General features: G+C 35.5%; 1 long non-coding RNA gene across 1 annotated transcript; it reads left to right on the top strand.

Moving 5' to 3' along the window:
* Window positions 1-53,761: 53,761 nt before the first annotated feature.
* Window positions 53,762-106,653, top strand: LOC118179683 (uncharacterized). Its single transcript, XR_015038950.1, has 2 exons — window positions 53,762-54,224; window positions 106,312-106,653. It is a non-coding gene; the product is annotated as an uncharacterized LOC118179683 (long non-coding RNA).
* The last annotated feature ends 37,526 nt before the right edge of the window (window positions 106,654-144,179 follow it).

The following is a 144,179-nucleotide window of genomic DNA, read 5'->3' as shown; positions in this document are numbered from 1 at the left end:
ATTGACCAGATTGACAAAGAAGAATCGAGACATAGAGTGGAAGCAAGAACAAAAGAAATCGTTCGAACTATTGAAGAAGCAACTGACTGATAAGCCAATATTAGCTCATTTATCAACCGCATGCAGACACTGAAGTCCATTGTGATGCAAGTGCAGAAGTTTTGAGTGGAATGCTAATGCAACGTTATGAAGATGGAAAATGACATCTTGTTTATTGCGTCAGCAAGAAAACAACAGAAGCAGAGAGAAAGTATCATTCCAGCAAATTGGAGTTAATGGCCATCGTATGGACGTTGGACAGGTTAAGACAGTTCTTAATCGGCATAAGATTTACAATTATTACTGACTGTCAAGCTCTAATATATATGAATGCAAAGAAGACTACAAATCCTCAAATAGCCCTTTGGGTGTAGTTTGATTCAAGAATACGATTTTGAGATAAAGCATAGGTCAGGAAAAAGACTCTCAGATTGATGCTTTGATCAGAGTTCCTGCATCAGAAGCTGATGATACAATGACGAGAATAGCCGAAAATTTTGAAGTTTGCCAGTCCCTAACCGAAGAAGAGCAAATACTAATGATACAACATGCTGACCAAGACCTGAAAAGAATTATCGAAATTTTCAAGAAAAAACAAGAGGAACGAACTGTTGAGGAGAGAAAAATAATTATGAATTACGCGTTTAAGAATAATAGACTGTTATGGAAAACCGTAGTGGATGGAAACGAGAGACTACTCTATGTGATTCCCAAAAGCATGAGGAAGAGTGTAGTGGAGAAATTCCATGATTTATTCGGTCACTTTTCTGTGGATAGAACAGTTAGCAAAATTAAGGAATTATATTGGTTCCTAAGCATGAAACGATACGTACAAAGACACATATCAGCATGTATTGAGTGTCTTATGAATAAAGCGACAGGTGGCAAGCAACAAGGACTGTTACATCCCATAAAACCTGATAAAAGACCGTTTGATATTGTTCACATGGATCACTTGGGTCCTTTCGTAAAGAGTTCAAGAGGTAATCAAGAACTATTAGTGATAATTGATAACATGACTAGATTCGTGAGAATTTTTTCAGTTAAGAATATTAGTGCTAAAAATGTTTTACAGTCTCTGAAGAATTTTGTTAATGATTTTGGACTAACGGAAAGAATAATAAGTGATAGAATTTCTTGTTTTACTTCTTACCAATTTAAGCAGTATTGTACAGATAAAGGAATCAATCATACTTTGAATTCTACCAAACACCCCCAAGCCAATAGTATGGTAGAGCGCGTCAACAGAACAATTTTAGGAACGATAATGACAAGTTTGACGGATAAACAACACAGAGATTGTGATTCAAGAATAAAAGAGACGGAAAGAAATCTTAACAACATGGTAAACAAAACTGCAAATAAGACTCCATTTGAAATGCTATATGGGTATTCTCCCAGATTTTATGATGGAATACTTAGGAAGTTAGTAGATAATGATTCAGATGCATGGAAAGACCCGCGAGAAATCCAAGAGCAAGCGCGAGGAAGAATTGAGGAACAGCAAGTGAAAAGAAAAAGAGATTCGATGGGAAGAGGTGTCGTACACTAATATTTGAGCAAGAAGAAATAGTTGTGATGAGATGTGCTCCTAAGGCTACAGGTCAACCTACCGAAACACAACCGAAATATCGAGGGCCATTTATAATAACCGAAATACTACCTAGCGATACCTACAGAATAACTCAACTAGAAGCGAAGAATCGAGGTGGCTACTTTGTAGAGACATTAGGATTTTTTCGAAAGCCGGAAAGATGAAAAATTAACAACGCCTTCAACGGGAATCGAACCGCGGAATAAACAGAAAGTAATTCATAGCGAATAGATTTTAACTTGAGCGTTTTCGCTAAATGTTCAGTGCAGAAAATGCTTCTTTGACTTCCATTAACGAGTAGAAGCCTAGTTACTTTGGAATTAAGTTCTGAATTTGCAATAACTGCACATGTTTGTAAATAAACATTTTTAGAACATGTCATACTTGCATTACACCGTGAAATTACCTTGAATCATCTTCATATTTATCTTACTTGGAACAAAGTATCCAAAGATAGCAGCACATATTTTCAAAGTTAGCAATACTTGTATACTATAATTCTTTATTCGGAGCACAACCAGCGTATTCAGCCTTTTCTCGGCCTTATGACCAAGATATAAAAAACGTTATATTTATATTATATTGACTTTCGCTTAAGAGAGCTGATCATACTTAATTCTAATTGAAGCCAATACTTCAGAAATCTACAAAAATAATCCTTTTATTTACAAAGCAACCTGGATTGCATCGATGGTTCTTCACTACTTACTTAAGTCGCAAACTGAGCTAACTTTCTTTTCTCAGAAGAGAAGCGACCTCTAACGACGATACAGAAATCGTTTGTGGGGTTTTCCCACTACCTATGAAGTCGTATACGAGCAGTTTGACAGACACAAGATAACTTACATTCTCAGATACTAATAGAAGAAAACACGTTTTCCTAAACGTTTATGGGGCTATATGAGAAGTGAACAGAAATTGCAAAAAAAGGTAAGAGGCAACGAAAATCTTTTATCTCAAGACGTTTTTCTACAACTGAAGTAAAGCCTCGACATAAGGATAAAAATATCCCTTGCAAGCCCAAATCCTCCCCAAGACTTGTAAAATCTGGAAAAGGACAGAATCAAAAGAACAAGAAGAACAAATTATATGCAAAAATTCTAAACCGATCCTCAGCAAAAAAAATTCCTTCGATTATAATCTATCCAGGAAAAGAACTAAAAGATGGCCTTAATACAAAATTAAATCAACTTATTCCTCTTATACACCTAGATGCAAGAACATAGAAAATTACACCAGTTCAAAGAGGAGGAATCATAGTTTCTTGTAACAACCTGGAAAAAGTTAAAGAAATTGAAACGCAGTTTCGGAAGCAGAAAGAAACGATGAGGTTACAGAAGAAGTTAGAAGCCAGGTTTCTGAAGATTTTCATCAATAGTCTCCAAAAACATCTCAGAAGAGCATATAATGACCAAACTAATGGAACAACTTAAACTAGAAACCGCTGAGTATTATTTTTCGTCCAAAAGGGGGAAAACTTGATAATACAAACAAATGGACAATCCAGTGTTCCCCGAAAAACTTTAAACAGTGCCAAATTATGAGAAGAAATTCGTACAAATGAACTTTCTCTATGATAGAGTTTTGAGGTGTGCGGTGCTGTTATAAATACCAAGATTTCAGCCACACACATTACGATTGTAAGTACAACAATTTGGGAAGAAGAACTTCTCTTTAACTATTGCACATCAGAAACCCAAGATGTATTAATTGCAAATTATACAATAACACAAATGGAATGAAAATAAATGTAAGTCATGCATCCTATTAGCCCAATTGTCATACGTTTCATTGTAAAATTGAAAGATTAAGACCAAAAGTAAACTCTACATTAGAACAAACACTAAAAACAAAACCATCTCAGGAAAAAGAATAATACTTAGTGAAAAAGCAGAAGTGAATCACAATAACCAAAATCATTTGACTTCAAGACGCAATATTACAAACTTAAAATCAAATCTCACAATACTACTTAAAATGTTTCTATTCAGCAATGAAATAAAATACCTACAAATAAATCTAAATAAAAGCATAGCCGCAACGTATTCTTTAGTACAATATACGAAGGACCATCAGTTCTATTTAACGTAGCCTTACGTAGTGAAAAAGGAAATAAGAGGATTTCTTAGCTGCTGGAAATTACTTTTCAAAACTACAAAAGGAATTTTAATCCACATAAATTTAACCACAGAACGTGCCTAGTTGTAAGCAATAGACATTGGGAACTACTCATCCTGAAAACTTTCAAGGGATATACTACCCGAAATTGAAAATGCAGTATCAAGAAGGAGTGACCAGATAGTGACGAAACTTGGCAAACAGAAAGAGTCAGTAATGAACAATAAGTGACCTTTATTTTGAAATGATACACATAATACAGAGTCAAAACAGAGTGGACTCAGTAGGTTGTAGGACCACTTCGGGCGGTAATACACGAAGCAACACCTCTGGGTACAGAGGCAATGAGCGAATGGATGGTGGGCTAAGGAATGGCTCTCCATTCCCTCTCAACCATTTGCCACATTTGTCTTCTGAACGCGGCAATGGCAGGGTCTTTAATTGGCATCCAATCACATCCCAAATGTGTTCGATTGGTGAGAGAGCAGGAGAACGGTAGCAGGAAAGCATCTGTACACAATGCAGAACCTTGAATAACACGAACTGGAGGTGACCTGGAATCCTACGCAATTGCGTCCCAAACCATGATGCCGCGTTGTCGCGCAATGGGGCGTTCCACAATTGTTTACGGATTAGACCTGTCTCCACATCTATGCCATAATCGTATGCGGCGATTATCATTGGAGAAATAGAAGCGTATTCATCTGAGGAGACGACCCTGTGCCATTCCGTCGTCCACATAGCTCGAGCACGGCACCATTGCAGACATTGGCGTCTATAACGCGAGGTCAATGGCAGCACGCCATGAATGCAGGCCACTAGACACCAATCGACAGAAAATGGTTCTTGTCGATATGGGAACATCCAGGGTGTCTTGAACATGCCGCAGAATGAAGGCAGAAGTGGCTTGCGTTGCACCATCGCTTGTCGGCAGATGAGTTGATCCACATACTGATGTCACTTTGTCTGAACACGCACTCCTCGAACTTGACACTTTTCCTTATTCCAACCATCGTCGCCACAACCGGTGCACTGTGGACGCGTCTAAATGTGTGTCAGATAAGATTTGCCGCATGGACCAACCTTCCCTTCTCAGTTCGACCACCATGCCCCTCGTAAAATGGTGTGTTTTGGAACTGCCGCCTTTAACGACAGCCTGGTATTCTCTGATATTACATATGTCCTCTGGGGTTACAGCCGAAAACATCGATGCTTTGCCGACGACGCGGCAAAAGCATCGTGGACGAAAACGTCGCGGAGAAAACAACGCAAGGCGAAAACGTCATGCTACTAAACATCGTGGTAGAAAACATCGCAAAGAGAAAATATCGCAGTTCTAAAACGTCGTGGTACAAAACACCGTCGTCGAAAATAAAGCGGTTCAAAAACATCGCAGTTTAAAAACATCGTCGTCGAAAATATCGTGGTAAAAAATAAAGTATCTACAAATCATCGCATGACGATAACATCGCAGACATGCTTTTTTCAGGCATGCTTTAATAAGTGTAAATGGATATTCCCATAATGATTTGTGAGCGCAAGATGGAAAGAAGGATAATTTTTACTTTCATATTTTTTATTAATTAATAAATTTTTACTGAGAAAATAAAAAGGAAACTTAAGCATAGAAAATTAATGCAACTTATAGCATTTAATAGAATTTTAAACCGACATAGTTAACTAACAAAGGCCATTAATAAATCATTTTTATAAAGTTTTTACTGATAATATTTCATGAAAAGTATAATCTATAAGTTACATTTAATTTTCTATGCTTAAGTTCCCTTCTTACGTTTTCAGCAAAAATTTATTAGTTAATAAAAAAATGTGAAAGTAAAATTTATCCTTCTTTACACCTTGCGCTCACAAATCATTATGGGAATATCCATTTACAATTATTAAAACCTGAAAAAAGCATGTCTGCGATGTTATCGTCATGCGATGATTTGTAGATACTTTATTTTTTACCACGATATTTTCGACGACGATGTTTTGTGCCACGATGTTTTAGAACTGCGATGTTTTCTCTTTGCGATGTTTTCTCCCACGATGTTTTGTAGCACGACGTTTTCGCCTTGCGTTGTTTTCTCCGCGACGTTTTCGTCCACGATGCTATCGGCGGACACCGTCCTCTGGGATAAGAACAAATTTTCTACGATGATTTCCCAAGCAGAAATGAAGACATAAATTTGAACATTCCACAGGTTCCTTCCCTCATTTCTTCAATCTGCTCTGGAGAGGTATGCATTTTACATCATTCGCATAACTCTGTGACGTGCGTCTACTCTGAAATTTGCATAATTTTCTGGCTATTCCTTTTTGGCGTTGCATTTTTCATTTTCGGGTAGTGTATACCTATTTCAATGATCAGCACATGAACAAATTGTACGCCGTGGCTGTCTGTTAGCTAACCGTAATTAATGAGACTATTGGTTTTAATTCATATATTATCACGATAAAATAATCTTATCTAATTGATGGCAAGTTGGCTCACTGGAATGGAGATTGGAGAGTTGTAGGAGCAAATGAGGGCCGAACAGCGTTTGCATTTTTTATTAGAAATCTTAACTATATTGGTAGATTTGTATCTGATATTATACTGGCTATTACTGTTTTGGATGGTGATCTGAGACTCAGAGTTATGTCTTCGTTTTTTCCTTCTGAGGAGAATTTAGAACATCATTTATGACCATCAGAGAATATGTTGGTTAGGAAGTTTATGTAATAGATAATCACATACAAAATTTTGAGAGACTACCAATTTTTAAGAGGTGTCAGCAACCCCTATACCGACAATGTTAAATTGGCCATTCTCGATGTACTTTTTCTCAAAATCTGCTGTAGGTACACGCTTGGATTTTTTTGTGTAATTAAAATATACCTATCTGATTACACTAAAATGAGCTTCTGAAACATTTTGAATTTTAGAGTAATTTACAGAATATTTTGTTAGGCATAGTAAAATTTAGCACTTTTCTCATACAAAAAAATTTGTAATTTTTACTTAGTTTATCACAAAATGCTCATTTCAGTAAATATTAGAAAAATCTAATAAATAAGCCATAAAAAGTTTAGATACCTGTAAGTAGTAGTTCTTGAGAAAAGGTACATCAAGTATAAAAAAAATCACGTTTGGAGAAAAAGGCGTTTATATCTAAAAATCCTCATTTATCAAGTATTCGATGACAAATTAAAACTAGATTTTTTACAATTCTAATTTTCATAGAGATTAAAGAATGGTATTTTCAGAAAGATAAAAGTGTAGAGAATTTGAAAATGCAAAAATTCGAAATGAGCATTTTTTGAAGACTTTTGGGTTCCAACACCCCTTCTTTTTCTCAATGAAAATTACATATGATGTAAAAATGCACCTACAAAATACACATGCCCATGGTTCGATTTACAAAGTGATGTTTATAATTCATTAACTGGATCTGTCGTGGACAAAAAACATATTCCTAAATAAATACACATCATAGCTACAAAATTATTCATCTTTCTACTTCTCCAATAACATATTAAAGTCACAAAAACATACCAATAAAAGCCTTGTCCTAAAACTACTGAATAATTATTTACCATTAATATAAATTCATATTTGTATAATCTCTCTACAACTAAGAGAAGGTGAATGGTACTTACGACGGCCGACTTCAAGGTTCTTCACCATCAAGAAACAAAACAAATTTAGCTGTACAGTACGATTTTTTAACACACGAAACATTTCCTCAGCACAGTCCCTTATAGTACACAACAAATGTTGATATTGATTACGATTATTCACAATTGTCTACACGATTCTTCACACAGTAACAGATTTCGATATTTTCATGTATCCTGGACTGTTTCTTCAGGCTTTGGCAACTAGAACACTTGCCGGGAACATCGCACAGCTCGATTCATCTTCTTCTATGGTGTTTTATGAGTTCCTGTGTTTTCAGATCCGTAGCTAGGTTTCTCAGCACCTAAGGGACAATTGAAGATTTTGAGCCCCCTTCTGTGAGTTAGGAATGAAAAACATTTAATTTTAAAATTTTGTAGCATCAATGTGGTGATTCCCTGGGTGCGGCGCCCGGGGACAGATGTCTCTTATTGCCCCACCCTAAGTACGTCTCCACTATGTGTTTCACTTACATTGCACACTTATTCATTCCATACCTCTGGTCAGCTTCCTTGAGGTCGAGACTGCTTCGCAAGTTTACTTCTATTTCATATACGCTGGAGATTCATTATGGCATTATTCTGCTTTCTTTTCTTATTTCTACATATTGCCAATGAAAGGTTATTTCTCCATCCACTGCAGTCACATCCTTCAGCCAGTTTACTCTTGCTATTGGTAACTAGTAGGAATTACTTCTTAAAATATGGAAATTGGAACACTTCTTTCGTCTTTCCAAGACATATTCGCTAAAACACGTTCTTTCTCCTTCACGCACAAACAGACCTTTCAGCCAGTGCTCTCTTGTTATTCGTAACTTGGAGGAATAATTTCTTAAAATCTGGAAACTGGAATACTTCTCCATTTAAACTGCAGACTCTGCTCAAAACAAGTAACAGAAGCAAACCCTTCGCGGAAGGAAAAAAAAAAAAAACATACATTTTATTCTTCATTCTTGCTAAAGTCGTATCAACTCAAAACAAGTAGCTGACAAAACACTCTGAGCATCCAACTCAAAACAAGTAGCTCAATGAAACTCTGCTTTCAAACAAATCCTCTCTTTTTAACTTCTCGCCTAATTAATAATTATACATCAACCATCAACGCAAGAACGCCTCATTTCAAATTAATTGGTAAATCTAAGTCTATCACGACCTTATCCCAGCCAATAATAACTCCAAAAAACTTTTAGTAGACTCCCCACATTCTTCTTTATTAACTGCGTGCGAAAACTTCAGGGAACTTCCCGCTCACGGGGAAAAAACCAAAAGGAATACGACCCGACAAAACGTCTCCTACGATGAACAATACTTATGTTTACATATTATGTTTGCATCACAGATCAAGCAATACATAACAAAGACTGGCTCCTATTTTCACTCAAGTCTTATAATACAAATGTAGACGCCTGCACTTTAACAATTTTAACTTTTACCTTCAGGTCTTTAAAGAAACGCTGTTCCTATAGACCACCCGGTAGCCAAGATCTCATTAGGGAAAGGGAACAATTTCATTATCACTAGAACACACACGGAAAGCGAAGGGGAAACTGATGAAATTTGTATCAACTTCTTTTAATCCATAACCCAAGTAGCACAGCAACGTCGTAACGACGTTTCAAACTTGTCGCGGATGTCGTTGCGAAAACTTTGCAATATGTCGTCTTTAAAGACGCCCAGATGTCCGTGAACATCCACTGTTTTGCAACCGTTGCAAAGACGTCTTTGCAAATGAAGTATTTGTCGCATAGACGTCGTTATTGCGTCTTTCGCGGGTGATATTTTGGTTGTGAAAGCAACTTATCACGACGTCTTAAAGACGCCTAAATGTTCGCCAAATTCCACCTTTTTGTAACAGTTGTGAAAATGTCTTCATTATGCCCTTATGTTGCATATTGATTTATACAGAAAAATAAGCTTAATAATTATTCCTTGTATTCATCTAAAGTTTAAATATTTTATCCTTTCCTGAAAACCAGAAGATAATACAATTTTTTCTCTTTAGCCTAAACGAGCATAATTAATAATAGCCTTAATTATTTTCAGTACTTTAAACTATAGTTTTTAAATTTCTCTTTAGACTAAATATGCATAATTAATAATAGCCTTAATTATTTTCAGTACTTTAAACTATATTTTTTAAATAACTTAAATTCTAAGTTACGATTATTTAAGATTTCATCATTTTTTATCCTTAAGTGATTATTATAAATGTATAATATTAATAGTAGGTTTTCATTAAATAAAACTCAATTAGACATAAATAAAAGTAAAGATACATATGTGGGTAAAAAAAAAGAGCGTTTCTGATAACAGCATTATCACATTTATTTCTGTTAAATCTCAGAGACATTGAAAATTGCATCTGTCATGATAAATTTAAAAAGTATTTTACCTGAAGTCAAGTATAAATTTATTCGCGTTTCACAGTAAAAAAATATAACCATTAACTTCTATATCTCCAAGATATACAAATGAAAGACAGTATAAAGTTGTTAATAAATGTGATCAAAAATATACCTAAATCTAATAACTTCCCATATTCATATCTAAAATGAAATCATAACCTAACAATCAACATATACATGATAGCACTATTTAAGAAAAAACATGAGGTAGTAGTGTTTAAAAGTATAAACAGCAGAAAGAAGATAACAGAACTAAATTTCCCAATTAATAAAAAAATATTTGTGTTTTTTAAATAGTAAGCAATTTAAAGTGCAATAACTATGGATTACAGTATTTACCAGTAATGCTGATGTTTCTTAACACCATTTCTTTCGATCATATGTAAAGGTATTTACTTACTATTAGTTTCTACATTTTAGAGTAGTGGTAGATTACAATGATCATTTCATGCACTTTTTATAATCAATAGGCCCACCAGCGGCCGAGCGGTAAAGTAGCTGAACGCTGGTAGTTCGGTCCGAGTTTCGAATCCGCGAACGGGCTCGCTGCTTGGGTACTTTTGTGGTTTTTCCCATGTGTAACGTGTATACAGCCAGTTTCCCTTAGAAAGTCTTCCACGAAGGCATCCCTCCCCTTAGGCAGATAGCCCTTGAGGCTTTGCCGTAATTAAATAACCTAACCTATAAACAATAACTTTTCTTTTGATACTGTACAGAAATAATTTAAATAAAATAGTATGCGATAGTAAGCTAAGTACGTTAAAGTAAGCTCTTCGTTAAATAGCACACGATGAAACTTTTTGCTTTATTATGAATTTCTTTGTTATCATATGCACATAAAATGTAAGCGAAGAAAATAGAATATACTTAAATTTAACAAATAATAAAACTTAATTTCTAACATTCATTTACTGAGATAATCTAATAGACATACATAACAGCAATATTTTAAAAAACGCGTATTACACAGTGTTTGGAAGACAACTACCAAACGACAAGTAATAAAAGTGCAATTTGCAATCAATAAAAAATATTTAGTGTTTTTGTAATATTACGCACTTAAATATCGCATAATTATGGATTACAATACTTCCTAATGTTTCCTTAACACTGTTTTTTCGATCATATGCTGAAAGTCTGAGAACCAACCTGTTCGTTTAACATGTGTGACATACGATATAGTACTTAGGGCGTTATAACCGAATCCGTGTATCCAAATATTGCACCGCTGGATAACTGAAGATTGGAGAACGCCACCGTGTAAGTTTAATCATCAGAAACATAAAACACCAAAACAAAACACCATTTCACTGTAGGACGATTTTAGCACATTGAATTGTAGAGCAGATATACACAAAGAAAATAAGCAGAAATTCAGCATTATCACCATGATTTCTCCTCAATTCAAAATAAACTGCCATCATTGTATTCTTTTCCATCGTTCTCTTGCTTTATTGAAACTCTCCAGCATTTAATTCCGACGGTGAATTACAAAACCGCGAAGAAAATATTTCTGAAAATAAGATGGAGCCTGAAATTATTGCGCCGTTAACTAACTTGTTCGAATTTCGCAAGCCTCGACCTCAGATGTCCGTTTATGTAATCATCCAGTAAATAATATGTACATGGAATGTCAATCTCTTGAACAGCAGTTCAGTCTAAACTTTTCAGCGGTTTATACGATGGCGTTAAAACTTTCGGCGGTTCTTCTGATAATTTAATAGAATCTTCTTAAAATGACATAGAAGAATTATTATTTCAATTACGAACAATGTTCGCAAGATTATATTTACAAAATGTATTTATCGGGCTCGCTAAAACATCTGTAATGTCTATATCGCCAAATCCCGAGTGTACCGTATACTAGGATTAAACCAAACCTTTTTAAATGCATGGAGATGGACAAAAACGTAACAAACAGTTCATCAGAACCTTTATAGGTAATGAATTTCGTATTTTTGTTCACTTCTCTAATTTTGATGTCAACATTTATTAGTAACTAGCGGGCAAGCCCGCCAGCTCAGCGGGCTGAAGCCCGCTTTTCATTGCTTAATCTTCATAATTTCCCATTGTAATTTAGCCGGTATTAGAAAGTTGGACCGAACTACCAGTGTTCAGCGGTTTTGCGCGGACTTCTCCCGCTTTATACACGTATGCATCGAGACCTAAAATCACGAAAATACCCATGCAGCCAGCCCGATCGCCTTTATTCGAAAGCTGGACAGAACTACCAGTGTTTAGCGGTATGCGCGGGCTGCGCCCGCTTTATTTACGTATGCATTCACAATATACTGCATACACGTCACACATACTGAAAATTACGAAAACACTTATGGAGCCAACCCGTTTGCCGGGATTCGAAATTTGGACTGAAGTACCAGTGTTCAGCGATTTTGCTGCAAAGGCTTTTTGCCAAGTGTAACCGCAAAACTTTTCGGGTAAAATATTCAAACAGCAGATTCGTTATTAAATCTCCTTTTGATAAACATCAACATAATCACACACAAAAGTGCATCAATATATATATTAATGTAAATAATCAACCATAATTATTTATATTAAGAAAACTTTTCATATACCATGTTGAAGCATCAGAAATTCAATATAAAACCCTGAACGAAAAAATGATTAGTCAGAAATTAAAATAAATACTTTATTTATATTTATATTTATTTTTTTGCTATTAAAATTCTTAATTAAAATTATATTTAATATTAGCTTTATGCGAACAGAAACATTTGTTACCAAAAATACGACAGTATATATATTAATGAACTTATATATAACAACAAAAGCAGTGAATGATTACGTAGCTCAGTAACACAAATGAGCACTCGGATTTAAGCTATTAGAAATATTAATTTGTATTATTCAAAGTTGCTTTTCTTATTCACATCCAAAAATCACGAATTGTTCGAAAAATGCACAAAAAAAAACCTATCTCGGCAACTAACAGTCCGATCGGCTCGAAATTTACAATCTTATAATTGCCAGATTTTGAAAAGAGGTTTTGTGTTTGTTCCAAACAGATTGGCAAATTAGAAGAATAATTAGCATAATGAATAAAAATCCTCCACTTCGTTAGTTTCATCCATGGCGAATGGCCTTGACGATTCCAAAAGTCCTGTGGAAACCCCATCTCCCCGTCCCGGACACCCGTCGCTTGCGAGTCGAAGGCCGTCAACCCAGTGTTAGGAAGGGGAGATAAGGTAGTAGGGCTTTTTTAATGAACCTGCTAATTAGGCTCCTAATTAGCAAAACAGTTTACAATCAACGCTAACGTTCATTTGAGCATCCGGGAAGTGCAAAATTCGAAATTTGAACGATATCGGTTAATTCTTTGAAAAGTTACGTATTTTTGTGCATTTTTCCGGCTCAATTTCTCTTATTAAGAAAAATTCACTAAATATTTGTATCTCGGGAACTAATCATGCGATCGGCTCCAAATTTAGAAATTTACGACCGATGGATGGTCAGATGAAGGATGCTCTTTGTTCTAGATGGATTGGCAAATTAGTTGATTAATTAGCATAATGAATAAAAAAGCGCCACTACGCTAATTTCACCCCTCGCGAATGGCCTTGACGATTTCAACAGTCGAGCGAATACCTTCTCCCCCCTCTGACACCCGTCGCTTTCCGAGTGGAAGGCCGTCAACGAAGAGTTAGGAAGGGGAGATAAGTATAGTAGCGCTTTTTTAATGAACCTGCTAATTAGGCTCCTAATTAGCTAAACAGTTTACAATCAACGCTAACGTTCATTTGAGCATCCAGGAAGTGCAAAATTCAAAATTTGAAAAAAATCGGTCGGTTAGATCGGGAGATACGTATTTTTGGTGCATTTTCCCGACTCATTTAGTTTAATTAAGGAAAATTCGTAACTTGGGAACCAATCATCCAATTTTCTTGAAATTTCGAAACTTTTAATTCTCGGATCTTCAAATGACGGATGCCGTCTGTCCCAAGTCGATCGGCCAATTAGAAGCTTAATTAGCGGCATGACCGAAAATGCTCCAGTACCTTAATTTCGGCCCTTCCCGTGGAAAAATGTCCCTTTAATAGGGAAAAACCCAACAAAGAAAGCGAAAGAAATACCAAAAACGTAGGGAAAATGAGTTTTTAATTAATATCTCGGCTAATTAAAGTCGCACGAAGATGCCAATGGTCAATATGGCGAGATACGGGAATTCTGAATCCAACGGTACCTTCCGCTAAGCTCTCAATAAAGCCGTTCTTGAGAAGATGAGGTTACAAACAGACGCGCACAGATTTTAATAGTATAGACTAGCGGCCAGACCCGCCAGCTGAGCGGGCTGAAGCCCGCTATATATTGCTCGTGTGTAAAAGTGTTCCCGTGTTAAATTTCCCCGGTCAAATTCGAAAGTTTGACCGAAATACCAGTGTTCACCGATTTCACCCGGGCTGCGCCCGCTTAATTCACGTATGTATCGAGAAGATACTGCACACACGTTACATACGCGTAAAATCACGAAAACAACTTGCACCCAGCCCGCTTGCCGAAAGTTGGAACGAACTACCAGTGTCTAGCCCCGTTGGCCTTTATTCGAAAGTTCCAGTGTTCAGCGATTACACTACCAGTGTTCAGCGATTTTACCCGGGCTGCGCCCGCTTCATTCGCGTATGCATCCAAAAGATACTGCATACACGTTACACATGCGGAAAATCATGAAACATACATGGAGGCAGCCCGTTCGCCGAGATTCAAAAGTTGGATCGAACTACCAGTGATCAGCAGATTTGCGCGGGCTTCGCCCGCTCTATTCTCGTATGCATCCAGAAGATACTGCATACACGATACACGTGCGTGAAATCACGAAAATACCCATACAGACAGCTCTAAACGGCTATTCGAAAGTTGGACCGAACTACCAGTGTTCAGCGGTTTTGAGCGGGCTGCGCCCGCTTTATTCACATATGTGTCCAGAAGATACTGCGTCCACCATACACATGCGTTAAATCACGAAGGTACGCATGTAGCCAGCCCGCTCGCTGGAATTCGAAGGATGAACCTAACTACCAGTGTTCAGCGCGGACTGCGCCCGCTTTATTCGCATATAAGTCCAGAAAATACTGCATACACGATAAACATACCTAAAATCACGAAAATACTAATGCAGTCAGCCAGATCGCCTTTATTCGAAAGCTGGACCGAACTACCAGTGTTCAGCGGTTTGCGCGGGCTGCGCCCGCTTTATTTACGTATGCATTCACAATATACTGCATACACATTACACATACTCAAAATTACGAAAACACTTATGGAGCCAACCCGTTTGCCGGGATTCGAAATTTGGACTGGACTACCAGTGTTCAGCGATTTTACTGCTCAGGCTTTTTGCCAAGTGTAACCGCAAAAATTTTCGGGTTTAATATTCAAACAGTAGATTCGTTATTAAAACTCCTTTTGATAAACTTCAACATAATCACACACAAAAGTGCATCAATATATATATTAATGTAATTAATCAACAATAATTATTTATATTAAGAAAACTTTCCATATACCATGTTCAAGCAACAATAATTTAATTTAAAATTCTGAACGAAAAAATAATTGGTCGGAATTTAAATAAATAGTTTATTTATGTTTATATTTATTTTTTTGCAATTAAAATTTCTTAATTAAAATTATATGTAATATTAGCTTTATGCGAACAGAAATATTTGTTACCAAAAATACGACAGTATATATAATAATGAACTTATATATAATAACAAAAGCAGTGAATGATTACGTAGCTCAGTAACACAAATGAGCACGCTGATTTAAGCTATTAGAAATATTAATTTGTATTATTCAAAGTTGCTTTTCTTATTCAGATCCAAAAAATCACGAATTGTTCGAAAAATGCACAAAATTAACGTATCTCGGCAACTAACAGGCCGATCGGCTCGAAATTTAGAATCTTATAATTGCCAGATTTTTAAAAGAGGTTTGGTCTTTGTTCCAGAGAGATTGGCAAATTAGAAGATTAATTAGCATAATGAATAAAAATCCTCCACTGCGTTAATTTCATCCATGGCGAATGGCCTTGACGATTCCAAAAGTACTGTGGACACCCATCTTCCCCTCCCGGACACCTGTGGCTTTCGAATCAAAGGCCGTCAACCAAGAGTTTGGAAGGGGAAATGAAGGTAGTAGCGCTTTTTTAGTGAACCTTCTAATTAAGCTCCTAATTAGCAAAACAGTTTACAATGAACGCTAACCTCTATTTGATCATCCGGGAAGTGCAAAATTCAAAATTTGAACGATATCGGTTAATTCTTTCAAAAGTTACGTATTTTTGTGCATTTTTCCGGCTCAATTTCTGTAATTAAGAAAAATTCAGAAAAATTTTGTATCTCGGGAACCAATCATGCGATCGGCTCCAAATTTAGAAATTTACAACAGATAGATGGTCAAATGAAGGATGCTCTTTGTTCTAGATGGATTGGCAAATTAGATGATTAATTAGCATAATGAATAAAAAAGCGCCACTACGCTAATTTCACCCCGATTGACGATTTCAACAGTCGAGCGAATACCATCTCCCCCCTCCGACACCCGTCGCTTTCCGAGTCGAAGGCCGTCAACGAAGAGTTAGGAAGGGGGGATAAGAGTAGTAGCGCTTTTTTAATGAACCTGCTAATTAGGCTCCTAATTAGCAAAACAGTTTGCAATCAACGCTAACGTTCATTTGAGCATCTAGGAAGTGCAAAATTCAAAATTTGAAAAAAATCCGTCGGTTAGATCCGGAGATACGTATTTTTGGTGCATTTTTCCGACTGATTTAGTTTAACTAAGGAAAATTCGTAATTTGGGAACCAATCATCCAATTTTCTTGAAATTTTGAAATTTTTAATTAGCGGATCTTCAAACGACGTATGCCGTTTGTCCCAAGTCGATCGGCCAATTAGAAGCTTAATTAGCGACATGACCGAAAATGCTCCAGTACCTTAATTTCGCCCCTTCCCGCGGAAAAATGTCCCTTTAATAGGGAAAAACCCAAAAAAGAAAGCGAAAGAAATACCAAAAACGTAGGGGAAAATGAGTTTTTAATTAATATCTCGGCTAATTAAAGTCGCACGAAGATGCGAATGGTCAATATGGCGAGATACGGGAATTCTGAATCCAACGGTACCTTCCGCTAAGCTCTCCATAAAGCCGTTCTTGAGAAGATGAGGTTACAAACAAACAGACGCGCACAGATTTTAATAGTATAGACTAGCGGGCAAGCCCGCCAGCTGAGCGGGCTGAAGCCCGCTTATCATTGTTCGTTTTTAAAAGATATCCTATGTTAAATTTGGCCGGTATTGAAAAGTTGAACCGAACTACCATTTTTTAGCGGCATTCCGCGGGCTTCCCCCGCTTTTTTCACCTATGCATCCAGAAGTTACCGCATACGCTATACATATGCGGAAAATCACGAAAACACCCATGCTTCCAGCCCTTTCGCGGGTATTCGAAATTTGGACCGAAATACCAGTGTTCAGCGGTTTTGGGCGGGAGCCCGCCCAAAACAGTGTTCACGTGTGCATGCAAAAGATACTGCGTACACCGTACACATGCGTAAAATCAGGAAAACACCCCTCCAGCCAGCCCGCTGCCGATTCGAAAGTTGGACCGAAATACAACTTTTCAGCGATTTTGCGCGTGCTGTGCCCGCTTTATTCACGTATGCATGCTGAAGATGGTGCATAAACGATACACATGCATAAAATCACGAAAACAAACATGGAGCCTGCCTGTTCGCCGGTATTCGAAAGTTGGACCGAATTACCAGTGTTATGTGGCTTTGCGCGGGCTCTGCCCGCTTTATTCACATATACACCCAGAAGATACTCCATACACTATACACATGCGTAAAATCACGAAAACACCCATGGAGCCAGCCAGTTCGTCGGGATTCGAAATTACCGCATTACCAGAACCGCATTACCAGTATTCTGTGCCCGCTTTATTCACGTATGCATCCATGAGATACTTTATAAACGATACACATGCGAACAATCACGAAAACACCCATGCAGCCAGCCCGCTCGCCGAGATTCGAAAGTTTGAGCGAACTACCAGTGTTCAGCGGTTTTACCCGGTATCCGCGCGCTGTATTCACGTATGCATCCAAATTTTATATACAGTATCCCGGAATTCGAAAGTAGGACCGAAATACCAGTGTTCAGCGATGTTGTGGAGCGGGCTGCGCCCGCTTTATACACATAAGCATGGAGAGGATACTGCATAAACGATACACATGAGTTAAAGCAAGAAAACACCCGGGGAGCCAGCTCGTTCGCCGACACCGAAAGTTGGATCGAACTACCAGCGTTAAGAGGTTTTGAGCAGGCTGCGCCCACTTTTATCACATATGCATCCAGAAATCACTTTATACACTATACACATGCGGAAAATCAGGAAAACACCCATGCAGCCAGCCCGCTCGCAGAGATTCGAATGTTTGACCGAACTACCAGTGTTCAGCGGTTTTACCCGGTATCCGCGCGCTGTATTCACGTATGCGACCAAATTTTATGTACAGTACCCCGGAATTCGAAAGTTGGACCGAACTACCAGTGTTCTGTAGTTTTGCGCGGGCTGCTCCCGCTTTATTCAAGTATGCATGCAGAAGATACCGCATACACGTTACACATGCGAAAAATCCCGAAAACACACATTGAGCCAACACGGTCGCTTGGATTCGAAAGTAGGACCGAACTACCAGTAATCAGAGGTTTTGAGCGAATTTCGGCCGCTTTATTCACTTATGCATCCAGAAGATGCTGCGTACACGAGGCACATGCGTAAAATCACGCAAACACCCATGGACCCAGCCCGTTCGCCAGGATTCGAAATTAGGACCGAACTACCAGAGTTCAGCTTTATTCATTTATGCATCCAGAAGACACTGCATACACAACAGATATGCGTAAAATCACAAAAAACATGAGTGTAGCCTGCCTGCTCACCGGGATTCGAAAGTTACCGTATACCATCTCAAAGGAGCAAAGAAAAATCTTTAATCTAAAAAAAAAAAAAAAGTGTGAATTTAATTTTTATTGGTGCGAACTTATTTAAAATATCATTTGCATTAAAAGATAATATCTAAATTAAGTGCACGTATCTAATAACATAAAAAAATATATTATTCCAAAAAATCAAATTTATTATTAAAAAAATAACAACATATTTTTAAAAAATAGCTTTTTCAGATTTTTTAATTAATATCCCAGCTGATTAAAGTTGTACAACTTCAAGAACGTCATCATTTAAATTTAATGTAATATAATAACTTTTATTCAATATCAATAAAAGAATTAACGTGACAATCATCCTAACCTGAAATTAAAAAAAAATTGTGAAAAGCAGCTGTTTATTTAAAATGCCTACATTAACGAAATATTTTTAAAATACAGTTAGGTAACATGCAATCGCGTGCTTTATTCAACTTTAGAATATAACCTTGATTTGTATCTGCGGCGATTCAAGAAACTGTTGCAATCGGAAAAATGAGCCCGAAAATTAGCGTTTTCACAGTTTTTAATTAATATCTCAGCTGATTAACGTCCCACGAAGATGAGAATGGTATCATTGGATTCGTAGAATTTTTTGGAATCCGCAGACACCTGCCTCGAATTTCAACTCAGCGCCGTTCCATAGATATTTAAGAAAAAAGAAATTGACACGTGACCTTTCGCCAGCACAAATCTCGAGCGGAAGCAATTGTCATCCCCCCGGCGCTTTCGAAAAAGCAATTTTATCTCAGCTAATTCCGAGACGGTTGCCACTCCGAAAAATGGAATAACGTTTTCGCAGTTTTTAATTAATAACTCCGCCGATTATTGTCGTACGAAGATGGGACCGGTATCGATTGATTCGTTGATTTTTTTCGAATGCGGGGATATGCGTTTCGAATCGCAACTCGGAGCCGTTCCGCAGATATTCGAGAAAAACGAATTTGGCACTCGGCCAAATCCCTAAAATAGGGGAAACCCGTGAAAGAAAGTGCAAAACGTAGGGAAATGTAGGGAGAAAATCAGTTTTTAATTAATATCTCGGCTAATTAAAGTCGCACGAAGATGCCGATGGTCAATCCGGCGAGCCACGGGCATTCTGAATCCAACGTACCTTCCGCTAAGCTCTACACCCAGCCGTTCCCGAGGAGATGATGTTACAAACACACAAACAGACAGAGGCACACAGATTTTAATAGTATAGACTAGCGGGCAAGCCCGCCAGCTGAGCGGGCTGAAGCCCATTACTTCAGGGGATGGATGCCTTCGTGGTATTCGAAAGTTGGACCTAACTACCAGTGTACAACGATTATACATTTGCTGCGCCCGCTTTGTTAACGTATGCATGCAGAAGATACTGCATGCGGAAAACCACGAAAACACACATGCAGCCAGCCCGCTCGCCGGGATTAGAAAGTTGGACCGAACTACCAGTGTTCAGCGATTTTACCGCTCAGCTGCTTGTACAAAGTGTAATCGCGAAAATTTTCGGGTGTGATATTCCAACAGTATACTCGTTGTTAAAATTCCTTTATTTAAATTCTTTTTGGTAAACTCCAACTGCTGTCTATATATTTTATACTTAACATCTCTTTTGTAATTATGTTTCATAACAGTAAATATATACTGGCATTTAAATGCCTTTAAAATAGTAGAAAACATTTAAAAGCATTATGTTACAATTTTTTCATGCTCGGAAGTAATACTTTTAACTGCGAGCAAACCTTTGATCTTAGTCGTAACTGTAACTGCTTTCGGCGGCGTTTGTTTACATTTTTCAAGCGTGGGTTTTCGAGCTGATCAGTTTTCGTCAGTTATCTTTGTTTACCTTCTAAAAATGTTCTTCGAAGGGTCTTCTAAGACTCTTGATAATATTTTAGTCGTGAATTTGTTCTATTTTGATTATACTGGTAAATTTTTTTTTTTACTTATGCTATCATAATGCATACTATTAGCAAGTAGTATCATAAACCCAAAGCATCAGCGGTTCTAAAATAAAACTCGTGCATGTGTGAAGAATATTCATGGCAGATGGTCATTTGTAGATGCTGTTACCGCAGAAAAAATTGCTGACACTTAAAATTTAGCGGATATGACAAATGATAAAAGTCCAGCGTGAAAATCAATTGTGAATACAACTGCGAGTGTAAAGGCAGCTGAGTTGAAAACAACTTTTCAATCTACATCAAATTCTAATCAAAATTTGATTGAAAAGTGTTCCTATATTTTAATGAACAGCGAAATGTTTGTTCCATAATGCTACAACAGTTCTTCAGATGTAATATGAAAGGGAATGTTTGGCTATTGAACTCGTTTGCAAATTGTGTAAGAAGGTGTTAATTTTAAAAAATCAAAAATTGTAAAACCAAAACTTGCAGATTATAAAATTGCTGGTAAATAACAGAATGTTAAATAATAATATGTGCAATGCTATGGAAATTCTAAGAACAGATAACAATTATCAAAATATTTTGAATAATTAGGCAACGACCACAGGAAGTGTCATTTTTACTTCCGTGTGTAATGTAGTGGTGTAGCGTATTCAGCTACGGCAAAGCACTCGAGTGCAATCTGCCTAAGGGGAGGGATGCCTTCTTGTCGGCTTTTTAAAGGAAAGTGGCATGGGGAAAATAACAAAAACACCCATGCAGCCACCCCATTCACTGGGATTCGAATGTTGGGTGTTTGTAAAAGACGCAACTTGGAAATGAGACGCAAATGAGACGTGGAACAAACTCATTTGCTCCTTACAGTCCTATCCCTCGAGTATATCAAATATCATGTGAATCATGCCCATGTCTTGCATCTGCTGCACACCTTGTTCCATCATTGTGTGGATATAGCTCATATTGTGTCAATAGTGTTGTATGTGTCCAATATCCCCTGTATATACATTTGAAAATATATATGTACATACATATAAACCAAATTAGTTAGTCGCCTGTTTTTATCGCATTCAAAATAAATAAATAACAGAAAATAATTTTTAAAATCTACCGAGTAAGTATTGCAGATGGGTGGGCTGCACCCACTCAATTCTTTGCTGGTGTCTAAAATAGTTTCTGTGTGAAATTTGTGGAAATATTTTGTATTTAAATCAAAAACAGAAAAAATAATTTTAAATCTATGATTAAAATTGTTTTTCTCACTTTCATTATTATTAACACGAAACCGAAGGGACTGAAGAATTTTTTCGTGTTAAAGGATATTGAAAAAAAAAAAAAAAAAAAAAAAAAATATTTTCAACAAAATTAAGTTTATTAGAGTACATTTTATTTGCACAGATATGCATATAGGCATGTATTTAATAAAAAAATCAATGAAACAAAATCATCCACAAGAACTGCATTATTCATTTCGTTTTCTTTGTCGGAATCTGCATCAATGATATTTTTTTAGCTTTGAACAAACTCCAAAATATCCTTGTCTCCAATTATTTGGGGCTGTACACACATTATCATCAACTACTGCAACTGTTGTTCTTTGGATAACACAGTAGGGCAGCACACAGAAACTTTTCCAAACGTTTCATAAAATGTCAGTCGTGTGAACCCGTAAAATATTTTACTGTACCTATGTCTATAAAAGACACAACTTTGGGAAAGACATTACAGGCCTATCCCTTGAGTATATTAAATATCATGCAAAACAAAATATTTTATATGAATGAAATCAGTTATTGCGTCAATAGTTCAAAGAAAAACAGAAAATAATTTTTAAAATCTACCGAGTAAGTACGCCAGATGGGCGAGCTACAATCCGTATTTATCTGAAAAGAAATAATAATAATAATAATAATTTCTTAGTTATAAGTTTATATTAAACACAAAAACTTGAACAGAAAAAAAAAAAATGTAAACAGAAAAAATTGGTGGGCTTTTGACGGCATAAACTGCCTGACACCTGGGGTCTCCTCTGCAACCTCATCGACCAGGGGGTTATTTTTTCTCCCAGGTATCAGCCCCTTCCCTGGTCTGCTGTTACAGAATCATAGACAAAATTGCATCACTATATATAAATATGTATATATATATATATATATATATATTGATGCAATTGTATATACATATATACACACACGCACAATTAAGATATATATATATTTGTATGTGTTTACAAAAATGCAAGCAATGAATAAGAAAAATTATTTACAAAAATTTACATGTTCTATGTACACCTGAAAAGAAAAACATTTTAATTTGAATGAAATCATTTCTATATACACCTGAAAAAAAGTATTTACAAGTTCTATGTACATCTGAAAAGAAATGTATAAAAACATTTTAATTTGAATCAAATGATTTCTATATACACCTGAAAAAGAAATATTTTTATGTGATTGAAATCAGTTCCATAAATACCTAAAAAAGAAAAATACATAAAATGTTTTAAAATTAATGAACGCAATTGTATGTAGACCTGAAAAGGAAAATTTATAAAAAATATTTACAACATTGAAAAAATAATACAGCTTCCGATTGCCTAACAACTACAAATTCCACTTTGTAACAACAGACATAAAAGCCGACTAATGCATAATTCTCAAACTGTTTCAGCTTCATCTTGACTTGCTTCAATTTATCCCAGTCATCCAAAAACCTCAAATCTTTTTCATTTTTGCTTTGGCTTGATTAACTTCATTTTGTGTTGCAAAAATCTCACTGTTTCAATGTCTCGAGTAACTTTTTTACTGCAGAACCTCCCTGTAAACAATATTTCTTGTGAATACTTTAGAACATGCGGGCATCAAACGGCCTTGCTTCTTGGTGTCTTTCACTAAAACACGAACATTCCTCATAGACGAACATCTTGAAAAAGCTACGTAAAGCATTCCATGACTGAAAACTGGTTGCGGTAAATAAATCCCAACTTTCTTAAGTGTCTGTCCCTGTGACTTATTAATAGTCATACAAAATGCAAGCCTGATGGGAAACTGTCTTCGCTTGAGCTGAAAGGGGAGGTTTGAATCTGATGGTGAAAGTTCAACACGTGGAATGAAAACTCTCGATCCAGCATTCTGTCCAGAGATGACTTCACAATCTAAAACGTTTGGCATAATTCTCTTCACAATGAGCCTTGTTCCGTTGCAGAGTCCAACCGATGGATGTAGATTTCGTAGAAGCATAACTATAACTCCAACTTTCAAATTCAGACGATGAGGTGGCATTCCAGAAGGCGTCAGGCTGTGGATGAAATCCAGCTGATACGTTTCTTGTTCTTCTTCGTCATCGCAAATAACCGAGTCTGCACTGTAGTGCGTGAAAACTTGACCTGGAAACGTGGAAAGAATTTCTTCATTAAGCTTCAGAGCTTCCTCGTTCTTTGGTCATAAAATCGCTTTTCTGGCCAAGTCTTGTAAGTCGAATTCATTACCGCAGCCAAACATTTCTTCTACTATCGATCTGTTGACCACACACAAAGATGGAATTTCGATAATGTCTTCGTCCAAGCCACTGTCATTTTTAAGACGACCGTCTCCCAACTGCAGAAGCCATTCTGAAAATTCTTGTTCTTCCGGATTCAATCGCATATTGGTGGAAAGCGTGCATTGTTTGAAATGTGGCCACAAAAAGAAGTTCCTGAGGCAGCTCTCGATCGCAGAAGTTCGGTTTCCATGTGCGACAACAGGTAATGTTTGTCTCCAGTCACCTCCTAAAACTAAGGTTTTACCGCCAAAAGGAACATCCAGTCCGGTCAAGTCTCTCAGCAATCTGTCGACAGCTTCCAAAGCGTAATGAGGCGTCATGGTGCATTCATCCCATATGAAAAGTTTCGCAGTCTTCAAGTACCTTCCTTCAGCGCTATCTTGTCTCACACGGCACGAAGAATTTTCCAGAAGTGGAACGGGCAACTTGAAAGTAGAGTGTACAGTTCTTCCACCGGTCAACAGCACAGCAGCAATGCCTGTCCACGCAACGGGAATGGCAACGTGGCCCATTCCTCGAACAGCATGAAGGATCGTCCTAAAAAGGAAAGTTTTTCCAGCTCCGGCAAACGCATTAACACAAAATGTCTTCGGTGTGTTAGGATTCTCATCTCGTACAGCTTCCAAAACCAAGTCGTAAACTAATTTCTGTTCAGGATTCAACATCCCGTTCAACACTTCGGCTTGTTCGTTTTCATACTGGACATCGAACTGCGGGACTTCGAGAGAAACAGCATCAGTCAATGTTGGTTGCGGGAGACCAAGAGAACATAGCGAAACATTGTGCACTTCTAACTGGTCTTCTATACTTCTCAGTGCAAGGCTGAAACTGTCTTCTAAGGAGTAAGATCTCGCAAAATCTTCAGAAAGGGACTCTTTGAATTCATTCCACAAAGCGACGGGTTCCGCAGGGTTGCAGAAAACACAGATGAAGCAAAAAAGCTGTCTTAGCTGCGGTGGCATTTGAAAAGCTGATGCTTCTGCCAGAGTATTTTTCCATTCTTCGTCGTCTTGCAGCAGATGCCTTGCACGGCAGGCTTCCTTGAACGTTGAATACTCCACACCTTCGTAAGTTCTTAAGTCGGCAAAACTCTTCGCTCCTTTAACGTGACACAGCAGCAACCTCAGATGGAAACGCTCAACATCTTTCGGGCTAACAGAATACATTCTTGAAATGATGTAATCTCCAAGTCTAACTCGTGTCTGCCAGGCATGATTCCTCCAGGTGAAATGTTTAGGAATTTCGGCATACAGGTAACCATTCGCTTCGGGAACTGTCCTGTTCAGTTCAAACCATCCGGTGAGCATGGTATTTTTCTCGGCAGCTCTCTGGAAAGCATTCCTTTCTTCGGATTCGGCAAAATAGACGGGCTGCAGGTTTTCCAAATGAACCGGTAGTCGTATGATGGAGTGCGACTTAGAATGCATTCTTTTTTCAAACAGCCTCCACGCTGCTTCAGGGGCAGACACGTATCTTGCATTTAAGAAGCATTTGATCTCGTCCCACATTAAAGTTCTATCTCCAGATTCTTCCAGAACAACTTTAGCTGCATCATGACCCTTGTACACGTATTTGAACAAATACTTCACCGATTTTATGGAGCTGCATACTTCAACGTTTATGTGGGCGTTGTACTTTTTCGATAAATACGGTTTGTAAGGAACGACCCATCTGTTATCGATGGCATGACCCTTGATCACGATAAAGTTTCCATCGTCCCTTCTTCTGTAGAGTGGGTAGCCATTCACGTTCTCTTTAGTTTCTGCCTGAAACGGTTTCGGAAATCCTTTCGAACATACACCATCACTCATGCAGGGAGAGTTTCTATTCAGTTCACCGCAGGGTCCGTGAATCATCGATGACTTCACAATGTTGTGTAGCTCCGGATGTCGAGTAGCATCTGGAAGTTCAGCACACACCAGCGAGTCGATGCACTCTGCATCTCTTATTTTGTCTTCTTCCGCTAAAAACAACAAAAGGTGCATATGAGGCAATCCTCTCTTCTGAAATTCGATGACGTGTATATCTGCAATGGTCGCACCTAAGATGTGATTCTTTGTCAAATCTTGCATCAAAGCCGTTTTCTTCAGGTCAAATACCCTCGAAACGATGTCCGGGCGATCGTGAGCCTTCTGTCCTGGGAATAAGTTTTCTGTTATTTCCGGCCATTTAGGGTTGCACGTGAAAGTCAAAAACAGATCCGGTTTACCAAAGTCGCGCACAATGGCCATCGAGTCCTGATAGTTTTGCTGCATGCAGCGAGGGCTTCCTATAAACGTTGACGGAAGTATAACCGGTATTCCAGGGCGGACGCCCGTCTCTTGACTAACTCTGTAAATGTGATCGGCAAGACCCATGTAAGTTTCCACTCTCAGATTCGTCTGATGGCTCCGGAGGTACGCAATCCTGTTGCCTTCAACTTTTACGTATGCATCCACGAGATACTGCTGAAACAATTTCCGGCCATACAAAATCGGGTTGTAGCAATCTCGTCGTACGGACACCCTGTGACTGTAAAACTGTAACTCTGTGTATTGCTGTCCGACTCTGAATCCTTGCTCGCCGTGAGGAAAGAAAAGTACGTACGTCATGGGTTCCAAGTTGGGATTTAAGGTACTGATGTTGATGAGATCGCCACCTCTCGGATGGATCACGATGTCTCGGTTCGATGGAGGAGCGCCGTCCGTACTCTTGAAGACGACTGCAACTTCATTTTCTTTCGGAGCATTGTAACGTCCCCTGTGCTCGCCTGCAGCAACACTTTCACCCTTGATGTACATGCGGATATCCGCAGCAGTTTCGGCACCTTGCTCTCGTACAGTTTCTTCGAATTCCTTCAGCATCTTGTAGGCTTCCGCATATGGATTAACGTTCCTTAAAACTGTGTCCAACTGTCTCAGGAGTTCGGCGTTCAGGGCAACATTTCCAAATATGTTCATTCTCTGCCTGATGGCTTGATCCGAATCTAAAATGTACAGCTGAGCATACTGTTCTTGACCGGGATGAGGCGGATGAAGGTGGCTCGTTCGATGATATATGGCACCGTGAATCCTGAAGCAGTAGGGACCCGAACCCGAAGGCATTTCTATATTGGCACCCAATGAAGCAAAACTGAGCAGGCAGTTGTAAGTACGTATGTTGGCAAAAAACTCTTCAGAAAACGGGTGGTTCCCATTCATTAAATTGTGCCATTCTTTTGGATATCTTCTTTCAGCTTCGACAATTTTCCCATTGTTACAGCAGTGCATGTATCTTTTTCTTGCATTCCTCTCTCCCGTAAAGAACAATCCGTTGCAGAGATCGCAGGAAGCTTCCATTGAAGCGGCGCTGTGTTGCTCAACATAAACTTCGAGTCCACATCTTCCTGCATTGTAAAGAGTGCTGCGTGAACGTTGTGCTGCATTCATGCGTAGCCTGTCTTCTCGTACGGACATTGTTTCTTCGGATAGGACTTGTCTGTGGCGTGCAGCGTCTCGCGTTCTTCGTGTAGCAGCGTCCTCTTCCGACTCTTCCGCTCGAACTTGACGATGACGATGAGAGTCCAGTCTGTGCCTCCTACTGGTTTCTTCTTCACTTTCTTGAGCACGCAAATTTTCTTGACATTGGGATTGCCTGCTGAGTCTCCTAATGGTTTCTTGTTCCGTTTCTGCAGCACGTAAATTTTCTTGATGTTGAGCTTTCCTGCCGAGTCTCGTAGCGGTTTCTTCTTCCGTTTCTTGAGCGCGTAGGTTTGCTTGCCGACGCGCTTGCGTGCTCAGTCTCGCAGCAGTTTCTTCTTCATTTTCTGCAGCTCGCCGTAAACTCTGTGCTTCAGCTCTTCGTCTTCTTGATGCATCTCCTGTAATGCCTCTTTTCCGTTTCGGCATTTCAGTACGTTAAAAAAAGCACTACTAAAATATTAACTCGACTCAAAAAATTGACTACGCAGATGAAAGAAAAAAATTGCTCATTAAACCAATACTGCTGGAAAAAAAATTAATGCATTCTATATGTATACAACACAAATTTTAAAATAATCCTAGACTAAATGAAAAATTTTCCACTTAAGAGCAAATTAATTTTAAAAAATCAAAAATGTAAAACAAAAACTTCCCTGTTAAAAAATTGCTGGCAAATAAGAAATAATATGGGTAATATTATGAAAAATTCCAAGCACAGATAAAAATTATGAAAATATTTCTAATAATTAGGTCAATCTGAGAACAATGCACATAAACAGAAAATGAAAACCTAAACACAAAATAAATAAAAGGTATAAATACAAATATAAATTAGGAACTTCTGAAATCAATTCTGAAATTCAAATAACAAACCTAACAAAATAACAAATCTAATAAAATATAGAACATTCGATCGCCTTAAAACGATAATTGTTATCGCACACAGGAAAATGTCAAAAATATAAAATGTAAATGCAATTTATCGAGCAACAATAACAGAAATATAAAACACGAATGAATAGATCTTTAAAAAAATACAAAATAATACATTAAATATATAAAAAGAGTCACCAAGTTAATGTTCCGAAGAATTCTCAAGTTCTAAACTAACAGGAGCATATAAAAGTCTAAAATACTACTTTAAATTACTAAAACTACAAATATAAATGCAAAAAACAATCAAATATCCTGTAAAAAGAAATAAAGATTAAGTGCAATGAGTAATAATAAGAATATTTACGAAATTTGAAATGCTGGAAAAAATTGCGACGGTCTCCTTCCAAATCCAAAATTCGTAAATAAATTTTTTGTTGCCAAACCAGGAAACTAAACTTTTGATTCTATTTGATCTGTTGCCAGACCGGGAAACAAAACTTTTTATTTTATCTATGACGTCATTTACTCGACTTATCAAGGGCATAAACCAATCTACATTCAACTAACGACAACTAAATGAAGAGAATGTTTCTATTTTTAGTTTTATTTTAGCTTTTCAGTTTATTCCTTTAAGTTATTTTAATTTTTTAGTCTTAGTTTGTTAGTGGCGAACGGCCTTGGCGTTCCCATAGCATTTTTATCTCCGACGACTGCCGAGACTGTTGCCACTCGGAAGACTGAGTGCCGAAATTATTGTTTTCGCAGTTTTTAATTAATAACTCCGCGGATTATTGTCGTACGAAGATGGGACCGGTATCGATGGATTTGTTGATTTTTTTCGAATCCGGAGATATGCGTTTCGAATTCCAACTCGGCGCCGTTCCCAAGTTATTCGAGAAAAACGAATTTGGCACTCGGCCAAATCCCTAAAACAGGGAAAACGGGTGAAAGAAAGTGCAAAACGTAGGGAAACGTAGGGGAAAAAGCAGTTTTTAATTAATATCTCGGCTAATTAAAGTCGCACGAAGATGCCGATGGTCAATATGGCGAGCCACGGGAATTCTGAATCCAACGGTACCTTCCGCTAAGCTCTACACCCAGCCGTTCTTGAGAAGATGATGTTACAAACACACAAACAGACAGAGGCACACAGATTTTAATAGTATAGACTAGCGGGCAAGCCCGCCAGCTGAGCGGGCTGAAGCCCGCTTATCATTGTTCGTTTTTAAAAGATATCCTATGTTAAATTTGGCCGGTATTGAAAAGTTGAACCGAACTACCATTTTTTAGCGGCATTCCGCGGGCTTCCCCCGCTTTTTTCACCTATGCATCCAGAAGTTACCGCATACACTATACATATGCGAAAAATCACGAAAACACCCATGCTTCCAGCCCTTTCGCGGGTATTCGAAATTTGGACCGAAATACCAGTGTTCAGCGCTTTTGGGCGGGAGCCCGCCCAAAACAGTGTTCACGTGTGCATGCAAAAGATACTGCGTACACCGTACACATGCGTAAAATCAGGAAAACACCCCTCCAGCCAGCCCGCTGCCGATTCGAAAGTTGGACCGAAATACAACTTTTCAGCGATTTTGCGCGTGCTGTGCCCGCTTTATTCACGTATGCATGCTGAAGATGGTGCATAAACGATACACATGCGTAAAATCACGAAAACAAACATGGAGCCTGCCTGTTCGCCGGTATTCGAAAGTTGGACCGAATTACCAGTGTTATGTGGCTTTGCGCGGGCTCTGCCCGCTTTATTCACATATACACCCAGAAGATACTCCATACACTATACACATGCGTAAAATCACGAAAACACCCATGGAGCCAGCCAGTTCGTCGGGATTCGAAATTACCGCATTACCAGAACCGCATTACCAGTATTCTGTGCCCGCTTTATTCACGTATGCATCCATGAGATACTTTATAAAGGATACACATGCGAACAATCACGAAAACAACCATGCAGCCAGCCCGCTCGCCGAGATTCGAAAGTTTGAGCGAACTACCAGTGTTCAGCGGTTTTACCCGGTATCCGCGCGCTGTATTCACGTATGCATCCAAATTTTATATACAGTATCCCGGAATTCGAAAGTAGGACCGAAATACCAGTGTTCAGCGATTTTGTGGAGCGGGCTGCGCCCGCTTTATACACATAAGCATGGAGAGGATACTGCATAAACGATACACATGAGTTAAAGCAAGAAAACACCCGGGGAGCCAGCTCGTTCGCCGACACCGAAAGTTGGATCGAACTACCAGCGTTAAGAGGTTTTGAGCAGGCTGCGCCCACTTTTATCACATATGCATCCAGAAATCACTTTATACACTATACACATGCGGAAAATCAGGAAAACACCCATGCAGCCAGCCCGCTCGCAGAGATTCGAATGTTTGACCGAACTACCAGTGTTCAGCGGTTTTACCCGGTATCCGCGCGCTGTATTCACGTATGCGACCAAATTTTATGTACAGTACCCCGGAATTCGAAAGTTGGACCGAACTACCAGTGTTCTGTAGTTTTGCGCGGGCTGCTCCCGCTTTATTCAAGTATGCATGCAGAAGATACCGCATACACGTTACACATGCGAAAAATCCCGAAAACACACATTGAGCCAACACGGTCGCTTGGATTCGAAAGTAGGACCGAACTACCAGTAATCAGAGGTTTTGAGCGAATTTCGGCCGCTTTATTCACTTATGCATCCAGAAGATGCTGCGTACACGAGGCACATGCGTAAAATCACGCAAACACCCATGGACCCAGCCCGTTCGCCAGGATTCGAAATTAGGACCGAACTACCAGAGTTCAGCTTTATTCATTTATGCATCCAGAAGACACTGCATACACAACAGATATGCGTAAAATCACAAAAAACATGAGTGTACCCTGCCTGCTCACCGGGATTCGAAAGTTACCGTATACCATCTCAAAGGAGCAAAGAAAAATCTTTAATCTAAAAAAAAAAAAAAGTGTGAATTTAATTTTTATTGGTGCGAACTTATTTAAAATATCATTTGCATTAAAAGATAATATCTAAATTAAGTGCACGTATCTAATAACATAAAAAAATATATTATTCCAAAAAATCAAATTTATTATTAAAAAAATAACAACATATTTTTAAAAAATAGCTTTTTCAGATTTTTTAATTAATATCCCAGCTGATTAAAGTTGTACAACTTCAAGAACGTCATCATTTAAATTTAATGTAATATAATAACTTTTATTCAATATCAATAAAAGAATTAACGTGACAATCATCCTAACCTGAAATTAAAAAAAAATTGTGAAAAGCAGCTGTTTATTTAAAATGCCTACATTAACGAAATATTTTTAAAATACAGTTAGGTAACATGCAATCGCGTGCTTTATTCAACTTTAGAATATAACCTTGATTTGTATCTGCGGCGATTCAAGAAACTGTTGCAATCGGAAAAATGAGCCCGAAAATTAGCGTTTTCACAGTTTTTAATTAATATCTCAGCTGATTAACGTCCCACGAAGATGAGAATGGTATCATTGGATTCGTAGAATTTTTTGGAATCCGCAGACACCTGCCTCGAATTTCAACTCAGCGCCGTTCCATAGATATTTAAGAAAAAAGAAATTGACACGTGACCTTTCGCCAGCACAAATCTCGAGCGGAAGCAATTGTCATCCCCCCGGCGCTTTCGAAAAAGCAATTTTATCTCAGCTAATTCCGAGACGGTTGCCACTCCGAAAAATGGAATAACGTTTTCGCAGTTTTTAATTAATAACTCCGCCGATTATTGTCGTACGAAGATGGGACCGGTATCGATTGATTCGTTGATTTTTTTCGAATGCGGGGATATGCGTTTCGAATCGCAACTCGGAGCCGTTCCGCAGATATTCGAGAAAAACGAATTTGGCACTCGGCCAAATCCCTAAAATAGGGGAAACCCGTGAAAGAAAGTGCAAAACGTAGGGAAATGTAGGGAGAAAATCAGTTTTTAATTAATATCTCGGCTAATTAAAGTCGCACGAAGATGCCGATGGTCAATCCGGCGAGCCACGGGCATTCTGAATCCAACGTACCTTCCGCTAAGCTCTACACCCAGCCGTTCCCGAGGAGATGATGTTACAAACACACAAACAGACAGAGGCACACAGATTTTAATAGTATAGACTAGCGGGCAAGCCCGCCAGCTGAGCGGGCTGAAGCCCATTACTTCAGGGGATGGATGCCTTCGTGGTATTCGAAAGTTGGACCTAACTACCAGTGTACAACGATTATACATTTGCTGCGCCCGCTTTGTTAACGTATGCATGCAGAAGATACTGCATGCGGAAAACCACGAAAACACACATGCAGCCAGCCCGCTCGCCGGGATTAGAAAGTTGGACCGAACTACCAGTGTTCAGCGATTTTACCGCTCAGCTGCTTGTACAAAGTGTAATCGCGAAAATTTTCGGGTGTGATATTCCAACAGTATACTCGTTGTTAAAATTCCTTTATTTAAATTCTTTTTGGTAAACTCCAACTGCTGTCTATATATTTTATACTTAACATCTCTTTTGTAATTATGTTTCATAACAGTAAATATATACTGGCATTTAAATGCCTTTAAAATAGTAGAAAACATTTAAAAGCATTATGTTACAATTTTTTCATGCTCGGAAGTAATACTTTTAACTGCGAGCAAACCTTTGATCTTAGTCGTAACTGTAACTGCTTTCGGCGGCGTTTGTTTACATTTTTCAAGCGTGGGTTTTCGAGCTGATCAGTTTTCGTCAGTTATCTTTGTTTACCTTCTAAAAATGTTCTTCGAAGGGTCTTCTAAGACTCTTGATAATATTTTAGTCGTGAATTTGTTCTATTTTGATTATACTGGTAAATTTTTTTTTTTACTTATGCTATCATAATGCATACTATTAGCAAGTAGTATCATAAACCCAAAGCATCAGCGGTTCTAAAATAAAACTCGTGCATGTGTGAAGAATATTCATGGCAGATGGTCATTTGTAGATGCTGTTACCGCAGAAAAAATTGCTGACACTTAAAATTTAGCGGATATGACAAATGATAAAAGTCCAGCGTGAAAATCAATTGTGAATACAACTGCGAGTGTAAAGGCAGCTGAGTTGAAAACAACTTTTCAATCTACATCAAATTCTAATCAAAATTTGATTGAAAAGTGTTCCTATATTTTAATGAACAGCGAAATGTTTGTTCCATAATGCTACAACAGTTCTTCAGATGTAATATGAAAGGGAATGTTTGGCTATTGAACTCGTTTGCAAATTGTGTAAGAAGGTGTTAATTTTAAAAAATCAAAAATTGTAAAACCAAAACTTGCAGATTATAAAATTGCTGGTAAATAACAGAATGTTAAATAATAATATGTGCAATGCTATGGAAATTCTAAGAACAGATAACAATTATCAAAATATTTTGAATAATTAGGCAACGACCACAGGAAGTGTCATTTTTACTTCCGTGTGTAATGTAGTGGTGTAGCGTATTCAGCTACGGCAAAGCACTCGAGTGCAATCTGCCTAAGGGGAGGGATGCCTTCTTGTCGGCTTTTTAAAGGAAAGTGGCATGGGGAAAATAACAAAAACACCCATGCAGCCACCCCATTCACTGGGATTCGAATGTTGGGTGTTTGTAAAAGACGCAACTTGGAAATGAGACGCAAATGAGACGTGGAACAAACTCATTTGCTCCTTACAGTCCTATCCCTCGAGTATATCAAATATCATGTGAATCATGCCCATGTCTTGCATCTGCTGCACACCTTGTTCCATCATTGTGTGGATATAGCTCATATTGTGTCAATAGTGTTGTATGTGTCCAATATCCCCTGTATATACATTTGAAAATATATATGTACATACATATAAACCAAATTAGTTAGTCGCCTGTTTTTATCGCATTCAAAATAAATAAATAACAGAAAATAATTTTTAAAATCTACCGAGTAAGTATTGCAGATGGGTGGGCTGCACCCACTCAATTCTTTGCTGGTGTCTAAAATAGTTTCTGTGTGAAATTTGTGGAAATATTTTGTATTTAAATCAAAAACAGAAAAAATAATTTTAAATCTATGATTAAAATTGTTTTTCTCACTTTCATTATTATTAACACGAAACCGAAGGGACTGAAGAATTTTTTCGTGTTAAAGGATATTGAAAAAAAAAAAAAAAAAATATTTTCAACAAAATTAAGTTTATTAGAGTACATTTTATTTGCACAGATATGCATATAGGCATGTATTTAATAAAAAAATCAATGAAACAAAATCATCCACAAGAACTGCATTATTCATTTCGTTTTCTTTGTCGGAATCTGCATCAATGATATTTTTTTAGCTTTGAACAAACTCCAAAATATCCTTGTCTCCAATTATTTGGGGCTGTACACACATTATCATCAACTACTGCAACTGTTGTTCTTTGGATAACACAGTAGGGCAGCACACAGAAACTTTTCCAAACGTTTCATAAAATGTCAGTCGTGTGAACCCGTAAAATATTTTACTGTACCTATGTCTATAAAAGACACAACTTTGGGAAAGACATTACAGGCCTATCCCTTGAGTATATTAAATATCATGCAAAACAAAATATTTTATATGAATGAAATCAGTTATTGCGTCAATAGTTCAAAGAAAAACAGAAAATAATTTTTAAAATCTACCGAGTAAGTACGCCAGATGGGCGAGCTACAATCCGTATTTATCTGAAAAGAAATAATAATAATAATAATAATTTCTTAGTTATAAGTTTATATTAAACACAAAAACTTGAACAGAAAAAAAAAAAAAATGTAAACAGAAAAAATTGGTGGGCTTTTGACGGCATAAACTGCCTGACACCTGGGGTCTCCTCTGCAACCTCATCGACCAGGGGGTTATTTTTTCTCCCAGGTATCAGCCCCTTCCCTGGTCTGCTGTTACAGAATCATAGACAAAATTGCATCACTATATATAAATATGTATATATATATATATATATATATATATTGATGCAATTGTATATACATATATACACACACGCACAATTAAGATATATATATATTTGTATGTGTTTACAAAAATGCAAGCAATGAATAAGAAAAATTATTTACAAAAATTTACATGTTCTATGTACACCTGAAAAGAAAAACATTTTAATTTGAATGAAATCATTTCTATATACACCTGAAAAAAAGTATTTACAAGTTCTATGTACATCTGAAAAGAAATGTATAAAAACATTTTAATTTGAATCAAATGATTTCTATATACACCTGAAAAAGAAATATTTTTATGTGATTGAAATCAGTTCCATAAATACCTAAAAAAGAAAAATACATAAAATGTTTTAAAATTAATGAACGCAATTGTATGTAGACCTGAAAAGGAAAATTTATAAAAAATATTTACAACATTGAAAAAATAATACAGCTTCCGATTGCCTAACAACTACAAATTCCACTTTGTAACAACAGACATAAAAGCCGACTAATGCATAATTCTCAAACTGTTTCAGCTTCATCTTGACTTGCTTCAATTTATCCCAGTCATCCAAAAACCTCAAATCTTTTTCATTTTTGCTTTGGCTTGATTAACTTCATTTTGTGTTGCAAAAATCTCACTGTTTCAATGTCTCGAGTAACTTTTTTACTGCAGAACCTCCCTGTAAACAATATTTCTTGTGAATACTTTAGAACATGCGGGCATCAAACGGCCTTGCTTCTTGGTGTCTTTCACTAAAACACGAACATTCCTCATAGACGAACATCTTGAAAAAGCTACGTAAAGCATTCCATGACTGAAAACTGGTTGCGGTAAATAAATCCCAACTTTCTTAAGTGTCTGTCCCTGTGACTTATTAATAGTCATACAAAATGCAAGCCTGATGGGAAACTGTCTTCGCTTGAGCTGAAAGGGGAGGTTTGAATCTGATGGTGAAAGTTCAACACGTGGAATGAAAACTCTCGATCCAGCATTCTGTCCAGAGATGACTTCACAATCTAAAACGTTTGGCATAATTCTCTTCACAATGAGCCTTGTTCCGTTGCAGAGTCCAACCGATGGATGTAGATTTCGTAGAAGCATAACTATAACTCCAACTTTCAAATTCAGACGATGAGGTGGCATTCCAGAAGGCGTCAGGCTGTGGATGAAATCCAGCTGATACGTTTCTTGTTCTTCTTCGTCATCGCAAATAACCGAGTCTGCACTGTAGTGCGTGAAAACTTGACCTGGAAACGTGGAAAGAATTTCTTCATTAAGCTTCAGAGCTTCCTCGTTCTTTGGTCATAAAATCGCTTTTCTGGCCAAGTCTTGTAAGTCGAATTCATTACCGCAGCCAAACATTTCTTCTACTATCGATCTGTTGACCACACACAAAGATGGAATTTCGATAATGTCTTCGTCCAAGCCACTGTCATTTTTAAGACGACCGTCTCCCAACTGCAGAAGCCATTCTGAAAATTCTTGTTCTTCCGGATTCAATCGCATATTGGTGGAAAGCGTGCATTGTTTGAAATGTGGCCACAAAAAGAAGTTCCTGAGGCAGCTCTCGATCGCAGAAGTTCGGTTTCCATGTGCGACAACAGGTAATGTTTGTCTCCAGTCACCTCCTAAAACTAAGGTTTTACCGCCAAAAGGAACATCCAGTCCGGTCAAGTCTCTCAGCAATCTGTCGACAGCTTCCAAAGCGTAATGAGGCGTCATGGTGCATTCATCCCATATGAAAAGTTTCGCAGTCTTCAAGTACCTTCCTTCAGCGCTATCTTGTCTCACACGGCACGAAGAATTTTCCAGAAGTGGAACGGGCAACTTGAAAGTAGAGTGTACAGTTCTTCCACCGGTCAACAGCACAGCAGCAATGCCTGTCCACGCAACGGGAATGGCAACGTGGCCCATTCCTCGAACAGCATGAAGGATCGTCCTAAAAAGGAAAGTTTTTCCAGCTCCGGCAAACGCATTAACACAAAATGTCTTCGGTGTGTTAGGATTCTCATCTCGTACAGCTTCCAAAACCAAGTCGTAAACTAATTTCTGTTCAGGATTCAACATCCCGTTCAACACTTCGGCTTGTTCGTTTTCATACTGGACATCGAACTGCGGGACTTCGAGAGAAACAGCATCAGTCAATGTTGGTTGCGGGAGACCAAGAGAACATAGCGAAACATTGTGCACTTCTAACTGGTCTTCTATACTTCTCAGTGCAAGGCTGAAACTGTCTTCTAAGGAGTAAGATCTCGCAAAATCTTCAGAAAGGGACTCTTTGAATTCATTCCACAAAGCGACGGGTTCCGCAGGGTTGCAGAAAACACAGATGAAGCAAAAAAGCTGTCTTAGCTGCGGTGGCATTTGAAAAGCTGATGCTTCTGCCAGAGTATTTTTCCATTCTTCGTCGTCTTGCAGCAGATGCCTTGCACGGCAGGCTTCCTTGAACGTTGAATACTCCACACCTTCGTAAGTTCTTAAGTCGGCAAAACTCTTCGCTCCTTTAACGTGACACAGCAGCAACCTCAGATGGAAACGCTCAACATCTTTCGGGCTAACAGAATACATTCTTGAAATGATGTAATCTCCAAGTCTAACTCGTGTCTGCCAGGCATGATTCCTCCAGGTGAAATGTTTAGGAATTTCGGCATACAGGTAACCATTCGCTTCGGGAACTGTCCTGTTCAGTTCAAACCATCCGGTGAGCATGGTATTTTTCTCGGCAGCTCTCTGGAAAGCATTCCTTTCTTCGGATTCGGCAAAATAGACGGGCTGCAGGTTTTCCAAATGAACCGGTAGTCGTATGATGGAGTGCGACTTAGAATGCATTCTTTTTTCAAACAGCCTCCACGCTGCTTCAGGGGCAGACACGTATCTTGCATTTAAGAAGCATTTGATCTCGTCCCACATTAAAGTTCTATCTCCAGATTCTTCCAGAACAACTTTAGCTGCATCATGACCCTTGTACACGTATTTGAACAAATACTTCACCGATTTTATGGAGCTGCATGCTTCAACGTTTATGTGGGCGTTGTACTTTTTCGATAAATACGGTTTGTAAGGAACGACCCATCTGTTATCGATGGCATGACCCTTGATCACGATAAAGTTTCCATCGTCCCTTCTTCTGTAGAGTGGGTAGCCATTCACGTTCTCTTTAGTTTCTGCCTGAAACGGTTTCGGAAATCCTTTCGAACATACACCATCACTCATGCAGGGAGAGTTTCTATTCAGTTCACCGCAGGGTCCGTGAATCATCGATGACTTCACAATGTTGTGTAGCTCCGGATGTCGAGTAGCATCTGGAAGTTCAGCACACACCAGCGAGTCGATGCACTCTGCATCTCTTATTTTGTCTTCTTCCGCTAAAAACAACAAAAGGTGCATATGAGGCAATCCTCTCTTCTGAAATTCGATGACGTGTATATCTGCAATGGTCGCACCTAAGATGTGATTCTTTGTCAAATCTTGCATCAAAGCCGTTTTCTTCAGGTCAAATACCCTCGAAACGATGTCCGGGCGATCGTGAGCCTTCTGTCCTGGGAATAAGTTTTCTGTTATTTCCGGCCATTTAGGGTTGCACGTGAAAGTCAAAAACAGATCCGGTTTACCAAAGTCGCGCACAATGGCCATCGAGTCCTGATAGTTTTGCTGCATGCAGCGAGGGCTTCCTATAAACGTTGACGGAAGTATAACCGGTATTCCAGGGCGGACGCCCGTCTCTTGACCAACTCTGTAAATGTGATCGGCAAGACCCATGTAAGTTTCCACTCTCAGATTCGTCTGATGGCTCCGGAGGTACGCAATCCTGTTGCCTTCAACTTTTACGTATGCATCCACGAGATACTGCTGAAACAATTTCCGGCCATACAAAATCGGGTTGTAGCAATCTCGTCGTACGGACACCCTGTGACTGTAAAACTGTAACTCTGTGTATTGCTGTCCGACTCTGAATCCTTGCTCGCCGTGAGGAAAGAAAAGTACGTACGTCATGGGTTCCAAGTTGGGATTTAAGGTACTGATGTTGATGAGATCGCCACCTCTCGGATGGATCACGATGTCTCGGTTCGATGGAGGAGCGCCGTCCGTACTCTTGAAGACGACTGCAACTTCATTTTCTTTCGGAGCATTGTAACGTCCCCTGTGCTCGCCTGCAGCAACACTTTCACCCTTGATGTACATGCGGATATCCGCAGCAGTTTCGGCACCTTGCTCTCGTACAGTTTCTTCGAATTCCTTCAGCATCTTGTAGGCTTCCGCATATGGATTAACGTTCCTTAAAACTGTGTCCAACTGTCTCAGGAGTTCGGCGTTCAGGGCAACATTTCCAAATATGTTCATTCTCTGCCTGATGGCTTGATCCGAATCTAAAATGTACAGCTGAGCATACTGTTCTTGACCGGGATGAGGCGGATGAAGGTGGCTCGTTCGATGATATATGGCACCGTGAATCCTGAAGCAGTAGGGACCCGAACCCGAAGGCATTTCTATATTGGCACCCAATGAAGCAAAACTGAGCAGGCAGTTGTAAGTACGTATGTTGGCAAAAAACTCTTCAGAAAACGGGTGGTTCCCATTCATTAAATTGTGCCATTCTTTTGGATATCTTCTTTCAGCTTCGACAATTTTCCCATTGTTACAGCAGTGCATGTATCTTTTTCTTGCATTCCTCTCTCCCGTAAAGAACAATCCGTTGCAGAGATCGCAGGAAGCTTCCATTGAAGCGGCGCTGTGTTGCTCAACATAAACTTCGAGTCCACATCTTCCTGCATTGTAAAGAGTGCTGCGTGAACGTTGTGCTGCATTCATGCGTAGCCTGTCTTCTCGTACGGACATTGTTTCTTCGGATAGGACTTGTCTGTGGCGTGCAGCGTCTCGCGTTCTTCGTGTAGCAGCGTCCTCTTCCGACTCTTCCGCTCGAACTTGACGATGACGATGAGAGTCCAGTCTGTGCCTCCTACTGGTTTCTTCTTCACTTTCTTGAGCACGCAAATTTTCTTGACATTGGGATTGCCTGCTGAGTCTCCTAATGGTTTCTTGTTCCGTTTCTGCAGCACGTAAATTTTCTTGATGTTGAGCTTTCCTGCCGAGTCTCGTAGCGGTTTCTTCTTCCGTTTCTTGAGCGCGTAGGTTTGCTTGCCGACGCGCTTGCGTGCTCAGTCTCGCAGCAGTTTCTTCTTCATTTTCTGCAGCTCGCCGTAAACTCTGTGCTTCAGCTCTTCGTCTTCTTGATGCATCTCCTGTAATGCCTCTTTTCCGTTTCGGCATTTCAGTACGTTAAAAAAAGCACTACTAAAATATTAACTCGACTCAAAAAATTGACTACGCAGATGAAAGAAAAAAATTGCTCATTAAACCAATACTGCTGGAAAAAAAATTAATGCATTCTATATGTATACAACACAAATTTTAAAATAATCCTAGACTAAATGAAAAATTTTCCACTTAAGAGCAAATTAATTTTAAAAAATCAAAAATGTAAAACAAAAACTTCCCTGTTAAAAAATTGCTGGCAAATAAGAAATAATATGGGTAATATTATGAAAAATTCCAAGCACAGATAAAAATTATGAAAATATTTCTAATAATTAGGTCAATCTGAGAACAATGCACATAAACAGAAAATGAAAACCTAAACACAAAATAAATAAAAGGTATAAATACAAATATAAATTAGGAACTTCTGAAATCAATTCTGAAATTCAAATAACAAACCTAACAAAATAACAAATCTAATAAAATATAGAACATTCGATCGCCTTAAAACGATAATTGTTATCGCACACAGGAAAATGTCAAAAATATAAAATGTAAATGCAATTTATCGAGCAACAATAACAGAAATATAAAACACGAATGAATAGATCTTTAAAAAAATACAAAATAATACATTAAATATATAAAAAGAGTCACCAAGTTAATGTTCCGAAGAATTCTCAAGTTCTAAACTAACAGGAGCATATAAAAGTCTAAAATACTACTTTAAATTACTAAAACTACAAATATAAATGCAAAAAACAATCAAATATCCTGTAAAAAGAAATAAAGATTAAGTGCAATGAGTAATAATAAGAATATTTACGAAATTTGAAATGCTGGAAAAAATTGCGACGGTCTCCTTCCAAATCCAAAATTCGTAAATAAATTTTTTGTTGCCAAACCAGGAAACTAAACTTTTGATTCTATTTGATCTGTTGCCAGACCGGGAAACAAAACTTTTTATTTTATCTATGACGTCATTTACTCGACTTATCAAGGGCATAAACCAATCTACATTCAACTAACGACAACTAAATGAAGAGAATGTTTCTATTTTTAGTTTTATTTTAGCTTTTCAGTTTATTCCTTTAAGTTATTTTAATTTTTTAGTCTTAGTTTGTTAGTGGCGAACGGCCTTGGCGTTCCCATAGCATTTTTATCTCCGACGACTGCCGAGACTGTTGCCACTCGGAAGACTGAGTGCCGAAATTATTGTTTTCGCAGTTTTTAATTAATAACTCCGCGGATTATTGTCGTACGAAGATGGGACCGGTATCGATGGATTTGTTGATTTTTTTCGAATCCGGAGATATGCGTTTCGAATTCCAACTCGGCGCCGTTCCCAAGTTATTCGAGAAAAACGAATTTGGCACTCGGCCAAATCCCTAAAACAGGGAAAACGGGTGAAAGAAAAGGCAAAACGTAGGGAAACGTAGGGGAAAAAGCAGTTTTTAATTAATATCTCGGCTAATTAAAGTCGCACGAAGATGCCGATGGTCAATATGGCGAGCCACGGGAATTCTGAATCCAACGGTACCTTCCGCTAAGCTCTACACCCAGCCGTTCTTGAGAAGATGATGTTACAAACACACAAACAGACAGAGGCACACAGATTTTAATAGTATAGACTAGCGGGCAAGCCCGCCAGCTGAGCGGGCTGAAGCCCGCTTATCATTGTTCGTTTTTAAAAGATATCCTATGTTAAATTTGGCCGGTATTGAAAAGTTGAACCGAACTACCATTTTTTAGCGGCATTCCGCGGGCTTCCCCCGCTTTTTTCACCTATGCATCCAGAAGTTACCGCATACACTATACATATGCGAAAAATCACGAAAACACCCATGCTTCCAGCCCTTTCGCGGGTATTCGAAATTTGGACCGAAATACCAGTGTTCAGCGCTTTTGGGCGGGAGCCCGCCCAAAACAGTGTTCACGTGTGCATGCAAAAGATACTGCGTACACCGTACACATGCGTAAAATCACGAAAACACCCCTCCAGCCAGCCCGCTGCCGATTCGAAAGTTGGACCGAAATACAAATTTTCAGCGATTTTGCGCGTGCTGTGCCCGCTTTATTCACGTATGCATGCTGAAGATGGTGCATAAACGATACACATGCGTAAAATCACGAAAACAAACATGGAGCCTGCCTGTTCGCCGGTATTCGAAAGTTGGACCGAATTACCAGTGTTATGTGGCTTTGCGCGGGCTCTGCCCGCTTTATTCACATATACACCCAGAAGATACTCCATACACTATACACATGCGTAAAATCACGAAAACACCCATGGAGCCAGCCAGTTCGTCGGGATTCGAAATTACCGCATTACCAGAACCGCATTACCAGTATTCTGTGCCCGCTTTATTCACGTATGCATCCATGAGATACTTTATAAACGATACACATGCGAACAATCACGAAAACACCCATGCAGCCAGCCCGCTCGTCGAGATTCGAAAGTTTGAGCGAACTACCAGTGTTCAGCGGTTTTACCCGGTATCCGCGCGCTGTATTCACGTATGCATCCAAATTTTATATACAGTACCCCGGAATTCGAAAGTAGGACCGAAATACCAGTGTTCAGCGATTTTGTGGAGCGGGCTGCGCCCGCTTTATACACATAAGCATGGAGAGGATACTGCATAAACGATACACATGAGTTAAAGCAAGAAAACACCCGGGGAGCCAGCTCGTTCGCCGACACCGAAAGTTGGATCGAACTACCAGCGTTAAGAGGTTTTGAGCAGGCTGCGCCCACTTTTATCACATATGCATCCAGAAATCACTTTATACACTATACACATGCGGAAAATCAGGAAAACACCCATGCAGCCAGCCCGCTTGCAGAGATTCGAATGTTTGACCGAACTACCAGTGTTCAGCGGTTTTACCCGGTATCCGCGCGCTGTATTCACGTATGCGACCAAATTTTATGTACAGTACCCCGGAATTCGAAAGTTGGACCGAACTACCAGTGTTCTGTAGTTTTGCGCGGGCTGCTCCCGCTTTATTCAAGTATGCATGCAGAAGATACCGCATACACGTTACACATGCGAAAAATCCCGAAAACACACATTGAGCCAACACGGTCGCTTGGATTCGAAAGTTGGACCGAACTACCAGTAATCAGAGGTTTTGAGCGAATTTCGGCCGCTTTATTCACTTATGCATCCAGAAGATGCTGCGTACACGAGGCACATGCGTAAAATCACGCAAACACCCATGGACCCAGCCCGTTCGCCGGGATTCGAAATTAGGACCGAACTACCAGAGTTCAGCTTTATTCATTTATGCATCCAGAAGACACTGCATACACAACAGATATGCGTAAATTCACAAAAACATGAGTGTAGCCTGCCTGCTCACCGGGATTCGAAAGTTACCGTATACCATCTCAAAGGAGCAAAGAAAAATCTTTAATCTAAAAAAAAAAAAAAAAAGTGTGAATTTAATTTTTATTGGTGTGAACTTATTTAAAATATCATTTGCATTAAAAGATAATATCTAAATTAAGTGCACGTATCTAATAACATAAAAAAATATATTATTCCAAAAAATCAAATTTATTATTAAAAAAATAACAACATATTTTTAAAAAATAGCTTTTTCAGATTTTTTAATTAATATCCCAGCTGATTAAAGTTGTACAACTTCAAGAACGTCATCATTTAAATTTAATGTAATATAATAACTTTTATTCAATATCAATAAAAGAATTAACGTGACAATCATCCTAACCTGAAATTTAAAAAAAATTGTGAAAAGCAGCTGTTTATTTAAAATGCCTACATTAACGAAATATTTTTAAAATACAGTTAGGTAACATGCAATCGCGTGCTTTATTCAACTTTAGAATATAACCTTGATTTGTATCTGCGGCGATTCAAGAAACTGTTGCAATCGGAAAAATGAGCCCGAAAATTAGCGTTTTCACAGTTTTTAATTAATATCTCAGCTGATTAACGTCCTACGAAGATGAGAATGGTATTGGATTCGTAGAATTTTTTGGAATCCGCAGACACCTGCCTCGAATTTCAACTCAGCGCCGTTCCATAGATATTTAAGAAAAAAGAAATTGACACGTGACCTTTCGCCAGCACAAATCTCGAGCGGAAGCAATTGTCATCCCCCCGGCGCTTTCGAAAAAGCAATTTTATCTCAGCTAATTCCGAGACGGTTGCCACTCCAAAAAATGAAATAACGTTTTCGCAGTTTTTAATTAATAACTCCGCCGATTATTATCGTACGAAGATGGGACCGGTATCGATGGATTCGTTGATTTTTTTCGAATACGGGGATATGCGTTTCGAATCGCAACTCGGAGCCGTTCCGCAGATATTCGAGAAAAACGAATTTGGCACTCGGCCAAATCCCTAAAATAGGGGAAACCCGTGAAAGAAAGTGCAAAACGTAGGGAAATGTAGGGAGAAAATCAGTTTTTAATTAATATCTCGGCTAATTAAAGTCGCACGAAGATGCCGATGGTCAATCCGGCGAGCCACGGGCATTCTGAATCCAACGGTACCTTCCGCTAAGCTCTACACCCGGCCGTTCCCGAGGAGAAGATTTATCAAAGCCATTAATTTTGTCGTTTTCCATGAAAAGTGTTAATATTTCTTTCTCCTTTACCATTAATTTTCCGTCAGATATTTTGGACAGCCGTTAAGTATGTATGGATATGCAACGTCTTTTAACGTTGGACGTTTTCTGGGAATTCTTAAAATTGCCCATTTATGGTCGTGAATACATCTTCACGCACAATCATATCTTCGGGAAAATTGTACTTTCTGCTCTGTATGCGGTAAAAATGTTTCATATTATGTCAGCATATTAATTCAAATAAATTCGTCCTTACTTCAAAAATAAAGTCATATTTCAGGAGTAAAATAATTGCTAACATGTGATTTGCATTAATTTCGGAAATATTACTTTTAAAATATATAAAATGCATAACTTAATAACTTACTTTATAGATTAGTTTCATTTTTAAATATTTTGCTGTAATATTTATAAAAAATATTTTAAGTATTAATCATTTTAACAATAATTTAGCACGTATTTTTAGTCCTAATTAAATTTAATAAATCAAAAGTATTTATATTAAATTTATATTTCATTAAATGAATCTACCTTAAATTAATATATTTAGATGAGATAAAGTAATGAAACATTGCAAAATAAATCTTATGCGGACTTCAGATTCTTGAAAGGTCAGATTTATTCTCTTTTCATTCTAAAAGTAACGCTGATGAACTATGAAAAAGATGTTAAAACGACCACGTCTAAAAGCGGTCATATCATGACATTTCAGCGACGTCGGCAAATTGCCAAGTTGCAATGGCAAATATTTTGCGTCTTCGGAACGTTGTAAAGACGTCGTAAAAGTTACCACGACCACTTTGAAACCTCTCGGACCAGTTTGGTATTGTCGTGACGACGTTGCCGTGCTACTTGAGAAGTTATTCTGCTGCTTTTAGTCTTGGTACTTCCATAGGTGGAAGGAAACAATATTAGTATTGGACTTTACAAAGATTTCCGTATTCCTTACCACTTACTCCTTTATTGCCCCATTTGGCCCTCATACACTTTCATTCATACTTAAACTTCTGTTTTCCCCGTACTCTCCAGAAATTTGTTCTGAAATGTACTTAGGGTACTTATGTTGTGTTACCGTGAACACCACTACCGCTAGACAACATCTAACTTGTTAAATTTAACACACTAGACCTCACAAGATTCCCTACACGCCAACACTTCTCTAATGCACTAAGCGCAAGCTTAATTTTACTTAAAAAGTGTTAACTGGAGAGCCTAGCATTAAACACTTTCCAATTCCTTTATACCAGCTGAGAGCTTGATCTCTTAGGTTTGTTGTTGCGATGGTGACTTTCTACAGCTGGTTTACTGGTTATAAAGTAAAATGCAAGCCCATTTGCTCCAGTTAGGTCATAACTGAGCCTTTGCCGTCCAAATATTGCGGCCGGGTATCGTTTCCACGATGAATCGGAATCCTTCCATTGGATTCGCTGCCGTCTGAGGGACCTCAAAGGTCGGAAGGGGTCAACGTAAAGTTTCCGGACTCTAACGACATGTTCAATTTAAAACTTTTCTGGCGCCAGTTGTAGGATTCCCCACTGTGTAATTCTAAGTTACAGTTGAAAGTGAAGAATCTTAAGAACTGGTAAGCGAATAATCGCTTGAGTTCGTGTACAGGAAACAACAAGTAAGAAGGGTGAAATAAACCTTTATTTTTCCAATTAAAGCTTAACAAAACTCCGTCTTGGAGTTGTAAAATAAAGCCAACACTTGTGCTTGAACTTAAGAGACTAAGAATTAAATTAAGAGATATATGTTAACTAAAGAGATATAGCCGAAGCTATCAAAATTCTAACAGAGTTGGCACCTTAACGCTAATTGGCTGCGAAGGTATCAAGGGCCTAAAGTACGGCCGAGCGTAATAATAGCTTACAAGAGAGTAGTTTAAAAAGGGCGGACGCGTGCAGCCGGAATATCGGGTATCTCTTTGTCTACGGCTGTTGAACTTCGCGGTTATATATCGCTCTTCCTCATTAGCATTCAGACGTGATTTTAAAACTACGTTCTGGCCAGAAGTGGTAAGTTGAAATTAAGAATCAATAGGAAAGGAAGTTTAACTCAAAATTTAAGTGTTAATAAAATTAACATAATCCTTACAACTTGATAAAGTAAATATGCTCTTGGTTCCGTGCAACTTTTATAATGTATTATAGAGTTATTTCAGGATAGGTAGTTGGTTTTTGAAATCGATAGGGGTAAAAATATTGTTGTGAATAACGCGTATAGGGGTTGTCCAAAGGGCTCGTGTAGTGCTCCTCTGTTCTGCAGCGTCTTTGTTTTAGTTATTCAATCATTTGGCCCTGATTTGGAAGATGTTATGCAGATAATTTTATTGTTTATTCTTTATGAAAGTTCATTGGAAAAAGTTAAGTATCTATTTGGATTACTATATTATAAACTCAAGAACAGGTCTAATGATGCAAATATTACTTTCAATTTTGATAAGACTTGCTTCTTGTATTTTTGTAAAATACCTTATAACTTAACATGTAAATAAATGGATGGCCACATTTCCTCTGAAGCTATGACATTTCTCCTTGTTTGAGTATCCCTGGTTTAAACCAAGAGTTCTTTTATATGGACTACAGTTATAGTTTTCTGACTTTCTGATAGTCCAAACGAACTTTCATTTTGTATCGTTTGAGCTAGATAAATTGACGTGAATACGACGTTAATCGTGACAATTATTCCTCTCTTTACAAAAGTTTCATTAATCATATCGGAAAGCCTCTAAAGCAGCGGTTCTCAGCCTTTTGACTAACGCTTACCATCTAAACAAAAACTGAAAAATTTTAGTACCACCACTGCATTTTACAATGATTATATTTCAATTTCTCAATAGACATATTAAAAAATATATTTTGCCATTTGCACAACCTGTTGGCAATTTGTGTTAAATTTGCACACACAGAAAATATTAGATTAAAAATTGGTTACCATTTTAACTATCAAAATTAAGTTAATAATACTTTACTTCTAAAATTTAGTGTGAAATCTGGGCGTGTTTAAGAGAGATCAGTTTCTTTATTTCTAGTCTTATTTCACTTAGTTAATAGGATCGTACTCTCTTTGGCCACATAAACTCTACGTGATCCTACTAAGGAACCTGGTGATTTCTCGCACAGGCTTAAATGGAAAAACTACAGAAGGGTAAAAATAACCCTTTATCAGCTATTAAAAAAAAAGGTACGTACTCGTACTTTACAATAACACCGACAAATTGCGGTGGAACTTAAGAATCGTTACACAATATATGCAAAGCTAAAGAGCAGTGCTGGACCAGCATTTAAGGCTAACTAGTTTGACTCGACAACCTACCTGAGGTGATAATTATTTAAATGACCAAAAAAGGTGTATCAGTAACTCTGCGTAACAGCAAGGACAGATTCGTAACGTGCGTTGGCTAGCGAAAACACGTTCTGAATAAACTCCAAGATTCACCCATTTAAACACTCACTTCACTGACCTTCAAATTTGCATCCTGGCGAGGAAATGCGAGGTGAATTTGAGGAGTTCCAGAAAAGAAAATAATAATTTTAATAATTGGTTAATTGAACTAAGGGGAACCAACCTCACAACTTTTAACCTTACATTAGGACCACTTTTATTTTTGTTCAGTATTTATTTTTCAAATATAGCATGGAAGAAAATCATTGCTCGCAGAAATAGGTTGTGCATAAAGGCAATATAAATTTAATAGCTTTATTTGAAATGCATTTAGATTCTTTTTTTTCGATGCACCCAAAAGTTAATTAGTGGGTTATTTTGAAATCTTCAAATAGAGTTCGATTACATGGAAATTCAATCAATTGTTTTGTTTCTTCACAAGATAAAATTTCAGGTATATTTGAGCAAAATGAATTTCTTCATTCAATCCAATTTCCAGTCTTCTTTTTCCTAATTCTTGGGGAAATACAAGTTGAAATTACTTATCAAAGAAAAACAACGATTTTTAATGTCGGATGATAATTCTTTTACTTTCAAATTAATTTTGGTTGTAAAACTTTCTAAAAATAATAAAAAGCTTACATAATCGAACTATTAGTTTAAGAAATTCTTAGATTATTAGCGCAATTTTTTTATTATTATATTTATTTTATCTTTAATGGTAAAGAAATTGACATTTTTGTCCTTGTAATCCTAAATTTAATTAATTTAACTTTCCAAAAATATCAGCTAAGTATACTAAACACGCCAGCCATACTTCACTAAATAAACAATTCTGCGATTCAAATTTTGAATCACAGAGGAAAATTTGAATTTATGATCGAAGTTCAAAAAGACGATTTAAATCTTTACCTTTGGATAACCACCTTACTTCGGAATATAACAAAAGCGTTTCATGTTCACTGTCAATCTCTTAGCATAAATTGTAAATATGCTTGAACTTAAATCTCGGCTTTTAATAAAATAAACAAATTTCATAGCTTGATTCAAAACGATTTTCAGGTTTTCGGGTATTGTTTTAGCTACTAAAGCTTCACGATGAGTAAATTTAATTTCAGGTGCGACTTTTTTTTTATTTGAGAAATAACATCGGAATGTTTTCCTGTTAAAGCCCGAGCTCCGTCACTGCATATGGCAATGCACTTACTTCAAAAATATCATTTTCAGACATAAGATGGTCAGTTACTTTGAAAATTTCATTTGCATTTGCTTTGTCATGAAGAGATTCACAAAATACACTCTTAGACAAAAAAAAAAAAAAATAAAAAGTCCCACGCACCGAGAAAATATAAAGCAAATTGGACACAAATTGATATGCATAAAGGTTTCGACGGAAAATGCAAAACTTTACATTTTGGCTGCCAATGAATGAACGGTTGTCGCTACAACGCATCTGATCTGCGCAACTGACAGGATATTTAAGAGGAGAAATTACGATTCGAGGTCATAAATTCTTCACGAATTTCATTCCGTGTACTCTGGAAGACAGTGACTATGCCTCGCATACAAGTGCGCGAACGATATGCGCAGATGTCAGAATTTGAGAGAGGTCGTGTATTTGGGCTCAAAGAAGCCGGTTGGTCTTATCGCCGAATAGCTCGACAGGAGCGGAGCAGGAGCAGGAGCGATGCCACTATTAGACGACGATGGCAGGAATGGGTGAACCATGGCCGCATACAGAGTCAAGAAGGAAGCGCTAGGCCTAGAAAAACGACAGAACGTGAAGACCGAGCAATCGTCGGAGCGGCACTCACAGCCCCAGACGCATCATTATCATGGAATGATGCATGGCTTCAGTGACCGAAAGGACCATTCATAGACGGCTCACAGAAAGGGGGATGAGGTCACGGCGCCCTTGCGCCGACTACCATTGATCTCTGTACAACGTCAATCCCGTTTGCAGTTGTGTCGGGCTCATTCGCACTGGAATGTCACTGACTGGAGTAGAATAGTCTTCAGTGATGAATCCCGCTTTGAACTGAGCCCCGAATGACCAGCGAAGGCGAGTCTGGAGACGCCCGGACAGCGGTGTGATACCAACTTGACTATCTTCCGGCAGACAGGGAGACAACTAGCAGTGATGGTCTGGAGTGCCATTTCATTTCATAGTAGGACCCCTTTGGTTGTCATTTGTCGCAACCTTACAGCACAGCGGTATATCGACGAAGTTCTAAGGCCCGTTGTGTTGCCCTTCATGTCACGCCAACCTGGGCTTACATTTCAGCAAGATAATGCCCGCCCCCACATTGCATATGTTTCTACTGTTTGCTTTAGTGCTTGCCGAACATTACCTTGGCCAGCAAGGTCGCCGGATCTCTCTTCTATTGAGCACGTTTGGAGCATTATGGGCACGTTCCTCGAACCAGCTCGGGATGTTGAAGATCTAACGCGCCAGTTGGACAGAATGTGGCATGATATCCCTCAGGGGGACATCCGCAACCAACTAGCTTCCAAAGGTTTTTCACTTGAACTATAAAAACCTTTCATTACTTGTCTTTTGTTTTTGAACTTCGATAATTGCATCTTAAAATATGCTTCAGATTTATCCTTTGACCTGGCATGCTTAGACTCAACCTATCTTTTAAGAAACGATGGTTTCATACTTCACCGCAAACAACACATCAGGTTCAGGATCCATTTGATCTCCATTCCAGGTAAACCCAAATGCTAAAAAACTTTCATTATATTTTCTATAAACATTTTTTCTTTTCTTTTCAATATTCTTATTGCTAGTAGATTGTCATAGATCCATTACTCGTGAATCATCACTTTTCCGCTTAGTCAGTCCTAGCCATTTCTCCATTTAAATTTATTTATTATTTTTATACAAATATTTAAGTGCACAATGTATTACAAGTTCTTCAAAAACAAACGAAGATATTTTCAAATCGCGTAGAAAAGAAAGGAATGCAAAGCAACAAGAAGACAAAATATCTGCTGCTAGACATAGCAAATAGTGACAAAAAATTGATTCTAATTGAAAATAGAAAAATATAAGCCCGGAAATGGTGGCGACATAAAGTGCTAATAAATCTAATAAATCCCTGCTTATAAATCGATCAACTCTAAAAGAATTAATGAGATACTATTACCGTTTTATAGGAACTTATTTTTATTTTCTATTAAATAAAACATCCATTTCGATTACTTCTTTAAAAAACATGATTTATGACAAATTTTGTTACGTCTACTGTTAAAAGAATATTTGTGAAATAAAATCGGATTACTTTGATAAAGTCTATGAGCGGGTATTGACCTTGAACAAAGCCTAAATCTCGTACATTTTCGAGTGTTAGAGAACAAACTTAAGAAGAAGATGCTAGGATATTTAATTTTTAAACTTAATAGTAAAAAATACTTTGTTTGTTTGCGTACCACATACTTTTCACTTGCGCACCACCAGTGCTATGCGTATCACAGGTTGAGAATCGCTGCAAACAAGTCTTTTCTTTATTTTGTTTAGGTGGTGGTGTATTTAATTATGGCAAAGCACACTAGGGCTATCTGGCCTAGTGTGCTTTGCCATAATTAAATTTCTAAGGAAACTGGCTCCTATTTTTTTTTATTTAGGTAGGGAAAAGCACTGAAATCCTGAAATCCGCTGAGTTTGCTTCCGTCCCAGAGTTTTACATAATCGATACAGAATAGGGCAAAGCATTGACTGATTATTTTAATCTAACTTATACAGTAAGTTAAAATTTTTATACATATTTACCTGTTTGAAAGGTACAAATTACATAAAAGGGTAACTTGTTTTAATTGCTGCATTTTCATCTAGTTTGAAACACACAAAGCAGTTTCCAATAAAATGATTTCTTAGTTCAAACACCACGGCAAATTTATCCTATTTCAAGCGAAAGTAGTCCCGCCAGTGGGCGAGTGGTTAAGACTACTGAATACTTGTAGTGCGACCCAGATTCAAACCGAGGAGAAATTTTCACTACATGGTTGATTTTTGTGATTTTATCCACGTATAACTTGAATACGAGGTAGAAAAATACGTGAATAACGTGAATATGAGCTCTTAGAAAGATTTCTACGAAGACATCCTTCTCTGTAGGCAGGTAGCCCTCGTGTGCTTTGTTATACTCGAGTAACCTAAGCACAAGTGAGGTGTAGATTTCAATTCAAGCCACAAAAATCTCATTATTTCACACAATCTCTCACTTTCTGTTTCCCTGCAGAAATTTTGAGCACAATGGATGAATAACACAAATAACGCCTCATGTTATTGATAAGTTGTTCTAAATAGATTGACCTCTGATTATTCTTTTACATCGAGGTTATTTGAAGTCAGCCCTTTCTTCTGCGAAATAAAATTTTGTGTCGATGAAAGCCGCGCGCTCAAAATATTATTGTCTTTTATATTTTTTTCAGCGTAATTTGTTGTCCTTGAACCGCGAAAATTCTTTCATTTCTTTCTCTATTTCGTACCATCAAGATCAATCAGTAACATCAATTATTACTATTAGAAGAAGAATTATTTGTATATTCCTCATTTTTAATGCACGTCTCAGTCTGAAGAATACTTATTTTGACATTCTAAATTAAGTCCTTCGGAGTCTTAAAAAAGTTCTGAAACATTTTTACCTTCAGATCCATTTTCTGATCATTTTGGTAAAAGAATTGCTATTTCGTTTGGTGGCAATATATTTTTGGATATTATTACCCTGGAACTGACAAATACAAGAAAGCGAACATAAAGGAATAATACATAGCGGTAACAATTTTCTGTTTGCGGGAGTAAGGTACTGTCCATTTTCGTGTCAAAGGGGCAGGTAGAAAGAAAAAAAAAAAAAAAAAGTGGCAGCTCAGGAAGATTTGTTTCATAAGAGGTAAAAATCAAGGTCATTGTAATAACTGAGTGGAACTAATCTTTCTTCTAAGATAAGATGAAAGCGATTATTTTGTTAGGAGTCGAATGGACTGCGTTAGGCACTCAGGAAATTAGCCTTTAAATAAATTGTAAATTAAATTAAACTGTGGAAGAAATTATGGAAATTAAAAATTTAATAAAAGTCAAAGGAGAAAATTAACTGTATTCAAAATTTGCCGAAATTATGTCAGTTTTTACATTTAAAGTAATGAAAAATACGCCGACCGGTGTCATACGCCTCCAGAAAAACAAACTGAGTTTATGACGTTGTTTCGAGTGAATATTTCTGAGAGGAAATCTTGTTTCAATGTTAGAGTTACGTAATTCCAACCTATTTAAAGTCGGACGTTTGATGATTCCTCCCGTTCCAGCTTCAGATAAGGAACCTGTCATTTCTTGTGAATTACATCAACTCCTTCGGAGGGAGGAAGACGATGTTATTTCATCCTTACGTAGTGCTCACGGCTATTATAATAGCGGTACTAGTATTTGCAACAATATATAGATGGTAAGTTTAAAAATATAATTTTATGATTTGTAGTTACTAGACAAATTAGTGTCGTGGATAATATATTTTTATTATTGTTCCATACTAGAAATTAGAATATTTAAAATGTGCTGACATTATTATACTAATAATGCTTTTTTGCTGATTTCTTACGTGCAATTTGGTTACTCGTATTTTTTTTAATTTATTTTTCATAAAGCTTGCCAGACTGTAATTTCTCAAAACGTGTTGCCAATAGACATTCTATAAGATCATTTATTTTCAAATCAAAGTAATATATCTCTTAACAAAAAAAAAATATTATTATATATACTTTTAACGCATATTTTAAATTTGTTTTCTAATAATATAGCTGATTGATATTACTTGTCATACACTTAATGCATTCAATTTATAATACAATTGGATTTTTATAAATATCTAAAATAGCCGTGATAGAATACATATATTCTCAAATCTCAATAACAGTTTTGTGCAGCTTAATGATTAGATATTATTTGAAAATAACCATGAATGTTTCAGGAAATTTAAAAAATCACCCAACTATAGTTACGTGTATTGTTTATCCTGTGGTTAGCGGGTATTCATGGGACCAGGATTTTTTCCGTTATCAGGAAGGGCTGAAATAGTTTATCACTGAAAGGGAATGCAATGATTTACTCCTAGGGTTAGGGAGATCAAGAACTTTCCGCTAATGCGGGGAGTGTTCAATAACTGAGGTTTGAATGTATACAAATTTATGCAATGTGATTTGCTTATATATCTGTACTGAAATAAACAAAAGGAATAAGATTTCTTATGTTTTCTGCGAAATCAAAATTTAATACTGCGAAGTAAAAAAAGAAATGAAAAGGGCAATTTGACTTTTTATTTTGACGTACTAAACTATGGCTATCCGAAAATATAAGAAAACATTTATTCATTTAATTATTATTCATTTTCATTTATTTTTTGTGTGCTGTTTACTTAAAGGTTTGGTTTGAGCTTATCATTAGGTTTCATTAATTATTACACACATACATAAACATACACAACACACAAGACGTATATATCAGAATCAGATCGGTAATATAGCTTGATTATTAAGTACAGGAATACTAATTTTTTCTGGGCTGTTTCCTTGAGTAAGACCTAAAAACGCATCAGTCTTCATTTATTTATTTAATGTGCTATTTTGCCATTTAATTGCTTTATTTAATTTTCCAAAATTTATTATTAACTTTATTTTAATTCTTTTTAATTTATCAATCTCAGTTCCCGAATCTTTCATGTTTAAAGCATTACACTTTATAATAATTTTGTCAAATTTTAATGAAGTTTTTTCCTTGCACATGTTCACCTCTTTCGACTTTTGTTTTAATGCATTGTATTAAGCTTTTTCCCATAGAAAAGTACTGATTTATTTATTATTCATTTAATTACATATATATATATATAATTCATAATAGTGTGTAATATATAGAAGATAATTGAATTTGACAAATATTCTCTATTCTTATAAAGCAAATAAAAAATTCTCTATTCGTATAAAGCAAATATAAAATTAAAATTTAAAATTTAATTAAGAAATTTTAATTGCAAAGAAATAAAAATAAAAATTATTATTGCTGCGAACTAATTTACAATATCATTTAAATTTTAAGAGCATATGTAAATTAATTGCACGTATCTTAAACCACGAAAAAATATATTATTCCAACAATTAAATTTATTATTCCTAAAAATTGCATAAGTCAATAATTGTTGAGCAGGCAGGAGATAGGCTTATTCAAGGAGAAGTTGTCCCCATACCTAACTCTTCAATTACTCAATTCGTATTCCATCATCCATATGGGCAAAGGTAAAAGTAAAATCAAATGTTGTGAATTACAAAAAAAAAAAAAAAAAAAAAAAAAAAAAATTAAACAGTGTAATTCTGAGAAAATAGTAAGTAAATGACTAGAGTTAAAATTAATTAAATCAATTAAAAGTCAATTAAGAGTAGAAACCAAATTTTTGAAAAACAAAGTAATTTAGAAACTCTTGCCTACAGGAAACTTCTCCTACACGAATTATGCATGTAAACCTAAAATAAACTATATACAACAATTAAAATATAAAAATAAAAATAATAAAACGGCAAGTAAATGGCAAGTTTTAATTTAACTTACCTAGTTACATATTTGAATTTCTGAGTTGTACCAGCATATGCTAAACAAGTTGAGATGAGTAGTTTGTACTGCTAACTGTAAAAATAAAGGTCTCTAATACAATGTAAAGTTAAGTGTAAAGCTGCTACTTGTGAGAGCTATTCTAAAAACCATGTTGTAAATCCCAAAAATGTAAAGTAAAATGCTTGTTAGTGTGCAGAAATGTTGCCAACTATGAGTCATTGTAAAAAGTGTAAAAAGCAAAAAAATATAAAAATTTTGTACTGCTACTGTTTGTGAAAATAGATGTTGCAAACAACTAAAGAGTAAAAGTTTTTTGAAAAAAAAATTTTTAGTAAATAAAATTACGAAAAAAATAATTAAATTGAATAAATTTAAATTAAATTAGAATAGAAAAAATTACGAATTGACATAGAGAATTGTAAGAAAATTTTTGTACTAGACTGCATTATTTAAAACTGAAGCTACAAGTTCATTCAAAACTAAATACTTGCCATGGTAGTTCTCTTTTTCACAGTTATAATATTTTCTTTGTTGAAAATTGCATTTTTTAGAAACTTTGATTCAACTCTTCCTTACAGAATACATTTTTTACCAGTAAAAAATAGTTATTTTTCAATCAATTGAAAATTTTAATCTTTTAAAAAGGATTTAGTTTAAACATGAAGGAATAATTGAGCCTTTCGTTGGAGATGATACTTCGCATAATAATTTTAAAAGGTGGGCCATACATATTTAATTCATAGTTACTTAGTATAATTTTTTAATAAATGTTGGCCAGAAGGTTGACTTACAAAGAAAGGTCCTTTTTCCTTAAAACGTAGCCTTGAAAATTTTCATAAAAAATACAGCTAACAGCAATAAACTAAAATTAAAATCATAAGGAATGTAAATTGAAAATACTACTTTATATTTTTAAAAGAAAAAAAAAAAATCAAAAGCACATCATCGTACTAATTAAAAAAAATGATGAAAAAAATGACTAGCAGGTATTTTCATTACCACATCATTCCTATCACGTATATAATATATATGTGATAGGAATGATCTTAATATTATGCCAAAATGCCTAACGTCTCTACAGTGCCGCCCGAACTAAGAAAAATGGGAGGTGGATGATGATTCTCCACACACAGGATTTGGCAATTGGGTCCCCTAAACACCCCAGTCGCCCTCTAAAAGGGGGAGTGTATAAGGTATTTCTCCCGCCTTCTCAGCGTGCCTTCGTGGTGTAGTAGTCTGCACGCTAGGCGAATATTCCAGAGGTCCGTGGTTCGATTTCCGGCGAAGGCATTGCTCATTTTTTACTTCTCCTGCTTTCAAAAAATACCTAATGTCTCTACAACCTTTCTGTTTGACATAAACAATGAACAACATCCTTCTTCATTGGAATCTAACAATAATATAATAATTCACATTTATACACTGCACGAAGATGTTATCAGTTACGATTATTCACATTACAATTCCTATAGTTACATTTTATACTTGTTACATGGATTTTTATCTATATTTTTATATAAATTTATAACCATGTAAATTTGATGCACTTACATAATAAATAAAGTATACATGGGACTTGTTCATAAGGATACATGATCGATCCTTAGATGAGAAGGATTAAATATCTTCACCGTATGCTTTGAATAAAAATCCATTTTATATAGCAAATAAATAAAGCTAATTTACTAGGGAAATTGTGTTAGTGCAGCCAAATTCTATAATTTGCAACAATGCACAACTAAATTAAGTTGCAAATAACAAATAAAACAAATTTATTTTAAAATTTCAAGTAAGTATAACTGGATTTAAACATAATAGTTTAATTTTTATATTATTAATCCTACAAAACTGCTTTTTCTGACAAACACGAGCTGCACTGTTACATAACTATCCTAAAATATTAAAGGAATATTTTCTCTAAAAGCTAATGTAATGTGGTTGAAAGACTGCTGAGGAAACATTACTGCATTTTTTCATTTAAAAAATGCTGTTTAAATAAAAATTAGCAGTGAAAATTGGTCGGGTTATTTGACCACGGTAAAGCATGCCAGGCCTATCTGCCTAAGAGAAGGGATACCTTGGTGGAGGAAGTTTTAAGGAAAACTAGTCTTATCTATGTTAACGCCTATGCAGCCATCCCGTTAATCTGGAATCGTAGCAATGAGTTTGATTTGGTTTGGTTTATCTTAATTAAGGCAAAGTATTCAAGGCCTATCTGCCTATCATAGTAATGGAAAGTAAAAGTAATGGGAAATAAATTTAAAGAATGTATTATTATCACAAGTGAACCCGTAGTTTCAAAGGTTACATAATGCTTGTATATCCACAATTATAAAGCAATAAGTAAATTATACATTAATATTTTAAAAATTTCAATTATGAATTTTGAATAAAACTTAATTTCTCTGAATTTCTGTAGGATAATACATTTATAATTCGATATATTTTTTTATATATTTTCATTCAGAAGTTCTTTACTAAGACATATGATATTTCCTCATTATATCTTCATAGAAGCAATAATTAAAAGTGTAGAGAGACATTAGGATTTTTTAAAACAGGAGTGATGAAAAATGTGCAACGCTTTCGCCGGGAATCGAGAGACGGACCTCTGGAATACGCGCCCAGCATGCAGACCACTACACCAAGAAGGCACACTAAGAAGACGGGGGAAATAGCTTATATAGTCGCCCTTTTAAAGGGCAAGTGAGGTTTTCGGGGACCCAGTCGCCAAATCCTAGGTGTGGAGAATCATCATCCACCACCCTTTTAGTTCGGGCGCCACTGTAGAGACATTAGGTAATTTTGGAAGCGGGCAAGATGAAAAAGGAGAAACGCCTTTGCCGACCTCTGGAATACGCGCCCAGAATGCAGACCACTACACCACGAAGGCACACTAAGAAGGCGAGAGAAATACCTTATAAGAGTATGTGGCTAATACATGCGCAAACTATATTAAATTATCAAGTGTAAACTACATTTTGAGAATTAACTACAGCAGATTTTGATGCCAGTTTACTGATACATATAGTCAGCTGTTTTAAAGCATATACACATTTTCATGATTATAAAATTTTCAAAGTTACTTTTTTAATGAATTTATTTTTAAATTTATTTTAAGAAGAATATTATGAATATTTAAGTGTAATTTGTGCTTAAAATTTTTATGATTATATATTCTAAACTTGTGATAGTTAACTAGGCATAAGAATAATTTATTTTCTAAAAATTAAAATATGTTTATAAAATTTCGTATTGTGATCAACATATATATCTGGGTTTGTGTGTGTACTAGTTATTCATCTAGAGTAATATTTAAAGGTGAAAAAAATGCCTTATATGAGAACTAAGCGTTTTCAGTTTCTCAAATCAAATTTTGTGAAAAGAACATTTAAGAACCAATTTTGAATAGCGATCCTGCGATATATGTGTACAACATTATAACAACAAATATTTAAATTCTTTGTATTGCATTGTTGTATTATTCAGTTAGTTATTAATTTGCTTTGTATTTGTGGCCACATATATTTCTTTACACCATTTTAACCTACAACAACGAGACCGTGACGATTCCAGATAAGAGATTTGTCCGGGAAATTATATATATGTATTTTGAAATGTTTTTATTAAAGTTTGTAGAAACTGCACCATACGAAGCTCATCAGTAGCGTGGTCACAACTAAAACATAGGTGCCAAACTACAAGTTTTTTTCGTAGGTCCTTGCTTAAGAAACCTTGTTTGAGTCAGTACTAGGTAGTAAAAAATCTGATGTGGCCAGGCCTTGTCCTCTTGTCAATTTCATGTTTTAAATAGCAGGCGTCTTAAGTAAAATAACATTTTCAGTTGATCGTTTGGAATCAAACTCTAATAATTTGTTCCAAAACGTAGAAAGGCCAATGCAGGAAATTTTACGTAACATTTAAGTTTCGGATTTAAATTTAGTTATAAGTCTTAATCTTCACTTTTGTGTCCGTTTCACTTTCGCGACTAATTACTTTTCAATTAAAAGGACGCTGGCTCCAAATTTTATTCTTATTATGCATCCTTTTAAAAAATAATATAGTAGATATAAATAATACAGCGAATATGCAAAATGTGTGGCAATACTTAACACTCTATTGGGAATCCTAAAGCTATGCTGGATTTAGAGATTTTGTGATTTTGTTGTTGAATTTTATGATGCGTAAGTCTGAAGAAAACGATGTTTAATAAATAAAGCTAAAATGACGAATAGAAACGTTGGTCATCTTATGATGATGGTAAACTGAATATTAATATCATGAACTGAGAAACGACTGAAAAAATGCATGGCAATACTTAACGTTCTATCCAGAATTCTAAAAATATGCTGATTTTTAAATTTTGTGACTGATCAAAGCATGAGAACGAACCTGCACATGATAACGAATAATTATGATTTTCTATTGCATGGGAAAACAGAATAATAAATAAGTAGTCAATAGGAATGAATCCATCAGCAAACTGAAGAGTTAAGAGATAAGGAAGACCAAATTAACACTTAAAATTAAAATTGCTTCTCTGGACGATTTTAAAATCTGAACATTTACAGAGTTTTTTTTAATTTAAAATTTTAGGCTTAAATTTTGCTTTTGCCATCATTTGGTTTTTTTGCTTATTCAAAAGAACCATTATTGCATCTAAAAAAAAAAAAAAAAAAAAAAAACACTACAGATTGAAATTTTTTCAACCTGAAACCATCCTTGAAACGAGTGCTATGTTTCCCAATGTGAATGGTTGCCTTCGTTTGAAGTCCGAATATAGGGAGCAACTACCGGGCAGTAAAATTTGACAAACCTTGTCTGCCAAGATCTTACTGTAGTGATTTTGTATTTTTCCGCAAAATTCTGTTGAGAGCTCTAAGTAAACTACCACTTCCAGTTTATCGTTCATAGTCAAAATCTAATAATTCACAATATCGTATGCCGCCCAACCGGGATAGTGCTTAGCGGCTCTGAGCAGCCAGGACAAGGCATGGGTATTTGTAAATTTATATTGCCTGTGCAGCATGAGAGCACTCTTAATATGCGGCATGCCGAAAGTCCTCTCGAGAGTCTGGTGGTAGGGGAAGACCAGTACCAGTACCCCCTGGGTGCTCTCCATTTAAAATTGGGAACGGAACTGAGTATAGTGGTGCCACCACTTCAAGGCTCTTGCCAACGACAGGTGCAGTCTTGCACACCTTGCCACAATGTGGGCTTGTTCTGATGTTGCAGCAGACGGACTAGTGAGATAAGTCACAACGACACAATAACGTATATGTTTTAAATGCCAAATTTGGGAAGTTTTGGATTATATCACGATATAGTTTTTTCACGAAAATCGGTTTAGACCTTCAAGTAAAATATCCCCTTCGGTTTATAGATTTTAGCTAAAAATATAATACAATTTTCGCTTTGATATAAAAATCTTAAACACCGAAGCTGAAAAGTTTCAAATTGTATTTTAACGCAGTTTTTCGTAGAAAACTGTTATGGGTTCATCTATCCCTTCCAATTGTTCTTTAATATTTTAATTTGCTTCAAGTATAGTACTACTTCTGTTTGTCCAGTTTTACCCAAACTCTAATTAACGATATGAATGCAGGCAGCTTAAATACGGAAAAAGGAAGTTTTGGGAAGTTTGATATAAGAATTATCACGAACGAAAAAAAATGACCACTGATTCATTGAAAACTCACTATCGGATTTTCAGGCAGAAAATATTACCTCTTTTACCTACGCATATAGGTTAACAGGAGGTAAAAGGAGGAGGAAAATTATCTTGCCCATTTCCTTAAATAACTAATTACGGAAGTACTTCAGCCGCACTACTGCTCTCCACATAGGACAGGAGTCGTTTACTTGCAAGGCTCAACGCACCACGGCAAAGCGTCGAAGAAAGACACCCTTAATCTGAGGGCCGAAGCCACCTACCCTCCAAACCAGCATTGACTACCCCTTCGGATACCAGGAATCGGGTCTGTACGTTTGAGAACAGAGTACATATCTCTGCCAGCACACAAGTCGCCCCTCGGGAAAAAGAAAATTGAAATTCTTAAGGCAAATCAAACTTTATGACCCAGTATGATTTATTCCATTAGATACTGCCTTAATTTTTCAAATTTACGTTTGCGTGTCATCTGCATACTGCAATCATAAAAATGGTACTGGAAGGAATTGAGAAATTTTGAATTCCATTACTTTACCGCAATAAGATATAAAAAGTTCAAATGAAATTCATAGAGGAAGAACTTGAGCTAATTCTTTAAAAGCACTTTTAAAGAAACTGAAAAAAATTGTACCAAATGTGACAAGTCACAATGAAAAGAATTGTTTTAGTATTTTACACTGCTCAAAAAAAAAAAAAAAAAAAAAAGGGAGGGGACAGATCTATATCTCCCGTTATACTGGGCCGATTCGCCAATTCACGAAATTGAAATTGCGTTCTTTATGTCTCGAAAGCGCGACTTAGGATATATATTAGATTTATATATAACACTATCCTAACATAGGTATTTTGACACAAAATCGGTCTTTTTCTGAAATAACATACCATTTTTTTTTACATATTTCGATTATACTACTATATATTATAGATACTGAATTTTGTAAAATTTGGTGCGAAATTTACGGAAAAATTTAACAGTTTATGTTGGCGCTTTTTCTTCAGTTGCGCCAAGAATAGTTCACTTGGCGAACTTCTTAATATATGACAACCTATTTTCTTTTCCCTTTCTACCTCGTGCGTGAGGGGGGGGGAAAGTCACAATCGTTCCTTTTTTCAGATAATGGTCTTTATATTATATTTTTAATTATAATTGTTATTATTTTAAGTATTTTTTCTTTTTCGAATTTTATTTTAATTGTTTAAGTTGCATGGTTTCTTTCGAATAAATGTTTTAAAAAATTCTATTTACTCATTCGAACTGCGTAGTTTAAATCAAAGGTGCATCGTTTATTTTTTTTTCAAATAGTTTTATTTATACTATATTTTTAGTCATAGTTACTATTTTAGGTAATTTTTAGACTTTTATTTTAATTGTTAGTGTTGCAATGTCTCTTCAGATAATTATTTTAAAATTTTCTATTTATTCATTCGAACTGAGGATTTTAAATATATTTATTAATATAAATTTTCCAGAATTTTATTTTATTTATTTGAATTGCGTTTCTTTCGAAAGAATGCTTTGTAACCCAGTCTATGACGCATTTGAAAACAGCATATATTAAAAGCAAAAATACAGTAAAGCACAGTTAACACGCCTTTCAATGTTCCGTTCAGAAAAGATATGTATAAATAAGAGAGATGTATAACCGACATTTTAACTTAGGATGACTTGCATACACTGCTTTAAACAGTTTTATCATTGTGCCTATTGCTTTACACAATTTTATCCTACATTTGGTTTCTTAAAATATTATTCATATTTTAGTCAAATATTTTATTTTTGAAATCGCAAGAATCAAATATCATAAGATTAAAAAGTTTTTAATTAAAAAAAATACAAATACTAAATTTTACGCAAAAATTTACTTTTTCTTCTCTTTTTCTTCAGGCATTCTGCTTCATTCTTACTCTTTTTCTTCAGGCATTCTGCAAGTATATTAAAAAGCATCCAACTTTTCGAAACATCTTGGTATTTCTGACAATCATTTTAAATAAAGTTATCGCCTTCCATTTCATAAAGGCCCACAAACGGCCGAGCGGAAAAGTCGCTGAACACTGGTAGTTCACTCCGGGGTTCGAATCCCGGTAAACGGGCTGGTTGCATGGGCGTTTTCGTGGATTATCTCATGTGTAACGTGTATGCCAGCTGGTTTCCCTTAGAAAGTTCTTCACGAAGGCATCCTTCCTTTTAGGCAGATAGCCCTGCTTTGCCGTAACTTAATAATCTAATTCAATCCATTTCATCAGTATTTGGTCAGAGCCTTTATCGGTCTTTAGAGGCTAAGCATTTTGAAGTTATGAGATGAAAGGAAAGATTGGTTTAATCAGGAGGTTTTGGTTTATTTAATTATGACAAAGCAAACTAGGGCTATCTGCCTAAAGGCAGGGATGCCTTCGTGGAGGATTTTCTAAGGGAAACTGGCTCGTATACACGGTACACATGGGGAAAACCACGAAAACGCCCATGCAGCCAGCCCGTTTGCGGGATTCGAACCTCGGACCGAACTACCAGTGTTCAGCGACTTTACCGCTCGGCCGTTGTTTCATCAGGAGGAAAACAAAAACGTCTTTAGGTGACACCCACATACATCACTGGATAAACTCCTGAATCTTCAAATAATTTGACTGAGAAATCATGGGATTCTCCGTTTATGATACGATATGATGTTTTATAACGTAATTTAAATGTATACAACCATATAGTCTAAAACCAATCGCTCTTCACTTTAATCTGCAATGATATCGTTTTTGTCTTTTTTGTTAACCCCCATAAGCTCAATTGATGATATTTGCTAGTGTACACGTCCAAGTGTTTTCTTTTTGAACACCTAAATTTTTTGAAGTATCCTGAAAGTATATTCAAAAGCGTCCAACTTTTCGAAACATTTTGGTATGTCTGAGAGCCAAATTTCCCTGCAAATTTTTGCTTACTTTTCTCCCTAATTTTCTTCTTTCCTTCTACAGTTATTTTCAGTGCTCACACAAGAAAATTAAGATTTTTCGATTGCTGGACTTCCATAAATTTTGCATTCTTGTCAATTTTTTTAAAATGTCAATTACATGAATTGCGTTTCAGCTGAAGACAGTTTTTGATTTTCTAGTCATTTAAACTAAAAATTAAGTTTAAAGCGAAGTCCAAAGGATAAATATTTTAATTAAAAATTTTTTGCTAAATGACAAAGAAATAAAACAGTCCAGCAGTGTTTATTCTGTACCACCGAGTGACCCGATTCTTATATCGGCTGAAACAATCTAAATCATATTAAAGATCATGTTTTTTTTATACAATCTATAACGTGAGAGAAAAATTAACTTCTAAAAAAATTCTTTCTAAGAGGATTAATACACAAATTTATATTTATATATATATTTTTAAAGCTGAGACTTGAACCAAACTGTCAGACTTTTAAAGTTTAATTTACATGATGGTTATAATTTAAGTTCCACTTTGAAATGGTCATGAAAGGAAAACTATCGGACCAAATGGTTATCAAACTTGGGAATCGTGTAAAAGAGGTTATGGGAATTTATTTTCCGCGGGAAAATAGAGTTCTAAAACTCACCACCAGGGGAAAAATGCCGCTGTATGCAATATTGTTAAATGAAATAAGACATGAAAACATCGGTTTAAAATGTGTTTAATTGTTTCCGAAACGTGTTACAAAGCATGTTCAATGTAGCGTCCAGCATTTTCCGAAAGCAAGTTAAATCCTGTTACTGCATTCTCAACAACAGCTCTTAGCATATCAAGAGGAATGTTACGGACATGTCGGTGTATCACATTTTTCATTTCTGCCAAATTGTTTAGATTATCACCATAAACAGTGCTTTTGACATAACCCCATAGCCAAAAGTCACAGAGGTTGAGGTCTGGTGGGAAGAGGGGAAGTGTCGGCCTATAAGACGTTCATTCGTGAAATGTTGTTTAAGTAACTGTACGACACATGTGAGGTGGGGCTCAGCCCTGGATAAAAATCGTAGTATCTAAAATGCCATGTTACTGCAGTTCATGTATCACAAAACATTTTAACATTGACTCTAAGCGAGCTGCAATCACAGTGGTCCAGCTGCCGACTGCTCTTCAAAGAAAAATTGTTCAGTTATGAAACTAGCTGTCATTCCACACCCAACGGTGTGGAATGACTGCTATGCAATCGAATGCAGTAGGAGAATGCAATGGAACTAGGTATATAACATGAGGGATTTCTGTGGCCCAAATCGATTAAAAGTGTTTTGAATCAGTATCTTCATGTTTAGGGACGAATTCAGGCTTCAAAAAATTACAAATTAGCGATCTGTAAGAAAACGATTTCCAGATTGTACGCACTTGCGCGAGTGATTTGCGATCTCACATTTTTTAATGGCTAATTCGTGGTTTTCATGGACGAATTTCTCCCTTACACGGATGGCGCACCCGATTTTTATCGACTTTTATCGAATTTAACGCCTTTAAATGGTAATTTGCTTACTTCAAAGTTTCTTAAGGGTATACAACCTATTAAACCCGTGTAACAAAAGATTAAGTTAGATTCCGACCCATATTTCGTTTAATAATATTGCATACAGCGCCATTTCTGCCCTGGTGGTGAGGTTTCGAAATTTCTTTTTTCCCGGAAAATAAATTCCCATGACCTCTTTTACACGGTTACCAAGATTGATAACATTTGATCCAGTAGTTTTTCTTTTATGACCGTTTCAAAGTGGAGCTTTAATTATAACCACCTTGTATATTATTAAATTTTAATTTGAAGCTATGCGTTATATGTATACCCTGCGTAAGATTTTCGCTTTTATAGGAAAAATAAAGAATCGAAGCAAATATACTTAGGATAATGGACCAAAACTGAAAAAAAATTTCCGTCCCTCCGAAAATAGAATATTGAAACTTCGACCTTGAATTTATTGGATTATCGAAATATTCAATTTGATTTATCTTCTAAGTCCTAGTTCCGACAACAATTCCGTCAAAAATTCCGAATTACTGAAGCTGAAGTAAAAGGTTTAGTATATATTCACTGTATGTTAATAAAGTAATCAGAGTGTAATAAAAATAGATTATAGAATTTACGCTGATGAAACTCTTTGTCTGAATGCACAACATGTAATGGAAGAGAAGGCTTGTAGAGATCTGTTTTTGACATGCCTCTAAAAGTAGATGTCATACTTCTTTTGTCTCTTCAATGTCAAAAAACGTTCCTTGAGAGGCAACTTTAGTTTTGGGGAAAGAAAAAAAAAATCATAAGAAGACAAATTTGAAGAACATCAGGACGGTTGAGTACACATACTTATTTTCGGAACACAAGCGGTTCTCCGATTGGTTATTGAATAATGAAAAGATGAATTCGAATGCAGTAGGAGAATGCAATGGAACTAGGTAGATAACTTGAGGGATTTCTTTGGCCCAAATCGATTAAAAGCGTTTTGAATGAGTATCTTCATGTTTCAGGGCCGAATTCAAGCTTCAAAAATGACAAATTAGCGATCTGTAAGAAAACGATTTCCAAATTGTACGCACTTGTGCGAGTGATTTTCTAACATTTTTTAATAATGATGTGATAATAATAATCTCCGATTCGTGGTATTCACGGACGAATTTCTCCATTACACGGAGAAATTCGTCCGTGAAAACCACGACGAATTGCAATGTCATGCAATACAAAACGTTTGGAATACGTTTTCTGACTGAATAACGTAAGATTAGTAAGATAAGTCATCTGCTTAATTCACAGCCATTTGCAAGTCAACTACTCGGGCAATTGCAGAATCGTTTTAATCCTGAGCTTGTAAGACAAACCTAATATCACTGGATTTAAACACTTCTTTAATCTTCCAAGAACATTCCTTCTTTAGCTCATATTCCAAGAATATTAAGTGAATAAAATTATTGCAAATGAAATTGAATATTCATTTGCACTACGGCTTGGTAGTTTACTAACGAGTTAACAAAACTTAAACTCTACTTTTTGTGTCTAAGAATACAACAATATTTTAAATATTTACAAATAAAATATTAAATTGGAAATTTAATTGGAGCCTTCCCAGTTGCCTAGCATTTAAAGATTGTTAAATACTAATTGTTTGTTGCGAAGTCTAACCCAGGCTGCATGGTTGGTTTTCGTAGTTTTCTAGGTTCTTTTTACAAAGATTCTCTATGAAAGCATCTTAACCAAATAGCTCCCATGTTCCTTCTGTGTTCAAATAACCAACTAACCTAGTTTAAGCGCGATTTCCAAGTGAAGTTACTAGCAAAACTCGAATACTCATGTAGCTTGGCAATCGGGAATAACATGAAAGATACGGTGCCAATAATTGAATTGCTGTTACGGTACGCTGTCTCTAAACTTAGATGGTCATTCCTTAAATATAATTGATTTGTAACTAGAGCTGACGGTAAGAATTGAAGTGCAAATAAATAATATCGTGTGCGATCTGATTAATATAAAATTAGAAATATTTACATAGAAAAATATTTGCATTCAGACAGAAAGTTTTTTGAAATATTTGCAATTACTTTATAAGAAGGATTTATTAATTACTTATTATATTACTGATGATTAGAATTTAGTTCTTGTCAATTACATTCTAAATTAGAATTTTAAGGATTTAATACGATTTTAATTTTAAAATACGCTACGCATAAAAATACATTTTAGGATAAAAAATGAGTTGATATTTTATGTTTAAAAACTTCTTAAATTCATTTAATAAAAATCGTATCCTCGTTGTTAATTGAATCCAGAATGTTGAGTGTCGTTTATATAATTATTCTTACTTTTCCACAGAACCTGTTGACTTATCCAGCCATTAAGTAGCTGCAGGTTATTTCTACATAACCATTGAACTTCCATTAATTCGGTCTCTAGAGGGTTGTATGTTTATATCATAATTTAACTTTTATAAAAATGATTATTCTAAATCTTATGTTTCTATAAAAATATACTGTGCTTTAAAAATATTTGGATGATAGTATCAGCCGCTCTTTCAGCCATTTCATAAGCAACAGCTTGTTTAGAAATAGATTATGCAGTTCATGTCATAAAATATTTTCATAAAATTCAAATAAACATCAAACGAAAGTTCTCTTTTAGACAATTCGATTTAAACGAAGTTAAAATAAAGTATCAGACGATAAAACGCCTAAGATAAAAATTTACTCTTACAAATATTTTTTTAAAAAACGAAAAAAGAGAGAAATTAAAAAAAATAGCTAAAAATTTGAATAATATCACCTATAATTAAAAAAATAGCTTTTCATATAATATTAATAAATTTTCTTACGCATCATATCCGGAAAAAATTCATATAATTAATTCTCCGTAAAACTTTATTTGAAATTTAAGGTTAAAAATAGCTGTGGCAATTGACTGTAGCAAAAATTCATAAACCACATTTGGCGTTATTATCGCTAAAAAAAACACAGATTCCAAATTTCAAAACGCGAAAATATGTAAATTCGTGTATATCTTAGAAAATTTTGAATAAAAAAGTCTAATTTTTTGCAGGTATGCTTAGAAATATACCTACTTTAAAATGATGGTAAAAATTTTATAGGTTATAATTCAATTTTTTTTTTGAAAAATTTATAAATATTATTTAAAAATAGAAATTAAAAAATAAAACACAAAAATGGGTAAATTTTATTTGGAATGAACCTAAATTTCGAAATGTGAATCAAAAAAGTTTAATAAAAAAAGAGATATTAATAAATATTTGCCAAATTCAATTAACATTGAGGAGCTAAAATTTTGAGAGCTAATAGTTTAAAAACTACTCGGACGATTTTTACAAAACGTGACATTCTGGCATAATTTGAGTCGTAGAATCGAAATATGAAAAACATTTGGTATGTTATTTCAGAAAAAGTCCGATTTTGTGTCAAAATACCTATGTTAGAATAGTGCTATATATAAATGTAATATATATCCTAAGTCGCGCCTTCAAGACATGAGAAACGCAGTTTGAAGTTTGTCAATCGGCCCAGTAGAACAGGAGATATAGCACTGTCCCATTTTTTTTTTAGCAATGTACACTTATCCACCAACTCTTTCAGACTCCCACTTAATATTGAGAATGCGAGATCTGTTAAGAGAAGGTCACCTTGTACTGCATACTACGCACAACGCAAGGTCAAATAGCTGACATCTGCCTTAGGAAAGCAAATGTGTATAATGATATTGCACAGAAAATATTTTAATGCCTAAAAAATACTCTTTATATAATTTACACAGCACATGAAGATAATAGCAGTGTTCCAAGGTGAAACGTGAGTTTTTTTTTTAAGAGTTCAGATAACGCTAAACATGACAGAACGAATTGTCTCTGCCTAGACGCTTTTTAATGGGATAATAGGTTACGATAGATTGCGTCATTGAAATCTTGCGCAGCTTCTGCTGCTGGTGTAGATCAACAGATCATTTGATAAGAATATTTTTAGTTTCGTTGACGGGAATCTTCAACTTACAAGGGAGATCTTCCATTTTTTGAACTGCCAAATTTTCTCAAATATGTGCACATGAACGATTTTTTTTCACAACCGAAGCTTATCCATTCGGTGCGCGTTCCGATATTTCGTCATCTTTTGTACAGTCAAATGAAAATATTTGACCACTTTACTATATACCATATGCATATAAAGATTTATACAGCTTTCGCAGAGATTATGTAATGTGTTCATTAAATTCTTCAGCTGTGAAAATGCATTTCGAAGGAAAACGAATGTTGCATGCGTACGGGTTCGTAATAGATTGAAGCACAAGTCCGATAATAGGTTATAAAGTATTTATCTCGCTGCTGTATATTCCTTAGAATAAAAATGCGCTGCCTAGAAGGCGAAGTTACATTACTGCACTTACATTGCATTTAAATTATGCAGATGATAAAATAGTACAGAATACGATACATTACATTACATGAGGATACAATACATTGATTAGTGTTCAGTTTACATTTCATTCAAAATATGCAGATGAGAAACAATACAGTAAATAAATAATACAGTAAATAATATAATAAATTACATTGCTTAAGTATACCGTACGGTATACGATACATTAATATCAGATGCACTGTCTGAGATTACTTAGAATCTATTACTTAGAAATAACATGAGTATTTACAAGAAAGGGCAATATCGAGATAGCTTACATTTAATACATGGGTATGTACAGACAGATTACATAATGCTCCAATTAGAAAACATATATAATTTTACACATACTTTATGGACTAAAATACAATAGAATTTTACACATACTTTATGCAAATTAAATGCTAAGTCGATGAAATTCTTTTTTTTATTTCAATGTAAATTTGTAGCATCTTGATGAGTTTTGTGTGTGTTGCTGGGTGCTTCACGAGATGAAGGGTCCATTCTTTCCAGTAACGCTCTGAGGGTGTTTTTAGGTGGTGACATCTAGTTAACGGGCAGTCGAAGGCATTGTGGTCCGGTGAAGCCACCGCCCCACATTCACATAGTTCGCTGTCCACAAATCCAAATCTCTGTAAGTAGGTCTGGAATGGACCATGCCCTGTAAGAAACGTCGTGATGGCAGAGGAAAACGAAAAGGTTGTACCTGATACCCTAGGGATGAAGCCATGCGTCCGTCGTCCAGTGCTGAAAGTATCCCATCTCGTTTACCATTGTGCTATTAACCATTCATAGGTTAGTTTTTTAAGGTAAGAGCCTAGGAGAGGTAGTACGTACTCCGGTAAGTATGCACCCATTGCTGCCTCTTTAGCCAACTGATCGGCTAGCTCATTACCAGCAATGCCAGTATGTGCTGGAACTCAGCTCATTAGCGGTCGATGATCAAGTGGCATGCTCAGAAGTAGATTTTGCACTTCAAGAACAATGGGGCTCCTGTTGTTAGCGCCAGCAATTGCCTTTAGGCTATATAAGGAGTCATTGCAAGTTTGAGCCGGTGCGTTAAAACGGCGAGTTAGATTAACAGCCTTCTTTATTGCCGTGAGCTCCGCTTGGAAGACGGAGTTATTTTTGTCAAGTCTTCTTCGCCATGTTTGTATATATTCGTCTCTTTCCATGATACAAAGGCCGCAGCCTGTACTCCGTGCGCGAGCCTTCTGTAAAAATTGTGATGCTCTTTGTTGGTACTGGCAATGGAGAGAAGCTGACGTTGCGTTGTACATCGTGTCTGGAGGGGTGGCATGGGATTTCGAAGGTTTTAACCTCAAAATCCGAGTACCGGAGGTTGAAATTCCACAATTGGCTATCTTGTCTGAGTCGTAGAACCCTAGTGAGGTCAGCCTCTCTCTCTGCAGTCAAGTCGAGTGGCGGGATGCCGGTCATAACTTGTAAGGCCGCTGTTGATGTAGTGCGGTAACCTCCTCTTATCTGCAGGAGATGTTGCATTTGAATAGATGATAGAATTCTACTTTGGTGGGTACTGAGTCTTTTGGCCCATATCCCCGAGCCGTAAAGGATAATCCGTTCTGTAACTGTTAGATACCACCTTTTCAACATTGGGCAGGAAACGCCCCAATTCTTTCCTGTGACTCTCTTCATGTGATTATTTAGTATCCCTATCCGATTTTTAACATATTTCAGGCGGGGAATCCACAACAAGCTTATGTGTAGAACCAGACCCAGGTATTTAAGTTGGTCTACGACTTTGATGGAGCTTCCCAATAATTTCACTGTAGGTTTTCTTCGAAGTGGGCGTTTAGCCCCTATGCACAATGTAATCGTTTTTGTTGTCGATATTGTGATTTTGTGAGATTTTGACCAGTTGCTAAAAACGTCTAGCGCTAATTGCGCGGTAGACTAACAGGAAATTTTCCGCGTATGCGATGATATTGCAATTTGGAAAATTCTTGAGTTTTTAAGGATGGTGTTTGCCAAGATTGTCCAGAGAACAGGACCCAAGCAGGATCCTTGTGGGCATCCCCCTGGATCTTATGATCGACGATTTCAGAGGTCAAAGTTGCTTACACTGTGCGATCTTGCAGATGACTTCTTATTAGATCTACAAGGTCACCCGGACACCCCATAGTGACCAGAGCATCTATGACGTCTGGCCACCATATGGAGTCAAAGGCGCCTTGTATGTCCAGACTGATGGCCAGGGAATTGAGACCATTGTCCTTGTTGGTGTTCAAGGATCTTCATCAGTTCTAAAACTGCATGCTCGGTCGACTTGCCTTTCTGGAAACCGAACTGAGCTGAGTCGAGTACATTTCGGGTATTCATGTAGTACTGTAGACGGCCCTGTATTATTCTTTCCAGCAATTTCCCAAAAGTAGGAAGCAGGTAGATGGGCCGGTAGGAACCAGGGAGCATGGGGTCTTTGTGCCTTTTGATGAAGAGCACTACTTCTGTTGGTTGCCAGCAGAAAATGACGGAGTCTCCAACAGGTCGGGATTAGAGTGATTAAAAGGGTAAGAGATGAGTGATTAAAAGGTTAGGAGCTATTTGGGAGATCATTTGTATCATTTTATTATCCATGCTGTCAGGCCCGGGGGCCTTTTATGGATTGAGCTTTTGAACGTTTCGTTCAATTTCGTATTTGCTGGGAAGAGGTTCGGATGACCTACTGGAGGGAACGTAGTTGTTGAAGTTGTGTCTCAGGTGTGCTTGCTCTGCTGTGTCATTGCTTGGAGGATCCTCATGGAACAGTGTTGATAGTACAAGTCTTAGAATGTCTCCTGGAGTTCGTGCTTATGGCAGGATCAGGGGTGGCCCGAGAGCGATGCGTAGCGCAGGGAGAAAATTATGCCAAATGCGCATGACGTCATGTGGGTGACAGTCGTTAGTTCTTGGCGTTTGTTTACATTCGTTGCATCAACAGTCTTATTTGATTTGGGCTGTTAATTTGCTATTATACCTAGTCGGAAGGGGCAAATTGTGCTATAGAGTTGTGTCAGAATTATACACGCCAATACATTTTGGGCGGAAAACACTCTTTACAACCAGATAAAATAACTAACTATTTTTTAAATGAATTTATGTAGTTTTCATACATAACTGTGATGTAATTTTACATTTATTTTTTATTTTACTGCTATTTTGCATTTAAAATTGAAAAATTTCTCATTTTAAATCATTTTTTATCATAATCTTCATTTTGCGAATGAGACTTATATCATAGTGAGATATTTAAACTCAGTGTCATGTTTACCAATACTGAGTACCTGAATGATTAGTTCATAAATTCGCTTATCCAACTTCATTCACATGTTTTGGTTACTTTCTTTACATCCCAAACGTAATTCTATATATTGAAGCAATGTCTGGGTTAAGCATTGTGAACTAAGTAAACTGATACATGCTTCACCGTGAGGAAAGAACAATTTCTCGACCACACTATGATGCAAACATCGAATGAGTGAGTGACATATTTCCTTCAGTGTAAACTTATGTCCCCTTCAGTGTCCCCTTAACTTATGCATATGTCTGATGTAATTTAATTGATATGACTAAGTGAACTTACACATGCTTGACCCTGAAGGAAAACAAATCTGTGTATTGTGCTGGAATAGCGAAAGATTAAGTAAGATATTCTCTTCAGTGTTATTTAACTGCTGCATATGTTTTAATTTTGATTCCAAATAATTTGTTTTTAATTATAAGAGAAAAACAAATAATTAAATACTGAACATTATTTTAAGTATAACAAAATAATTTTAAGAAACAACCTGATATAAATACATTAGTAATTAAAAATATTTAATTTGAATACAGGCTGAATTGAAATTAAGATGTAGGGCAAGTTTATTATTATTATTATTATTATTATTATTATGCATTTATGTGTAAGAAATGCATTTTAATTATTCCATTTTTAATATATGGAGGGAAGAATAGGGCGTGAAAATCGAAGATTATTTGTTATAGCAAATAAACACGCTAGGATAAATGTTATATAGAAATCTTAGGAGTGTAAGGGATTATAAGAGTGCTTTTAGATAATACTGAAAATATATGCACTTCTGCTGAAATCTGAAGTGAATCAGTATCAGTAAGTGACTTTAAAAGAATGTGATAAGTCTATTTAAAAGTATAAGGATGTGATATTAAGAAATTTGTAGAATTTTAGGGTAATTAAATATGAATTTGTTGATTTAAATCTTTTTATATATATTTTTGCTTGAGTCATGTAATTTAAACTGAAAATAACGATCGTATATTTCTGATGGAATGTCAAAGTTCACTTGTATTAGAGGCCCACCAACGGCCGAGCGGTAAAGTCGCCGAACACTGGTAGTTCGGTCCGAGGTTCGAATCCCGCGAACGGGCTGGCTGCATGGGCGTTTTCGTGGTTATCCCCGTGTGTAACGTGTATACGAGCCAGTTCCCTTAGAAAGCCCTCCATGAAGGCATCCCTCTCCTTAGGCAGATAGCCCTCGAGGCTTTGCCATAATCACACACATTTGTATTAAAAAAATGCATGAGCAATGAAAATAAATAGGAAAATACTTTTTGATTATGTTATTACCATGGTTTTTAGCAGTTATGCTTTCATGTGTTCTATTCAACAAGATTTATTTAATGCAGACAATACAACCCAAAAATATTGAAAAATACCTTGTTTTACAACATTTATTTCCCTTAATTAACTTAGATATAGTTTTTCATTTTCTAATGCTTTCCTATAAGAAAAGGTTGTGATGCTTACAATTATTTTCAGCTTTCGTACGAATTCTGTGCATAAAATAAACATTTGCTTTAAGAAAATGCTTAATCAGAAAGTATATACCCGGTATTTCCAGTCTGTTATTATAACTATCACATATAAAATGATTATTTTGCTTTGGTTTGCATTTTTTCCTTTACCAAAATCATGTAGCAGACGCGGCGACCCATGTCTCTTGTCACCCGGGTGACGTCAATACCAGCAACCAATGGCATGCTTTTTCCGTTCTTGGCCTAACCTTTAATATTAAAGAACCTTGTGGCAGGATCCCTGCTGGTAAAAGTTTAGGCCTAAAGACCCTGTTCGCTGCTATTTGAAAGACCTTTCCATATGCATCTAGGTTGGTGGAGCAGTAGTTGCACAAAGAATCCTGTTTAGCTGTTGCTATGGCCCTTTTATATTTGGCTTGTGCGTGCTTGTATCGTGCAAATAGGCTACGTCATGCGCCCGAGTCTCTTTCGGCCTGTGCTAGTCTGCGCACGCGTCACAAATTGCTTCTTTCTTTTGATAGACTTACTATCCACCATGAGGCACTGGTGCGGTTTCTGTAATTTGTCATCCGGGAACGTTTGATTGCAAGCCATGGTGCAACTATCTATCAAATGTTCATAAGCTTTGTCCAAACCTGTTGTAGAATTACATGCATGGAGGTCATCGATCAGGAGACCGATATATGGGTAAAAGCTAACTTTGAACTTTTCGAGTCCTCCATACGCTGTTTTAAAACGTCGCTTCATAAACACACTCTGTGTCATTCGAAAACTAAACGTTATGGCATTGTGGTCACTAAGCGTTATGAAGTCCTGCACAGCCCAATCATTTATTTCAGATACAATGTTACTCGAAGCGAGGGTTAGGTCTGGCCATCCCTTAGCCATCCCTTAGCCATAATGTCATAAGTTGGTGGTGAGTCCGAGGTATTAAGGATCACTAGCCAATGTGACTCGATAAAGTCAATTACCGGTGCAGATCGAGCTTCTCCTTTTGGTGCGCCCCAGAGAGCACTAGACGCGTTAAAATCACCACCCAGAAGATAGTAATTAAAAGTGGTAATACTCAAGTAATCTAGTTCGAAGAGCAGAGTGTCGATATCTTGGCTAGGTGGGAAGTAAGCCGAGATAATTAAGCCGAGTCTATTTTCAGTTGTTTCCAAGACTATAGATACTGTATGCTTTGCCAGAGCATTGGTGTTAGTGAACCATTGTACACAATGGCTGATAGTCTGTTATTCGACAGGTAGGTCTTGTTATGCGAAGTAGTGCCTATTAAATGATAACTGGACACGACAAAAGGTTCCAGGTAGGGCCCAAGAGCCCAATATCAGCCCCCAATTCCCACTGTTTGTGAATCATGTGGCTGGTAGCAACTGAAGAGGGCTGCAAATTACACTGCAGAAATTCTAATGCTGTATAGCTCTGCTGAATGGAATGTCCGTTTTCTTGTCTGTGGTCTTCAGCAGAGTTTGGAGCGCATCTTTGTAGGACGGGCATAATGATTAGTCTGCCGAATGATTGCAAGCACAGTCCTCTTTCTTGTTTGGATTTTGCACAATTCGTCCACTGCGGCTGTTCTTTACAAGTTTTGACAGTTTTGTCGTGCACCTTTGCGCAATGTACGCACGATGGAGAGTTGTGGCAGTTCCTGCTTAGGTGACCAAAACCTTGGCAGTTGTAGCACTGCGTAAGCCGGACGTATCTTCTGAAAGGGCAGGAGTTAAAACCCAGATAAAGGCGTCCTTGCGAGCCAAGTTTGAGGAAGTACTCCTTGTTTAGAGATGCGACCCAATTGACAAGAGAGTCTGAACGTCGAAGTGGTGTGCGGGGCTCTGTAGCTCCTCCTTTATCAGATGGCTGATGCGCTTCGAATGCTATTTTGAGATCTTCCGCCGTGTACTCTGGCGGCAACCCGAAGAGAATTATAGTGTCTCTCTGTCACGGGCTTGGGCTCTCTTATTCTGAACTAAAATGTGGTGAATGATGATTCTTCACCACCAGGATTTCCCAGTCACCTTTTAAAACGGGGAGTATATAAGGTACTTCTCCCGCCTTCTGAGCATGCCTTCATGGTGTTGCGGTCGGCACGCTCGACGCGTATTCCACAGGTCTATGGTTCGAGTCCCGGCGAAGACATTGCTCATTTTTCACATCTCTTGCTTCCAAACTAACCTAATGTCTCTACAAGGTTAATGAAATTTATACTTATCAAAAGAAATATATCAGAATGCTGGAATTTTCCCAGAGATTTTCACACATTTGTTTACAATATCACGCAGTATAATCAGTAGTTATACTTCAAAATACTGAAAATGTTACATATAACGCAATGCACAGTGCATTTAAAGAGAAAGCTAATCCGATCTCAGGCTGAATTCGCAACAATAACAGCAGCTAACTAAACAACTCGCAATGAGAGTAACTAAGCAACTGAACTGAGATGCTCTCTCTCTGGTATTTATAGCTTTCAACCGGTCTCGCCAGATATTTCTAGCTATTTCTTCTTCTCAAAATTACTGGAAAGCAGTAAGAGCATGGAATTACGGTTACAGCTAACATAGTAATTGATTTAATATAAATTCAATTTTATTTTCAATTTTAATTCAATTTAAATACAAAGTATCGAAATATCCATTTACTCAATGATAAATGCACGTGCTCCTATGTTTTTACTTTTCCGACATAGCTTTCTCTCAAAATTTGTCTCGAGCTGTGTTATACGGGGAAATACAACAATTTTAATTATAATTCTATAAGGTATTTCTCCCGCTTTCCTAGCGTGTCTTCGTGGTGAAGTGGTCAGCACACTGAGCCGGTATTTCAGAGGTCTTTGGTTCGATTCCCGGCGAAGGCAGTTGCTCATTTTTCAACTTGCCTGCTTCCAAAATACACCTAATGTCTCTACACTGGCGCCCGTTTGATAACTTTTCAACTCTCCGGCCTCAAATTAACCTAATGTCTCTACAGTGGCGCCCGAACTAAAAGGGTGTTGGATGAGGATTCGCCACACACAGGATTTGGCAATTGGGTACCCTGAAAACCCCAGTTGCCCTTTAAAAAGATTAGTATAAAGGTATTTTTCCCGTTTTACTAGTGCCTTCGTGGTGTAGTGGTTCTGCCCGCTGGGCGGGTATTCCAGAGATCCGTGGTTCGATTTCAGGCGAAGGCGGTTGCTAATATTTCATCTCTCCAGCTTTTCCAATTAACCTAATGTTTCTACAATTCTACTAAAATTATCTAGCTAACTCCCCTTAGGTAGCATCGCTCCCCTTAGGCAGATAACTCTAGAGGCTTTGCCATAATCACACACACACACACACACACTTAAGGCCAGAAACTTGGTGGCCGCGAGCCCCAAAACAGATCAACCTCATTTCGAGCGTCTTGTGCAGAATGGAAGATAGCACCAGCAAGATGTAGCTGCAGGTGTGAAGAAGGGTAGAAGCGATGTCGGCGCTATATGGTGGGTGTGGCAGAAGATACCAATCGAGTCCGTACAGAGTTCAGCCGATAAATGCAGACACACATGGTCTTGCATTATCTTAATGAAACATTACCTTCTGGCGCCAGAACTCAGTTCGATGTTTTTCCTTGATAGCAGCATCAACTCGGAGTAACATCTCGCTACGCACTTTACTGTCGAGGGTTTTACCTTTTTCCAAATATTCTTTGTAAATAATACCCCTGCAATCCCATCAGATACAAAGCATGATCTTTTTTGTTAATCAAATTGCCACGTTTCGGCCTCTGTCGTTGAAGTAAATCCACTTTTCATCACATGTGACGATCCAGTCCAGAATTTTGTCCTTGTGTTGCTATTCGAGCAGATTAGTGCAGGCCCGAACACGTCTGTCCTTATGTGCTTGAGTCAACTCATGCAACACCCAGCAATTGAACTTGTACGTCAAGTTTATGCGATGCATAGGGCGACTAATGGGCATAACACTAACATCTAACTCGTTAATAAGCTCTCGAGTAGTTCCTACTGATCTTCTTCAAGTTCTCGCAGGCGAGCCATCAACATCAGTAGGCCGGCCACAGCGCTCTGTTTCTTGAATGTCATACTCCTTGTTTTTGAACTTTTGGTATCAAACCTGAACAGTGTAGTATGATACAGCATTAGTACCTAAAGCTATACACTTGATTTGGTGTTATTCTGTAGCTGACCTTTTACAATAGAACTGAAAGAAAATGTTGGTTTTAATCTGGTAGTGTGATAGTTCTATTTCAGACACTTTGTGCTTAACGATATATTTTTCAAATTTCACAACACCTTAAAGCAAATCTTCTTCTTTCAAGTGCCAAAAATCGTTTGACAAAATACGATTAACTATTAAGGAATGTTTTCATGAAAGATTATGATTAATATTATTATTGATAATATTATTAATAAATATAATAATATTAATTTTATAATATTTCATAAAGTTTAGATGATTTATATTACATTTGTTAACAAAAAGATAATATTAATAGAATGTAACAAAATATAGGTTATACATTGCAGTGTTAGGTTCATTAAAAAAATTGCGATTTCTTTTGGAGCCCCGTGGACAGATTGGCATGTTTTTCTCTATTCAACGAGATAGGACTTCAATATCTATTCTTGAAAGATTCTGCATGTGTCGCTGCGTAAGTACTGTTAAATTATGATTGTAAATAAAATATGATGTAAATATTGTATTTAATAATGAAGAAATAATGTAATAATCATATAATAATGATGTGATTTGTTGTCAGTTGCAGGAATAGAATTGAGGCTGAAAAAAGTGAAAATAGATGAAGCTAAGGAAGAAGGAAAAACAAAAGCGAAAAACTAAAACGTTAAGGGGGGATAGAAATGCCCAGGTGGAAAAAAAGGTCCGCAGACTTAAAATTTAAAATAAAAGTTACATGTAAAAAAAAACCAGCTGGGGGGTTTGCAAAAAACAGCCTATAAGAATAATTTTAAATATGTAATTTTGTTTCTATTTCAAACATTTAAGTTTGTAATTTTGTTGCCATTTGAAACATCACAAAATAAAATAGTAATAAGGTATTTAATACTAATACTGCTCGACTTCCTGATAAAGCCAAATTCTCCTTTTAATTGAATTTAATGTTTACGATCGATTGACAGAAAGTTTGCTTAATTAAAGTCTCTCTTTTATTAAGTAGAAACTGTTTAATCAAACTGATCCGTGATTTTGAAACGTTAAGTATTTTTAAAGCAATACAATAATTTATTGACTAGTTCTGCCATCTAGTGATCACACTATCAATTTTTCTAATATTAAAAACTATGTTTAACATATTTCTAATAATATAGAAATTACTAATGTAGAATAACAGAGAAATGTAATGTAAGAATATTGACTTCGAAAATTTGCCCAGAATCTCCCACTATACTTAATTTTTAACTTTCACTGGTAGAGTAAGAACTTACATTTCTTCGTTGCTACATCCAAATATGTGAATGTATTTTCTTTTATTATTGTTAGCTATTCTTCATTATACTGATTATTTAATGAATCTGTTTTTTCCTCATGATATGTTTTATTATATCATTTTGAAACTTTAATAATATATTATACTAAAGTTATTCGTTTATACATTTATTTAGAATTAATTTTAAAAAGGTTTTTAGCCAAAGGTGAAATAGATTAATCTTGAAATTTTTCAATAAAATATTCTGATAATTTCGAATATCTAAAAAACATTTCCAATTAATCTTATCAGATGCTGCTAAGTTTTCTATATAAGCTTTTTAAGCTTAAAATTGGTTTAAGATCATCCATTTATTTAATAATAAATTTATAAAAGGTTTTTCTATCCAAAAGGTACAGTATCATAATTATCTAAAACTCTTCTTATATCAAAACTCAATGCACATACGTTAATCATTTCACTTACTTTTATAGTTCTGTCTTTTTTGAATTTGAAACTGATTAATTTTTGCATTTATGTGATTAGCGTCTCCTGTTATCCTTTTACGTCTTTACTTCATTCTTTAAAACTTAGTTTGGTTTCATATTGATTACAAATTCTAACTCCTTTCACTTTTCCTCTTTCATCATCATTATTTTAAACATAGCTAGTCTTTAAAAACACCAGATATCCATGATGTTATGCATTCATGTTCTTCCATTCATCTTCCCATTCAATCAATCCCCTTTACTGCGCATTAACTTTTAAATTTGGAATTTCAACCAGAAAAATTGCAGACTGTCTCCTTAGGGCTAAAACAGTTATACAGGTAATAAATTGCATTTACCGCTTTGATATTGTGAGTGTTCCCTCTGCGGGAACACTGCACCACCAGAACTTTTAAAAGTACATTTAAGCGAGTATCGAAGTGAAGCACGTAAATGAATAGAAGGTTTTGCATATGAATAAAAAAACACTGTATTATACTTGCGTAGCTGGTTTATAATGACTCAAGGTTATACTATGCAAAGGCTTGCTAATCTACACTCCATTCCCCCCCCCAAATATCTTTGTAACTTGATTTTTTATATAATGAGATAAATATTTACAGTTCCTATATATATATATATACATATAATTTTACCTAAAATGTATATACGTAAAAAAGCAAATTTAAAGTTAAAATAATTAAAAGAATGTGCAAACATATAAAAGAATTAATTTTCGAACTAATCTACAATATCATTTAAATTCAGATAGCATAAGTAAATCAAGTGCAAAACCAAAACATGAAAATAAATTCACCAATTTAGCAAATTAAAATTAATCTAAAAAATGTTTTTAAAATGCATAAGTGACTGATTATTGAGCAGGCAGGAGACAGACTTATCACGGGGAAGTTGCCTCCAAACCTAACTCTTCAGTCATTCAATTCGTGTTTCGTCATTCATGCAGGCAAGGGTAAAAGTCAAAACCAAAAGTAAATACATAGTGAAGAATGCCCAAAAAGAAATAAAGTGGTACCTTGAGAAATTAGCAGTTTAAAATTAAAAGTTTAAAGGAAAATACCAATAATGAAGTATTTTGAGAAATAAGCAATGTAAAGTCTAGTATTAAATTAAATTAAAAAAAAATAAAATTTTCCAGAAAAATTTATTTAGAAATCAATGCATTTTAGAAACCCTTGACTACAGAAACCTCCCCGACACGAATATGCATATCAATCAAAAAGAAACTAAAAAGGAACTTTACATAATTTATATAAACCAATAAGAAACTAAAAAGAACTGTTATGTAGAGAAATTACCGGATAGCGTTATAAAAAAATTAGGTGAATGATTTTATGATTTATGGAAATTTAAATTTTATTTTGATTCTGAATTATTTAATTTAAGGCTTTAATTTTTGGGGAAAGACAGATGCTTCTGGGAATATTATTTAGTTTAAAAGAGTATTATTTATTTTCCTCTATTTGTAAATCTTGTACAAACTTTTATTCATTGTGAAAGAAGCAGGGAAAGGGAGGCAATTTTCGCCAAGTCATGATTTCGCGCGCTTTAGAATGTTCGAGAAAGAATTTTCATTGTTAGTTGACCTTAAGAGAGGAAAGTACGTGACGGAAAGGTCAAAGGTTGCTACTTGTCTTTCAATGTAAGTCATTCAGGTTTTGGCGATTGAGGGTCCGGTTGTTGGCTAAGTGAAGAAGGGCGCGCATGCGCGATCACCCTTATTTCCGCATTCTGGAGTTGAAAACGAAGATTTTGCCATAATTAAGGGGGCGATAAGTGAAGCCATAGTGGGAGCCCGTTTGGTGAAGGACAAGAAGAAAATTTGAGTTGGACACTTACTTTTGGCTGACTCTCGGACTGACTCGCTGATTTTTGGGCTTGCTGGACAAAATGTGACTCCGAGAGGTGTTTTCCGGCGGGGAGCGGCAAATATGCTCCCCGGCCGCGTTTGGTTTAGAGGCGAGACACACTTACTCTTGACCGGAGAAAGGAAAAGATTTAGTCGGCATCGAGCAGTGCTTCTGGCGGGGAGCGGCAATTATGCTCCCCGGCCGCGGGTTTTCTCAAAAATGCGAAGAAAAAAAAAACTGTTGAGCGAATAACAAAAAAAAATTAACAGAGACTTGGGACTCTATCTGTATCGGCAAAAGTCAGGACGATGTCCTCTGAACTCCGACTTGAAAACAGAAGGAATTATGTCACCTTAGTCAACTGGAAGCCTGCGTTAGCCGTTCTCTAAAATGCCTAGCTTCATTGTCTACGTTTTCCTTGGTGAGCTGAGAGTCTGGGCAGACAGCCGTGCGGTGTAAACTGTTCTCTTGCTTCCAGTGGGAATAATTTTCTTCTATGGAAAACAGTAGCAGGCGTAAGATTTGACGGTATAGCTGATGTAATTTATTGTCGTGCCGTTCGAGTCTCTGTCTTGCGGATTTGCCAAGTGACGTAAGGATAGAGCTAAGATATGAGCTCTCCTCCACTTCAAGATGTCCACTCAAGATAAGTATTATTTTTTTTGGTGTGTTGGAACTTTAGGCAAGTTTTTTCAAAAACGTCCTTAGCAGTAAAAACAACGTCGAATCTAAAATTTAACTCTCAGGCCATAAATTGTTTCCCTTTCCTTTCTTTTAAATCACCAGACAAACCTTAAGTTTTTTTATGAATTTAAATGAACAGACTCTCAGATGAGGTTAAGATTTTTCTTATTGTGTTGTAATTGAATAAACTGATATCTAATCTGGAACCTCTTACAGTATGTTTTCTTTATATATTTAATATGAACTTTTCCTTTATATCTTGTATATGTTTTATGTTTTCGATCCTCTCACGGCGCGGTCCCGGGATGCATTTTTTTTCACAACGCAAAAATGCTGTACACGTTTCACTATACGATTACTGCCTTTTACGGCAAGTAGTTTCATATTTAACATTTTTATATGAATTTAAGATATAACATTGGTGCCGTGAAGTAAGATTCATAACATTATTTCCCGGCGTGAACTTAAGCTATTTAACACTGGTGCCGTGACCTCTGCTTAGTGGGGGATCGGATCGAGAATTGAATTTGGATTTTGAATTTACCTATTTTGTGTAATTTACTTTTTAAGGAAGGAGTTAAATTTTATGTGCTAGGATTAATTAGAGTTTTTGATTTGTGTTTGCTTATTTGTTAATACGAGGGTGATAAAGTTTGAAAATGTGTGTGTATTTCAAAAATTTTGGACTTTAACGTTAGGCAAACAGAATTGAACTTTAAAATTAGGAAAAATATATATTTTAATGTAGCAGAATAGGTACTGTACATTCTTACTGTTGAAAATCCTTGAGTGTTTTCTGGATGTATATTTTTGATTCCTGATTTATGATACAAGTTGGAAAATGAATTATTTCACGATAATCCTATGCTATTTGTATATCCTTGTAACAAGTTTCGAGTGCTTGTCGGTAAAAACGGGACTCATTTTTTGAGCACTTCTAAGAGAAAGAGATTAAAGACTCTAATTATTTTACTGAATGAGACAAGCCATAGCTATGCGTAGCTAGAAATTTTTTTTTGTGTGTGTTTTTGCTGATTTTTTAACCTAGAATCTTGTGAAATGTGTAATTGTGAGGCGTAACGTTAGAGAAATTTTGATTTTTTTGACTTAATTGAATAATATTTTGTGAAATGTATGTAATGTTTTCATGATTCTCTAGCGTAGTATATTATTGCTTTTTGATTTACAATGTTTTGTTATGATTCCAGTATATTGTGTAATGTGTTAGAAAATTTAATTTAGTATTGAGCAATGAATTTTATAAGTTCTGAAGGCATAATGATACAAATGAATGAGTTAAAAAAAAAAAAATTGAAGGTTATTTTTCAATTGCAAAATTCTGTTTTAAAGTAAACATGGGTTAGATTTGAATTTTTGCCTGAGATCAGCAATAATGATGTTAGCATATTTAATTTTTTTTTTTTTTTGGATTGAATTCTTCAGCTTGAGTGAAGTTCTCATTAGTTTAATGAGTCAGAGTAATTGGGATTAGTTATCTTCTGAGTTTTAAGTTTGTGAAGAGTTGTCATGTGAGAATTGTTTAAACAGTAGAAATTGAGTTAGTCTTGTGAATTGTAGAAAGTGAATTTTAATGAGAATTTTGTGACAACGGGAATTTGCTTTGTGAAAATGTTTGAAATAAGTTTGAGAAGATTAGTTACTTATGCTCTGTACTCATGTGTGGGAATTTTCTGTTGATTACAAGTAGTTTGTCTTGAATTTACTAGTGGATCGTAATAGATTTGATTTGAGTTATTGAATTTTCTTTCTCGGTTGGACTTGTTGCTGAATTTGGGGTTAATTCTTGTTTTGGCTTAAGTTTTGTATTTGAATTGGTAGTATCAAGATAGTTGTAACAGGTTTTTGTTTTGTTTTGGTGGTTTCTGCCAAGGTCCGTAAAATGTAAGTTCTCTGATGTTTAGTTTCTGTGGTCATAGGAAAATAGTAGAATTTGAGTTATGGATTTCATTTGTGAGATTTTTAGGGATTTTTGAGTTACGAGTTATGAGTATTTTTTTTAGTTTAGCACTTTTGAGAACTTTGCATTTGTTGCTTGCAGTTAGGTCTTGCGTGAAGTTGTAATGTCCTGAAAGCTCGTTTTCTTGTAAATACTTGCACTTCATGGTGGCACTTGACCTCTTACACCGGGGGCAAACAGGAACTTGTTATCTGAGAAATCTATTGTTGTATCTCTTTCATTGTGTTGGTTCAGGATTGTAACGTTTCAGTCAGCGCACTTTTCTTTCCGAGATAAGAGATCTTATGTTCTCTTTCAACGTGTCTGGAGGTTTGCTTGATACGTAAAGTTTGAGTCTGTCATTTATAATACAGCGCTTTTCTCAGCTTACATAGACGCGGTAAAGAGTTACTTTGTTTCTTTTGTTTGGGTGGAGGTGTTGTTGAAAGCTGCTACTTAGGTTACTATACAACGTTTTGAAGAGTCTGATGCAGAATAGATCTCAGGTTTTGCCTAAAATTGGGGGGTTTGTTTGAACACTTTTTGATTTGTGATATTTTATTTAGTGTTCTAGTAACGTGCTTCAGTCCAGCTTTGATTGATTTCTTTGACTAGTTGAAATTTTTTTTGTGGACCTAATGGATTTTTAGAATTACTGAATTCTTTTTTTTGTTGTCTAACTAAGGGGACTTAAATAGGTGTTGTTACTCACTAGTGTTTACTTTGAGGTTTGAAATTTTTAGCGACACTTCACTCTTGCTGGTTGATTTTTTTGGCTTGATTTGAATTACAGTGAAATATTTTTAACTTGATATGGTTTAACGTAATGACTATTTGTGTATTTGTTTAGGTATTGCAGTTTAAAATTTTTTTTTAAGTATCGTTGATCTCATTGCTCATTTGAATTATGTACGAAATTTTTACAGTTTAATTGTATTTTCATTTTATGTGTATATGCGTATCTTGGTAGAATTTGTAAATTTTTGGCCAAACGTTATTTTGTACATGCATTGGGTATTAGTATTATTTTTGTGTGTGTATTGGATAAAATTCTAATTGGTATTTGCACAGCGTATTCGTTATGTTCATTCTCGGAATTGATTTTGGTTGAACTGAATTTTTGGACAATCACGTTTTCCTTCTTTCTGATTTCTTTGTGTGGGGTATTTTCGGCTGGTTCCGAGGTTCCTTGTGTTGTAACGTTCTTTTCTTTTCTAATGCTTGGCCCTGATCAGGCCGCTTCTGTTCTTAGACGTGATTGTTTGGGATTCATTCCTGGAAGTTATTCAATTTCGTAGTACTTAAAAGGGGTCTTTACTCCTTATTTGAATACGTTCATGTGACATATTTTATTTGGAATTGTTTGAATTATTAGTGTGTTATTTTTCTCAGGAATTTATTTTATGTATCTGCGGCGCGTTAATTATCTTATTTTTACTTATTTCATTTTTTTGGTGTGAACAATTGGATTAGATTATTTCCTTCTTCGGGTGTGAGTATCCGAACACATTCAGTGGCTTATCTATTGTAAGGCAAAAATTGAAAGATAAAGTCTTCTTCAACTTTGAAAGAGTGATTGTTCTTCCTTGGTCGAAGGTGAGACGTAGGAGGGTGAAATCTGGTTTCTTTTAAGGTCAAGTTCCTCTACTAAGGAGTATTGTGGTGATGAGTTCACATTCCGGGGTTGGTTGCTTTCATTTTCTCGCGTTGAAGGCTGCAGGGGGGAGTTGTTAACACAATGATTTCTAACTACAGGGTTTTCCCTCGCTTGCATTGACAACTCCGTACTCATTTAATGTACTCCATGATTGTGCTCAGCAGAAATTGTCGCAATAGTAGAATGTGTTCGACCTCAGGTGAAATTGTTTACATTAATGGACTGAAAAGGAATGAATAGATAAATAAACGTTCAGAAATGTGGCCACACAGAGACTGCAACACTAGTGTGATGTAATGAACTGAAAAAAAAAAAAAAAAGAGAAATTCTTTTTGTCATTATTGATTGATCTTAGACATATTTTCTTGGTGATTAGCGCCTTATTTTTATTTTTATTTTTGTATGTGTTCTGAATATTTCTATGTAATTAATTAAGTGATTTAATTGATTTTTTTGATTAATTATTTTTGATGATTTTCTTTGAGTATTTTAATTAGTAATTGCTTTGATTAATCTTGTTGTTTTACTTGCACATTTTGGACTTGAAATTTAATGTGTCAGTAACGTCACTGTTACCAAGGAGTCGTGTGAAATATTGTTACATTATGTTATCCTTTAGCCTTATTGCACAGTATGAGTCATGGTATTTCAAGAAGTGTCTGTCTGCTAAATTTTGGTAAACCAAAATTTAATTCCTTAGGGGAAAGGAATGTTATGTAGAGAAATTACCGGATAGCGTTATAAAAAAATTAGGTGAATGATTTTATGATTTATGGAAATTTAAATTTTATTTTGATTCTGAATTATTTAATTTAAGGCTTTAATTTTTGGGGAAAGACAGATGCTTCTGGGAATATTATTTAGTTTAAAAGAGTATTATTTATTTTCCTCTATTTGTAAATCTTGTACAAACTTTTATTCATTGTGAAAGAAGCAGGGAAAGGGAGGCAATTTTCGCCAAGTCATGATTTCGCGCGCTTTAGAATGTTCGAGAAAGAATTTTCATTGTTAGTTGACCTTAAGAGAGGAAAGTACGTGACGGAAAGGTCAAAGGTTGCTACTTGTCTTTCAATGTAAGTCATTCAGGTTTTGGCGATTGAGGGTCCGGTTGTTGGCTAAGTGAAGAAGGGCGCGCATGCGCGATCACCCTTATTTCCGCATTCTGGAGTTGAAAACGAAGATTTTGCCATAATTAAGGGGGCGATAAGTGAAGCCATAGTGGGAGCCCGTTTGGTGAAGGACAAGAAGAAAATTTGAGTTGGACACTTACTTTTGGCTGACTCTCGGACTGACTCGCTGATTTTTGGGCTTGCTGGACAAAATGTGACTCCGAGAGGTGTTTTCCGGCGGGGAGCGGCAAATATGCTCCCCGGCCGCGTTTGGTTTAGAGGCGAGACACACTTACTCTTGACCGGAGAAAGGAAAAGATTTAGTCGGCATCGAGCAGTGCTTCTGGCGGGGAGCGGCAATTATGCTCCCCGGCCGCGGGTTTTCTCAAAAATGCGAAGAAAAAAAAAACTGTTGAGCGAATAACAAAAAAAAATTAACAGAGACTTGGGACTCTATCTGTATCGGCAAAAGTCAGGACGATGTCCTCTGAACTCCGACTTGAAAACAGAAGGAATTATGTCACCTTAGTCAACTGGAAGCCTGCGTTAGCCGTTCTCTAAAATGCCTAGCTTCATTGTCTACGTTTTCCTTGGTGAGCTGAGAGTCTGGGCAGACAGCCGTGCGGTGTAAACTGTTCTCTTGCTTCCAGTGGGAATAATTTTCTTCTATGGAAAACAGTAGCAGGCGTAAGATTTGACGGTATAGCTGATGTAATTTATTGTCGTGCCGTTCGAGTCTCTGTCTTGCGGATTTGCCAAGTGACGTAAGGATAGAGCTAAGATATGAGCTCTCCTCCACTTCAAGATGTCCACTCAAGATAAGTATTATTTTTTTTGGTGTGTTGGAACTTTAGGCAAGTTTTTTCAAAAACGTCCTTAGCAGTAAAAACAACGTCGAATCTAAAATTTAACTCTCAGGCCATAAATTGTTTCCCTTTCCTTTCTTTTAAATCACCAGACAAACCTTAAGTTTTTTTATGAATTTAAATGAACAGACTCTCAGATGAGGTTAAGATTTTTCTTATTGTGTTGTAATTGAATAAACTGATATCTAATCTGGAACCTCTTACAGTATGTTTTCTTTATATATTTAATATGAACTTTTCCTTTATATCTTGTATATGTTTTATGTTTTCGATCCTCTCACGGCGCGGTCCCGGGATGCATTTTTTTTCACAACGCAAAAATGCTGTACACGTTTCACTATACGATTACTGCCTTTTACGGCAAGTAGTTTCATATTTAACATTTTTATATGAATTTAAGATATAACATTGGTCAAGATGCCTACACCAGATAAGTGTATATTTTTTTTTGTGTTTATACGATCCTCTCACGAAATTTTCTTCATAACAGAACTAATTCATAATTATTAAAAAACAAATATATACTTAAAAATATAATTACATATCTAGAAAATACTTAAATACTACATAAAAATACTTAAAATAATTACGAATTAGCTCTTTTTAGTTTCTTATTGGTTTATATAAATTATGTAAAGTTCCTTTTTAGTTTCTTTTTGACTGATATGCATATTCGTGTCAGGGAGGTTTCTGTAGTCAAGGGTTTCTAAAATGCATTGGTTTCTAAATTAATTTTTCTGGAAAATTTAATTTTTAAAAAAAATTTCATTTAATACTAGACTTTACATTGCTTATTTCTCAAAATTTTCATTATTGGTATTTTCCTTTTAAACTTTTAATTTTTAATTGCTAATTTCTCAAGGTACCACTTTATTTCTTTTTGGACATTCTTCACTATGTATTTACTTTTGGTTTTGACTTTTACCCTTGCCTGCATGAATGACGAAACACGAATTGAAGGATTGAAGAGTTAGGTTTGGAGGCAACTTCCCCGTGATAAGTCTGTCTCCTGCCTGCTCAATAGTCAGTCACTTATGCATTTAAAAATTTTTTTAGATTAGTTTTAATTTGCTAAATTGGTGAATTTATTTTCGTTTTGCACTTGATTTACTTACGTTATCTGAATTTAAATGATATTGTAGATTAGTTCGAAAATTAATTCTTTTATACGTTTGCACATTTTTTAAATTATTTTAACTTTAAATTTGCTTTATTACGTATATACATTTTAGTTAAAATTAAAATTTCATTCCTTGCAGCAATGGCGCAAAGAATTAATTAAATTTGTGTTTAAATTCAATATATATATATATATATATATATATATACGTAAGATTAAAAATATGGAAATAAAAATTGTAATTTGAAAAGACTCTTAATTGCTAATTTTTAATTTGGGGTACTTCCTCTATAATAATAGCTTTGTCGAAACTGCTTCATATCCGAAAAATAATTCCGCATTACGCCATGCTAAACGTCTGCATTGCATATAAGTTTTAGCCAATCAGATTAACGAAAGATTTTACTATAAATATCGTTGCAATCCAACTTCTAAATATTTCTTGCAATTATTTTGAATTATGTGCATATATCTTTTCAATTAGTGCAGTAGTTGGCAAGCTACGCCCCTCATGACAATAAGATTCGCTACTTTAGACCACGTGACCAGCTAAACAGTGTCTGACCACAGCGTCTTCTACAGCTTCATCCAGTCTCGACATTTTCTCGCAGGAAGCAACGGGCTTCAAAGTTTTTCCCCACCCCAGCTTATCTTCTGGAGAATACTATTTATGGACTTCTCAAACTTCAGGCCCAATTCGGGATTCATTAAAGAATATGGAAAAAACAGGGATGGGAATTTCAAGCTGCATGCCAGAATAATAACAACAGTATTAAAGTATCAAGTACCTTCATTCTTTCTCTGCCTACGCTTGCTAGCTAAAGGACTTCTCTTGCTTGCCTGCTTCAGTTAAAAATGTAATGCGTTCATCATCAAAATTGTAGGGTGCAGATTGTAATTTTGTATGCGATGTGTGTGCCACAGATGCCCATTGTGATGCGCCATGCCATAAGGGAATCAACAAGTAATAAAGATATATTTGGAGTATCAAGTGATTTTGTGATTCTTCAAAAGTTCTTCCCATCTCCTACTGCGTAAATGATATTTTCAGTGATCTTCTAACCTCAATCCACTCGCGGCTTCAAAATAATATTTTCTCTAGTCAAACACTCCTCTCATATCAAGTTACTACAAGGAACTAAATTATATCATGACACACACATATATATATACAAGTCTAGTGCAAAAAATATTTATAATCCCCAGTTCTTCGGCTTCATGAAATTTTTCGAAGCACATCGCACACTTTTGGCAAAAGCACAAGCCAGTATACAGTACTTTACACATGAATCTTGTTTCGTGCGGCTTCGCTTTCGTGCTACAGTATTCACATCGTCTGTTCGTATCTCTCACCGGCATGCATTCAACGCTGTCTTATTATTATCGTCCGAAACCTTTATTTTGAAACTGGGGATATCTTCGGGGCTTTGTCTCTTCAATGTAGTTGTTTCTGACTGCTTGATGGCACAAAGCAAACACAGCAAATACAGACGGAATTCTTTGGCTGTTTTTACTTTGTCTCCAGTCAGCATTTTATGCAGTATGTAACTATTAATTACAATTACGAAAGACTATGCGATGCCACCTCTTCATTCCCCTAGATATAAAAAGAAAACCGAAAAAGTGAATACAGATGTTTTCACTCATAATTGTCTTTGGCTGTGTAAAAGTTGGTGGCGCAGTTTAAAGCTATCTTACCGCAACTAGGCATTTTGTAACAATACTATCTCTAATACTTTACCTTATTTTCTAATCTATCTAGCATTTTATAGTGTCTTATTTCAGTAGAACTGGTAATAAAAACTGCTATATGTGTATATTTGCATTAAAATTCTCTTCCACATATTCATCTTTCATCTTATAATTTATTTCCACACAATTATCATTCATAAAAACCATAATTAAATCATTAATAGGATCATTTTACTTAATTCTATAAAATCCTTCCAATTCTTTAACATATTCGGCTTTTTTCATATTTTTTATTTGACCAAATTTATCCCATAAGGAATTTTAACAAATTTATAGACTTTTTTTCCTACGTCTATATCTAAGTTTTCTTTAACAGCCCTCGTATACTCTTCTTTATTTTAAAAATATGTAGACCATTTATCATCAGTTTTTTTTAATTGGATTTTTAAAAATATTTTAACATACACTTTGAATATTTTTTTTCCTTTTAATATGCCAAACTTGATATATATTTAAAATTTCGTATCCTTTTTCAATAGGTAATTTAATTTCTTCTGCTGTTAAAGTATATATGAAACTTCTTTCATCAGTATGTTGTTATTCCTTATTTCATAATTTATAACATTCTTTACATTTTCCCTTTTCGCTAATAGGTTTAAAATGTTCGCATTGACTACTTTTTTAAGATGATTTACATAATGAAAATATCAATTTATCTCCTTTGAAAATGCAACACAGGATGATATAATTTTCTAGGAACTAATACCTTACATTTGATCAAGCCATACGAATTTTTATCAAATTTCGGAGAATTGCGAATTTTGTGTGGATGTTCGAATGGATAGTCATCAAAGAAATAAACAGATGAATAGAGGGAAACAACACGGATATATCTCTATTTTGATTTCATAGTGTTATTTGTTTGGTTCGTAAGCCATATAAATCTTTCAGACATACTTGCTTATGCATATTTACTATGCTTTAGCTAAAACATCTAGCACATCCATGCCAGTAACAACCATGAAATTTAAAGAGGGTATTTTCATAAGATCTATGTACTTTATCAGTTTTACTATCTATACTCAGTTTTCTCTCTTCCGTTTAGAGCATTTTGTATACTGATATTATGCTTTTGAGATAGCTAACCAAGCAATTGATTTTTTACTATACTGATCTTTCAAAATAACTTCTTCATGAATAGCGATAGTAATTTCTTATAAGAATGCATTTCTAAAAATACCCATATATACACCTCCTAGTGTAGCATATTTAAAAGGATCAATATCTGCGATTTTTAAGAATATTTTTCTAAATTATAAACACCCTTTTCTCAAGATCTGAAATATTTAAGAACCTCTTTTTAAAATTAAAAACACCACTTTTTACAGAATTATACCATTTCATAAAGGGAATTCTTTATTGAAGTCATCTATTCATAGCCATAATATTCCTTATTCTGATGTTTACTTACATAATTTTCGTTTATGCGTGTGTTCAACAAATAAGGAAAATATCATTTAGCTAATTCATTTAAATCAAATGTTCTAGGAATATCTCTCAGTGGCTTGAGAGTAAAATTAATAGAATAAATAAATGCTATTTTATAATCTGTGGCATCCATAGAGATTATTTTCTTGATACATTGCCACTTTTATATTATTTTAATAAAATATTTTGCAAAAAAACTGAATATCAAATCCTTTTCCATTATGAGGCATTACTGTATAACCATACTTTTTTTTATCAAATAATCATTTACAATATTCTTTCTCATCTTTAAATACATTTCTTTTTCCTGTAAAATCGTGATTAATTACTAAATTAACTTTATGAATACCCGTTTATTGATTTCTTTCAAAATAAAAAAAACATGTATTTTTGTAAATCCGTCATATCTATATTTATTACATCAATCACACGTGTTTTTACTTTTTACGCATCACATGTTTAAACAGTGAGTTCCATCATTTTCTACATCATTCGCCATTATTTTTTATACAACTATTCTTACATATACCTCCTTTAGCTTCTTTTATTTTCATATAACCCTCATGTTCTTTTGAATCCATTTTCTACCATTTCTACGTAGCATTTACCCACAAATATGTTCTTCTGGATTTCTTTCATTTCTTCAAATACCCCTGTTACATTTTAAACATTCCCATAATATTTTACCAAACAGATAAACTGCCATTATCTTTTTTTCTTTTATGAATTTTGAAACATTCAATACCTTTAAAAATTGTAAAACAACCATTGCAATGTGTTTCCTCTCCTTGACAATTACTATTTGTTACAAAAAACCTGTTACCTATTAGACGACATTTGCGTTTATCTTTTATATTATAACTCACTTTACAATAATGGCAATAGTTATTTTTAATAAAATGCTTGTAGCAAAAGTAATAACATCAAAGTGATTTCTCTTTTCATAAATGTTAATTTATATTCTCCATTATATAATTTTTTATTAAAGTTTTCTCTAAAAAATATAGTAATTTTGAATATCTAAAAACTCTTCAAATTGTTTAACAAGCTTTAAGTTATTTATTTCTAACGGAATACTGCAATATTCAGGTAAGTTTACACAAAAGGTATGTATATTGAATAACTGGGAAGGGAGAGGGAATGGAGAGTTTTCAAGCAAAAGTAAATGTTATTATCTCCTGTGCAATCAGTCCAGCAATTTCTCCAAGTCCATTCTTTATAAATAACCCACATAAATATTAACAGGTTTTAGTGTCCTTCCATTTTGCTTCAGCAAAGTACTGACAGAATACTGAGAGTCTTTCCCTAGAATTCTTCAACGGAATTCTGCAACAAAAGGTATCAATTAATATTCCTCCCCTTCTTCAGCAAAGCTAAGTTGCAGAATACTAAACAACTTTCGCCACACTACTCTAAGCTAGCGCAATTCTACGCACTTGCTATCAATAAGGATGAAACAAAATGAGGAATTTGCTTAAAGTGCTTTATCTTATGCTTTATTCTTAGAGCAAGGCCACAAGGCCATTTCAAGAATTGAAGTTTAAGAGGCAATGTTACTGTCCTTGGTTACAACCAACCACAATTGCTAACGAACAACTTGATGCATTGTTTAAATTTTTATCTGACTGTTTCGTTTTCAAATAGAATGTTTAACTTATCATTACTAAACATTTGTAATTTTCTATTGTAAGTCTTCAACTACTTAATTTGACATTTGATTTAAGTTTTACTAACAGTTGGTTTATGTTGATTTCCTTTATGCCTTGTTTTGTGAAATACTCGCTCAGTTCGGAGTTTTACGTCAAGCGCCATAGGAAGTCAAAAGGAAATTATAATCGAGTATTCGCAGTAGAAATCTGACACCTTTCTGCAACTACTATTTGCCTAAAGAGCCACTAATCCGCACAGGAGCTTTGAATGCTTAGTAACTGTTGAAAGTTAGTTATGCTTTCCTCCCGACCCAAACAGTTTTGAAGCTTCGCGTAGAGTTGGAATTTTAAGCCAGTCAACAGTTTGTAGGTTAACGGCGAGTCGCTATCAACAAGCATCTGAATTAATTGTTTCTATTATAATTAATTTTAATTCCACAAGTCATAAGAAATAAAGTTTGCTATAAACCTTTATCTTTTGAATTGTATCTTCTATCCGAAGTAAACATTAAATAATGAACCTTTAAAGGTTATTTGTTGGTGCAACAAGTAGTTCAGGTAAGCCGTTAGACAACTTTAGATGGTATAACCATGTCAGAAATTCTTTAAATTAAATATATAATAGGTATAACCTAAAACAGGTTTGAGATAAATTAGCTTGTTTCTCTAAAAACTTTTGTTTTTATAAACGTGTCTTGAGCGTGTAGATTAAAATTATAGATTCCAGTTGTTGTGCCTCGAGGTCATATTTAATGTAAAATTTAAAAAATAACTCTGTTTACAATAAATGTAGTATAATTCAATTCCCAAGTAGCACAGCAACGTCTTAATGACATTGCTGTGCTACTTCTTAATGACGTTACGTCTTAATGACGTTGCAAACTCGTCGCGGATGTCGTTGCAAAAACGTTGCAATATGTCGTCTTTAAGACGCCCAAATGTCCGCGAACATCCACTGTTTTACAACCGTTGCAAAGACGTCTTTATTACGTCTTTGCAGATGAGGTTTTTGTCGCATAGACGTCGTTATTGCGTCTTTCGCAGATGATATTTTGGTTGTGAAAGCAACTTATCACGACGTCTTAAAGACGCCTAAATGTTCGCAAAATTCCACCTTTTTGCAACAGTTGTGAAAATGTCGCTATTATGTCCTTGTGTTACATATTGATTTATGCAGAAAAATAACATAATAATTAATATATTTTTCTTCTTTTTTAAAATTTCTTGTATTCTTTGTATCTAAAGTTTAAATATTTTATCATTTCCTGAAAACCAGAAGATTAAACAATTTTTTCTCTTTAGAATAAATATGCATAATTAATAATAGCCTTAATTATTTTCAATGCTTTTAACTATATTTTTTAAATAACTTAAATTCTAAGTTATGATTATTTAAGATTTCATCATTTTTCCCCTTAAGTGAGAGTAATTATGAAAGTGGTTATTATAAATATATAACATTAACAGTAGGTTTTAAGTAAATAAAATTCAATTAGACATAAATAAAAATAAATATATATATATGTGGGTGAAAAAAGAGCGTTTCTGATAACGGTATTATCACATTTATTTCTGTTAAATATCAGAGACATTGAAAATTGCCACTGTCATGGTAAATTCGAAAGCCGTTCTTAAAATAACATAATGTGTATTTTATCTGAACTCAAGTATAAATAAATTTATTCGCGTTTCACAGTAAAAAATATAACCATTAACTTCTATATCTCCAAGATATGCAAATGAAAGACAGTATAAAGTAGTTAATAAATGTGATCAAAAATATACCTAAATCTAATAACTTCCCATATTCATATTTAAAATGAAATAATAACCTAACAAACAACATACATGACAGCACTATTTAAGAAAAAACATGAACTAGTAGTGTTTGAAAGTATAAATAGCAGAAGGAAGGTAACAGAACTAAAATTTCCAATTAATAAACCATATTTGTGTTTTTTAAGTAGTAAGCAATTAAAAGTGCAATAATTATGGATTGCAGTATTTACTAGTAATGCTGATGATTCTTAACACCATTTCTTTCGGTCATATGTTAATGTATTTACTTATTTTTACTTTCTACATTTTAGAATAGTTGTAGATTACAATGATTATTGCATGCACGTTTTATAATAAATAACTTTCCTTTTTATTACTGTACAAAAATAATTGAAATGATATAGTATACGATAGTAAACTAAGTACGTTAAAGTAAGCTTTTTGTTAAATAGCACATGATGAAACTTTTTGTTTCTATTTATTATTAATTTCTTTGTTATCTCAAGCACATAAAAATAAGCGAACGAAATTAAAGTATACTTAAATTTAATAAAAAATAAAGCCTTATTTCCAACATTCATTTATTGAGATAATCTGATAAACATAAATAACGGCAATATTTAAAAAAAAAACGCGAATTACACAGTGTTTGGAAGAATAGATACCAAACGAAAAGTAATAAAACTGCAATTTGTAATCAATAAAAATATTTAGTGTATTTTAATATTACATAATTAAATATCACATAATTATAGATTACAATATTTCACAGACATGCTAATTTTTCTTTAACACTAGTTTTTCGATCATGCATTTCATACACTGTTTAAAACCATTAACCTTTTTTGCATACTGTACAAAAGACAAATGTACATTATTATTAATTTTAATAATTAATTAATTGCTTATATACACATATCTAATTCATCTTCAGCAGTCATATTAAGTACTGGTACCAATCCAATAAATTATTTGTATTTTGAAAATAATGAACATACCATAACAGCTTGAATTGTTGTTGCTTCTGTATTGATTGCATTTTAAGCAAAACCAGAAAGTGGATTACCGTTGTATGCTATTTTTGGTTTTATATGATTTAATTTTGAAAGCCAACTTTTTAATATGAACACAATAATCGATTAATAGGAATGATATGCGATACAGCACTTATAACGTTATAACCGAAGCACAAAAGCTAGTAAGATTATCCAAATATTGCACTGCTGGAACCACAGCGATTGGAGACACACACGTTTTCCACAGAGACACTATTTCACGAACCACAGAGACACTATTTCTCGAACACTATATTCCACAGACCACTATAGACTACAGAGACAGCATTTCAAGAACACTGTATTCCACAGACAGCTATAGACCACAGAGACACTATTTCACGAACACTATATTCCACAGACAACTATAGACCACAGAGACACCCTTTGACGAACACTAGATTCACAATTGCAGATATTCACACACAAAATAAGCACAAATTTCACCATTCGGACGATAATTTCACTCGCTGAAGGCAGTTGAAGTAAATAGATACAGAATAATGAGAAGATTCACAATGCGTTCTTTGATTGACAGTGCATTACATTTATTTTAATATAAGCAATATTATTTATATCAAACATTACTTGATTTAATTTCAAACATGAAGTAAGTCTTTTCAAACGCCTTACAGATGGCAGCATCTTTACCCAATGACTTGAAAAAACTGCTAGAATCTGAATTAATTGCGCAGTTGTTCGAATTTGGCAGCTAGCCAAAACGCGCAAATCTCGAGATGTTCGTTCTATAAGCATCCAGTAAATAATGTACAGGTCTGCATCTCCTTCCGCCATATATATTGGACAGCCGTGAATTCGTTCTTACTTCAAAAATAAGAAATAAAGTCATATTTCAGTAGTGAAATAGTTGCTAACACGTGATTTGCATTGATTTCGGAAATATGATTTTTTTAGTATATAAAATGCATAACTTAATAATTAGTTTCATTTTTAAATATTTTGCTATAATATTTATAAAAAATACTTTAAGTATTAATTATTTTAACAAATTTTAAACAATTATTTAGCACGTATTTTTAGTGCTAATTAAATTTAATAAATCAAAAGAATTTATATTAAATTTACATTTAATTAGATGAATCTATTTTAGATTTATATATTTAGATGAAATAAAGTAATGAAACATTTCAATCTTATGCGGACTTCAGATTCTTGAAAGGACAGATTTAGTCTCTTTTCATTCTAAAATTAATGCTGATGAACTAAAAAAAAAAAAAAAAAAATGCTAAAATGACCACGTCTAAAAGCGGTCATATCGTGACTTTCAGCGACGTCGACGAATTGCCAAGATGCAACGGCAAATATTTTGCATCTTCGCAACGTTGTAAAGACGTCATAAACCAGTTTGCAACGTCGTGTGGTACTTGGGTCAGCATCCCTACAAATGTTTACTATTAAGCCTTTTAAAATTTCTAAACATAATGCTATTAGGACAAGTAAGCTAATTAACATATTATGTAAGTATTGACAAAACATATCTCCTTCGCAAATCATTCCTGTAGTCTATCACTATTGAAAACGCTAAATTAAACCTCATTTCCTTAAGAATCAACGAATCACTCAACAGTGAGCATCGCACAGCAAAAGTAATCAATGAAGTCACAATCCAACAGAACTTTGATTATCTGAAATACTAAACAACCAAACCATTAGTTATGCGAAGTCGTTGAAGCCTGTTGGAAAAGAATGTTACAGAAAAGAGAAGATTTAGAAATTAGACACTTATATCGTGGTGCGCGAATTAATTCGAAATCCTTCTATTACTTTCCTTATTGCTGTTTTCTGTTTAAATAAATAAACTGTTTCGGTATCTATTATTCCAATGTTTTTACCTGGATGCCGCCTAGCCCGTATAGCGGTTAGTGACACTAACCGTCATACGATGGGCCTAGGTTCGAATCCCGGAGAAGGCATAATTGTTTGTATGCGAATAGTGACCGCAAGGCATAGGGGCACTCAAAATACACGGCGATCCGAAAGTCCTCTCGAGAGTTTGATGGTAGGGGAAGACAGGTGGAAGGCCCTCGGACCGCTCCCATCGAGGTGTTCCCCCCTCAAATTTGGGGCGTAAGCTTAACAGTTAGCTAGGTTTACTTGCCTGTGGTTCTAGGGAGGTGATGACCTAGCTTCTACCTATACCTGTTATTACCTGGATTTACATGTCTATTCATGTTTTTACGATCCGTTTTTTGATCCGTGAGTTATTCCGAATCACAACATTTAAGCGGCGTATACTCGTAATTATACTTCAATCAAAAAAAAAAAAAAAAAAAAAAAAAAAAAAAAAGAGAAAGAAAGAGAGGAAAAAAGAAAATCTCTTATCGAAAAGCGTTTAAACAGCTTTAGCTGCTAATTTTACAATGTAGGGAAATCAGCATTAGAATATATTAGAATTTTCGGATGAAAATTATATTTCGCAACAGAAATAAAACACAGAATTCTCAAAAATAAATTTCTGAATCTGAATTTTCTTTCGTAACAGCTTAATCGAAATAACTTTATTGAGATCTTTGTCAGCATAATTCTAAGCATATCTCTCCTAATTTTTCATTCTACACCCAATAAAATAAGAAAAAGGGTACCTGAATTTACGTTAACTAAATTTAGCCCGACTAATTTAAATTAAAGACATTTTAAAAGCTGGATGGCCTGCTCTTTAGAATTTAACAATAACATTTGCTTTTCTTTGAAATTCTGGATATAAAAGTCTTTTTTGCAACCGGCGATGCAATTCAGACTTTCCTTGGCATCCTATATGTATATGTATGAAATCCTTACTATTTGTATGCAACCGTCAAAAGTAATAAATGAAAAATCAAAATCTTTTACTTTTGGCGTGCTTCTAAATACAGGGCTGACGTGTGGTTATTTTCCACTTTGATGAAGGTAGAGACATAAAATTGAATCATGTAAATGGACTTAACTACAAAAAGAGCATTAAATATCTTTTTCACACTCACTTTAACACAATAGTCTCTGCAACTAAAACGCAACTGCTCAGAGGTTTTTTTTTTAACAAGTGGTCCTATTACAAATGGAAAATATGGCAGCTTTAACAAACGGATTGCCCTAAAAGTTGCATAATATTTTCTGCTAAAATTCATACATTCTCAATGAATTTCAAGAAATTGTGCATCGTAAGTTGAATCCAAAAGCTCAAATGGTGGTGGGTTCAAAGAATAACATGAAAATTTTAAAATGTCTCTCCCCCCTTTTCAACCAAACAAAAGATTTCATTCTTTAAAACAATAAACGCATAAATGTTGAAAATATTAACAAAAAGAAAGAAATGGATGAAAGAAAAGAGCCCAGAATCCTCAAAGCGGAAATCTTTGACTGTTTGGTTTTGAAAGAGGAAACCGGCTATGGAATACGAAGTGAATGTATTGGTGTGGATGAAGGGATATGATTGAAAATAGCAGTTTGGGAAGAATAAAGCGAAACTTATGGAAAAATAAATAAAGAGAAATATTTGCTGATTTTTAAAGATTGTATTAGAATCCCTACCTAAAATATCTAATATTTACACTTCTTTCTTCTAAAATATATAATATCTACGCTTCTATTTACATTACGAAAAATTTATGTGAGCTATTAAAGAGTTATGCTTTTTAAATTTTGTCGTCTTGAATCCGTACAATACTTAGACCAAACATCTAGAAATAAACTAAATGTATAAAAATAAAACAGGGATTCAAAGTAAGGTATAAGAATGACAGTAAATGCAAAGAAGAAGGGATATAATTAAGTTATAAATTAGAAAACAATAAATATAATTTTGAGTGTGAACAAAAAGCATTAGATAACATAAAAAACGAAAATTTTAGAAGAGCTTGCACATGCCGAATGACAAAATCCCTAATAACAAAAATTGCCACCTAATGACAAAAATTTGAAAAAACACCAGTTGCAGGCCGAGATATCATTTATTAATCACATTTACAGAGCGAGAATAAAGGCATGAGTATTTTAAATCTATATGGTGCTCTTGACAATTAACATAAAGCCTAAGGAACGAAAGATTTATTTTTAACGAATTCACGCTGTAAAGGGTTTTCTTCTTTCCTGATGCGTGACGTCCTGGTGTAATTGTAAGCACGCACGTCCCGGTGGCAGTTGGGATTCTCAGAGTTCGATCCTGGTGAGGGTATTGCTTATTTTTTCACGCTTTACAAACCGCACAAGATGATAAAAACATTATATTGTTGATAAACGGATGTAGTATTTAATAGGAATAAAAATAAGTTCCTATAAAAAAATAGTATCTCATTAATTCTTTTAGGGTTTATCGATTTATTAATATGACTACACTTTATGTCGCCACCATTTCCTCGCTAATGTCGTTCTAATTTTCATTAGAATCACTTTTTCACGTTGATTTGCTGTCTCTATGAGCAGATATTTTGTCTTGTTGCTTTGTATTTCTTACTTTTCTACGCGATTTGAGAATATTGTCGTTTATTTTCGAAGAACTCGTAATATGTTGTGCATTTAAAGTTTTGTGAAAAAATAATAAAATAAATGTAGATTTTCAAAAGGAAAAATGGTTGGGATTGACTAAGCGGAAAAGTGATAATTCACAGCTAATGGATACAGGATAATCTACTAGCACTAAGACTATTGAAAACGAAAGAAAAATTGTTTATAGACAATATAACGAAACTTATTTATCATTTGGGTTTACTTGGAATGGAGAGGAAATGTGCCGTCAACCTCAATCTGCTATGAACTATTAGCCAATCACAGTATGAAACCATTGCTTCTTAAAAGACATCTTGAATCTAAGAACGCCAATCTAAAGGATAAATCTGAATAATATCTTAAGAGGAAATTATTGGAGTTCAAAAATAGCAAACAATAATGAAAGAATTTGTTACTTCAAGTGAAAAAACGGGAAAAATGCAGAATCGCCCACTGCTTGGCGCATTTTTAAGAGTTGCACATACTCGGTATCCATGTACACATCGACCTATTTTCACTTAAGGAAAGCATCCCAGAATTGCACAAAAATGGCATTGGGCATTCCCTTGACTTTATCTATGTGCACATTGACCTATTTTCACTTAAAGAGGTCAAAGAAAATTGACAAAAATCCAATTTTTCTTACTCTTGTATAAAGCGCCAAACAAACGCCAATCAAATGAGTGGGCGATTCTGCACTTTAGCCGAAAAAGCTTTGGTAGTTGGTGGTGTTGGTGTATTTAATTATGGCAAAGCACACTAGGGCTATCTGCCTAAGGGGCGGTATGCCTTTCGTGGAGGACTTTCTAAGGGAAACTGGCTCGTATACACGTTACACATGGGGAAAACCACGAAAACGCCCATGCAGCCAGCCCGTTCGCGGGATTCGAACCTCGGACCGAACTACCAGTGTTCAGCGACTTTACCGCTCGGCCGCTGGTGGGCCGAAAAAGCTTTGGAAGCTAGTTACCTAGTAAGCCTAAGAATTGCCAAGACTGAACAGGTTCACACTATTGGAGAAAAACCCCATATTACCATCAGCTAAAGCTATCATTTTAACGTTATTCAAAAAAAAAAAAAAAAAAAAAGAGTCTAATGAATTACATAATATTCCGTTATCAAATGATACATTAAGTCAACGATTTCAGAAAATGGCAAATTCCATAAAACTTTGCATACGTTTCGAAGAAGATAAATAAATTGCCAAAGAATAATTATTTTGTGAATCTCTTCATGATAGAGCAACTGCAAACGAAATTTTCAAAGTAATTGACCGTATGCAGTGTCAGACCTCGGGCTTTAACAGGAAAATATTCGGGCATTATTTCTCAAATAAAGAAAATCACACCTGAAGCTAAATTTATTTACTACCCCATTCAGCTTTAATAGCCAAAACAATCCCCAAAAACCTAAAAATCGTTTTGAATCAATCTGGGAAAATTCCTAATTTTATTAAAAGCCGAACTTTAAATTCAAGAATATTTACGGTTTTATTCCAAAAGAGCGGCAGTGAACATGAAACGCTTTGTTACATTCCGAAGCAAGGTGGTTATCCACAGGCAGTGTTTTAAATCGTCTTTTTGACTTTGGATCAGAAATTCAAATTTTACTCTGTGATTGAAAATTTGAATTGTAAATTGTTTATTTAGTTAATTATGGTTGGCGCGTTTAGCACATTTAGCTGATATTTTTGGAAAGTTAAATGAATTAAATTTAGGGCTATAAGGAAAGTGTTAATTTGTTTACCATTAGAGATAAAATAAATGTAATGATAGCTAATGATAATAAATGCAATGACTCGAGCTAATAATAAAAGAATTGAATAATAAATATTTTAAGCTTTTTACCACTGTTAAAAAGTTTTCAAACGGAAGATGGTTTTAAAATAACAGAAAAATTAACATCCAATATTAAAAATCATTGTTTTTCATTTAGAAATAATTCCAACATGTGTTTTCCCGAGGATTGTGCAAAAGAAAATTGGATTAGAAATCCATTTTGTTCAAATGTACCGGAAATTTTATTTCGTGAAGAAAAATAATAATTGATAGAAATTTCCTAAGATCGAATTCTAACTGAATATTTCAAAAGTAACACACTTGTTAACTTTTTGCTGAACCGAAAAAAAAAAAAAAAAAAGAATTTAAAGGCATTTCAAATAAAGCTATTTTATCTTTATTACTTTTTTGCGCAACCTATTTGTGTGAACAAGACATATTTTCCATGTTATATTTGAAAAATAAATAAAGAAAAAAATTAAAAGTGAATCCTAATTTACGTTAAAACTAAGTGAAATAAGAGCAGACATAAAAAAATTGATCTGTCTTAAAGAGGCCTAAATTTCACTCTAAATTTTAAAATTAAAGAAAATACTATAACTTAAATTTTGATAATTAATATGGTAACCAACTTTTAATCTAACTCTTTTATGGGCGCATATTTAATAAAAATAGCCAATAGCTTAGGAAAATAGCAATATATATATAAATATTTCTATTGAGAAATTGAAAAAGAATAATTGCAAAATTTAGTTGTGGAACTAAAATTTTAATTTTTTTAAAAATGGTACGCGTTGGTCAAAGGGTTGAGAACCACTGCTCTGGAGGCATTATTAGCTGAATAGTGGCAACCAGACAGAGTTTTAGAAAAATGAAATTTTCGGTTTGTTTATGCATGTATTTTTTTTCAAATAAATTGTTAACATAATCGTATTAAATAAAGTAATAAATATAAATTACAGGTTATTTAATTAAATATTTTAATAAATAAGAATTTATATTAAATTCCTTTTTACATATATTAAATAACTTTGATTGCGTATGTATTGAATAAATTTCTGTTTACCTTAGTCAACTTCGTTTTCGTGCATGCTTTAACATTTGACAACAAATCGCATTTTCTAATCCACTACAGAAGACATGTACCATTATTTTAGTTGCCATTTTTCGTAGTGGGATTTATAGTGTGCTTTGTTAAAAGTTTCAATTTGACACCAATATAATTTTTTCAAAAAAATCAAAAATTAAGAAGGGTTGTAGAGTCATTAGGTTAATTGGAAGCAGAAAAGATGAAAAATATGCAACCGCCTTCGCCGGGAATCGAACCCCGGACCTCTGGAATACCGGCCCAGCGGGCTACCGTTACACCACGAAGGCACGCTAGGGAAGTGGGAGAAATACCTTATAGGGTGCGAATTTTATTACTCATGATTTTGTACAAAGAAACCATAAAAATGTTAAGAGATCACTGTTAATTGCTAGTTTTAAAACAAAAATTGTTTCTTTTATTACGACTATAATATATATATATATTTCATTACAGGTTCTGTTATACAGAAGATAAACTGAATCCTGTCCCTGTAGAAGTTGTAGCAGAAAATCAAGAATTAAAAGACCTCAACAACAATATTATTGTTTGATATTTTCATCAAGTGATAATTTATCTCAGGAAAGGAACTTCTGTATATAAACTTAGCTACTTCCCCTAAATGACAATGTACATTTCAGTGAATAAAAGTCTACAATGAAGTCTACATAGAATGGGGAAAAACAGTTGCAAAAAGTTGAAATTGGTTTAGAAAATGTTTACGTATGATGTTAGAACGTTTTCCGAACAGACCTCTTTCTGTACATGCATTAAATAAAAAATAATTCTTTGGTAAAATCACTGAGTGAATGTAAAGCGTTCATTATTTTCATGCTGTAGTAAATAAAAAGTTGTAAAGCCCATAAAAGTTTCAAAAATATATAAAAATTGAATTATAAGGGAAAAGTGACGTGACGTTGTTTAAAAATGAGCTGCATCGATAGGGAAGATTTTTGGTGCACGAAAAATAATTAATAAACTATTAGGGTTATGTACAATAATTGTCAGTAGTATCAAAAAGGATTTGTTGAATGCAAGATATCGGTTGCATATCACATATGTGTCTCACATTTTACATGTTGCATGTCATTAAACGTATTCATTGTAGTCATCAGGGGAAAAGAAGCTTTCCAGCATTGTTTTTTATGTTGTTTTATGTTTATGTTTTGTTGTTTTATGGTTACGTTTTGTTGTTTTATGGTTATGTTTTGTTGTTTTATGTTTATGTTCATGTTTATGTTTTATGTTTTGGTTTTATATTTTTGTTATGGTTCTAATTACGATTTTTATCGGCAATGGGGAATAACGGCCTATATCACAAAGATTTCCCACACGCCTCCAAAAACTACTCTTTTCTCATGAATTGTTTTCGTGAAAACCGTTTTCAATAATATTTAATTATTTCGAATAAAATACATTTTATAGAGTTTTTATATTTTGTAGACATGCATAAGCACTCCTTGCTAAAAATGCTCCATAGAAACCAGTAAAACCTTTTATGGGTACCCATTGAATTACATGGGTTTTTACTGACTTCTACTAGCTTCTGTTGGTCACTACTGGTTTTTCTTACTAGTGTTACGAATTTGGTATTTAAAAAGCTAATGTTAGTTCAATTATAAATTAATTGGTTTCATTTCCCGTGCAGTGCGGCGCGTGACGAATATTAAAAGAAGAAAGCTAAGCTGGAAAATTAAAAATACAAGAGCGCGGGCATTAAATAAATAAATATCTCTTTTTGATTTCGAGAAAGTACTGGAAAATTCTAGCGCGTGATTTTAAAATCTTATAAAAGGAGGAAAACATCTCAGTTTGTAGTAGTTGCTTAGTTTGTTGTTGTTTAGAAAACTGCTCTTGTTGATTGTAGCGAATTCGCGGATTAGCGTTCTTTAGCTGTTTTGAATTACGTTCTATTGGACATTTGAGTAGTTAAAAAATAACTACTGTGAGATATTGTAATACTGCATGATAATTTGAGAAAATTTAGGCATTTTTGTTGGGATAATAATAAATTTTTGTTCATTTTTCATCGGACTTGTGCATTCATTTCATAACGAACCCGTACTCACGCAACAATTTTTGGTGTCAGAAGTGGGATATTGAATGCCAATCACAAGAGCGATGGAAGAACAGTTAAAACAATTCATGGCAGTCTTTGCTACATTTAAAGAAGAGATGAAAGACTCTGTTAAAGAAGAAATTAGATCCATTAAAGAAGAAATGAAGTTGGGCCAGGAATCCGTTAAGGGAGAAATGAAATTGGGTCAAGAAGAAATGAAAGAAAAGATGGAAGCTAGTCAGAAAAAAATGGAAGATTCCGTTAGAAGAATGAAATGAAATGAAAGTAGGTCAAGAGGAATTGAAGAGAGAAATTACTTGCATAATAGAAAACAAGTTCCAAGCTATGGAAGGAAGAATGGATACAGTTGAAGACAAAGTTGGAGAAATTCAAGAAAGAGTTTCTGCGGTAGAGCAACAAATTGAAAAAAGAGTTTCTGCCGTCCAACAACAAATTGAGGAAAGGGTTTCTGCTGCTGTTGCAAAAGAAGTTGACACTTTAAAGAAGAGCATAGCGACAGAAGGAAGCAATTCTGAGGGTTTTAAATTCTTACCGATGCCTGCTCGTCCATCTCTGAAGTTATCCACATATGATGGGAAGACATCCTGGCAAGTGTATAAAACACAATTTTCTATCGTTTCGGATGCGAATGGATGGGATTCCCAAGCTAAGGCCTGTCATCTCGCCGCTTCTTTAAGAGCCGACGCAGCGGATATCCTTCAGACTCTTCCCGAAAACGAAAGGTTAGATTTCGAAGCTCTGTCCGGCGCCTTGGAGCTGCGCTTTGGGGAGAAGTGTTTAAAAGACTACAGCAGGCTTCAATTAAAATCTCGTCAACAAAAGCCCACCGAATCACTCCAGGAACTCGCCACGGATGTTAAAAGGTTGTCCCACCTCGCCTTTTCGGAGTGCCTGACAGAAACAAGAGAAATCCTGTCGCTGCAATATTTCATCGACGGCATCCGGGATCCTGAAATACAGAAAGCTCTTCGAATGGCAGATGTAAAGGACATAAAAAGCGCTCTGTTGTACGCCATGAAGTTCGAGGCAGCTCAGCAAGCAACTAGTAGAGATCGCTACCCAGTTAGAGCTGTGCGAGTCCATGAGCCAGTGAATCAACTGATGGCTCGTTTAGATGATTTAGCCAGACAAGTCGACGCTTTGATACGGAGTAGGAGCGAGAAGAAAGTGGCTCTAAGGTGTTGGAGATGTGGTAGTGAAGGTCACCTAAGACGGAATGGCAGAACACCCCAAGGTACGGAATATAAAGCAGATGATTTTACCAGACAAGTCAGTGGCTTGAGACGGAACAGAAGTGAAAAGAAACTAATTCTAAAATGCTGGAACTGCGGAGTTGAAGGCCACATACGAAGAAATTGCAGAACATCCCGAGGTACGGAAAATAAGACCATTTCCCAGCAACGACGCAGTAAACAAATTAGTGACCATATTGAGGAACAGAGGTTGCCAGATAATGAAAAACCTTGTTTTAAAGCGCTTAAAATTTATACAGTGAGTGGCAACAGTAACGGAATGTCCATTAATGGGAATATCGATGGAGTTCCTTGCGATATGATCATTGACACAGGAGCTAATGTTACCATCATTAGGAAAGATTTAGCTGAACAGTTTAAAGATAAACTTATTTGGACGCCATCCTGTGTTACCCTTCAGACTGCGTCTGGTGATAAGATCGACATAACTGGGAAGTTAAACGTAAACATCACGTTTGGAAGTGCCGCCTACCATCACACGGCTTATGTGGCGGATATCACAGATCCATGCATGCTCGGATTGGACTTTTTAAGGAAATACAATTTTTCCTTAGACTTCAAAAACAACAAACTGCTTTCAGCATCTGGTGACATGACTATCCATCCTCAGAAGAGATCCTCATTTGGAAATGCCGACGCCTTGTCCGAAAGACCCAGCTCGGGAAGCCGCCGAAATCATGCTAGGGTCGAAAAGAAACGCAAGACTACCAGCTATTCTCCATCTCAGAAGCTCTTCGGTCGAGACCTTCGTCTGCCTTGTGACCGCCTGTTTGGTCGCCCTACGGATGCGCCTTCATCGCCTGAGGAACACATCCAAGATGTCCAGGCCCGGTTTGAGGGGATGCAATGTTCTGCACGAAAGCGAGTCAACTTGGCGACGGAGAAAGTGAAGACCAGATACGACACGCGAGCTACTAGACATAGATCCAACAAAGGAAACAAGGTGTGGTTCTGGAACCCGATTCAACGAAAAGGACTGAGTCCTAAATTACAGTCACCTTCGGATGGTCCATATACAGTGCTGAACACGAATGACGTCGTGGTTCGGATCCGTGAGTCTTCGAACTCTTACGACAGGTTAGCTTATTACTATGGCCATAGTACATAATGTAAATAATTGTAAATAGTGTAAGACCATGGTCCTTTTTGTTTTTAAATGTATATTTGATTTGATTTGTATTTAGTATTTGATTTGCATTTAGTATCTGATTTGTATTTGATAGCATTTGATTTGTTTTATTTATTGCATTTATTGTTCATGTTGTTTATTATTGTAATGTAATACTTATTAATGCATTTACGCCACAGTTGTAAGTTTAGATTCCTGTGCAGGGATTGTACTGCCCGGGACGTGCAGTCCTTGGGAAGGGGGCAGTGTTACGAATTTGGTATTTAAAAAGCTAATGTTAGTTCAATTATAAATTAATTGGTTTTATTTCCCGCGCAGTGCAGCGCGTGACGAATATTAAAAGAAGAAAGGTAAGCTGGAAAATTAAAAATACAAGAGCGCGTGCATTAAATAAATAAATATCTCTTTTTGATTTCGAGAAAGTACTGGAAAATTCTAGCGCGTGATTTTAAAATCTTATAAAAGGAGGAAAACATCTCAGTTTGTAGTAGTTGCTTAGTTTGTTGTTGTTTAGAAAACTGCTCTTGTTGATTGTAGCGAATTCGCGGATTAGCGTTCTTTAGATGTTTTGAATTACGTTCTATTGGACATTTGAGTAGTTAGAAAATAACTACTGTGAGATATTGTAATACTGCATGATAATTTGAGAAAATTTAGGCATTTTTGTTGGGATAATAATAAATTTTTGTTCATTTTTCATCGGACTTATGCATTCATTTCATAACGAACCCGTACTCACGCAACACTAGTATCAAAATGCCCCATAGAAACCAGTAAAACGTTCTACTGGTCCTCAGAGAATTCTACTTGTTTCTATTCGTTCTGTGGGTTCTTTCTACTGGTATATTTTCATACCCATATAACCAACGTCAATGTCATAACTTTCTACTGGTTTTTATTGGTTTATACTGACCATTACTGGTTTTCCTACTGGTATAAGTAGAATTATATCGATACCAATGCAGTCGAAATGGATGTCAACATATCTTCGTTGGAGTTATGGGTTACACGAATTTTCTAACTGACATCAATAGACATCTTATAAACAATGAAATTAATAATGATATTATTCATACATTCATCGATATTCATGATGTTTACTGATTATTCATAATTATTTATTTATTTGCTACTGTTGAGTTTATGATTATTTCAGTTTTGCAATTAATACGAACGTTTAAAATTAAAAACCATACTGTGAACCCTCTCATCTCCATCACTTCCCTAAGACGACCAGCATTTCTAAAACTATAAAGAAACATCGGCATTAAATATGACCGTCAGAATAACCTGGACACGTAGGTAGCTCTCTTAAAAACATTTTGCTATATATATGCTCATTTATTTATTTTTTAAAAACTTTTGTTAAAAGCAATAAGAGTAATAGATACATACTTATGTACTTATATATACATCCACACACAATGAGGTCTTTCTAAGGCTACCAGCCATACATCTAAAACTTTTCTTTGCGGTTGCTCGCCTATATAAAGAAGGGCTAGTCAATATATACATTATGTTCGCAGAAATACTTTTAGCTTTTAGAGGCACTAGTCTTAAGGAGGTTGCCTCCCTGAATTGAGTTTCTGTAAGGCGACCAGCCACACATCCCTAATTTTTTTAAGATGGTCGCCTTAGAGAGGGATGTTCAGTACCAACACATACTTAGACTCTTTTAGAGGCTGTCATCTTAGGGAAGTGGTTACCACGAGTTAGTTTATAATGTATTTCTCTTAGCGTGCCTTCGTGGTGTAGTGGTCTGCACGCTGGGCCGGTATTCCAGAGGTCCGCGGTTCGATTCCCGGCGAAGGCGTTGTTAATTTTTCATCTTGTCTGCTTCCAAAAATAACTAATCTCTCTACAATGGCGCCCGAGCTAAAAGGGTAGTGGATGATGATTTGGCAATTGGGTCCCTTAAAAAAACCAGTCACTTTTTAAAAGGCGATATATAAGGTATTTCTCCCGTCTTCTTAGTGTGCGTTCGTGGTGTAGTGGGCTGCACGCTAGGCCGGTATTCCAGAGGTCCGCGGTGCGTTTCTCGGCGAAGGCGTTGCTAATTTTTTATCTTGCCTGCTTCCAAAAATACCTAATGTCTCTACAAGTTCACTGAATAGACGCATACTTATATACACATACATCAACATTTCTGAGAGTACAAATAAATACTGGTATTGAACAACATCTCTTTAACGCTACCACTTTCACAGAAAGACAAAACTGTCTACAAATTAGGATTTTAGGGAGGGTTTGCCTTAGAGATTTGATGTTCAGTGTTTATGTTCTCAGTAATACTGGTCCCCTTTAAGGTTCGTCTTCACTAAGAGACGTTTGGCTACCTGCATGTACAGTGAATGCCTTCTGAGACAATCACCTATGATTCCAGATGTTATGGTCAATTGTGGAAGTAGTCGTCTTATTGAGCTTATGTTCAATATTTATATTTGCTTACATTCTACGAAATACTGATCATTTTGAGATGTGGTCGCAGGCGAGTGCTCAAAGCACAATTCATAAAAATAGATAAACAAGCGGATTAAAAAATGCGCCCTGTATAAATACTTTCTGCGACTGTTTCTCGCTTTTGGATAATGATCATATCAATATACATAAAATAAACATGATAGTCAGAGATTATTCTACATGCTTCTCCCCCCTTTATAGTTCTATGCATTTCATCAGTGCTAATTGTGTGCTTCTGATAGTTTATGCTTATAATGACTAGCTTTTATGGAAATTTAATCTAGAGTTCTATTTTTGTGTATTTTTGAATAGGGATTCTGTGTACGGATACCCGTATAATTAATTCTATTGGTTTTTTGGCCAAAGGATACCCATACAGGTATACGGGCTTCTGTGCACTGGTTTTTCACGGGGATTTAACCTACGAGTACCCTTGCAGGTTTATTGGCTTTTTCTACGGAAACCCCGTAGACCAGATTCCCGTACATTTCTTTTACGGATCTGTAAGGGGCATTTTTAGCAGGTCTTGAAGTAATAAATTCTAAAAAAATTTTACTTTTTTCCAGATATTCCATTCAAATCGTTCATGTTTTTCAAATATATTTACTTTTGTTTAACTATTCCCTTAAACGTGGTTTACCATGAAGATGTCAGAAAAAGATTAATTATATTTTTTATTTTTTCGGAATGCTAAAGGGAATGCTTGAGTAATGCATACAGAAGGCTATTTTAGTGATGAACAGTTCAGCGTAACAGCCAACAAAAATAATTTCTTCTTTTCATATATTTTATTGCAGTTATGATAATGACAGATTTTTACTTACAGTTTTTAATTTAAATATTTTATATTCTGAAACATTAAGTATCTTCTTACAGTAACTAATATGTACTTTAATATTATCACAAGATATTCAGATAATTTTGGTATGAGATCAAACATAAGAATAAAGGATATCATCGTTAGGAAGATGAATAATAATGGGGATGTTTATCAGCTTATTTCTGCTGGGCATTGCGAATAATAATGACAGATAATATGTGAATCAACAAGAAGAAATATTAACGTTTGATACACATTTATTTTTTACAAACCATTTCTCGGTCATTTTGAAGGCTGGCAAGTTTGAAGAATGGCAACTTCATCAAACTTGTCTTTGAAAATACATTACTTGGGAAAGGCATATTTACTATTTTTCTGGCTTAAATTTAAAAGTAACATAACCCTGTCTTTAAATAAATTTTTATCAGAAAATATTAGGAAGTCGTGGCTATAATAATCGTCTTTTTTCTTAGATATTTGAAGAGGGTTTTTATAAAATGTTCTTTACTTTCATTTCCATCGAAATAAGTTCCGAACAATTTCTTTTGCTTTCAACTGGGTGTATTCACCTTACACATGTCCCATGCAGCCAGCTCATTCCTTGAAATTTGAATCTGGATAGAACTATCAATGTTTAGTGCATCCCTCGATCACTGGAGAGTGAAATTTTCAAGAGACTAAGTATTAGATTCTTTGCAGAGATTTGGCCTTTTGCAGGTTGATGTGGTTAATACTAATGTTGATTAGTTCTTTACCTTTGGTATTGATGTTCAGTAGTTGCTGTCGACTCATTTTCATCATATTTTGTTCTATTTCTTATTTTAGATATTTCATATTGATATACGGGGCATGTAGAGAAATATGCGGGATGGTTGTTGTCGAACTGTGTTCTGTTTACATTATTGCTTATTGTACAATTGATACATCTTGTTATCTCTTTTGTACATGACGCCGAGCGATGTTTTCATCTACAATGTGAGCAGCAATTACTAAATTTACACTGTTCTTGAGATTGGCCAAATTCTTGGCAATTAAAACAGCGTTTAATACCTAGATATTCCTTGATATGTATAGATTGCCAGCCTGTTGTAAGTTGTTTGGTTTGCATTTCAGTTTTGAATGTTAGTAAGGAACACTGTAAACCCCAGTAGACACATCCTGGTGTTCGGTCTTTCAGTTTGAATATTGGAAGCAGGTCTCCCTCTTTGCTGTTGAGGTGGTAGGCAAGCATTTTTGAAACCTCTTCTGGAGAGAGGGAATCTACGATTGGGTTAATAATTATTTTTGGGATGCGTCTTTGTGGGATTTTGGTTACAATGATATCTTTTGCAAGTTCATACGCTATAGATAAGCGATAAGCAACGGAGGACGGGGGCACTGTCCCTTTACCAAAAGGTTAATCGGTATAGCACCACGTCCACCTATATCTAGAGCCTAAAGAGGAATCACAAGACGCCACGCACCGGGCGCCCAAACCCAGAGCCAAATTCAACCCGGGGGCAGTCCAACAGACCAAATGCCCACGAAAGACAGTCCCAACAACCGCCCAGGCCTCACATTTATTAAATAAAATAACAAAAGCATGCAGGGCCAAAAAGGGCGAGTTTTGACAATACGTTATAGATAGAAAAAAATGCTACCTTCCTTTCCTTTTCAGATTAAAACAACCTAGTATTCTAAAGCATTAAAAGAGCATTATTTTGTCTCCGGCGCGCCATTCGAATGCAGTCGAGTTTTCGTGCAAACGGTAGTATGCATTGGGATGCCAGGAAGGTCTTCTTCGCTTTCACCGGTTCCGATACTTGCCTTAGATATACGGTTAATTATTGGCAGTAAAGCATAAGAAATTTTAGTTTCATTATGAATCTTACAAGAGAAATTTATTAAGGTTTTAGATCTATATTTTAGTTCTCCTTCATAAAAGCATTTTATGGTACGTGAAAGAATTTGAGGTAAATAAATTAATGCACTAACTTTCAAGTTGAAACTATGGAGAAGGGAGCAGTACGAAAAGCTGAGCCTTTCGCAAGAGATCATTAAAGAGTATTTTCTCAATAACCGTTTGATGACCTCATCAGCTGACATCACCGCAATCGTATAGTCTCGATTTCTCTTATGTCAAAATATGTTTTTAAAAGATACAAAAATAAGGACAAAAGTTAGATATACTCCGTGTATTCTCATATGTACAAGCATGAAACATAATACCCGTCATTCTAAAGTGGGATATTATAGAAATTCAAAATGATAAATAATAAAATTAAGAAGTAATCTGCTTTGCTGACCTTTTGCTCCTTTTGAGATACAATGTTTTTAACTAATTATTTATTATGACAGTCATCAAATTAAAAGAGTTATTTATTTATTATGGTATGATCACTCTAACTTTCCCCATTTATTCGATTTTCAGAAATGTATCAGAGCATATCAACTGTTACCTTAAAATTATATTAGTCTTCGTATTCAAAATACAATGAACACTTTAGTAACGACATCCTCTTTAAGATGACCACTTCTGTAAATCTCTTCCAAAGCAGTATTTCTAAGAACATAAATAAACACTAATATAATATTTCACCTCTCTAACATGCCCCCAACCAACGTCCTTGAGCGATAGTCTTAGAGGGGATTATAGTTCTCTTCGTAGCTAGCCCTTTTAAGTAAAAAACGTGACACGTCACTGACTTGTCATCGCCTGAAGAAGTCATTATGCTTTTGAAGAAACTGAAGTTACAACACTGAAGTTAGAATAAGACACGTGTAAGGAATTTAACTTTATTTAACCAGCTTTTTATAATTTCATGCTTTACTATAACGTCTCCTATACGTATTCCTCACCAGAATGCAAATAAGGTATGTATACTGGTTAAATAAAACAGAAGCAATGGATGTTACTGTTTTATTTAGCCAATATTTAAACTGAGTTTTCGGATTTTAAGGCAGAGCTTGTTTCTGGCAAGGAGCGCGCGCTGCATGTTTGTTCCCTGCCAACTCTTTTATAGTTGCAATTATTCGGCTTTGTGTTCTATCGTTACCAACATTTAACTTGTGACGCTCTAGTAGAGATTTCAGGTTCTAGCAATATTCATTTGAGTAGTCCTTGACCACTGTTCAACGTTTAACTAGAAATTGGCTGTTTTATTTAGTTGCATCACCACGAGTTATGTTTTATGTTGCAGCGAAAAACAGTGCATTTGTGTTTCTAAATTCTATTTAAGTGCAAGTAAAAAGAAAAATTTTAAGCTTCTCACTACTTTGCTGTTGTTTTGGACATAGCGATAATTGCATCACGTCTATTAGGGTTATTACACTAATTTCGCGTTACCAGATAACGTGTAACCCTACAAATGTTTATAACATTTGTAACTTGTAGTTTGTCGATAGCAACTATTTTACTGTACTATGGAACTGTCTCCATAAAATCGAGAAAACATCTGGGACACATTTATGTTCTGAAAAGCACAGCGTGGTTTGAAACTAACTGGACTGCATTCAGTCACTTTTACGCTATTATTAGCTTATTTTAATGCTTCTGATTCATAACAGCACAGAAACAAAGATTTCCTCAAGCATCTGAAAACAACAGAAAGGCACTAATCAGAAGCAAGTAACATCGCATACGTGTAATACTTTGGCTTTCACACTTAATCTACCATGACTCTCGATTTTGCATAGCATGTACCCCTGGAAATTCTCCGAAATTTGTTTTCAATTAATTTCTCAAGCAACTGAACATAACAGTAAATGAAACTCAATTGCGTAGCTCGCATGTAATAAATCAAATCTGCACGAAATGTTCTAAAGTGTTTTCATTTATACAATCGTACTTTCAGCTGCATAGTTATCATAAACAATATTTTAGAACCGCAAGACGGAATTGAGGTTATCAGAGTGAAAAACAATCTTAGAGGATCTTCTACCATTTCTTGATAACTATGATGCTAAAGCACTTGAAGATCTTTAATGGTTTTTATAAGTATGTTTCTAAGGCATTTAAATAGGCAAATTTCATATCCTGGTGAGTTATACAGTATTCACTGCGAAAGGAAATTTTAACTTTTATAGATGTTAAAACGCCATTTAACGAGCTTTATTGTTTTGAGCTTATGCTAGGAAAATGACATATTTTATAAATACAGCTTGTAGAGTCATTAGGTTTTTTTTTTTGGGAAGTCGGAGAGATGAAAAATTAACAACCGCCTTCGCCGGGATTCGAAACACGGACCTCTGGAATACTGGCCCAGCGTGCTACCGTTACACCACGAAGGCACTCTAGGGAAGTGGGAGAAATACCTTATAAGCTTAACAAAATAGTCAAATATGATTTAAAGCTGAATAATTTCTGTATCTTTTCTTTCATCTGTATCATCGATTTGGCATGAATATTACTCTGAATAGACGTTCGTTAGATTTATTTGATGCACACTGCACTAGGCAAAGTACACTAAGGGAATACCATTTGTGGAGGGCTTTATAACAGAATGTGTCTGGTATTAACGCTATATACGAGGAAAACAACAAAAGATCCCACCCAGTCAGTCCACCTATCGGCATTTAAAAGAAGGCGAAGTAATGTTTAGCGATCTTGTCCGCAGGACTGTGGGCCCACCAGCTGGTGAGCGTTAAAGTCACTGAGCACTGGTAGGTCCAACCTGGGTTCGATTCCAGGCAAACAGGTTGGCTGCACGGGAATTTTCATGGCTTCTTCCCTGCGCAACGTGTATACAATGCGTTCCTCATGTGTAGCATGTCAGTTTTCTTCAGAAAGTCCTCTGTGAAGGCATTCCTCCACTTAGACAGATAACCTTAGTGTGCTTTTCCAAAATCAGCTACACCAAACCAAATCACACGGCGGTTGGTAGGCACTCGACTTTCAAATAAAAAATATAATTTTTGGAAACAAAGTTTTACCCAAATTTGAGGTTAACTATTGCCATAATAACACTAAAAGTTGCTATTCAGTCAAATTCCTGCACATGCAAAAATAATTTCAACTGCTTTTAAAATTAAATTATAGTAGAAATAGACATTATTTCTCAGTACTCCATTTGCTTTCAAAGTAGAGGCCGTGACACATTTCGCAACTCAAGACCAAACTGCTATAAGATGCTATGACATAAGAAAGCTATTCTAAAGAAATAAAATTATTTTTGCTAAACATTTTCCCCTCTTGTAAGTAGTGACGGTATCAGAAACGGCACTGTAAAAATTTCATAACAAAATGTTCCTTACAATCGTAGGAATTTTATGTGTAATTTGTTGTGCGATAAAATCTACCTTCCGAAATTTTACCGATCAATAACTTTTGCATTTGACAAGGCGTTTTCAACGCTGGACATGCAAATATCCTAACAATTCAAACTCCAGATTAAAAAGTAAAGATTCCTATTCATCCGCATAGAGACTGTTATTTTGATGATTGAGATATTTACATACTTCACATAAACAGAAGCAAAAACACTAGTTTATAAAAAGAGTATTTAAATGCCAAAATGTATAAGAAATAGCTATTCAGAGAATATTGCGTCTACTTCAGAATCGTACGTGACACACATAAAAACACTTTACTCAAAATGATTTCGATTTTTAAGCTGAACAGAAAAGCCAATAGAAAAATTTGATATAAGTATGGAAACATTAACTTAAGAGAGAAAATGGGACACAAAAAATTAGCTAAATAAAGTAGCTCGTTTTTATGGGTGAAAGAAATACCTACAAAATTTAAATGTATAAATTAAGTAAAAAAAATGTATAAATGTATAAAGTCAAAATGTATAAATCTAGTAAAAATGTGTTTCATTTATTTTAATTTCTAAATACCATATACTGGAATTACATAGAGATATTTGATGTATCTCAAGATGATATATAATAGATTATCGTACTCAGTTTTGAGTGTTAAATGTAACTATTTCGGAATAATTTAAAACTAATTCGGGCTAAACTGTAAATTAAAAGTAAAATCAGAAAGAAAAAGGAAAGTGCATTTTCATGTTGAACGCACCTATTATGTTCTTATCAGATCAAGCTGTAAAGAATGAACTTTCGTCCTTTTTTTATTCTTGATGTTGTATTTCGTTTATCGAAATGCCAAGGGCAGTGTTTACTTTCAAGGATTTCTAGTTCACAGAATGTTAATGTCTTTGCAAGGTTATTGATATAGCAAAGCATTTTAATATCTTTGTTAATACTTTTTTTTCATTTCTCCCTGAAGACTACAGCTGGCCAATTGTGAAGTCAGCAACCAGAAAAATACTATTATACAGATTTCAGTGGAGTAATTAAGTTTTTGATTAATTGCTATTAATTGCTATACTCATTGCAGTCCTTACATTAAAACCCGTGGGTACAAAGCAGTCGAAAAGAATGCATGACACTGTACGCTATTCATAGAACCTTTAGATTTTTTTGTATGTAGTGCTACTCAATTTTTTTCATATATGGTAATGAATCGGTAGTTACGTAATATGCCATTGACTAGTATTTTTCCATGTACGTTCGTTGCTAATTAACTACTTCCGTTGTCTTTCAAAATTAATCAAATGTTGTTCACACTGCAACAAGAAAATGAAATTATTTAACATAATTGCTACATGATGATGCGGTTGAAACATGCTTCAATAAATTGTTTGCCAAAATTAGTATTACACTGCATAATATATAATGCATTCGATGCAATTGGAAAAGTTTTATATTAAGAACGTAACAGAAATGAAATGAAAGGCAACAGCACATCTCAGGCAACATCAGCAGTACAATGGATAATTTGTTTGTGTTGTAATAAAATAAAGGAATATAATGCATTAAAGGTATTAATGTACTTTTCCTAAAGGAAGGAACATAGATTGATCCTGTCTGAAAACTGAATGAATTAACGCATTACAGAAATTAACAAATTAATCGTAGCTTAAAGACAGAATAAACTGAAATTTTTGGTGTATTTTAATTACATTCATTTAAGATCTGGCATAAATATTGTCCTATAATTAAAAAAAGAAAAAAAAATTCAGCAAAATGGCTTTCAGAACATGCAGTGAAAATAATATCTATTTTGTCTTACAGGAGCCTTTAATGGAAATCGATTAACATTCTGTGGCAAAGGAAAAGGGATAGGATCGACCCCGACGTACTCTCCATCAAAATTGGGACGGAGCTAGGTAAAAGCAGAATTGTCATCTATGATTTACACAAGGGACTCATTACTTCTTGATCATGATAAATTCATGGGCCTGGTTGAGATCGGAAGAATACGGAAAAAAAAAAAAAAAAAAAAAAAAAAAAAAATAGCAGCAATTTATACAGGTCAGGTTAGGTTAATTGATTGAGGCAAAGCATCTCGAGAGATAACTGCCTAATATGAGTGATCACTTTGTGGAAGACGTTTCAAGGAAAACTGGCTCTTATCTGTGTTACACATTGGAAATTTCGAGAAAACCAACCATGCAGCCAGCCCGTTCGTCGGGACTCAAACCCAGGTCGAACTACCAGCATTCAGCGATTTTATCACTCGACTGCTGGTAGGCGTATTTTGTACAGAGACTGGTCACTTTGAAAAAAAAAAGTAGCGCAGAAAATTGAATTTCAAAATCCATGCTTGTTAGACGCTTTTAGGTTTGCCAGCACCTGCTAAAGCCGCACTTTTCCACCAACAAATTTCTAGCTGCTATAAGCTGTTATGTCCAGCCATTGAAAAAGGAATTCTTATCACAGTTCTAAACTTTAAAAAGAGGTTATAGAATACTTTTTTTTTCTCTAGACTCTTCCCGGATAAAAAGCATTCCCTTTCTTTTAATTGAATTTTAATAACACATAAATCGCAGAGCATCATATGTAATAATTGTGTAATAAAAATCCTTATACGTTTTACCTATACAATGAAACTCAATGAAAATGGTGCCGTAAGAAAGATATTTTTGTTAATTACTGAATAATATTACATTAGGTGACGCTTATTGTGATCACGTTTGTTCACGGCTATTTTAACAATATTAAAAGACGAAAACAAATTTCCTTCAAAAAAGCAATGGAATTTAACTAATTTAATATAAATATAAATATAACTAGAAACATATACAAAGGTATTCTCTTGGCATTTTAATTAGGAAAATATAAAATATAAAAGATCTTTTTTAAGGTATTAATTAATGCGAAAAGTTCATTTACGAACTGTTCATAACGTTTCTGAAAATTAATTGACCGATTCGGTACCCATAAACTTAATACCTGGACGGCACGTTTTACTCGAAGAGAACACCTCTATGTAAAATTTAAAATTAGACAAAAAAGCTGCCTCGGTTTGGAAGGGATGTTTTCATGGAAAAAATATCCACAGATAGGTTTTTGCTACTGAACCCTCAAAATCGATATAGTTATTGAAAGTCTGAGTCATTCTAAGGTTGTTATTTTGCCTAAATTTAAATGTTTGGTTAAAATCGAAATCAAGCTACTTGGCGACTTAATACCATATTTTGTGACATTTCTATGTTGCCTGCTAATTTTTATAATCTATTTTAAACTTATTTGGTGACTTATTTATCTTTGATTTTGTGACTTCTGTTTAAAATTTATTCTATAATATTTTAATCATATTAACTGAAATTTTGATCACAATAGGAAATGTATTTGCCAATTTGCTCGTATACAAATGGGCTGTACTCCGGCAATTCGATAACAATGCCCGAATGATAACATTACCTTGATCACATTAAACGAAGTCAGATGTAATTATATTTAGCAAAATCTCATTGTTTAATAATTAAGTTTTGAAAATTAATTTTGAGAATAATCAAGAAATAAGTATTTAGATTATCGCGAATCCAATAACCACCAAACTGCGTGCTGCTTTCTTAATTTGCAGTTCTACGTTCCTTAAGGTCCTCAAAATGCCATTCATGAAGCCTTGCTAATTGCCAGGTCTCAGCAGTTTGGGTATCATGGGAGGAAAATGATCTTAAAAATTAATTTACAAATCAAATAAAAATTATACATTTTTAAATTTCTGTAGGAACTAAGAGAAGTACCTTAGAATTCTTTAATAATAAGAACTATATACGGTATTTAATTAGAGGATTAGAAATACCTTTTACAGTTCTTTTCTCTTAGCAGAACGCTTGTCATAATTGTCATCCAAATATGTTAACCTACTTTTATGGCATCACAAGTAGCTTTCATTCACGTTATAAGAACAAGGTGTATGGTAGATATGAAATGACGTGATTGCAAATAAGTGGGAAGAGTGAACATGAATCTAGTAATATTCCCCTCTAGATTTTCAATTGCTTTATTATTCAGGTATTGATCTTATTTTAAGAAAGAATCAAACTGTTCTGAGAATGTGCAGCAGCACAAAATTATGAAATAAGTATCATCTTGGCACTGCCTGCAACCATCAAGATTTCTGTTTATCGAATTTATGCTACGTCGATTGCATGAGAAGATAAAAACGTTTTCGACAATGCTAAACAAAGCATCGAATTTTGAACAACGGTAAGCTTTGTTTCTTTCGTATAATCTGAAATTAATCTGGCAAAATGAATTTTTTGTATTTCTTCTAGATATAATAAAATAGGTATTCTTTTGATGAAGCTTTACGTATCGTTAGGGTAGCCATCTAGTTAGATTTCGTGCCAAAGTTTATGATTGCCATTAACTGTTGATCCGCTAATAGAAAAGACCATCTTTTATTATATCTTTATTTAAAAAACTCTTAAGTGACATATATAATTTACATAAGTCATAATATACCTACTTGATGATTGTTAACAGTTGCATATATATATATATATATATATATATATAACATAATATAATTACATACGTTTACATAATACACAATTATTTATTCAGAAGTCAAACAACAAAAATAATAATATAATTATATATAAATAAATATAATTATATATGTTAAATACATAATAAATACATATATAGTATATATATATATATATATATATATACATATGTAAGATATAACAAAAGACGATAGCTGCTTTAAAAATAACGCTTATTTTGTGGATAGGATGTGCTAAATTATTCGTCAAAGTATTTTTGTGTTATTATTATATTATCAAAGTATTATTTATTATTATGTTTTTCTGTTTAATTTCTGTTGTATTAGGTATGTGTATCTACAATTAGAAGAGCTTATGCAATTAATTGTAAAATTTAGTACTATATTTCACTGAATATAAAAGTTCATTTCACTGAATATGAGTTTCCCTGAATATGAAAGTTATATTTCGCTGAATATGAAACTATATGAAAGCTCACACCTCAATCTGTATTATAATGGAAATATTTTCATCAACAAGAATTTGAAAGAGTTTTTAGTGAACATTTACTTTATGAAAAACATGTGAACATTTACTTTGAAAGACTTTTAGTGAACTTTGAAAATTTACTATGTGGAATTATTTTAATCAACAGATTTTACAAAATTTTCATTCGACATTCAAATAGACATTGGACATTTTTTGAAAGAACTAAAGGACTTTTAAAATTATATTTCTCTTACTTTATTAGTTAGTTTAATTAGAAATTATATTGTTATTGAAATAACTGGAAATTAGTTGTTTAAGTATTACATAATCTATGTATGAGAAAGGTCATGAATAATGACGGGGCAAAAGCAAACCCACCGGCTATGTCCTTGATGCTACTTCATGTTCCCTCATATACTAAATTTTCTCTCGTTTCACTCATCCTTTTCTGCCACCCTGCTCTCCCGACCTTTCTTTTGAAGGAGGAATATGTAAGATATAACAAAATACGATAGCTGCTTTAAAAAAATAATTAGCGACCTCAAAATTAACATTCTAGATTTGATGATTTCCCTTAAATTCATCTGCTCTCCCAAATTCGAGATCTTTCTATGTTATGTAACGCTACTGGAAAAGGACAACTAAAGCTAACATTAACCAATCACAGACTAGCTCTACTTATACCTCAGATTTATTATAAATACCATGGTGAGTTAATTGCGTAATTCTTCTTCTTTCCTTCCCTTAACTGCTACTCTGTCAACATCGCGTCGCTTTACCTTTGCTTAGCTGCCTTCGTCATTCCTTTTTAAAAGCCAATGTACATAGAAACTTATAATATTTAATTATGATTGAATAAATGTCAGGCCAAGTAATTGGATATATGTGAAAATAAAGACTGGTGATTTTTTGAAATTCAGTTTTGTTGCCTGCATCTGTGTGGCATAACCACAGCCATGACAGACATCGAAAGGCTTTGAGAGTTCAAGACTTCAACTGCGCATTCCAAATTATGACATATATAACATAATTATATATGTTAAATACGTAATATATATATATATATATATATATATATATATCATTTAGCATAATTATATATGTTTATATATATAACATATACACATATTATATATATCATATAACTTATTATATATGTTAAATATATATAAAACATATACACATATTTTATATATATATATATATATTTAAAAGTTGCGCATTATCAGCATTCAGAGCTATTTGAATGTATCCTGACTATTTTATCGAAAAACTATCCAGTGGCGACGAGAGCAACTTACAGCAGTCGACCTCCAACTGGGATGAGGATAGGATCTCCAACATTATGTCGCCGTGACTCGTACGTTAATTCTAAATTTTAGGTGTTCCGTTTTACTGTTATGCTCTGTTTTGATGTATATTTTTTGTAATTGTTGTGTGCTTAACAAGCTTCCCAGTACGATCCACTATTAATATTCTTACAGAAGGCTTCTCGGTCATATATGCCTTACGAAATCCCAGACATCCTTCTCCTATCATAGCGGAGATTCAGAACATGCTAACGGAGAGTTCGCCGACAACGAATACCCTCATATCTTAGATAAAGGCGCATGCCGACATTCAAGGTAATAAGGAAGCCGACATGCTAGCAAAAGAAGCAGCTCACAATATCGATGCTCAAAGCGTTATTACCAAACTCTCGTGGACTCACCTTAAAAAAGTGACAAGGACAGCAGCTCAGCACCAGTGGCAATGGGAATGGGACACTACCGAACAAAGCAGAAGGACCTATGAATATTACCATAAAGTTCCTCTCGATCGTCTTGAGTCATCCCCACAAATAACGAGATTTGTGACAGGGCACGGGCCTTTTCCCTCCTATTACTATGAACGAGGAATTGCAAATACCGAAAGTTGTATCTGTGGAGCCATTAGTAAACCAGACCATTACTTGACCCAGTGCCCTCTAACTGCACAGTGGCATGTGCAGCTTGCGGAATAGGCAGCTTCTCATAAGCGTTATCTGATCAAACAGCCAGCTTTTCGCAGCAAAGTATGCAAGATAATGCAGAAACGGGATGAATTGGGAACAAATTTGTGTAGTGTGGAATAGTTCCCAGTTAATCTCTCTTTTTTTTATTTTTTTATTGTATATATTATGAAACATGTATGTATTATGGCCAATGAAAATTATTATGAACTACATATATATTACGTAACAGGCTCAATATATTATGAACTATGTAAGCATGTATATGTATGAACTATGTAAGCACGTATTATGAAAGATCTATGTATTATGAACTACTTGTATATAAGCATGTACTATGAACTATGTCTGTCATGAACTATCTAATTATGTAAGCATATATTATGAACTATATAAGCATATATTATGAACTATGTAAGCATATATTATGAACTATGTAAGCATGTATACAGGATCAATGTATGCCCTTATAGGGCCCATGGGGTGTTATCCCGGATAGTTGCGGAACCTGGACTAGACCCGAATAGTCTAAGAAAGCCGCACGGGTGTTCAGATTCTGCTCTCAACTGTCAACTGTGCTCTGTTAATAAATATTTTTAAACGTAGCCGGTGTTTGTGTTAGAGAAGAACTCTTACAAAATGGGCCCAATGAAATGTTGAGAATTTTTTTTTGACTTTAAAAACTCTTATCCTTTCCCCCAAATTTAAGATTTGGTTGTTTAAGATCGGCTCAATTTCTGGTGTGAACTATTAGTCAAAATAATTCTGGAAACCAAATGTTGATGTAAAATTATCGTGCCGTGCTGCTAGCGCATAGAATGGAAAGTTAACTATTGTCAAAGGAATAAAAGGAGAAGTTTCTTTTAAATTATTGTTTAATTTGAGTTTAAAAATTCTTTTAGAATTTATTAATTGCTATAAACTTCTTTTAAAGCAAATGTAAATTTCTTACCGAAATCAAGTTTATAGATACTACATAAAAGCATTAGTGGAAAGCCAACAGCTTTTTTTAACAAGGTTACTTTTTAATTTATTATTTTTAAATATTTTAACGTGCACACTAAATTAAATTATGGCTTCGATTAGCAAACTGAATGCATATTTTAATAATGAAATTCTGAATAGATTGACTGATATTGCTGATTAGAATTTATTAGTTTCAATTTTCAGTAAGAACAGGAGACGTTTTTTCTCCACCTCCCAGTCGGAATTCTAGACTAGATTATTAATGAAATGTTATCGTCAAATCTTTTTGTTTATATTTTATTCGTTTCCTTTGAATTCGTTTGAATATTGAATAAATGTTGCAATCTAAGTAAAATGAGAATTATGACTTTGTTGGTTTATCTTTTTGAAGAACGTTTTGAGAGAAAGTTAATTGTGTACATTAACAAAATGCTATTATTTTATTTGCTTTAATGAACGTTTTGAAACATAATTCTTAAAATGAAAGGAAATAATTATGAATAAAATAGAATGAATATTTAATTGAAGAGTTACTGTTGTGAGTATTGCTTAATGTTTTGTTAAGATTTAAATTTGAAGAATTCAGTTTAAATAAAAGCTTAGGATAAGTCATTTGTTCATGTTTTGATAAGTAGGAAACAAATACTTAAGCAAATTATTACATGTGATTAACAATTTTTCTGGGTACAAATTGAATTTATAAGAATATTTTATGATATTTGTAAAATTAAGATATGATAATTTTAAAGTTTAATTTACTGTTAATACTTTCAAAAGATGAGTCTGAGAGTAACATTGTTTATATTTTTAAATATTGTTTAGCAGTGGTATAAACATTTCACTTAAAGGTGTAGCTATTATTATTAATTTGAAAATAGTGTAGGTGTAAACGTATTTTAATGTTGTAAGGATCTTAAGTTTTACTAACGTTTATTTTATTTTAAATCTTTACTATCACTTCTTATTTTCTACTTCCGGCCAGAATTAAAAGCTTTAACTTATTTATGCAAATTTGTCTGGCGAACGCCAAGTACTTAAGTTGTGGCTTTTTGCCAAGCGAGAGAGAGGAAGGAGTTAGTAGAAGCAGGCCGCTTGCCTTAGCAGTTTTACTCGGTTGCTGGTTGGCTTCCAGGCCAGAGGTTTAATCCTCTTGATAATTTTAAACGTATTGTAGTGTTAACAGTTCTCTGTACTACATACGGCTTCCTGTTAATATACGGCCAATCTTCCACGTAGGCCCTTGTTTATTATTCCAAAGTTAAGTTAGAGTTTAGTTAATATTTTTATATTCTTACGTTTAGACCACAAGTGGTTGGTCTCTGTATTCCGAAGTCCGGAAATTATTGTAAAGAGTGAAAAATAAAGGGTTTCGTATACCCTACCTGTGTATCTTGTCTACTTCCCACATTTATTGAACATAGCTTTAGTAAGCTCCCTGTTCCGAGTCAGGTCTTTGCATGTTCCCAAAGCAAGTAAGGCGGAACACTGAACCTGATAGTGGCGCCCGACGAAGAAGAATAACCATGGCCGAGTTTCAAGAAGAACCTATGCTTCCTGCAGAAGCGGCTCAGAATCCAGAAATGCCAGCTGCCGCCCTGGAAGGATTTGGTTACATCGTCCAGACCATGCGCGCAGCGGTGAAACCAGAAGCTACATTTAATGGAAACTCGCCGGTAACCAGTTTTTTTAAAAAATTGGAGGACCACTTCATGATGTATCCCGTGTACGAGTTCCAGAAAGTTACCTTAGCTACCATCGCTTTGAGGGGCCAAGCGCTTAATTGGTTCAAATGCATAGGCAGAAGTCTTCTGGGTCAAGCAGAAAGTCCCACCTATACTTACGAAAATTTCAAGACTGCCCTAGTAAAAGCCTTCTCTGTCGTAAGGGATCGTGCGAAATTAGAAGCGGAACTTTTCAGCATATACCAGAAACCAATTGAAAATCTCTCAAGCTTTATTTTAAGAAAAATTCACGTCTTCAAACTCTTGTATGGAAACCGTCCGGATCCTGAGATAATTCAAGTGATTTTGACGAGGTTACTTCCCCAAGTACAAGACTTTATTGAATTAAGGAATCCGACTACACTGGAAAAGTTATTTGAGCTAGCAATCCAGTTTGAAAGTAGAAGAACGGCGGACATTGAAAGAAGACGCCAATATCAACAACGAAACCAATTTGGTGAGCCAAGACCACAGCAAAGTCAAGCACACGGCTACGGAAGCAAAGCGAATCAGTGGGCAAGGAAACCCGAGCATCCAAAAACAGCCGGCGAACGTCGACAGTTCAATAGCAATCCAGGAAAAAAGTCTCAAGGCCAGTGGAAAAAGAAGGAAAGCATGGAAAGAAAAAAGGATTTAAACTAAAACGGATTTCTGCTGGCGGGAGGGTGCGGAAATCCGAAGGCCAAGAAAACCCCTCTTCCTTCAAGTTAAATACAGTAATGGTGAAAAATTTGACTCTTCCGAAGATTGAAGTGTTGGTGAATAACATCCCAGCCACCGCACCCCTGGATACAGGCGCGCAGTGTTCCTGTGGGGCAGAAGATTTTTTTAGGAAGTATTTTCGGAAATACCGCATATATAATGCGGATAATACGACAGTGTTAGCTGCGCAGGGAGAAAGATGTAAGTGCATAGGTAAATTACCGCTATACATCCGTATCAAGGACGAACAAGTAAAAATTATGTTTTTTATAGTAAAGAATCTGCAAGCACATATCATCTTAGGAATAGATTTTCTTTCAGAGGCAGAAGCAACGCTGGATTTTAATGAAGCGTCCCTTAAGCTGACGATGAAACCAGTTAGAGAAGAAAAATCGGAACCGCCAATGTTAAACCTTGATCACCTGCCTAAGGAAGAGCAACAAAGAATCCGACAAGTGGTAAGTGAATTTGCTTCGTTATTTAGTGATATTCCAGGATTTACTCAAGTTACTAACCATAGTATTGACACCGGAGATTCAATGCCAGTTCGCCACAAAGCATACCGGTATGATAAGAATAAAGAAAAAATTATAGAATGGCACATTAGCGATATGCTACGTAAAAAGATCATAACGCCCATCTCAAGTAGTTATGCTAGCCCGGTGGTTTTATGTAAGAAAAACAATGACTATCCATTGACACATCCAAAAAGGTGGCGTTTCGCGATTGACGATCGTAAATTAAACTCCATAACTAAATATCCGGTATATCCGTTACCTATTATTGAAGAAATTCTAAGGAACATAACGTCTACCAAATATATGACGACTTTAGACTTAACGACTGGTTATTTTCAAATAGGGGTTAGACCGGAGGACGTGCCTAAGACTGCTTTTATAACCAAGTCTGGCACTTATGCATTTCTGCGTATGTCGTTTGGCCTTTCAGGGGTACCGGCAACATTTCAGCGATGTATGGACATTGTGTTAAGGCCTGTTCTTGGAAAGTCCACATTTATCTATTTAGACGATATCATTATCACTAGTGATAATCTGGACCAACATGTACAGGATTTAAGACAGGTGTTTTCATTATTAAATGAGGCCGGTCTAAAAGTTAATATCGAAAAGTGCAAATTTGCAGCTTCTGAATTAAAATATTTAGGTTACAAAATATCTCAGAAAGGAATCGAGACAGACGAATCAAAAATAATCGCTGTGCAAAAGTATCCGCCGCCAATACGGCGAAGAAGCTCTCTTCTTTTCTAGGACTTTGTTCATATTATAGGTCCTTTATAAAAGATTTTGCAGCTATTGCTGAACCATTGTTAAAATTAAAAAGGAAAAAGGCAAGATTCTCGTAGACGGACGAAGCCAATAGTGCTTTCGAAAAATTAAAGCAAGCATTAACGCAAGCCCCTGTGTTGAAATTTCCTGAAAAGGATGAGAATTTAGAAATTTCAGCGGATGCTTCGGATTATGCGGTAGGAGCGGTACTTTCGCAAAATCAGCAGCCCGTGGCATGTTTTTAGTCGAACTTTAAATCAAACACAAAGAAATTATTCCGCGACTGAGAGAGAGGCACTTGCAGTTCAGTTCTGTTAGCAGTGCAAAAGTTCCGAGTCTATTTTGGAAGAGCGCCAATAACAGTGTATTCTGATCATGCGGCGGTAACTAGATTGTACTCAGGGAAAAACTTATCCCCAAGGTTAATAAGATGGGCACTCAAGCTACAAGAATATAATCTGGTAATCAATCATACCCCCGGAAAGGAAAATATCGTAGCAGATGCCCTATCCAGAATAAAAATAGATGAAGAAGGTAATACTGTAAAGGTGGCAATGCTCACAGCATGTACAATAAATTCCCGAGAAACTGTAATAACCGAACTGGGTAAGGATCCTGAGTTTGGAAACATTTATGAGTATTTAAAGGATCCTGAAAATTTTAGCCACCAAGATATTGTGGCGATAAGAAATAGGGCGGCCCATTACGAACTAATAGATGGTCTATTATTTTATACAAAAACTACAAATTCCAACAACGAATTTCGACCTATTATCCCAGCTAGTCTTAGATTAAATATCCTGCAGGAGTTACACGACAGCCCTTTAGCTTCTCTTGCTGGTATTCGAAAAACTATCCAACGCGTACGCGAAGCAGGCTATTTTCCTGAACTGCAAAAGTTAACAAGGGCGTATGTCCAGTCCTGCCCAACATGTCAAGCAGTTAATTATATTAATTTCCGCCCGGCCGGGTTTCTAAATAGTATTAAATCCGAATTTCCAAATGAAATAATTGGCATCGATTTATTGGGCCCTTTCCCAAAAAGTCAGTTAAATAAAAGTCGCTATCACCTTGTTATGGTTGATCATTTTAGTAAGTGGACCGAAATTGTTATCTTAAAACGAGCCTCCGCGAAATTAGTTACTGATTCTATTTTAAATAAATATATTTTAAAATACGGGGCGCCCCTAAAAGTTATATCGGATAATGGTCCTCAATTTGTAAGTAATATATTTGAAGACATGTGCCAAAAACTGCGCATACGTCATTTAAAAATGGTCCCGTATCGGCCGCAATCAAATATAGCGGAACGGGTCAATAAAAATATAGTGAAAATTATCCGTAGTTATGTTAAAAATTTTCATAAAAGCTGGGATAACTATGTCAATGAATTTGCTTTCGCCCTTGGGACCGCAAAACATGATACAACGGGCAAAACTCCTGCTGAGTTATTTTTAGGCAGAAAGATTTTAACGCCGTTAGATAAATTATTTTATGTTCAACAAAGAGCCCCAGAATTTAAAATGGGTGATATAGAAAAATTAATTAAAGAAGCAAAAAAGAACACTGAAGTAGCACAGAGAAAACAAAAACTCTATTACGATTTGAAACGACGGGGAGTAACTTATAAAGTAGGAGATGAAGTATTAAAAATTAAGCATTCACTTTCTTCAGCACCAGAAGATAAAACCGCCAAATTTTTTCCACGATTTGAAGGACCATATGTCATAAAAAAAATAACTCACGCTGTAGTGGTGTTAAAAGCCAGGAATGGTGAAACATGCTCCCCAACATTGACCAAATAAAACCATACTATGACCGTAATAAAATGCAAATATTCAAAGATCTTTTGCAGGATCCGGCACGGCAGGCACAAGCTCCAGAGGTGGAACAACGTCAAGCACAAGGACAAGCCATTAGGAGGCAGGAGCAATTGAAAAGAAAGTTTCCCCGTTGGAAAATTGAAAGTAACAAGAAAAAGAAGCCGTTCCACCGACCACAAAAGAGAGCGCACGACCACCCCCAGGATAAAGAAGGGAGGAGTACGACGAATGCAAAGAGAGCCAGGAGAAATAACGGCAACTATAACCCGGCTCCCAAACGGAAGCTCTACTCATCGGACAGGACTCTACGCAGCAAATGTCGCCGAACTGCGGAAGGACCACCAGCGGCGGAGGAAAAGATACAAGGAAAATTTGAACGGCCAGCAACGAGGTCCAAGCAGGAACGAGAGAGAAGTGTCCCGGTTCCGCCAAGACCAGCGGCCATCAAACGGCCAGGACCACCGGCAGAGGCGAAAAAGAAGGTATTCAAGGGTGACCGAACTGGAGGGAAAAGAAAGCTTCTAGAGGAAGGCACTGAAGGGCGAGCCCGCACAAGAAGGAGGATAAATCAAACACGAATCGTTGCTACCTTCCAGGACTGGGCTGAGAAAAGAATGTCCGAATATCACAAAGATAAGTAAAATTTTATGTTACTTTGCAAACTTAAGTTAATCTTTCATTCGTATTGCAAGTGGCAGATTTCAAGAAGTTTTACCTCATGTGAGGTCTACCTTTATCGCCAAAAAGGCGAGAAATGAGTTGTTACCTATTTTGGTATTATGTTTTTCAATTACTCGCGAGTAAAACTAAAGTTGATGTATAATAGGATTGTGTAAATACTTGAATATTGTAAAAGTTATTGTATAAATTTTATTTAAAAGATTCTGGCAAGAAAGAAGTTTTGGTCTGAAAGACTTTTGAAATGTAGTGTTTCAGTGTAGAAGAATTGGCACTTGCTTGGAAAAGAATAGGAGTTAACAATGTACTACTAATGTATGTTTTAAAATGCGTAAAATGAACGGCATGTTAATATGTTCTTATATACAATGTGAACTGTTATTTTAAATGTTAAGAAATACTGTGATATGGTAAAAGTGAAAGTAATGCCAAAAAAAAAAATTTTAAACTTATTCGTGTGACTGGAAAAAAAAAAAAAAAAAAAAAAACAGTATTGTGAATATGTGTTAAAGGTTGAATGAATGTAGTTAGGCTCTCTGACGCTACACTTCAGAGTTAGCCACTTTCAGAATAGTACCTCAGGGTTTAGAGATGAAGATAGGGTGTGTTACGAGGTCTTGTTATGTTGAATTTTAACACGTTAGTGTTTTGATTGTAGGAGGCAGTGTTGAACACGTATACATAAACACATTCGTGTTTGGTGTTTTCTTTTACAACACATGTCAGAGAGCACGGGGAGAGATAATTAAAATAAAGTCATGAATGAAATAAGAATGTTAAGAGAAATATAAATATTCATGTTACTTGCCATTTCATTGTGTAACATTTCATTAAACTAGTTTTCCTTCCAGATCTCTGGAAGGAACCAGATTTGAACTAAAAGCTCCTGTTTAGATGCAGTACAGATGAAAAGTGATTGTCCATGGAGCTGATAATGTAAAAACAATTTTTTTTTTTAAATTTCTAGTTTCTAGTGAGAAATGTTTGTAAAAGATTGGCCTCGCGTTAGATTCTAGATCTAAAAGTTTTCAACAAGGTCGTTTTAGACCTCAGTTTCAAACTAATTAACTCTGGCGGGAAGTATGTAAGGATCTTAAGTTTTACTAATGTTTATTTTATTTTAAATCTTTACTATCACTTCTTCTTTTCTATTTCCGGCCAGAATTAAAAGCTTTAACTTATTTATGCAAATTTGTCTGGCGAACGCCAAGTACTTAAGTTGTGGCTTTTTGCCAAGCGAGAGAGGGGAAGGAGTTAGTAGAAGCAGGCCGCTTGCCTTAGCAGTTTTACTCGGTTGCTGGTTGGCTTCCAGGCCAGAGGTTTAATCCTCTTGATAATTTTAAACGTATTGTAGTGTTAACAGTTCTCTGTACTACATACGGCTTCCTGTTAATATACGACCAATCTTCCACGTAGGCCCTTGTTTATTATTCCAAAGTTAAGTTAGAGTTTAGTTAATATTTTTATATTCTTACGTTTAGATCACAAGTGGTTGGTCTCTGTATTCCGAAGTCCGGAAATTATTGTAAAGAGTGAAAAATAAAGGGTTTCGTATACCCTTCCTGTGTATCTTGTCTACTTCCCACATTTATTGAACATAGCTTTAGTAAGCTCCCTGTTCCGAGTCAGGTCTTTGCATGTTCCCAAAGCAAGTAAGGCGGAACACTGAACCTGATAATGTGTGTGTATGTGTGTGTGTATGTGTATTTTAATTATGGTATGATGTTGCGTGGCCCCAACTTGTCAGCAACAGTAGCAGTGACTGCTATGAACTGTAAAGTACACAAACTCGTAAGAAGGGTTTAAATCCCTTTTTATTGCACTTTAGAAATCCCAGTTGCGTTCACTTGAAGCTCACAAACTACGCCGACCCAGCGATGTAACAAAATAGAAAAGTACAACTAAAAATAAATGACAGGATGAATAAATAACGAAATCACTATCTACGAGGCTCTATAATCGTAACTAACTTAACCGCCTTCTAAGATACAGCTGAGATTCAGCAAACTTACTGATTAAGAAGTTGAAAGATTCAACGAACTGCCGAAATAGGCACACAGGCCGAAACGCGCAGTTCTTAAATTTCTACCTAGCAACCTTCACGCTCGCGATTCAAGAAGCACACTTACAATCTCGTTTCCCTTCTATTTAAACTCAATTTACTTCTGCTAAAATTTGAATACTCTGTGCGTTCTACTACGATCTACATACTCTGGCATTGGCAATTCTAGGGGAAAGTAAAGGCTTGACAGGAAAGATACTTAAAATAAATGTTAGTTAAAATAAATATAAACCCTACAATGGCAAGGCACACGAGGGTTATCTGTCTAAAGGGAGGGATGCCTTCGTGAAGGACTTTCTAAGGGAAACTGGCTCGTAAACGCGTTACACATGGGAAAATCACGAAAACGCCCATGCAGCCAGCCCGTTTGCGGGATTCGAACCTCGGACCGAACTACCAGAGTTCAGCGACTTTAACGCTCGGCCGCTAGTGGGCCGTATTTTAATGTGAATAAAATAAAAAGAGCAACAATAGCAAATTCAACTTTATCTTTTAACGTTGCCTGACCTTCATAATATCGTGAATTACCTTACCAATGAGCGGAAAAATAATTTAAAAGCTCAAACTACAGAAATGTGTTTGAAAATTAATGAAACCCTGCGAGCAGTAGACCTTACAGGTCTTATCGTCAAATCTGACACATATGATGGAGCTGTGACTAAATATATTCTAGGAACTCTACTCGAAACTTTACAGCAAAAACAGAAGGGAGAAAAATAATCTAGAAAACCTCCAAAGAAAAAGACCTGTTGTTAGAGTTGGAATGTTTAAAATTAAACTTGACAGCTGCTGGCACAAACTCTAACTGTGGTGCCTTTGCTTCAAATGCAGCTATTGAAACAAATATTCAAAACCTAATTCCTAAGTTTACAAAAACTTCTAACACTGCAGCCTACCTGTAAATTTTTGAAAAACAGTGTGAAAAAGGTAATGTAAAAGAAATAGATTACATCACTCATCTCCTACCCCTTCTATATATTCCCTTCTTATGAACATTTCACGAATTATTTTAAAAGAAACGAAGGACTAATTAGCAGATTACTGATACGTAAAGAAGATTCTTCTCCAAAGTTTCAAATTAAATGTTGAATGGTTTCGAATCAAACTTAAGTAACAATAATCATAACAATAATCAGCAAGCATGGAAGAGCTCTATGTTCCCTGATATTTTTTCTCCATCTCTGCAGTGTCCTGGTGAAAGAACTCACCGTGTTCATCACTAACCGCACCGTAGTTATCTGGGGAAAACTTTAGGCGGGAATCAAAAAAGTACATTTCCAAAGACATGTTGCAACCTAGTTTTTATACAATAACAACAGCTCCTGCATAAGTTCAGTGTAGTTTTCAGACCTAGGAAATTAGTAGCTGCTTGTCGGAAAATTATCCAAGCATTCTTCACCTTTGAAGATATTTCACTGTTAACAGCGTTACCTGTTATGATGTGTTCAAAACAATCGTCCTTGAAGAGATTTCAGATTTATGGCCCAACAAATATGCCTTCCTTTATTTTTGCTCCAGTTGGCTCTCGAAAACATTGAAATACCAGGCAGTTTTTATCCATCGGTTTCATTAGACCTAATTTTATGTGTAGATACACACCAGAGACAGCCTATTCCGAATATGAATTTCTGAGGTATTTATAGGATTCCTTGCCAGTGTGGTTTAATTTACATTGGCCAAACTAAGAGAGCCTTAAAATTTCGCGTCAAGGAACATGAGGCATATGTTAGAAAAAAAGGAAACACAGAAGTCTTCTGTTGCTCAACATTGTTGGTCCGAAAATCACACTTTCAATTTTTCTGCTGCCAAAATTATTCAAAAAACATCTTCCATTGGAGAACTGGATTTTCTAGAGGCATTTCACGTTCATAAAAATCTTTCTGTTCTAGTTAACGATCCTAATTTCAATCCAACTTTGCCTTCGGCCTTTAAAGAAATTATGTTTTAGTTCTGTTTTCCCCAAGAGATGGCCCCACTTGCTTATTCTTGTCCAGTCTTTCTTATCTTATCTAATCATTATTTCCTATTTTGTTCATTTGCGGTTTTGCAGCTGAGGATGGTGGTTCGGTAAAACCATCGAAACTAGTCCTGTGAAAATTTTGTAAATATAAGGCTGATTTTTGTTGTTTGACTTGTGAATTAGGTATTAATTGTTTTATTGCTGAACAGGAAAATATTTGTTAAAAATTGTTTATCAGCTCATATTTCAGAAATGAATTGGCTAATGGACTAACACTTATCTGCACACTAATGAAATGTCCCCGATATAGTGATTATCCCGATGTTTAGCCTGGAAGCATGACTCATTCAGCACAAAGTGAAAGTGTTGCATAGTACTTCTTTAGTCAGTTATATGACAGCGTTCAACCTTATGCCTCGTAAATGTATTAATTAATCTTTTTGTTATATTTTTTGTGAGATGAGTTTTGTTGTGAGATGATTTGAGGGACACCCATGGACGAAACCTGACTCCCATGGTTAAAAAAGCTTATAATTCGTATATTTCTATTTTGGTTGCAAAGTGAGAGATCAAGACAATTCCTAGTCCCCACACATCTGCTATAATGCGTGCGCTTCTGGTCTGCGAAACTGGTTAAATCAAAAAAAAAAAAAAAAAAAAAAAAAAAAATCGATACTCTTTGCGCTGTGGTGAAAGCCGTCAGATCATGTGAGTGATTACTGTTTCTCCATGGTGCCTCCTCTAACATGTTTAGCGAAGAAAACGAAGCCCGTTATAATGCATCCGTATATGCTATCTACTGTACGACATATGCCCCATAGTCATGATTTGCTATAAATCATCGAGAACCCACACCTCTGCCTCGGAATCGAAAAAATGTACTGAAGTTTGTCATGTTATAAACATGGCATCAATGTCTTTGGATCCTGGTTACGCGCTCAGTTCAGTTTCATCTCGACAGCCTCATATGATAAGTCAAGCCTAATTAAATTATCTAGTGAGAGACCCAGATTTGCCAAATAATAAGGTGGAACTGTTAGTGTCAAGATTAAAGCAGTGGAAGTTTCTGGAATCGGTCTGGTGATAACTCATTTTCGTACTTGTCAGAAGCATTTACGCCAGTCTTCGTCACTGACAGAGACATAATTTTTTAAATGGTTTATTCGGAGCTCTCGATATGAATCATAAACCGGAAGAATGGAACTTGCTTCATAGGTGATTATCGTATTTGATGGCATATAAGACGCACTTTTTCCCTAAATTTGGTCTCAAAAAAGTTACCTGCGATCTATATGTGAAGGTAATTGCATTCAATAATTGTTTATTTGGCTTTTACGAAACGTGAGAACTAAAAGAAACCACGGTATTGAAACTTTTTTTCCTTGTGTGTGGCCGTCTAAATAAGGGTGCGTCTTATATGCCAGTGCGTCTTATATGCCGTCAAATACGGTAAATATTAAGCTTAAGAACTGTTCTCCAAATATGGAAACAATTTACCGTCGATTCCTTTTGGGCACGCTGTTCATATGAAGGTATTGTATGAAAATTTGAAGAATCTTCTAAAGTGCATCAAACAGAAACATTGTAAATAGCAAGTGTGTGCAAATTTAAAAGTAGTTGCTCTTTTGCTAAGGTTGCAGGAAGGATACTCAAAATTCTGCTTTTTTGTGGGAATGGGATAGTTGAGCAACGGCAGATCATTTTAAAAAGAAACAATGGCTTATCAAACAGTTCTTGGAACCAGTAACAAAGAAAGTGCAGTATGTGCCATTGATTGATTCAACAAATATATCCCAACTACACATAAAATTAGGTCTAATGAAAGATTTTGTGAAAGCGATGGATAAAAATTGCCTGGTATTTCAATGTTTTCGAGAGCCAACTGGAGCAAAAATAAAGGAAGGCATATTTGTTGGGCCATAAATCTGAAATCTCTTCAAGGACGATTGTTTTGAACACATCATAACAGGTAACGCTGTTAACAGTGAAATATCTTCAAAGGTGAAGAATGCTTGGATAATTTTCCGACAAGCAGCTACTAATTTCCTAGGTCTGAAAACTACACTGAACTTATGCAGGAGCTGTTGTTATTGTATAAAAACTAGGTTGCAACATGTCTTTGGAAATGTACTTTTTTGATTCCCGCCTAAAGTTTTCCCCAGATAACTACGGTGCGGTTAGTGATGAACACGGTGAGTTCTTTCACCAGGACACTGCAGAGATGGAGAAAAAATATCAGGGAACATAGAGCTCTTCCATGCTTGCTGATTATTGTTGGACTCTTGTTACAGAGGCTCCAAATGTAATGTAGCAGCCGGTAGCAAAACAAAAACGCATTTGGTATGAGAAAAGCACTTTTAAATAATATGTGTTTAAACATGTATTTAACAAACTAATAAAAAAACCGTAACTAAATTTAGAATTTCGTTGTTGTTTCCATATTTAACACCACAATTTCTCTATAAAAGTATATTTTATGGCAAACTAGGTTGCAACATGTCATTAATGTTTTTAACATAGAACTACCGGGCTGGCATAACTATTGGCGATGGGCGTGATGATCATTTTGCTTAGCATATCCTGAATGTGCCATTCTATAATTTTTTCTTTAGTTTTATCATAACTGTAAGCTTTATGGCGAACTGGTTGTGAATCGAACGTATTTATTTCATGACTGGTCACTTGCGTAAGTCCAGGACTGTAACTGAATAAAGTAGAAAATTCACTTACCACGTAGTTTTTCTTGCTCTTCAGTAGGCAGGTGGTGAAGATTTAATGCGGGGGTGGGGGCTCCGCTTTCACTTCCAGCACTGGTTTCATGGTCAGCTTAAGGGTTGCTTGGCTAAAATCAGGTGTTGTTTCGGCCGCGGAAAGAAAATCTATCTCTAAAATACACTCATGTCCATAAATTAAGGATAATGCAAAATCAGGCAAAGGAAGAGTTAGAAGCAAAACAAATTTGACTTATTTATTAAACAAAAGGTAAAGAGCAAAAAAAGATGCTATATGCTTGATATTATTAAAAAAAATTAGCGATTTTTTCTCCCTGGAGCAAATTACAAAAAACACCTATTTACAAAAAAACAATATTACATGGTTGGTATGATTGTTAATACATTGTATGTCTCCCAGACGATGCAATACAGTCCGTACAACGCCTAGGCATGCTGAGTATCAAATTATCGATCTGATCTTGAGGGATATTACACCACTCAAAAAGCAATGCTCTCCGAAGTTCCGGTAGACATGTAGGAGGAGGTTCACGGGCTGCAACTCGTCGGGCAAGCATGTCCCACACGTGCTCTACTGGATTCTAGTCCGGTGAGAATGCTGGCCAGTCCATACGGGTGATATCCTCCGATTGAAGGCATTCGCTTACGATGTTTGCACGGTGAGGACGGGCGTTGTCATCCATAAACACTAGCAGGTTCAATGTTCCGCCTTACTTGCTTTGGGAACATTCAAGAACCTGACTCGGAACAGGGAGCTTACTAAAGGTATCTTCAATAAATGTGGGAAGTAGACAAGATACACAGGAAGGGTATACGAAACCCCTTATTTTTCACTCTTTACAATGATTTCCGGACTTCGGAATACAGAGACCAACCACTTGTGGTCTGAACGTAAGAATATAAAAATATTAACTAAACTCTAACTTAACTTTGGAATAATAAACAAGGGCCTACGTGGAAGATTGGCCGTATATTAACAGGAAGCCGTATGTAGTACAGAGAACTGTTAACACTACAATACGTTTAAAATTATCAAGAGGATTAAACCTCTGGCCTGGAAGCCAACCAGCAACCGAGTAAAACTGCTAAGGCAAGCGGCCTGCTTCTACTAACTCCTTCCTCTCTCTCGCTTGGCAAAAAGCCACAACTTAAGTACTTGGCGTTCGCCAGACAAATTTGCATAAATAAGTTAAAGCTTTTAATTCTGGCCGGAAGTAGAAAATAAGAAGTGATAGTAAAGATTTAAAATAAAATAAACGTTAGTAAAACTTAAGATCCTTACAACACAAATTGAACGCCCATGGCGCCCCGAAACAAACGTACATGTTGTTCCAGAATGACGTCTCGATAGATTTGGCTTGTCATGGTTCCAATTTGAACATGCAGGTCAGTTCTGGAACCCAGAATAATTCCACCCCAAACGAGCATTCCTGCACCACCGTAACGGTGTCGTTCAATGATGTTTTCTTGGTGGTAACGTGTACCTGGAGCTCTCCATATAAAAATCCGGCGAGAATCAGACTGCAAGTTAAATCTGGACTCGTCGGAAAACATCACACAAGCCCACTGTTGCGGTGTCCACAATACATGCTCTCTACACCAGGCTAACCGCAGGCGACAGTGAGTTGCAGTAAGTGGAACGCATCGGACAGGTCTACAAGCATACAGACCAATCTGCCCTGCGTGTGTACACGGTCTGCCTTGAAATTGTCGTACCAGTGACTGAAGAGAGCTGACGAGACAGGTCTGAGGCTGTGCTCCGCCTGTTTCTTTTGGCAGTAACTGCCAAATACCGATCCTCATTCGGCGTTGTAGCTCTGGGGCGATCTGTGCTGTAACGTCTACTCACATTACCATCATCTTGGAATCGTTGCCAAAGTCTGGAGATGACACTCTGGAAAATTTCAAGTTCGTCTGATACTTCCAGTTGGGTACGCCCACATTCCAGACGGCCGATAATTCTACCACGTAAAAAATCATCCAAGTGCGTCCTTTGTGTCATAACTATTCGGTTATTGCACGGAAATGCTTATAAAGAGCCTGCGAACAATTTTACTTCTTTGCCTGTATTCCTTATATATCACTCTCTTACTCTCTCGTCATTGTGACTTACCATCGGTGTCATCTGGTTACTTCCTGAAATTTGCATATGATTCTTGAAGATGTGTGTAGTGATTTTACAGGTGATATATTTATTTTAGAGTTCGATTTCCGCGTGACTCTGAATTATCCTTAATTTATGGACATGAGTGTAATATATGCTTGAAGATTCCTTACAATAAAAAACATAATTTTTACCTGCTCGTCCTATCATAATAGGGCGGAACTGCACATTTAGGGCGATGATACTATTACTAGTACTATACTTGTGTGACTAATGCGAAATTCTGGTGTGCCCCCACGTGTAGGCATTTCGGATTGGAAACCACGGAAAATACTTTCCCTCTTCGGAAGTTAATTCTCCTTGCTAGCACTTACAAGACACCAGCACGTATGGAGGAAAGCAAGAATTCCTTTCAGAATATTTTAAATTTAAGTTGCAACATATCATCTGATAATTTGATGTTCATCAAAATAATGAAAGATAATTTAAGCCTACATTTAGTGATGAGTATCGGTAATTTTGATTGTTTCAATATAAAAAGTAGTTTATCGTTACATAATTCTGACAAACGTAAAAAAGCGAAAGCGCAGTAATAAATCTCTTCTGATCTATAGAATGTTAGCTGACAGTTGAGTAGGGAAATATGAGTATAATAGTGATATTGCTGTTTTCACGTCTTCAAGCCGTTCTCAGCTACTGACATCTACAGAAGATTAAAGGCATTTATTCCATACATGAACTCGTATAGTAATTGGATTGGTCAATAATTCACTAAAAATGCAGTAACATACCCATAATCTGGGAATATGTTTTCCCGAATTCTTGAGTGCATCATAACGTGCCTCGCAAGGAAAGTAAGATCTAATCTAGATGGTATATAGTTAGATGCTGGCGCTGAATAGTATCAGTTCTGGTGATACAGTGCATATAAACTACCTTTTTCCACAAAAGATGAAATAATCATAGTCTTCTTCTGTTTACTGAAAAATTTCTTTCTTAAAATCATAAACGTCTAATGAATAAATTGGTATAACCCACTTGAATTTATTCCATTTAGTGAAAGTTAACTCGTAGTATTTTAAATTGCTTTATCAGATATGTTTCAATAATTTAGCCAAAGGTATTTAACCAAAAATTTTAATGTGTAAGTTCTTGAGAAAGAATCTTTCATTTAGAAGAATTCATCTTCATTAGGAAAAGAATATTAAGCCATATTTTTATTTCACAATTGAAATGATTTCTAGACTTTCCCATTTAGTTCTCATTAGAAAAGAAAGTTTTATCTACGTTTGGTTTGGTTTGGTTTATTAGTAATGGCAAAGCACACCAGGGCTATCTGCCTAAGAGGAGGGATGCCTTTGTGGAGGACTTTCTAAGGAAAACTGGCTCGGTTTATCTACGTATCGGAGATATTAAAATTGGTATTCAAGGCTTCAGGGCTCTCAGACTGGAAGTATGTTTACACGAATATATTTCATTTATCATGCATTTGTCGTAAATACAGTGTTCATAGTTTGAAATATAGCAATATGGATTGAGCTCATTTGCTCAACTGCTATTAAAGGAAAAAGATGACGAATGGATAGGATGAGGTTTTGTAATTCTATAACATTATATGCCAGGCTATGTGACTGTGACTTAACATTTCTTGTCTACGTAACCAACCATTTAAATATTCTCAATAAAACGCTTCAAAAAATGAATAAACTTATAATTGATATTATGTTAAAATTTTTTGATCGTTATATCCCGAAACAATTGCCTATCTCCTAGCTAACCAAATTTAGAAAAGGGTTTGATATAAAAATACACCTTTTATTCTCTCATCGCACTTCAAAGTTTTCAAAAATAGTGAAACTTCGATGTTTCTCGTCAATTTCTTATTGTTACTAAACTCAGTAATATGGAAATGTTATAGGTTCTAATAAGAATGAATAATTTTAAGACATAAAAAAGACGAAAGATTTTAAAATCTGTAATTTCAAATTATTGTCTGTGCAAAAAGTGGAAAACCACAATTTTGTGTAAAAACAGCAATATTTCGTAATTTTTATTATAAGCCCTTTTAAACAGTGACTATAATTATCAACTACTGTATAGCTATATTGTGTAATTATAAATAATGTGTATATTGTAAATATTACGAACTATGCATGAGATAATTGATTCAGATATTTTCACGTAATTAAATCAGATATTTTCACGCAAAATAAGAAAAGGAAAACATGGTGGTGACATCGTTCATTGGATTGCTCGAGAGAAAACTCGATTGCTGTGAAAAATTTCCACTGGCTCGCTT

Source organism: Stegodyphus dumicola, chromosome X2 (genome assembly GCF_044657685.1).
Source record: "Stegodyphus dumicola isolate Sdum_Otavi_A_Nest chromosome X2, ASM4465768v1".
Lineage (NCBI taxonomy): Eukaryota > Metazoa > Arthropoda > Arachnida > Araneae > Eresidae > Stegodyphus > Stegodyphus dumicola.
The sequence above is the reverse complement of the archived record's forward strand: the minus strand, read 5'-3'. Positions and strand labels throughout refer to the sequence as shown.